The sequence below is a fragment of the Saccopteryx leptura genome, chromosome X (genome assembly GCF_036850995.1).
Source record: "Saccopteryx leptura isolate mSacLep1 chromosome X, mSacLep1_pri_phased_curated, whole genome shotgun sequence".
Lineage (NCBI taxonomy): Eukaryota > Metazoa > Chordata > Mammalia > Chiroptera > Emballonuridae > Saccopteryx > Saccopteryx leptura.
The window spans coordinates 34805331-34937402 of NC_089516.1; the positions used below are offsets into that span (position 1 = coordinate 34805331).

Sequence of the window (132072 nt, forward strand, 5' to 3'; positions counted from 1 at the left end):
ACTTGTACACATACATGTGTATTTCCTGCCTTCGATACCATCCTATGACCCAATGTTCTTTCACCCCATCCAAGTCGCTCCCAGGCATTTGAATGACACCGAGCTCTCCTCATTGTGCTCTTTTTTTTTTTTTTTTTTTTTGTATTCCTCTGAAGCTGGAAACGAGGAGAGACAGTCAGACAGACTCCCGCATGCGCCTGACCGGGATCCACCTGGCACGCCCACCAAGGGCAATGCTCTGCCCACCAGGGGTCAATGCTCTGCCCCTCCGGGGCATCGCTCTGCTGCGACCAGAGCCACTCTAACGCCTGGGGCAGAGGCCAAGGAGCCATCCCCAGTGCCCGGGCCATCTTTGCTCCAATGGAGCCTTGGCTGCGGGAGGGGAAGAGAGAGACAGAGAGGAAGGGGGGGTGGTGGAGAAGCAAATGGGCGCCTCTCCTATGTGCCCTGGCCGGGAATCGAACCCGGGTCCCCTGCACGCCAGGCCGACCCTCTACCGCTGAGCCAACCGGCCAGGGCCCTCATTGTGCTCTTTACGCATCACGTCAGTTGGTGTGAGTACATTCATTCTTCCGCTGCCACACAGGATCCACCATGTGCAATGCGCACCCCGTCGGGAGGGGTGCCCAGTTGGGGCACCTCTCCCCTTCCCTGGGCATGGCCTCTTAGCAGCTTTGCTTGTGTTCTTCTTTCCTTTGGGGCAACTTCTGTCCTCCCAGCTTGTGAACCCAAGCTCTCCTGGTTTTTCATCACTCCTCCACGTCCTTGGCTGGCTCTTCTTACTCTTTCATCACAAATGTCTTTCAAGGGTCTATCCAGGGCTCGAGAAATGCCTTTTCTCTCCATCCCCACTGCCTGGAGACGTTAACCATGAGACGTTAATCCCACCATTTCTCTCCTGGGTGCTCCTTCTGGCACCTCTGCCCCTATTCCTCTCTCGGCCCAGGACTTTGTGCCCCTCCTGGGCACACACAGCACAGGGCCAGCAGAACTTGCTGTTCATTGAGCAAATGGGCCTAATTTCAGATAGCCAATGACAAGCAGGACGGGCACGCCTGAGGCCCTGCCAGCTCCGATATCCTGCCCTAGCCGCTGGTACCTGGGGCAGTCGATGCTCCGTGCTTCCTGGGGCTGCCTGTTCTCTTCTGCTCAGACATTGGGCTAGTGGAGACACAGGCCCGCACCTTGACCACCCACAGAACTCCTTCTGCAAATGCAAGCTTAGAGGGCGGTCGGTGGAGAGCAGGGCCCTCTCCCCCCTGCACTGGGGGGACTGAGGACATAGGGAGGGTGTCTGCTCAGTCCTGCCCCAGGCCTGAGGTCCCGCTGAAGCTAACTGATCAGTCCCATGGTCAGGCCCTTCTCCAGCCTTCCAGAACAAATTTCCCAGTGTTCCCAGGGGTGAGCATGGGCAAGTTAGGACACCCCTTCAAACACTTGTCAGGGATCCTGCCTTCTCTCCTTCCTGGGCCCCCACCCATTTGCTTGTCTTCAGGTATGTGTCTTGCTCTCAGTTCACGTTGCCCAGGGGGCAGGGGTTTCTGGGCAACCCAGTAACATCTCTGCTGACTCACGTGGCTCTGATAGTGAACAATCTGGTCAGCCTTTCTTCCCATGAACTGCTTCTGGGCCTCATCTTCCTTGTCCCTTGTGGGGTGGCTGAGGCAGGGGCCTGCCTGGGGCCTCTCACCTCTGCCCGGCTCTGTCCTGTAGACGGTGGGACTCGGCCAGGTCTGGCCTTCCCCCTGGCACAGTGCCTGTGCAGCACCAGCACGTGCACCCTGGGCTCCTGAGCCTTTGGGGCTCTGGGCTGAAGAAGCGGACTCTCTCTGGCACGCCCTCTTGCCCTGCAGCTCTCAGTTCCTCAGAGGTCCCCAGGACTTGTTTTGGCTAACCAGGGTGAGTTCTGTGAGCAGCTTTCCTTTATGTCCTGGCCTTGGTGTGGACACAACCCCCTCCCCTGGCTTCTTGGAGCCCAGAGATACTCATGGGGGTGGGGGTGCCTTCTCCAAGACTTTTTCCTGGGCTCAACAACAGGAAATAAGGAGTGCGTAGAACAGAGATGGTCATGGGCTTGGCTTCATGGCTCCGGGGCTCCGCCCTGCTCTCCCCTGGGATCTAGCCCCACATGGCTTCTGTGGAATCCAAGCAGAGAAACTCATAAGGAAATGATTGCCCAGGAAGGCTGCCACCACATCTGGACCAGTCCCAGGGGCTTCCCTCCCCAGCATCTCGTGCTGCCCTACGTGTAGTGAAAGTAGCCGCTTCCCGAAGCTCATCATCTGCTGGCTCCAGGTTTCTGCCCATCCTGTCACGGCGCTCCGCCTTCGGTCATTAGATTCCCAGTGCACAGAGGAGGAAGTCGAGGCGCAGAGAGTTGGGCAGAGCCTGTGCAAGGTCACACAGCTGGGGAATGGCAAAGCAAAGGCATAAGCTCCTCTTCAGGTGCCTCAGTTCCCTGGGGTGGACCTCCAGGGAGGTCCCATCTTGCCTGCAAAGCTGGGAGAGTCTTGGGGACCAAGGCCAGAGAGGCCACTCTATGACAGCACATGTGTAATATCCGGAGGGAGGTAGTGTATGCGTGTGCATGTGTGTGCACTGGGTGCTGTGTGCGGCATGTGCAAGCGCAGTGTGTGCTGTATGCTCTGTGTGCAGTGTGTAGTGTGGGGGTATGGTGAGTAGATAACACGCCTGCCCCCACGTGCCTTGCTGTACGCTCAGGGGCTGGGAGGAGCTGGGGCACAGCCAGTCTCTGGCTAGTAAGTGGAGGCCTTGGCCCTGGTTGTACTTGGGCCCGGTCAGGGGTCAGTGAGGGGTTGTTTTGGTCTCTAGACTTGCAGGTCAACAGGGAAGACGGACAAACAGGAAAAAAGAGCCTGGCCCTTGGCAGTGTGCAGGCCACTGCCTTGGGCTGGGCTGAGCTAGACAAAGGTCTGTGGCAGGGGAGGGTGGAAAGAGGGCCCTTTGGACGGGGAAAACGATGGGCTGGAGGTTGGAAGGAGTCCTGGAGCCTGAGGAGGGGAAGGAGGTAGGGAAGGCCCTGCCCTGAAGCTCCCGGCCGGGAATCTCTTCTCTCAGACCCTCCACATAGGGTGCAGGAATGTCGGCGCGTGTTTGTTTCTATGATGTCAAGTGTGCATGCCTTTGTGGGTCTATGGCTGGTTCATATATGTGAGGGTGTGTGTGTGTGTGTCTGTGTGACTGAGAGAGAGAGAAAGAGAGGGGGGTGGGGGAGAGGGGGGAGGGAAAGGAATTGCTGGAATTTGCATGAATGCAGGAGCTCAGAAGCCTCATCCTCTTAGGACAGGTAGTTTCAAGTGGGGGAGGAGGAAGAGGACCGGAGTATCCCTGACTTCCATGGGCCTCCGGGAGGAAATTGGATCTCACAGGGCACATTAGCACACAGCTTGATCCTACCCCACCTCCTCCGTTCCTGTCCCTCATCTCCGGCTGGCCCTAATTGAGGAGGGGGAGGGGCCTTCGTGGCCTAGGAGGGGCAGTCCTTCTGTATTAGTGGGGATTCTTTGAACTCTTGCTCTTTGCTCACCCCAGCCCAAAGCACAGAAAGAGCCTGGTTTGGGAAAGAGGAGTTAAACTTTGCCACACACACACAAAAAAGCTGTGTGATCCTTAGTCAGTGCCAGCCATCTCTGGTCTCAATTTCCCCACTTATAAATTGGAGACGCTGAGCCCTAGCCAGATAGTTCAGTTGGTTAGAGTATCGTCCTGAAACGCATAGGTCCCTGGCTTGATCCCTGGTCAGGGCACATACAGGAACAGATCGATGTTCCTGTCTCTCTCTCTCTCTCTCCCTTCCACTCTTGCTAAACCAATAAAAATAAATAAATAAAATAAAATGAAGACGCTGAGTCCTGGCCAGGTAGCTCAGTTGGTTGGGGCATCATCCTGATGCACCAAGGTTGTGGGTTCAATCCCTGATCAAGACACGTGCAGAAGTCAACCAATGAATGCATCAATGGGTGGACCAGCAGTGGATTGATATTTCTTTCTTTCTCTCTCTTCCTCCCTTCCCCTCTCTCCTAAAAATAAAAAATCAATAAAATATTTTAATAAATAAATAAAATAAAATAAAATGGAAACGTTGAGTAAGTGATCTCCCAGAACTGACATTCTAGTAAGGTGGGCTCTGTGGGGGTGGGAGCAGGCAGGCACGGTGAGGGGGTGGGTAGCCGACCTGGCAATCGGTCGCAGCTGGGCCAAGCTGGAGCCCAGCCTCAGGGCCCTCAGGAATGGAGTGGGGGGGAAAGGAGTCTTAGGGACAGACCTGGGAGGGGCTGGGGGCAGGAAGGGAAGCACTCCTTCCCGGTGCCACAGGCAGGAGGCCAGGGGAGGCGCCTGGGGGAGGGGGGAGGAAGTCCCCTCCTGGGCAGGTCACTCCCAGAGGCTGGGTTGGGGCGGGGCGGGCGATGGAGAGCTGATCTGAACTCCTGGGACGCCTTTGAGCCTGCTGCTGCCCAACTTCTCAGGAACCCAGAAGCCCAGCCAGGTAAGGGGCTGCAAAGGGCCCCGGGAGCATGTTGGCCCTTCCCACCCAGTCCCCAACCCTCCCTTGGCCCCTCTCTTGGCCTCTGTTAGGGCAAGGCCTTGGGTTTTTGTGAGCTGCCTAGGTGGGTCCTAGGCTCGGTTTATCCATCTGTTTGATTGTCCCTCTATCTTCCCCTGCCCAGCCCTGGGAAGAACATAGCTGGGTTCCGAGGTCCATGCCTGCTCAGTGGGGCCAGATTTTACCAACCTTGATTGAGCTAAGGGTGTACCCCCAGCTCCTGTTCGCTAGAAAACACAAGCGGACAAACACACACACACGAACCCCAGGGCCTGGTCACTGGAAAACACACACGTGCATGCATACACACAGCTGTATGCACAGGCTGAAAACCCCACCCCTCCCCACCACACACACAGACATTCCGCCACCTGGGCACCTCTCTGAGGGCCTCTGTCCAGAGTCTGTGGGCAAGGGGGCTGCCCCTCTGGATGGGAGGTTGAACTCACCACTCTATCTCCTCCAGGCGCTCAGGACGCCCGCCCCAGCCCCACTGCGCTCATGGCTTCTACCACCTCTGGTAAGGTTCTAGTCACTGGATCCCTCCCTCTCCCCCAAGCAGGATGAGCCAAGTGGGCCGAGCGAGCGGGGTTGGCTGGAGTGGGGTTGGATGAGAGCAAGAAGCCCCTCATTCAGAGACTCTTTCATCCTTCTCTCCAGGCTGCCCATGGGGCTGCCCTGGTAGAGAGGGAACCATGTGTGCTCTGCTGGTGGAAGGGAAGCAGAAGGTCCGGGTTCCTGGCTTTGTCTGTCCAGTTGGAACCTCCTTGGGTCCTCTGGTCCCCTGCAGAGCACACTGCCTAACTCGGCTCTCTCCCCCCATTCTTGCCCAGCTGTGCCTCAACTCTTCTCTCGACCTCTCCCAACTGGCAACAGCAGCAAGGAGAAGCCTGTGGACACCCGGGACCAGCTGCTAGCCCAGGCGGAGCTGGCCCTGCTTTCCATAGTCTTTGTGGCTGTGTCCCTGAGCAATGGCTTGGTGCTGGGAGCTCTAATGCGGCGGGGCCGGCGCGGCCGCTGGGCACCTATGCATGTCTTCATCGGCCACTTGTGCCTGGCTGACCTGGCTGTGGCTCTGTTCCAAGTGCTGCCCCAGCTGGCCTGGGATGCCACCGACCGCTTCCAAGGGCCCGATGCCTTGTGCCGGGCTGTCAAGTACCTGCAGATGGTGGGCATGTATGCCTCCTCCTACATGATCCTGGCAATGACGTTGGACCGCCACCGTGCTATCTGCCGCCCCATGCTGGCGTACCGCCATGGAGGTGGGGCTCACTGGAACAGGCCGGTATTGGTGGCCTGGGCCTTCTCCCTCCTTTTCAGCCTGCCCCAGCTATTCATCTTTGCCCGGCGTGATGTGGGAGATGGCAGCGGAGTCTTTGACTGCTGGGCCCGCTTTGCCGAACCCTGGGGCCTCCGTGCTTATGTCACCTGGATTGCCCTCATGGTGTTTGTGGCACCTGCCCTGGGCATCGCTGCCTGTCAGGTGCTCATCTTCCGGGAGATTCATGCCAGCCTGGTGCCAGGGCCAGCAGAGAGGGCTGGGGGGTGCCGAGGAGGGCGCCGGTCGGGCAGTCCTGGTGAAGGAGCTCCTGTGTCGGCAGCCATGGCCAAGACCGTGAGGATGACACTGGTGATTGTAATCGTCTACGTGTTGTGCTGGGCGCCCTTCTTCCTTGTGCAACTGTGGGCAGCGTGGGACCCTGAGGCACCTCTGGAAGGTGGGTGTGGCTGTGGCTAGGGCTACGGGGAGCACTTGGGTTTGGCTGCATTCGCACCTCTATTACCCCTCCACACACACACATAACCAGCCGTGGGCTGGCCAGTCCCCAGCAGGCACATGGGGATGCACCCGTGCCTGAGCACACTCGGCCCCAGCTCTTCTCTTCCGTCTACACAGGGCCCCCTTTTGTGCTGCTCATGTTGTTGTCCAGCCTCAACAGTTGTACCAACCCCTGGATCTATGCCTCCTTCAGCAGCAGTGTGTCCTCAGAGCTGCGCGGCCTGCTCTGCTGCGCTCGGAAGCGCGCCCCACCCAACCTGGGGCCCCAAGAGGAGTCCTGCGCCACTGCCAGCTCCTTCCTGGCCAAGGACACTTCCTCCTGAGAAGCCAGGGGGCGCTTTCCCTCCAGAGGCTCCACAAAGCTCAGCTGCCTGCCAGGGGCTGGCCCTGGGATGCACTGGGAGAGAAGGGGCCACTGGAAACTGGCTCCAGATTGTGAGGCGCCCAGGTCAGCTCCTTGCCGGGTATGGAAAGGGGCTGTGGCAGCACGGCAGTGGCTCGTAGTTCCCACCCTGGTCCATGCCTGCCCATGACATGGAGGTCCCAGGGAACCCAGGAGGAAAGAAAGGGGGTAAGGCCAGGGGACCTTCGTTTCTTCACAGCTCTAGTACCCTTCTGCCCTCCTTCCTCTCCAGAATAATAAAAGTGGCAACTCATTTTCCACCCAGTGAGTGTCCCTGGATCAGGCTTGGGTGTGAAGGTGGCATAGAAAGACATTCTCAGCCCACTCCTCCGGATACCCAGACATGTGTATGACTCTGGAACCCACGAAGCAGGTGACTGACCCTTCAATCCCACAAGTTCCCAACCCACACAGCCCTGTGCCAAGGTTCCCCCCTCTTCCCAGCAGAAGCTGTTTCAACTGCCCACCCTGCCATCTTTGCAGAGTGCCATTATCTGGCCTCAAGCAGTGAGGATGGCAGGGGGGTGGCCCTGTACCCACCTGCCCAGTCGCCCAAGACAAGAGAACTGGCTCATGGGGGGAGTTAATGAATAAGTCTTTATGAATGGCTGCCAGTGCCTGCCAACCCCTGCCAGCTCACACCCTCAGCTGAGGCAGAGAAGGGCCTGGGCATCGGTAAGCATGCTCATCTGAGCAAGGGCACCAACCACCCAACAACCACTGATGAGCCCTCAGAAAAGCTGGGGAAAGGCCTGCTCCGGCCTCCCTCTCCAGCTGCCTCCTAACGGGGCGTAGGCAGGGCCGGGGCAGGCAGGACCCTGTGTGGGCAGCCACGTCCTCTCTGCGGAGGATCAAGAGCAGGCGCTCAGTGCTCGCAGTGACCCCCGCCCTAGGTGAGGGGGTTCTGCTGAGGAGCCGGCAGCACCTCAGTGTGGCTTGAGAGGCGAGTCCAGGCCCTGGGGATGCGGTGATGAGGGTGAAGCCGGGGCCCCAGAGCCGCGGGAGAAACCTTTGTTCTTGCCCAGGCGATTGCTGCCTAGAGGCTTCGGGCTGCGGGGCCCCGGGCTGGGAGAGCTGGAGGATGCTGGCCTGAGGCCCTGGCGGACAGCAGTCTTTCCCAAGAGCTCCTTAAACACCGAGTCCATGGTCTGGGCCACAGCCTGGCAGAGAGGTGAGAGGAAGGCATCTGGTAGGAGTGGCCCCCACCGCCCAACCACTACCCCCAACCCCGGGTCAGTGTGCTGACAGCTCCCCCCACAGTGACGCTCTCCTCCTGCTGCTGCCCAAGCCTCCACCAGAACTCCCCACGCCAAAAACAGTCCGCTGCCACCAGCCTGCCACCAGGCCCTTCCTCTCTGCGGGCCCGCAGCTGCTGTCCTTCCTCCTCTTCCCAGTTTCCTTCCTACCACTTTTGCTGTGACTGTCATGATCTCCTTTGGGAGCAGCGATTTTCAACCCAGCCTTGAAGTGGGGGCACCTCTGGCTGAGTCTCGACTGTCCCTCACTTTCTCATGCTCACTCCCTCCCTGGCTGAGGTCTCCCACGTGACCTCAGGGGCCACCAGTATGTAGGACTTACCAGGTCAGCATCCATCTGCATCCCACCTGCCCTACCTGCTGCCTGCCTCCCCGAGGTTCTCTCAGCTGCCCTGCCCACCACCACCACCTGGTGGGCAAACTCACCCCCTGTCCCCCGTCCCGGTTCCCAGGACTGGCCACAGGGCCACACCCCGGCTACAACATGCTCTTGAGTTCTCTCCTTGGGCCCAGGGCCTGTCTCAGCTGGGAGCAGTGACCGCCCATCAGGTGGGTGAGATGGGCCCATCAGACAGTAGGGAGCCAGGTCTTCCTGGGCTTCCCACCTTGTCAGGGCCCCGCCGGCACCCACTCTCTCCCCTTGAGAGAACCACTGTGCTGCCCGGCTTCCCAGCCAGTCACCCTCCTCCGGCCTCTTCTTTTTTTTTTTTTGTATTTTTTTTTTTTTTCTGACTGGGAGAGACAGTCAGACAGACTCCCGCATGCGCCCGACCGGGATCCACCCAGCACGCCCACCAGGGGGCGATGCTCTGCCCCTCCGGGGCGTCGCTCTGCAGCGACCAGAGCCACTCTAGCGCCTGGGGCAGAGGCCAAGGAGCCATCCCCAGCGCCCGGGCCATCTTTGCTCCAATGGAGCCTTGGCTGCGGGAGGGGAAGAGAGAGACAGGGAGGAAGGAGGGGGTGGGGGTGGAGAAGCAAATGGGCGCTTCTCCTATGTGCCCTGGCTGGGAATCGAACCCGGGTCCCCCGCACGCCAGGCCGACGCTCTACCGCTGAGCCAACCGGCCAGGGCCATCCGGCCTCTTCTTCATCTGTCCTTTTCCTCCTCCCTGGCCCACCAAGTTCCTACCATGTTAGCACCTGTCACCTAGACTGGCTCTAGATTCCGGCCTTGAAGCTTTCTGGATAGCCCCTCACTCATACAACTTGCCACTTCCCACTCAAGAACCAACCATGAAGCCCAAATGCATGAGCCTCCAAGTCCCCCTATTCCCTTACACTAACATCCTCGCTGGCTTGGCCCTCCCTGGGTTGGGCTCAGCCAGCCTGTCTGAGGCCAGGAAGCGCAGACTCAAACCTCAGGAGGGAAGAATTTGGTTCCTAAGGGGAGGAAGAGACCCCCCCCCAGGGGAGAGCCCCCGCCCCACCTGCCGCTCAGCCAGTCCCCATTCTCACCTTATCCATCTCCACATGTTGTTCTGGGGAGGCTGGGACCAAGCAGGGCCGTCTGTGCCCAGAAGGGGCCCCAGGTGGGGTGCATGGCTCTGACCTGCAGGGCACGGACAGTGAGCCAGGTGGGGGGTGGGGGTGAGGGGGCTGGGAAGTCCCTGCACTAACCTGGCAGTGGCTCTTCCTATCTCAGGGTGTGGCCAAGGAAAAAGCCAGGCTGGCCCAGAGGGTCCATTCTGTCTTCCTTTACACCCTTCACCTGGACAACTCTCCCCCACCTGGCCCTTCCACATTTGTCTGAAACCTGACCCCAGCCCCTGCAGCCTGGCCCCCAGAGCAGCCACTCAGGTGAGGCTGGGTAAGCGAGCCACCAGAAGGGGTCTTCCTGAGGAGCCGCGTTTCTCTTGCTCACCGATGGACAAACTCTGAAGCCAAGCCCTCCGGACTGCTGGGCAGCTCCCCCACAGCCTGCAGCGCCTGGCCCGGCGTGTGCTTCTCTGTTCTGGGCTCAGAAAGAGATGGCCTGGTCAGGGTGCTGGGGCCAGCAGGCTTTGTGCCTTCATGCGGGCCAGAATAGGTCGGAAAGGCCCGCAGAACGCCTCCAGACCCCGTGACTTGGGGGAGGGGAGGGCCAGGGCCTGGGTGGAAGGGAGGCTGCAGGGAGCTCCGGGCAGCACAGGGCGCTCACTCACCCTGCGGGCAGGGTGATGTACTGGTGGGGGATGAGTCCCCGGGTGCCCGTGCCCGCAAGCTCGCCCCGCCACCAGTCGTCCGAGGCCCGCTCATGCAGCCGCAGCACGTCCCCACGCTCGAAGGTCAGCTCTTGGGCCGTGCGGCCCTTGTAGTCAAAGCAGGCCACAGCCTCCACGACGCCTTCCAGGACTGGGGAGAAGATGGGGTCTGAATGGGGGAGTGTGGAGTGGGCACTCAGGGCAGGGACAGGGTGGGGTCTTCCTTCCCAACACCCTCACCATCCTCCTGGGCTGGGATCCCAGCTTCCAGCTCTGGCTCAGTCTCCCCTGCCAGGCCCTCCACCTGCGTGTCTCTAAAGTCCAGAGCAGAGTGAAGAGGGTGAGTGGTTGAGGGGGCTCCCCTCGGCCGGAATCCCCCCACCCCGGGCAGCACCCAAAGCATACCCCAGGCAGCTGGCAGAAGGCGGCGTCATGCACTTCTCGTAGACAGGACCTGGCAGTACCGTCAGGGGTGGGAAAACCCGCGTGGGCTGCATGATGAGCGTCTGCACCAGCTGGTTCACCTGGCCCTGCAAGGCCACGGGGTCCTGCCCGGCGGGCACGGGCAGCAGCGTCGGCCCGAAGCACACAGCCAGGTTGTACGGGTCCATCATGTTCTCATCGCTGTACTGGGCCAGGCTGGGGGGCACATGTGGGTCACAAGCAGGGAACTCCCTGCCCAGTGTCCCCTCCACACCCTCACATCAGTCATCCGTGCCCCCCGAGAAGCACTCACTGGTTGAGGAAGGTGAAGAGGTAACGCAACACCACAAGCACGGGTCCCGGCAGCTGCGCCAGAAGGCGGTTCACCTGCTCCACCCGCTCTTCCATGGCCTCCAGCTCTGTGGCCAAGTTCACCACCCCAGAGAGGAAAAAAGCACATGAGTGTGATCACAGTCACTGGGGGTCGGCCCCTCCCGCTTGACCAGCCTCAGGCCCCAGCCTCACGGGCAGAAGCCAAAAGCTCTCCAAACAGGTCTTGGGGGAAGAGTGAGGGTTCCAGGCTTCGAAAGTAGAGCTTCAGCACCCCTGCCACCGAGTCCAGGTCGTGGGCCGTGCAGCCTTCCATCAGTGGGTCCTCCCCTGAGGATATCACAGGGCAATGAGGCTATCACACCCATTCTAGCTAGCCCCGCCCCCACCCCACCTGTCCCCACCTCTCTCGAAGGCTTCGCGAATCTCTGTGACCCGGGGCTGGGCTCCCGACACTCGAAAGATGCCCTCGTGCTGCAGGCCTACAGAGACAGAGCCAGTGGGCACCGAGGACTCTCCCCAGCCCTCTACATGGGTGCCAGGTGCTGGGTGCCAGGCTTACCATTGAGGTTAATGAAGCGGACACAGCTCTCCACCACCAGAGGGATGGGCTGGCCTGAGCTCTGGGGACAGAGAAGGTGTTGGTCACATCTCTCTGGACTCAGCAAGTCCCACCTTGTCATTTGCTCGCTTTTATTTTCTCTTAACAATGCGTTCTTATTGGCAACGAGGCCTGGCATGCAGCCTGCAAGACTCACTCCCAAGTGTCTGATGTCCTGACGCCATTTTACACAGAGCCATACATTTTAGTTGCTAACTGTTCTTTGCTAGCATGTGAAAATGTGTAATACAATTCTGTATGTTGATGTCAAATTAAGTAGCATTGCAAAACTCAAATTTGTTCATTGAAAAGTCTGTTGACTTTTAAATGTGTACATACAGAATCACATCCTAGCAAATATAGAATCACATCATAGCAAATATAGCTGCTGCCTGAAGCTTTCTGCTACTAGTTAAGGACATTCCCCTTGATCAGTAGAAGACTGGCAAAGGCCCACCCAGGAAGGTGGGTGGCCAGTCATTGGAAACGAAGGACACTGGGGTCACAGGCAGCCAGCCCACAGAGGTGGCCCAGAGTGTGTGTGTGGGGGGGTTGCATTTAGATGGGAGTGCGAGACAAAGCAAGTACCTGGATAAACTTCTCCATGTCTCCCCCGAAGAGCTTCTGGTTATACTGGGAGCTGGGGCGGGGGTGGTGGCTCTTCTGGAATTTTCTCTGTGTGTATTGGGGCCTGTGGTGGATGGGAGCTGGGTCTGAGGGTTGCAGGCATGGAGAATAGGATGCCCCACCTCCCAGCCCAACCAAACAGGGCCCTGGAGCTCGCACGTTATTCCAGAACTCACTGAGCTAGGTGGGAAATTGAGGCCTCAGAGGAATGAGCAACAGAGTTAGGCTCCAAAGAGAAGGGAGGTGGGGACATCACAGCCTGACCCGCTGCAGAGCCCCGACTCCTCGAAACAAACCAGCCCTCCACAAAGGACTCACCAAGACACCTCCTGCTCCTCCTTGTCACCTGGGGAACAGAAAATGTTGGTGTGCCTCTGAGGCCAGGACCTCAGTGTACCGCAGACAGAAAGGTGCAGCCTGAAGCCCAAGGGCGGTAGAAGGGTCAAGGGGGCAACAGCGACCAGGACCCTCGCTGCGTTACTTCCTTCTCACTGACCTGCCTCTCTGGGCAGAGAGGAGCATGGGCTGGGTGGGATCCCAAGGCAGGAGAGCCAAGGCCAGGTGCCGCTCCTGGCCTTGGGGGTGGAGTGGAAGGGACTAAGGGGCCAGGAGTGGGGCCCACCTCGCTGGATGGCCTCCTGCAGTTTCTCGTGCTTGGCCTGCAGCTTGGCAAGGATGCTCCGTCCACTCAGGTACTCCTGGAGCTTCTGGGAAGCCCCCCAGAGAGCCCGAAGTCTTAGTCCCAGCTCGGGGCCCTCCCTCTCCTCCACCCGCCTCCCTTCCAGGCCCTCCCCACCATGATGTAGAAGGTCTCGGTCTCCTGCTGCTGGCCCCGCCTCCGGCCAGCCTGCCGAGCGCCTGGGTCCGAGCTGGTAGACTTGAGGGACTCAGTGGAGGGACTGGCCTGGAAGGAGTCAAGCACCTCCCCCTCTTCCAATGCCACCACCTCCAGCAGGGCCTGCAGTGTGGCCTTCAGTGTCTTGTTCACCTGGGGAAGAGACAGATAGTCCAGGGTAGGAAGACGTGGGGAACAAGCAAGCGACAGGGAGTTCAACGCTAAAGGAAGGAGAAAGGGATGCCATGGCCACCTGGCTCTGTGTCTCCAAGTCCCTGTCCCATACTCGAGACCAGGCCACTCATACCTCCTCTGTTTCTATGGTCTGCCGGTCCAGGCGACTCTGGATATTCTGGGCTCTGGGCAGAATCTCATCCCGCAGCTCCACCTCAACCCGGATCTCAGCCACCTGAAAAGGGCAGCGTCCAAGGAATGAGGGCCACGCCTGAAGACAGAGAGCTCAGACGTGAGAGTGGAGCTGGGCAGCGGGCACTGAGGTCTCTGGGGCCCGAGAGAACTCAGCACAGTTCCTCTGCCTGATGTACAGGGCCACCAGGCTTTGCTGCTTCATACATCTGGCTCTGAACAATGCCAAGGGCACTGCCCCAAGAGAAAGGAGCACAACAATTCACACTCAGGCTTGTGCACACACTCGTAATAGCCCTAAGGTAGCAGCCACCCAGGTGTTCAACAGCTGTGAATGGATAGGCAAGTGTGTTACACCCACACAACACAATATTATTCGGCCACGAAAATGAATGAAGTCCTGACTGACCCATGCTACAATGTATGTGAACCTTGAAGACATTCTGTTGAGTGAAAAAAGCCAGACACAAAAGGCCATATATTGTATGAATCTATTTACATAAAATGTCCAGAAGAAGCAAATCCATAAAGACAGAAACTAGATTAGTGGGTGCCAGGAGCTGGGGGGGTGGGGGTGGGAGTGACTGCTAGGGTTTCTTTTTTGAGTGAGCATATTTTAAATGTGTTTTTATTGGGGTTTTTTGTTTGTTTTGAGAGAGAGAGGACAGACAGGGACAAAAGGAAGGGAGCAAGATGAGAACCATCAACTCACAGTTGTGGCACCTTAGTTGCTCACTGATTGCTTCTCATATATGCCTTGATCTGGGGCAGGGGGGTTCCAGCCGAGCCAGCGATCCCTTATTCAAGCCAGAGACCTCTGGGCTCAAACCAGCAACCATGGGGTCATGTCTACGATCCCATGCTGAAGCCGGCAACCCTGTGCTCAAGCTGGATGAGCTCGAGCTTAAGGCAGTGAGTGACCTTGTGGTTTCGAACCTGGGTCTTCAGCATCCCAGGTCGACGCGCTATCCACTGTGCCACCACTTGGTCAGGCGCATGTTTTGAATTTGGATAGTGGTGATGGTTGCACAACTCTTAACAATGTAAAAGCCACTGAATTGTACACCTTAAATTGGTGAATTACATAGTATGTGACTTAAACCTCAATAAGGCAGTCTAGCCTAACCAGGCACAGTGGCACAGTGGCTAGAGCATCGGACTGGGATGCAGAGGACCCAGGTTCAAGACCCCGAGGTCGCCAGCTGGAGTGAGGGCTCATCTGGTTTGAGCAAAAGCCCACCAGCTTGAACCCAAGGTCGCTGGCTCCAGCAAGGGGTTACTCGGTCTGCTGAAGGCTGGCGGTCAAGGCACATATGAGAAAGCAATCAATGAACAACTAAGGTGTCACAATGAAAAATTGATGATTGATGCTTCTCATCTCTCTCCATTCCTGTCTGTCTGTCCCTATCTATCCCTCTCTCTGTCCCTGTAAAAAAATAAAAAATAAGGCAGTCTATTATTATTTTTAAATGGTCAGGACTGCTGGGGTCTGATACAGAAAAGAGAACACGAAGCTAGACATCAATTGGGGAGAGCAGAGGGCTGAAAAACTGCTCACTCTAATCAGGCAGAAACAGATTTCCATGGGCAAAGGAGGAGAGGGTGGGAGGAGAAAGCTTTAGGAAGTGAAGAATTCCTCTCTTTTGAAGATGTAAACATCTAGATACTCTGACATCAAGTTAAAATGCAGTGAGGACCTCACTTACCCATGGCAGGCTAAACAGGTTCTGCTCTCTGTTTCCCCAAGCCCCACCATAAAAGGATGCATGAAGGTGCAAGTCACAAGGACACCAGGCAGAGGGGAGGAGAGAGATAACAGCACACAAGAGATGTCAACAGACTTGTGGAAGATGAAGACTGGTGTACCTGACTCCATAAAGCCAGGAAGAAGCCAGCCAAAGCAGGCCACTGAACCCAGAAAAGCTCAGAAGATGGAAGCAGTGGGTTCCTCCCAGGTGCAGGGGGCAGAGAAACCAGGGCTGGCTAAAAGTCCATCTAGGGGCCTGACTGGCGGTGACACAGTGGACAGAGCATTGACCTGGGACGCCGAGGACCCAGGTTTGAAACCCCGAGGTCACCAGCTTGAACACGGGCTCACCACCTTAAGCGCGGGGTTGCCAGTTTGAGCGCAGGATCACAGATATGACCCCAAGGTCGCTGGCTTGAGCAAGGGGTCACTGGCTCAGCTGGAGCCCCCAGGTCAAGGCACGTATGAGAAGTAACCAATGAGCAACTAAAATGCTGCAACTACAAGTTTATGTTTCTCATCTCTCTCCCTTCCTGTCCCTCATAAAAAAAAAAAAAGTCTATCTAGATAACGGTACCACGGTTCCTCAAAAATTTACTCATAGATTTGTCAGATGATCTGACAATTCCACCTCTGGGTATCTACCCAAAAGAATGGGAAGCAGGGTCTCGAAGAAATATTTGTACGCTCGTATTCACAGCAGCAGTATTCACAGTCAAAAGGTGGAAGTGCCTGACCAGGCGGTGGCGCAGTGGATAGAGCGTTGGACTGGGATGAGGAAGGACCCAGGTTCGAGATCCCGAGGTTACCAGCTTGAGCACGGGCTCATCTGGTTTGAGCAAAAGCTCACCAGCTTGGACCCAAGGTCACTGGCTCCAGCAAAGGGTTACTCGCTCTCCTGAAGGCCCACGGTCAAGGCACATATGAGAAAGCAATCAATGAACAACTAAGGTGTCGCAACGCGCAACAAAAACTGATGATTGATGCTTCTCATCTCTCTCCTTTCCTGTCTGTCCCTGTCTATCCCTCTCTCTGACTCTCTCTCTCTGTCTCTGTAAAAAATAATAATAATAATAAATAAAATTTAAAAAAAAAAAAGGTGGAAGTAACCTGAGTGTCCATCGGTGGAGAAATAGATAAACAAAACATTGTTTATCCATGCAATTAAATATTATTCAGCCTTAGAAAGAAAATTCTCATACAATTTTCAACCTGAATGATCTGAGGATAATTATGCCAAGTGAACTAAACCAGTCACAAAAAGACAAATAGTGTATGATACCACTTGTATGAGGTCCTAGAGGAGTCAGAATCACAGAGACAGAGAGGAGGACAGTTGGTGCCAGAGGCTGGGGGAGGGGAATGCGGGGTTAAGTGTCTAATGGGGACAGAGTTTCAGTTTGGAAGATGAAAAAGTTCTGGAGATGGGATGGTGGTCGTGGTTAATGTGCTTAATGCCACTGAACTGTACACTTAAAATCTCATGCATATTTTACCACAATGATTAAAAATCAAGTCTATTCAGGCCATAGGGAGCACTGACATTAGAAGACCTACACTGTCATAAACCCACACAATTAAGAGAAAGCCAAAGATTTACTTTCTAGAAAGGATAAATCAGAGGACTTCTGGACTCAGGGACACTAGTCACAGCTGAAGAAGGAGACGAAACTTGCGACTGATGGCAAAGAGCGAAGGAGCCGCTGCCATCTGGAGCTGCCCAGGCTCCTCACAGCTGGATCTTGGTGCTGTCCCACTGAACAGAAGGAATGTCAGAGAGCATCAGCATCAGACAAGGCCCCTCTGTGACCATGACAGGTGAAGACAAATACAAGACCACCTTGTATCATGTCTGAGTACAAAAACAAAAACAGTCAAGCCACAAAAATAAGCAAATCGCCCTGACTCAGCTCACGAGTGACTGCTGCTTCCTCACCGACGACAGCTTTAGGCTGCCTTCAGCCCTCGCCACGCCTTCTAGATAAGATTTATTAAGACACGTAGTCAGAATTACCCCCGCTTCCTGACAGTGTCCAAACCAGAGTCAAACCCCTGCCCCAACTCCCTTTCCCTGGATTCTTGTTCAAGTCCTAGAGTTTTTCCTAGCACCCTCTTCTTGAGACGCGTCTCCCTGGTTCCCCAAGGTGCGGGTCTCCATTGCAGCGATGATCTGAGTCCCTACCCAGCCACATTGGGGAAGGGCACTGCTGGCCATCTCTGCTCATGCACATCACATATCTAATTCCCTTCTCCATGCATCCTCTTAAATATGAACTGATGTCTGTGTCAGCCATCTCAGGTAAGCTCTCAAATGGAAGACACAGATCAAAGCAAGCTTTTTAAAAATACTGCAAGAGACTTGTGGTGGCGCAGTGGGATAAAGCTTCAACCTGGAACACTGAGGTCGCCGGTTCGAACCCTGGGCTTGCCTGGTCAAAGCACTTATGGGAGTTGATGCTTCCTGCTCCTTCTCCTTCTCTCTCTCTCTTTCTCTCTCTCTCTCTCTCTCTCTCTCTCTCCTCTCTGAAAAAAATTGAATAAAGTCTTTAAAAAATTATTTTAAAAAAAGACGTTAAAAAAACTTTTTAAAAATAAAAATACTGCAAGAAAACAGAAAAATATTGAGAAAACAAAAACAAACATTTCAGAAAGATTTGAGAAAATATTATATTCATGAAACAAGAACAAAGAGTTATTTTAAACAGGAATTTGGAAAACAAAACAGAACTCTTAGAAGCAAAAAGTATGAAAAGATATGTTATAGAATTGTGCACCTGAAACCTATATAATTTTGTTAACCAGTGTCACCCCAATTGATTCAATTAAAAAAGGAAACACAAAGTATGAAAGTAAATGTTTTATAAATTCAACAAGGAGTTGGAAGAAGTAGTTGAAGAAATCTCTAAGAAAGCATAATTAAAAGGCATGAAATGGAAATAGAAAAGAGAAAAGATAAGAAAATTAGAGAATCAACCCATGAGGTCCAACATTTAATTACAAGGCACCTTTTTTATTTTATCTTTCAATTACAGTTGACGTTAATATTATTTTACGTTAGTTTCAGGTGTACAGCATAGTGGTTGGACAATCATATACTTTACGAAGTGATCTCCCCTGATAATTCCAGTCCCCACCTGGCCCCGTGCATAGTTATTACAATATTATTAACTATACTCCCTGTGCTGTACTCTACATCCCCGTGACTATTTTGAAACTACTAATCTGTACTTCTCAGTCCCTTCACCCTTTACACCCAGTCCCCCAACCCCCATCACATCTGGCAATTTTCAGTTTGTTCTCTGCACCTATGAGTCTATTTCTGTTGTCTATTCATTTATTTTGTTCTTTAGATTTCACATATGAGTGAAATCATATGGTATTTATCTCTCAGTCTGGCTTTTTCACTTAACAGAATACCCTCTAGTTTCATCCATAATTTTTTTTCTTTTTTTTTTTTAGTGTGTGAGAGAGAGAGGGACAGATAGGAACAGACAGACAGGAAGGGAGAGAGATGAGAAGCATCAACTCATAGTTGCGGCACTTTAGTTGTTCATTGATTGCTTTCTCATATGTGCCTTGATAAGGGGAGGGGGCTCCAGCTGAGCCAGTGACCCCTTGCTTAAGCCAACAACCTTGGGCTCAAGCCAGCAACCTTGAGGTCATGTCTATGATCCCACACTCAAGCTGGTGAGCCCACATTCAAGCCAGCGACCTCAGGGTTTCGAACCGGGTCCTTAGTGTCACAGGCAGACACTCTATCCACTGTGCCACCGCCTGGTCAGGCAAGAATTCTTGAAAGAAAAAAAAAATCAAGGGGAGGAAATTATCAAAGAAATGACCTAAGGACACAACTTTCCAGACTGACAAAGCCCACTGTTTGCTCAGCATTGTGAATAAGAGTCCCCAAAGCATAGCACCATAAAATTTTACAACAAAGGGGGCTTTCTCTTGAAAGCTTCATGGAGAAAAATTACAGGCTACCCACAAAGGTTCAGAAATAAGAATGACACTGGACTTCTCACCTACAATACTGAAAGGAAAATGATCTTCCACCTTGAACTCTATCCAGCTAAACTGCCAATCAATTTTAAGGACAGAATACAGACATTTTCAGACACGCTCCAGGGCAGGGCTCTGACAAGAAGAGGGAGTGCACAGACTGCCTGGTGTGGTGGACAGGACCGAGAGGACTATTCCAGGAAGACTATTACAGTGACGGGGCTGAGCCCGGGTCATCCATGGAAGGCAGTCAGGAGAGCCTACGGAAAGCTGCAAAGCAACTAGCAGCCTGCTGCATGGTTCAAACACACAGAAGGAAGCTCAGAGCAGCAGCTACAAGACTGGGAAGTGGCTGTTTCTGGGAGTGGGAATCGGGAACAGAAAGGGTTAGTCAGAAAACTGCTGTGTGTCATTATAAACCTTGAGTAACCTTGACTTTTGCAACTATTATTTTGGTCAAAATACAGATAAAATAACTAAAAGCTCTATGTAATCCCCAGTCTATATGGAATACCCATTACGATGAACTGGTAAAGGAGAAAACAGCTCAGAGACAAGCAAAAAGATGCCTAGTTATATTTTACTGCTTATATGGTTTATTTCCCTCTAAGTTTGTGTTGTGAGATGTCTAACACATACATAACAGTTGGAAAAAGAGTATTTGGACAGCTGTCCACCTACCACCTGGTGTCAACATTGGAGACGTTTCTGCTGTGTTTGCTGTTGTGGGCGGGGGGGGGGGGTTCATTCGCTGCTTGAACTGTAATAAGCTGCAGAAGTTTGTTTGCTTCAAATGCAAGTGGGGAGACCTCATTTAACTCAAGGCCATTGAATGAGGGTCTGAAAAATAAGCTGCATTCAGGAGTTTCAACTCCTTAGCAGAGTGAAATTCGTTGACTTACCTGAAGGGCAGGTTAACACGAAGCCTTTGGCATTGATGCTGGGGACATTAAGGGACAGGGGCAGTGACCCTCACCTCATCCCCCTCGTGGGGCTGGTAGTCAAAGCGCAGCGGGGGACAGAAGGCAACTGCGTGCACCTCTAGCACCTTGGCTTTGTCCCCGGGAGGATCCAGGGCCTCCACCGCTTCTTCCAGGCTGCCCAGGCCCTGCATTTGGGATGCTTGGGTGCGGCTCTCAGCAGCCGCGTAGCTCCGGAGCACCTGCCCCAGGGCCAGGTGGAACCCAGTGTCACAGCACTGAGGAGAAAGCAAAGACACGGCTTGGGGGGGCCCCAGTGCACTGGGCACCGGCCCCCCACCTGTTCACCAGCACTCACGTCCATGAGGTCCAAGACGTCATGCAAGTAGTAGTTGCTGACAGCAGCGTTGACACTGGCCAGGTTGAGCAGGTACTCGTTGCGTGCCTTCGTGCACTTGAGTTTGTGCTCCAAGAACTTGGCCTGGCGCTGCTCAAGACCACACAAGTACACCAGGGTCATCTACTTGGCCAGCCTCCCATCTTTCTCCCCTGCCCTCTCCATGTAGACAGTCCAAAAATCCCACAGGTCCCTCAAACAGCACGGCCAGAAGTCCTAATGTGCTCACCCACCCCACCCTGCTGTGCACAAAACCTCGTCTTGGGCTGGCAACCCCAGTTCTGCCTCGGCTTCTCTAGGCTTGGCACCCCCATATCCTGGGATTTCTGCCACCCTCAACCTCTTCATCCTCTGCAGGGCCCATTTCAAATGCTTTCCATCCCTGCACATCACCCATTCTAGTGTCCTCTCCCTCCTCTGAAACCTTACAGCACTGTATGAGGCAAAAAGGGTGGGTGGCAAGGCCCTCCGGCTCGGCAGTACCACAGCTCTCTTCACACCAGCTCTGCTGGGGAGGAAACAGCCAGGAGCACGAGAGACAGCTGCTGTCCTCCCGACCTCTCTGTTCCACCCCGACGTGGGGAGCCCTCCAGAGCCAACAGGGCTGACCAGGACCAGCCCCTCCCCTGTAGCCTTGCCAGAGGTCTGCGGTTCACCCAGACCTCCCCAGCCCTGCCTTCCCTCTTCATGCACCACCCGGTGAGGGCCGGGGACTCCAAGGAACAAAGCGGGAGCCATAGCCTCCAGGCCCACCTTCTCCACTAGCCGTGACCCCTTCTTGAGGGAGGTTTTGCGGAGGGGCCCCGCCTCAGGGGTGGAGGCGGTGGCTGTGGCGGCGGCAGCACTCCGACCAGCCCGCTTCTCCTCCTGCCGCTCTGCTTCCCGGAGCTTGGCCTCGGCATTCACGCTCTCCGTGTGGTACACCTGGTACGTCTTCTTGGCCTGCAGGGAGGCCCGCCCAAGGCCGGGCAGCCTTGCTGAAGGCCAAGGCTACGGCCAGTCCTCGCTCACCTCCTCCCGGCCCACTTGGGACTCGGACCTGAGAGTCAGGCGATCCCACCTGAGCACCTAGCCCACCCAGCCTGTGCCCAGAGCAGGGAGAAAGGGCCGTGCTTGCGGTCGCCCAATCCTCCTCCTTGAGCCTGACTTGGCAAGATGTAATGTGATAGTTTCCCTCTGATTGGCATCCTTACCGTCTGAAGCTCTGACACCACCTCCAGTAGCTCCTCCTGCAGCTGTTGCTCCAGATCCTTACTCTGGGGAGGGGAAGTGTGACCGAATCACTGCCCCAGTGCAGCACCCACTGCTGTCCTGGGTGGTCACCGCACCTCAGCTTGGCACTTCAGGCTCCCCCCAGTTTTCCCTACCCGACACCCATCTGGCTTCCTTCACCTGGCCAGCCCTTATGCCTCTGGACTGAGGACCTACAGGCTGCCCTTGAGAGACGTGAGGCCGTCCACACCACCTCTCCCCAGGATGAGAACCTTACCTTCTTGACTATGCGCCCCACATCCTCCGCAATGTGACTCAGGCGCTGGGCCAGGGGCCCGGCCAGCACCTCGCTGAGGGCTGCGCTCTCCCGGCTCTGCTGCCGCGTCTGCTGCAGCAACACGGCCCAGCAGTGCAAGGATGACAGGAGGGACGGCTCCTTCCTGGGGGCAGAGGGGCACTCAGGCTAGGGGCCGGGCTCGGGCCCTGCCGCAGCCATTCTGTCAACAGGGTCTCCGGCCACACCGCCCTGAAATGTGCCTGATCTCATCTGAACTCGGAAGCTAAGCACGGTCGGGCCTGGGTAGTACTTGGAAGGGAGGCGCCCTGTCAACGAGGCACCTACCGGAAGCTTTGGTGCTCGCGGCTGCCTCCCAGGCGGCCTCCCCGGCCGGAGAAGCGCTCAGCCAGCTTGTCCAGGCCGCGGGAGTACTCTAGCTCCACCTCGGCCCGGCGCCGCATGAACTCGGCCAGCTCCTGCAGCAGCTCCCGCCGCAGCTCGCCCTGCAGCTCCAGGCAGCGCAACTGCTCGCTCAGCTGCCAGCGCATCTCTGTGGGGAAACGGAGGCTCAGGCCCGGGCGGCAGGCCGTCCTGTCCTCCCTGAGGGTCAGGGCTCCGGGGTGGAGGACAGAAGGGGAGGCCTGCCCCCAGGGAGGAGTTCTGGTTCAACCGCCCAGCTGGGCCCCAGGCAGTCCTGAGGAAAGGGACCTCTGGGCTGAGACTAAAGGGAACCAGGCAGGCTCAACCGGTTGAAAAGGAATGGGAAGGCTGTTTCAGGGAGAGGGGAGAGCCATGCAAAGCCCCGAGGGTGGAAGGGAGGTGGCAGATCCAGGAGGCTGTGAGCCAGTGTGACGATGAGAACAGGGCTAGCTGCCCTAGCCCCATCTCGCCCTATTCTCTGCCAGGCACCTTTCACTTAGGCTTCCCATAACTCGCCGGTTCCTGGAAAGCCCCCGAATTGCTTCCCCTGCCACTTCCTGCCCCTCAGGCGCCCAGGACAAAAGGCAGAGCAGCCTCCCTGCAAACAGAGACACACAGGGCTGCACAGGGGCAAGGTGGCTGCGGCACTCTGCCAAACATGCAGCGAACCCGTGGCAAAGGGCAGGCCCATGCTGAAGGCCAGCGCCCAGGGAGAGCTGGTCAGGACTGACAAGTGAAGGGACTGAGGAAGCTGGCCTGTTTTCTGTCCCCAGTTCCCACTCCTGATCACCCACCAGCCCCACCTCACAGCAGATAGAGCCACACCGAGGGCCCCTACACTGCTAGCTTTTGACACCTTATCACTGGTTTGATTGGGCAACGCTGCTTTCCCCACACAGACCTAAAGCAAAGAACCGCCTGAATGAGAATCTTAAGCAACCACTGCAAACATTTGTGCCACCCACTGCGTGCCTAGGAGAGCACTGGGGTTCGTGGGTAAGTCGCTGTCTTGGCTTCTCGCAAGCAAGTCACCCACTTACTAATCTCTGCCCATGTACTTAGGGAAGGACATTACAGTAATTGATTTATTTTATTCGTTTGGCAGAATGTTGATTAAATACCCAGTCTGTGCCGGGCACATTCTAGAGTCTAGACAAAGAGATAGTGGCAAAGAAGGTTGACCAAGTACCTGCCCTCATGGTGCTGAGATGGGAATGGGGGGGGGGGACAGTCAGTGAACAGATCAGAGCAGGGGGATTGGGTAGGGTATTTTAGAGGAGCATGGTTAGGAACACGTGACACTGGAGCAGAGAGCTGAAGGGAGTGATGGAGGGGCCGTGGGGATATCTGGGGGAAGAGTGTTCAAAAAGAAGGAACACTGAAGGTGGCTGGAGCCAGTGTGGCGGGAGTCAACTGTGCCAGGGGAAGTGAGGGAGTCTGAGAATCCAGTGGGGGCAGAAGGCACAGGGCCCCTGGTCCAGGAGACTCTGGCTGAGGCCAAGGGAGAGAGCGGCCACAGTCCCCTTGGGTGACCACAGCGAGCCCAGGAGGAGGTCAAGTGACAGAGGGAAGTGCCCAGCCCAGTTAGCAGCTACTGCACCAGTCTAGGCAAAAGACAGTAAGGGCTCAGACCAGGGAGCCAACCTGGGAGGCTGTGTAAAGTGGCAGGACTGAGGCTGGCTGTTTGAGGAGACTCCACTGTAGACCGCTCAGTCTGGCGCCATTTGGATTTCTGTGCCACCAGTGACTTCCCAGGGATTGTGGAGTGTAGGGCAGCCTCAGTAAGTTCTGCCTGCCAGGCATCCCCATCTCCAACTCTGATCTTCCTTTGGAGAACACCCCTTATCTGTTCTCAGCCGCTGGGTCCCTGTCCCCGACTCTAGGTGCCCCAGATGTGGCTGCATGCATAACCAGTCCCTTGGCCACTCCACCCCATCCACCATTAGATCGGTGATGAGCCAAAGTCCTCACACTTTCACTAGAATTACTGAATAGGTGCTCTTTTTCAACCGAGGGGTCAAGCTGCATAAAAGAAAGCCTGGGGAAGGGGTTCTTGACATTGAAGGCAATGGAGAACAAGGCAGAACCAAGCAGTGCAGTGTCCTTATACTGTATCACCTGAGGCCAGGCGCCAGCGGCTCTCAGCTCCACAGGCCAGGTGGAGTGGGTTCTACGTCACTTGCAATCAGGTGAGTCTCCTCTGAATCACAGTAACCTTTTTTTTTTTTTTTTTTTTTTACAGAGACAGAGAGAGAGTCTGAGAGAGGGATAGACAGGGATAGACAGACAGGAAACGGAGAGATGAAAAGCATCAATCATTAGTTTTTCTTTGCGCGTTGCAACACCTTAATTGTTTATTGATTGCTTTCTCATATGTGCCTTGACCGCGGGCCTTCAGCAGACCGAGTAACCCCTTGCTCGAGCCAGCGACCTTGGGCTCAAGCTGGTGAGCTTTTGCTCAAACCAGATGAGCCCTTGCTCAAGCTAGCGACCTCAGGGTCTCGAACCTGGGTCTTTTGCATCCCAGTTCGACGCTCTATCCACTGCGCCACCACCCGGTCAGGCTACATTTTAAAAATAAGAGTAAATTTCATTTCATTCTAAGAAACGTCTGAGACATCCCAGCGCACCTCACCTTCCTGTGGCATCTGCCCCACCTTCCAGGAGCAACAGCTCCCTGAGGACAATTAAATAGTGCTGAATGGAGCAGCCGCCAGACTGTTTCCTGTATTCTTCGGGCAGCCATGCCTTAGTCAGGATCCAGACATGTGCACTGGCTGGTGTCACGTAGGAGACTTGTGAATAAGCGCTGTCTAAGCACAAAGAGCTGGTGTCTAGCCCCAGCCTCCAGGCTGTGTTTCTGTCCATTTCTCAGATCTCAGCTCAGATGCATGCATCAGAGAACCCTTCCTGACCTCTCTCCAAACCAGGACTGGCTCTCTTCCCACTGCTTTCTTGACATCCGGGCTTTCCCTTTACAGTGGTTAGCATTATAATTGAAACTGTGGCCCTGGCCGGGTAGCTCAGTTGCCTAGAACATTATGCTGATAAGCCAAGGTTGTGGGTTCAACCCCCCATCAGGGCACATACAAGAATCAACCAATGAATGCATAAATAAGTGCAATAACAAATCAATGTTTCTCTTTCCCTTCCTCTCTCTCTATAAAATTAATAGAAAGAAAAAAGAAAGAAAGAAATTAAGAAAGAGTTATATTCAGTAGGACACTTGAATCCATGTAAACACAAAGAATTAAAATTATAAAAATGAAAAAAAGAAATTAAGAAACAAAGAGAGGGAGGGAGGGAGGGAGGAAAAGAAAGAAAAAAGAAGAGAAAAGAAAAGAAAGAAAAAGATGGATGGAAGGAAGGAAGGAAGGAAGGGAAAGAGAAAAGAAAGAGAGGAAAGAAAGAAAGAAAGAAAGAAGAAACCATGATGCCTTGTTTACTAGATGTCTCTGAGCCATGGGAGGGCATGCAGGAACTTGATCTCTTTTACTCAGCACTGTACTATCAGGGCCTGGGACAGAATAGACGCATGCAAAACATCTGCCATAAGGAAGGATGGAATCCACTATGCTTGGGCCCCACCAGCACTTCCTGTGAGGAAGGCCTAGGTCTCATTTCTGCTGACAAGCAAAGCAGAAGAGAAGATGGCCTCCCAACCACGACTATGCTGACCTTTCAGAATTTAGGGTGTCAGGACAGTGGTCCCGTTTTCTAGCATGGTAGGAAGTTTCTTTTGGTGGTGGCAGGGATGGGGGTCAGGGAACAGAAACTAAAATAACTGGAGGGCCAGAGCAGGTAAGGCACATCTTATAGACAGCCTTACTCAAATTGCCAAATTTTCAGTGTAAATTAACTGACCCATATTTGCTGACTGGAGAGTTTCCAAAGTCCTTCAGCCTCTTGACATTTCGGGGAAGCTGGATGGGAATCACTGTCTCCATCGGAGAAATGCTGAAAATGAGGCTTGGAGAGCTGGCTCACTCTGGGCCATTGCCTCAGGCTGCTCTGGGTGGCAGGCCGCTTCTCTCTCAGATGGGGACAGCTAAAGCATACTTTGGGTAAATTGTTTGCATTGATAATTACATTGGAACCTGCATCTCTGGGTTGTAAGGAAATTCAAGGGTCATTTCATTCTACCTCCTTAGGCGCTCTAGTGCTGTGTGACCATGAGCAAGTCACTGCTCCTCTGAGCTTCACTTTTTACCATCGGTAAACAGAGCGACTGAAAATGACCTATGGGGGTCACATATCTAAAGACACTGGGCAACATGGCCCCAAAATGCTGGTGCTTGGATGCTACTTTCTTTCCTTTGCAAGAGTTACCACACCCTAAATAAAACCGCAGAAGTTGTCGACTAAGAATTTACAAAGCTGATTTGCATGCAATTTGCACAGAGTTTTTATCAGCGCCCAAAGTTCTATTCTTCAGAAGGCTGTGAGGCTGGCCCTGTGGAATCTCTCAGGCCAAGATTCACTGCGCTAGCTTGACCCAGAGACAGCGGCCCTTAGCTCGGATCCACCTCAGCGCCCAAGGGAGGGCAAAGGGAGTGGGCTACAAGGACTGAAGTGGTTTAAAGACAAAGCCATCACTAATACATCCACCTAGGCACAGGGACTACCTTACCCGGCCCCCCCTCAGCAAAGGCAAGGGGTTCAATCTCATTTTGGCTAGAATGCCACTTTCTGGGGGGGGGGTCACCTTGTTGCACCCAGCGACCCCTTTCTCTCCTCGGGCTTCTTGGGGTGAGGTGCCTGGAGAACCAAGGAGGGGAGGGAGTCCAAAGAAAGGAAGTGATGGATGTATGGAGGAGGGAAGGAGGGAAGGAAGGGGGAAAGGAGAGAGGGACAGCGAGGCGGTTAAGGCCAAAGGGGTACAAAGAAGCGGCTCGCTCCTCCAACACCCCAACTCGCTGGGGGAGGATAGCTAGCCCTGGGCCAGAGGGGGGGGGCTTTTGGGGCTCCCCCACAGCCTTGAGTTCTCCGCAGGGAACCGGACCGGAAGAGCCCAGCGCCCTCTCACCTTTTACTTGCACCTCATACTCGGCCTGCAACCCCCGCTCCCGGCGCAGCTTCCCGTGCGCGGCCATGGTAGCCGAGCAGCGGCGCCGACGAGGCCCGCTGCTCCCACGCGGCCGTGAGCCGGCCAGGCGCTGGGACCTAGGGTTCCGTAGCCAGCACCCTGCACCAGCCACGCCCCGCTCCGCCCCCAACGCGGTCCAGGGGCGGGGCGACCAAGACCCGGCACTGCCCAGGAGGGACTCTTGTAGGGGTCCTACTGCGCTGGAGCCTTGCCTTGCCTCCCCTCCCGTGGGCGCTGGGCCAAAGTTGGGCTGCCTCGTGCCCAAAGCTCTCTGGCCAAGCAACCAGGATTAGTGTCAGAGGCCCAAGGTACCCAGCAAACTGGCACTCTCTGGCCACAGTCCCCTCACCCCTGGAAGGCTGTCAGACAGCATCCTTCACAGCATGGCCATTGGCCTTCAATGCCAGTACACAGGGACACCATAGCTGCTCCAAGCCCTGGAATCCCCAGATCCTCAAGACATCAGATGGGGCCCACCCTTTCTAAGTCACAGCCCTGAGAGATCAGTGCAAGGAACCCGGAGAAAAGGGTGAGAAGTTCCCAGAGTAGGAACGAAGGTCAGCGCCAGTGAACACAACCTCAACAGTTGTTCCCTCCAGGCCCCCTTGTAAGAGTGGGAGCAATATTCACCTAAGGTTCCCCTTCTGCTCCACCCCATAGGGAGGAACAAGCCTCATTTCCCCATAGGTGGTTACCACTTCCTGCTACCGGAAGAAACTCTTCTGTCTCCTTTCCCCAGCAGCCTGCACCTGTCCTGTCCTAGGCCTGGGGGTAGGGGCATAGCCTTCTTCTTGCTCCCTCAGAGCAAGGCCTTCGCAAGCCTGGGGACAAATCTGAGGACCTCCCTTATCCAAGGGTACTGTAGTTTCCTTCCACCTCTCTCTACCAACTCAGTCACAGGGTAACAGCTTTTCTCCTGTAAATTGGGAAGGCAAGATGCAGGTGGCAGATGACAAGCCAGACTATACAACTGTCTTCAGTTGAGTGGGAGGGAAATTTCTGGAGTCTAGATGGTGGTAGAGGAGTGAGGCAGCTAGGCTTAGGCCCAAGGAAGCAGACCTGCAGGCACTAGTGCGAGTGATCCAGGCCTTTGCGTGCATCGATGTCAAAGTCAGACTCTGTACACATGTGAGCACACGCGATCTAGACCTGCAGCTCTTCAGGAGGGAGGGCAGGCTGTGCAGATACTTCCTGCCTTTCAACTATAAGCAATTCTCTTACCCAGAAGGGGAAAACACCTCCTCAGCTTGCTGCGCCCCCCAGCCCCACCTCAGTACCAAAGCAAAGGCCTTCTCTAGGACGCTATGTGTCCTCAGGGTCTGGATGGAAGGCCTGGGAGCTGGCCAGACGCCAGCAGGCCCAGGACCTGGGCTTCCAGTAGCTGGTCTCAGCTGTATCGACTGTTCGAATCCTTCAACAAGGCAGGGAGCGAGCCTCCTGCCCCTTCCCACAGCCTGCACCCACCCTCAAACTGCTCCTGTGTCAGGAACCCATGCCCCTCACCAGCTAACCCACACACACCTTGCCTCCTTTTCTCCATCCAAGCCCTGAATGATCCCCAAAAGTCCCTCACCTGCCCAACAAGGCCTGAAACAGGGCTCAAGGCCACAGGAAACTGCTGATGAACTCACTTCATCCCCTACTGTCAAATGTCCTTATTTTTTTTCTTTTGAGAGAGAAACATCTTTCTGTGATTTGTTGTTCCACTTAAGCATTCATTGGTTGATTCTTGTATGTACCCTGACCAGTAATCGAACCCGCAACGTTGGCGTATCTGAACAACGCTCTAACCAAGCCAGGGCTCTCCTCAGTCTTTTTCTTACTCCAGAAACACTGAGGTGATGCTCCCCTTCAGCCGCTGCTTTAAAGCCTCAAGGAACTAACCCTGACTTTTAGGACACTTGTTTGGCATTTAAGGGCTTAGCACTTGCTCTATCCTCAGCTCCATTGTTCCCAAAGAATCCAAAATCCCATTATTCCGTATTAGTCAACGACCAGATCTCTGGAACCTTGCTTAACCTGTTGATGAGTGGAGTGTACACTGGGTCTGAGTGTGGATGACAGGCCAGAGGAGAGATGAGATCAACAAGGAGAGTGTTACAAGCAGTCCACAGCAGAGCAAGAATAGATGAGAACATGAATTGGGCAGTGAGACCCCACCTATTTTTCCTACAAATCAGCTTTCCAGAAGTTCAACAGTGAGGTACATTATTCACTCCAGTGTATGGGTTCGGGGGGGGGGGGCAGGGTTGACATCCCTGGAGCTATCCCAGCCACAAGGTGAGGGTGTAAGGGAGCCTTTTCTTCCATCAGCCTTCCTGCCACGGTTCGGTTCACTGTAATGGAAGTGGCCCCTCCCACACAGGCGGGGAAAGTGCTGGACCCCAGGAGTAGTCGGGCTTGCAGCTTCCCCTCCTTCCCCCGACAGGTCCCACCTCCGCCCAGGAAACCCAACCACTTGGGGGCGGCCGAGTGTCAACAGGCCGCCAGGGACCCAGGGCACCGAGGGCAAAGGGCGGAAAACGGGCGCCACATGGGACCACGAAAGGCTCCATCAGCTCCCTCCCGCCAGCTCCGCGGCTTGGCCCTGGCCCGGTGCCAGGACGCTATCCCTAACTTCCGCCACCGCCGGACCAATCGGAGCCTGGGAACAAAGCCCGCCGCCGGTTGCGAGCCGGAAGGGACGGACGCCAGGCACGGAGGGCGGAGTGAACGTACGTCTCCGACTTCAACCACGGAGCTCATAACTTGAACCAATTAGAATAGTGTCACCAAAACCAGCGAGCAAGTGGGCCTGCGCAGATGCAACTTCCAGTCTCCCCTAACCTCCACCCCCGCCCCCGCCCCCGCGTTTTAGCTTCTCGACGGCCTGTTGGTCACGTGCCAGGATCCCGCCAAAGAGAGCCGAGCTCCAGGCCCCGGTGGCAAAATATTCAGCCTGGAGGGGGAGTAGGGTGCCATCTGCAGTAGCAGGGACAGTAAGCTACAGTGACAGCTCAGGAATGCTGAGCTTCCCTGGGAGGTGGGCAGCCCAGACAGCTCACTCAACGACTAGGAACAGCAAGAGATGGCGCTGCAGCCAGATAAAGGGGCACAGGAACAAATTTGGAGGTTAGAGTGAAGCTATGAAAAACAGAGGGCATTTGTCAAAATCCATAGTATGTATAACACAAAGAGGGAAATGTGAACCCTGGACTATATAGTTAATAATGCATCAATATTGGCTTATCAGTTGTAATAAATGCAACACAATGCCAAATGTTAATAGGGGAAACTAAGGGAACAGAGGGGATGCAATGGGAACTCTGTACTTACTATCAGTGTTCTCGATTCTGTAAACCTAAAACTGTACTAAAAATAACATCTATTAATTATTTTCAAATTAAAGCTTAGGTTAGGGAGTAGATTCAAGGAGGTATTATGGTGGTCGAACACACAGGGCTCACTGACCTTTTGGATGGCAGAGGAGAGAGGAGTCAAGGACAGTTACCAGGACTTCAGCAACTGGGTAGGACCATCACCCGGATAGGACATCAGTAGATAAACCCAATGAGCAATTGCACTTAGGCATCTAGAGCCCCGCAAGGCAGTGACAGAGCAGGGCTCAGAAGGCAGAGCATCTGCCTCCAAGATGGGGGTGGCTCCCACAACTCCAGGGGCTCCCTCCCTAGGGCCCAAAGATGCTGAAAACCATCAGACTTGGGAGCTCCACCTCCAAAGCTCAAAGCTCTTCCCTTCTGCTTGGACTTTCCAGGACGTGCTGTGCCAAAGGCTGTGAGATCCACCTCCTCAGGGAAGCAGGGGCCTGACAGAGGCAGCCCCCCAAATGTGCACACTCGTACACACACACCCCCCCAAGGCCACTGGGTAAAGTTTATTGTGAAACCTCAGGTGAGGATGGGATGGGCAGGCCAGGGCAGGGAGAGGAGCAATTGCAAGCTCTAGGAGGCCGAGTCAGAGGCCTCTGAGCTGTCCTTGACGTCAGTGCTCTCTGTGGTCTCGCTGACCTCGCTGAGGTCCTTGCTGTCACCACCGCTGTCCTCGGCAGCCAGGCCCTTCTCCTCACGACAGGGCTCTCCTGAGCTTGGAAGGGAGTTGCTCTTGCTCTCCACCTTGTTCTCAATGGAGCCCAGCACCGTGTGCCTGCCCTTCTCCTTCAGCTCCAGGTGCCGCCTCAGCTGCCAGCAGAAACCGAGAGAGAGGCAGGAGGAAAGAAACAGGGCCTAAGTCCCATGTAGGCCCTCTCTGGTCACCCAAGGGAGTTTCTGTGCCTGTCACTTGCTGGGGGCAGGGAGCAAAATGAGAGGCAGCAGGGCCAGGGCAGGATACACAGGGCTGCAATGGATTGCATCCCGGCTCTGACCTCTCTGGGCCTGTTTTCCCTCCTGTAAGGGAGTATGCTCACGCCTCCCTCACAGGGGCTGCTGCAGGACCTTGACTTTCTCCTCTTTTGTCTTAACCCTGAGCCTCGGGGCAGGCCATGGCTCTCTCCAGCCCCCAATGCTCTCCTGGAGCCCACACTCTCAGCGACTAGGGCCCCTCCCTTCTCTCACATCATGCCTCGGGGCAGCAGCACAGGCATCTTACTGAAAATGGAATCTTGGGCTGATAGGGCTTCCTTCAAAGCCCTGACAAGACCCAGCTTCCTATCTGACAGCTGAGGAAACTGAAGTGATGAGGGCTGTGACTCCTAGCAACGTAGCCACAATGGCTAGCACCTAGTCCATCTTGCCTCCAGCCATTGCTACTGTCTCAGAACCCCTGGAAGCTTCACCTTCCCTCCAGCATGGCCTCCGCTACTTGTCTTGCTTTTCTTTATTTGTGGGGACTATGGCCCTGGCCCCACTAGATCCTTACCTCGTCAGCCATTTGAGTGAGATCCCGCTTCATCGCATATGCATCTTCCCCATCTGCATAGTATTTGGGCTCCACTTCACTGATCCTGTGGGAAGGTGATGAAGAGGAGAATGACCCAAATCTGGGGTCAAATTCTTCTCAGCCTCCTGGCATCATATGCTATGCTAGTGGAGCAGGATGTCATTTCTCACCGAAGAACACTTTTGTAGACAAGCCTCATTTCCAACACAGCCTTCCCCCTGCTCTCTCCATCAGTAAGTAGTGCCCAGCACCTTTATCCCTTTCCCCTACCCCGGGTCCTGCCATGGTCCTGCATCCCTAACCTGGCCACCAAGATCTTTCTGTGGTTTCTTGGGAGCTGAAGCTCAGAATTGAGCCATCCTCTTCCTTCTCTGCCCTGCTGCCCGTCACTTCCTGGGAATGCATGGTCAGTCCTATGCCTAGCAACTGGAACCAGGGGGAGGTGGCTGCACCCTGTTTTCCTGACAGGCATTACTAGGCAGCGTGGCCCCTGGACTGAGCAGCTCAGGGGCTGAGCCTTCACTGCAGATGTGTGTGCAGTCTTGGGCACCTGCCCTGGAAGGGAACTAGACTCGATGGCCTAGAAACTCCCTGCCATACCTCATCCCCTGGAATTGTTGACCACCTGAGGTATTCACATCTGGGTCAAAGATGCCTCCTACAATGCCCTTCCCAACAGTCCCCTCTCAATCCCCACCAAACTGACTCTGAGTGCTGTCTCAGTAGGCCGTGGACAATCCACCCCAGCCTCACTTTTAATTGGCTTTTGCCATCATGTATTAGATGTGTCAATTCCCTACCAGGCTCTCCGTCCTGAGCCAGGCGCACAGAGACTCCCAAGACCCTCAGTGGACCCACCCTCACCCAGATGGCCAGGGCTCTAGGATCCCTCTGCTCCTCATGCTAACAGCATATCCTGCCTGGACATGCTTAGGCTTCTGTAGCACCACATTCTCCTTTCTTTAGGTCCCACTTAGAGGCTTCTAGATGCCTGGCCACTTTGAGTCCTGCTCCTAGGCTTTTGCTCATATCCTGAGCCCTCATCTCTACTCCTGAACCTTCGCTGAAAAGCCTGAGTGCTCTTCACCACACTGCCCTTCCCTGCTCTCAGCCAGCGTCAAGCAATTGCTCCTCCACCCAGCAAGACATACCACACATCCTCCTGCTTTGAGCAGATGGCAGCAGGTAGGTGCCATGGCCACTGACAGTGCAGGAGGCACCCTGGCAACGTATGGAGTCCATGACCGGTTCCCCGTCTCAGCCGCCCCCGCCCCCTTGCCTGGAAGGCAGCTCAGCTCATCTCAGCCACCTGGATGAGCCCAGATCTGGGACCACCCAACTCCATTAGAAAAATCTAGATCTACTTACTGAAAGTTGAGGGTGTTGGAATAGAGGTGCAGGGCCGCCCGATTACTGCAGGGAAATAAGGCACTGCTGAACTGCACAGACTTGGACAGGCAGGAACAGCACATTCAGGTCCTGCCCCTCTCCTTAGCACCCTCTCCCTCCAACCCTACTTCCCAGATCTTCTCCAAAAGCCAGGGCACCCCAGGACCCATATCAAGACAGTATCTCATCCCCACTCCTCCCTCCCCTCAGCCCTGGTTTCCACCTCTTCCTGACATGCAGGGAGACATATTTGGCATTGAAGTTCTCGATCATGGCTCGGGAGGCCTGGTCCATCAACTTCTGAGCCAGGCCAAGGCGCCGGTGGGAACGCTTCACAGCCTGGTGGAAGAAGGGTGGGACCTTGAGGGCTGCCCCAACTAACCCCTACTTCCACCCCCATCAGAGCCTGTGTGGGCCCTACGTACCAGTGAGGTGATATGTCCATGGGGCACGTCATCTGGGTCCTCTTCCCTAGAGCAAGAAGAAAGGAGAGAGGCAGGCTAGCAAGGAGCCTTGTACAGATGCAGCCACAGCCCCCCCCCCCCAACACATATGCATGGCGGGAGCACAAACTCCTCTGGCTGGCCCCAAAGTCCCCCCAGACCTGGAGTGTGGGGGGAGCTGGGACTCTCAAAACCCCTCACAGCAGCCAAAATACATGTGTAGTGTCAATGGAGTACAATGGAATATTGTTGAGTGATAAAAGGAAATGAGCTAGTGCCCTAGCCAGGTAGCTCAGTTGGTTAGAGCATTGACTCAATACACCAAAGTTGTGGGTTCAATCCCCACTCAGAGCATATACAAGGAAGAACCAAGGAATGCATAAATAAGTGCAACAACAAACTGATGTTTTTCTCTCCCTTTCTTTCTTCTTTCCTCTCTCTCTCAAATCAATAAATAAGAAAAGTTAAAAAAAAATGAGCTAGCAAGCCATGAAAAGATATGGAGAAACGTTAAATGAACATTATTAAGTGAAAGAAACCAATCTGAAAAGGCTATATATAGTTTCTGATTGCAGCCAAATGACATTCTGGAAAAGGCAAAACTATGCAGAAAGTAAAAAGATCAATGGCTAAAGGGGCGATAGATGGTGATGGAAGGGAGCTTGACTTGAGTGGCGAACCCGCAGTACAGTATACAGGTGATGGAGCATGGACCGGTACACCTGAAACCTATGGAATTTTATTAACCAATGTCATCCCAATAAAGTCCATGAAAAACAGAAATAGATCAGTGGTGGCCAGGAAGAGGAGGAGGGTGGGATGAACAGGCAAGGACACACGGGACTTTTAGGGCAGTGAGACTACTCTGTATGGTACTCTAATAGTGGATGCATGCCATCAGACATTTGTGTAAATCCATAGAAGCTAAAATACCAACAGTGAAATGTAAGGACTTTAATGATATAGCAATATTGCTTCATCCATTGAAATAAATATAACACAATATGTTAATAATAAAGGAAACTAGAGGGCAGAGGGGAGGAGATAATATAAGAATTCTGTACTTTCCACTCAATTTGCTAGAACTAAACTAAAAAAAAATTAATCTATAAATTAATTTTAAAAAAACAACCCAGGCAGCAACCACCAAACATGTGGGGTGTTCGTGCCTCACCCCCCACCCAGTTCCACAACAGGCTTCTCTCCTTCCTTGGTAACTCACATTTTGGCCAGGACATACCCCACAATCTTCCCGTTCTCATCCTCAGCGATGTACGAGAGCTGCGTGACAGGGAAGAGAAAGAAGTGAGAAAACAACTTCCTGTCAGAAGTGTGGAGCCCTTAGCAAACACCTGGTCCACGGCCTGCTGTGTGCGTGACAGACAGATGTCCGTCAAACGGCGAGCTCAGTGACAGCTCCTGACCTCCAGGCCAAGTGGCTTGGTGTCCTCACCCCGCACTGTGCCCCTGTCGTTCACAGGGAAAAAACAGACACCGGTGGACATCCTGCCCCTCCCTTGGTCCGGTTCTAAGTTCCTCACCCCAGCTGAAAGCACCCACTCCTCGCAAACTGACACCTGGTGTCCCCAGTCCCCAAATTCCCCGACTGCCCACCTGGGGCCAGGAGAGGCCGTGGTAGAAGTAGTATTTCATCTGGTAATTCTCGGGCAGGCACAAAAGGTTGCAATGCTGCATGTTCATCAGGTCCTCTGGCTGCGGGGAGGAGGGCAGTGGAATGCGGTCAGGCAGGGGCTGCGGTGACTAAGCAGGCCTCGGTCCTGTCAGAAGCCTGCTCGCCGTCTGTCTATTCACCAGCCCGCCCCCCCACCACCCGCGGGGCTGGGCGGGCCTGTGACTTCTTTACATAGGCCTGGCCCAAAGACGCTGTGCAAAAACCGTCTGTTCCTGGAATTCACGTAGGTGCCAGGGGGCTCCCGGACACCATCCAGCTGTGCCCCGACATCCCGCAAGGACGGAGTTCGCAGCCCCGGCCCCCTCTTCGGGTAGGTCAAGCCCCACGGACACGGTGGCCTTCACCTCTCCGCGCCGGGCCCCTCGAAAGCATGCGCACGCGACCACCCGGCCCGCACCCACGCGGCGCGGACAGCCTTCCGCCCCAGCCCCTCACCCTCGCATTGCGGATGTTCATAACGGCGGCGGGGATCACGGCTCCCAGCGGGTCGTGAACGCGCAGTCAGCTGCCGCCGCGTTCCAAAGTGACGCCGGGCTGGCCAGGCTGGGGATGGGGCCGGGGCCGGGGCCGGGCTTGGGCTCGCGGAGGAGGCGGCGGAAGGGGCGGCGCGCGCCGGCCCCGGCCACCGGCCGGAAGTGCTTGCCGCCGCACCCGCCCTCGCGGCCGCACGGGGTGGGCGGGGGCCGAGGCGGGACTGTCGTCGAGCGGGGCGGGGCGGGGCGCGGGGCGGGCCAATGTGCACGGCAGTCCTGAGAATTGGCTGGCGGGCCACTGTCTCTGAGCAGGTGCCCTCAGGCCAGCGCGAGGGCTGCCCCTCCCGCGACCCCACAGACACGCGCACGCGGGTAGTGTTGCAGGCTCAGCTTTATTCCGCGCTCCGGCGGGCGGGATCGGCGGGCGGGGACCCGGCGCTGCGGACAGGGACCGGGACTTGGTGGCTCAGCAAGGCACCCAACATCTCCTCGCACATGGCCAGGCACCGTGGCACGTGGAAACAGCCTGGGGGGAGAAGCGAGATGGCGAGTTGGGAGAGCCCGGGTCAGCCAAATTTTCCGAGCCCCTGCGGCCCCATCCTGTCTCCCACTCACCTTTGAAAGGACCCCCCTTGATGGTGAGGGCAACCGTCCCCTCTCGGTTTAGATAGCCAAACCATTCCCCGTACTCGGGATCGCGAAACTGGAATAACAATGAGACAGTGACAGCCAGCACTTGCAGCTGTCCATAAGCGACAGGCCTGGGGAAGGGCCTCTTACTGTCTCCAGTGCGCCACTACTGTGGCCAGAGTTAGGGTTGTACTAAGCCAGCATTTACTGTCATTATGAATGGAGGCAGTGACCACAGTAGTATTTGCAATGCCTGACTTTGTCACCAAAAAAAAAAAAATCCCAAATATGTTCATGTTATATTGTATTTAGAGAGGCATCTCCAAGTATTGCACAAGCTCATCACTATTTCCAAACCCATGTTATATTGTATTTAGAGATACATTTAATTGTTCACTAACCCGCTCCAGAATCAGTGCTCTTAAACTCCATACTGTATTCTGGAAAACACGGCAAGATGGACTAAAAAGAACCCTGCTTGGGGACGATAAACATTCTGTATTTTGATTGTGTTCTTTGGCAAGTCTTAGTGAACTGGACAATCAAGATGAATACATTTTTCGACTACTTGATCTGACGCGGAAGGATAACAAAAGAATTTAACTTTTTCTGTCCAGTTTTTCTGTGGCTGTCTAAATTTTTGCTTTTTGTATTGGTATGTTGGTTAGTGCATGACTTACCTGTTGATAACTTTTGTAACTGTTCAAAAGCCATCTCTATCTCTTTAAACTGTATTCCTTAAATTTAACTTTAGGCAATTAAAACTGGTGGCCTCTAAAACTTTTTTTTTTTTTAGCAAGAGACAAAGACAGAGAAAGAGACAGGAAGGGAGTTAGATAAGAAGCATCAACTGCCTGACCAGGTGGTGGCGCAGTGGATAGAGTGTCGAACTGGAACGCAGAGGACCCAGTTAGAGACCCTGAGGTCGCCAGCTTGAGCACGGCCTCATTGGGTTTGAGCAAAGCTCACCGCTTGAGCCCAAGGTCGCTAGCTCGAGCAAGAGGTCACTCAGTCTGCTGTAGCCCCTCCTCCCCCCTCCATCAAGGCACATATGAGAAATCATGAAGAACTGATGTTTCTCATCTCTCTCCCTTCCTATCTGTCCCTCTCTCTCTCTGTCTCTGCCCCACACACCCACACACACACACAGCATCAATTGATAGTTGTGCACTTTATTTTTTATTTATTTTTGACAAAGACAGAGGGAGGGATAGATAGGGACAGACAGACAGGAATGGAGAGAGATGAGAAGCATCAATTATCAGTTTTTCATTGCAACACCTTAGTTGTTCATTGATTACCTTCTCATATGTGCCCCGACTGTGGGCCTTCAGCAGACCGAGTAACCCCTTGCTCAAGCCAGAGACCTTGGGTCGAAGCTGGTGAGCTTTGCTCAAACCAGATGAGCCTGTGCTCAAGCTGGCGACCTCCGCATCCCAATCCGACGCTCTACCCACTGTGCCACCACCAGTCAGGCTCTAATACTTGTCCTTTATGAATGCATTCAATATTAAGATATAGCCTTGAGCCTGACCTGTGGTGGCGCAGTGGATCAAGCGTCGACCTGTAACGTTGAGGTCGCTAGATCGAAACCTGGGCTTGCCTGGTCTAGCCACATGTGGGAGTTGATAGTTCCTGCTCCTCCCCCCCCCCCTCTCTCTCTCTCTCCTCTCTTAAAAAAATGAATAAATAAAATCTTAAAGAAAAGATATAGCCTTGAGTCTCATGACTCCTGGGTTTGGAAACAGTGATGAGCTTGTGCAATACTTGGAGATGCCTCTCTAAATACAATATAACATGAACATATTTGGGATTTCTTTTGGTGACAAAGTCAGGCGTTGCAAATACTACTGTGGTCACTGCCTCCATTCATAATGGCAGTAAATGCTGGCTTAGTACAAATAAAGATGTGATTTTCTCTCAGGTTTTGAATCCCACAGACCCGGGAATAAGACCCCCTGCTATAGTCCTTCCCCTTCGGGAGTTTTCCAGTGGAGTAAGTTGTGGCTTTAGAAACACATCAGGAATCTTCATTCACCGTCAGGCTCAGCACCCGAGGTGCCCTCAGCAGGAGCTGGTCTAGCTCATCACTCTGCTCATGGCACTGTGGCTTCTGGGGGCCCCTGGCTTCCTTCCTGCCTTGAAGCTGATTCTTGCCTCCTTTGCTGGGCACTCTTATTCCCTCTTCTCCTTCTGGACTTTCAAAAGCTTACTTGTCTCCAGGCTACCAGCTTCATCTATATTCTTATGACACCCAAACAACCATGGCTCAGACTTCTCCCACTTAACCAGACTGATCCGTCTGCCCACTGCAGCTTGCACCCCAGGCCAACCCCCCATCCTCACTGGCCAGGATGACAGCTGCAGCCTCCTGTCTCCCCGCCTTTGCCCAGTGCCCTGGAGCCTCCCCTCCTGAAGGCCCCGGACCCAGGAGTGCCTAAGTCAGACAAGGTGACAACTCTGTACAGAGCACCCCCGGCCACCATTATTCCTTACCATAGCCCCCCTGACCTTGCTCTGTTTTCCATAGCTCTCACTGCCACCTGTGTTTGCCTGTTCACTTGTTTAGTCTCTCCACTCCACCCCCCACTGAAACATGAGCTCCAGGGGAGCAGGGACTGCTTTGTTAACTAAACAGAGGGCACCTCAGGACCTCCAGGAACCCTCAGACCAGCTGAGGGACCACAGCAAGTGAAGTGGGGAGTAGGGGTTATGGGATAAGCCTTCCCATCCCTGCCCAACCTCCTCCCACAACCCAGGAGAGCTTAGCCCTGGCCTGCCTGGGGAGGAATGATGGCCTTCTGCCTACTCCACACCCTTGATGAGCCCATACTGGGCTGTGGACCGGGAAGCAGCACTTACCTTGCGGAAGGTATACTCAGCCACCTGGTAGAAGAGGTGCAGTAAGGCAGGGTCCCCACTGTCACTGTAGCCCATGAGTAAGGCAATCATGGCTTCACTGTGCGGCCACCAGAGCTTCATGGCCCACTCCAGCTGACAGCAGAGCAGAGGCAGGCATTTGAGAGCCCTGGGTCCCACCCTCCGCTATCACCTCTTAGCAGGAAAGTCACCCTCATCTTTCAGGTCCTTGTTTAGACTCCATCTGACCTCAGCACTTGGAGCTTAATCATAGAATGGACATCTCTGGGGATCTGAATGGCCCCTCAGAATAGGCCTTGCATCTTGACCCAGTGTACCCTGAAGGGTAAGGGTGGGGCAGGCCTTCCTTTAACCCTGGAATTGAAACCCTGTCTGTCTTGTCAGTCTGTCTAAAGCCCCTTGGACACTCAGTTCCTGCCAGTAGCAGGGTCAAGGCACATCAGAGGAAATAGACATAAGAGAGAAAATCTGCTCTGGCTGCTGACACCTTAAAATCACCCAGAGAGCCTTTCAAAGATGAAGGGAACAAGTGTCTCTGCATCAGCGTTGTCTGTGCTCCCTAATGGCCTATGTACATGAAGTTGAGACCACTGGCACAGAAGTCAAGAGCTTACTGCTTGGGTCACACGGGGTAAGTTCACTGCTCTAAGCCCCAGGTCCCCTTCTAAGAAATGGGTGATGAGAGCAAGCTTTGAACCTCCCAGGAAAGAAAGCTTGGAACAGGTTAGTATCATGTGGCCCTGGGCACATTCCCACCTGGGTAGGACAGAAGCCATCAACATCCTGGAAGTAGAAGAGGCCTCCGTGGTCAGGGTCCCATCCAGAGCGGAAGGGCAACAATAGGAACTTGTCAACAACATGGGCTCGAAGTTCAGGATCACCTTTCTGGATAGCATGACGGAGCAGGAACCATCCAGCTTCTAGCGCATGGCCTGGTGAAGGCTCAGGGTAAGGCAGGCAGTAGTTCCACCCCGAAGCAGGGAAGCTCAAGCCCCTGTGCTGACCACCGTGCCTCCCTCCTTCCCTCCCTAACAATGGGAGCTTGTCTGACTTTCTTCAGGCCAACCAAGGGCCCCTCCTATGCAGAAAGTTTGTCTCCCACAGTCCAACCCAGACCACCTCTCATGCTGCTGACACCCCAGCATGGGAGGCCTGTCACCCCTTCTTTGCCTGGACCTTGTCTGGAGGAGGGTTCAGGGAGGAAGGCAGTCCTCAGACATTCCCCACATCTGAAGCCTGTCCCTTACCTGGGTTCTGGTGTCTCCCCAGGCAACCAGAAAGTTCCTTGCCATCCTCTGACACATTCTCCAACACAGCCTGCCCATCCCTCTGCCAGGGGAGGAGGCGGAGAAGGTAATTCTGCCTTCAGCCCCCACTAGCCAACCAGGAAACCCTCCCTTCCACCCTCTCTCCATAATCTTGGGCAAGCCTGGCTCAGAGGGACATTTGAGGAGGAGCCAATTCACTCCCAAAAGCCTGGCTGGGTTCTGACCCTTGCTTAGGTCTGGGCCCTCCAAGGTGGGAAGGGTGAAACAATGAAGGGGTACTGAGATTGGGCAGACTGAGCTGCCCACAGTAACCTGGAAGGACTTGGGCCTGGCTGGGTTTCCTGTGCTCTGAAGTGCTGAGGCTCTGGCATCCTCTCTCTTGCCCTTGGCCTCACCCAGCTCCGTGGGCTCTCCACATTCCCAAGGGTCCTAGGCCGAGCCTCCCCATCTTGAAGGGGACTATCAGGGCCCAGGTCAGTGTAGGTGTAGGCAGAAGAGGTGCCCTGAGGGGTGGGAGATTCCCTCCCCCCCCCCCCCGCACTCAGGGCCCATCAGGCAGCTGGCATCAGCCTCCTGCTCCCCACCTGGACATGCTGCAGGATCCTCTGGGCGCACCAGTCACCCAGCTCCGCGTAGTTGGCTGCCAGCTCCTCGTCTGCCTCCCCGAGCTGGTCTACCAGGTTGAGCAGCATCATAGGCACCGCCATGGACTCTGAGGCCGGGGTCCCTGGGAGGCAAGGCCGGCCCAGGCCTGCTGGGTCTTTCCGCACCCAATGTATGATCTGATCCATCATCTCCATAGCCTCGCTCTTGGGGTGGGGGGTGAGGGGAGGCCCAGGCTGAGGCTGGATCCCATCCGGTCCAGTCCCCAGAGCTCAGCTCTAGGGTGGGAAAGCTGTGCTGTCCTACCCACTGACAGGACACCTTTTGTCACCAAGGCCTACTCTGGGCCTCGTCCTGGCTTGGGTGCTGGGGGCCAGAGTGGATTTGCCCCACCCTGCCACAGGGGCTCCAAGGTTGGGGGTGCAAGCAGTAAAGTTGAGTCTGAAAGCACAAGAGGCCCAAAGGAGGAGGGAGAGGCTCCATCCCAGGTGGGGGCTGGGTATAGATTGGCCCCTCTGTATCCAGAGCCCCTGTGAAGGTTCCGGGAGGGAGAAGGAAGAGTTCAGAAGTAACCAAGACTGCTGGGGAGGGACACTCTTAGACACATAGTGACAGTACAGTGCAATAAGGGTGTAATGCCAGCAGCCATGGAGCTGTAGGGGCTCCGAGAAGGGACTGACATTGACAACAGATCCAAGGCCTGACCTGTGGTGGCGTAGTGGATAAAGCGTCAACCTGGAAACACTGAGGTTGCCGGTTCAAAACCCTGGGCTTGCCTGGTCAAGGCACATATGGGAGTTGATGCTTCCTGCTCTTCCCCCTTTCTCTCTCTCTCTCTCTCTCTCTCTCTCTCTCCTCTCTATAATGAATAAATAAAATCTTAAAAACAAACAAACAAATAAACAAACAGACAACAGATCCAGCCTGCACAGAGGTCCTGGGGGAAGGGCTTAGTGCGAATGCATCAGGTGGCTATGCCCAGCACAGGTGAAAAGACAGAGACTCTCAGGGCAGCCTCCCTCCCATGCACCTGGTAACGCGCTTCCCCTGTCACCCTCCACAGCTCGTTCATGGCCATAGTGTAGAAACATTCGCTAAAAATGGTTCGCTGCACCTTGACCGGACAGCCATCCCGCGTCAGGACAAAGGCACACTTCTTCCCAGGCGGCGCCACCTTAGCATAGCGCAGCAAAAATTCGCCACCTGGTGGTTGAGAAGTTGGCATGCTAGAACTCAGGTGAGGACACCTCTACCTCCCCTTCCTTCCCAGGAGTGAGCATCCCCAGGCCCTTCGCTGTTTCTAGATCCCTCTAGGAAGTAGCCACACATGAACTATTGAGTACACTTGGAGTGGCCTCTGGGGAGATAGGGATAGGGAGAGGGCACCTGCTTTAGCGGAATCCAGAAGTTCAGGGCGGCAGAAGCGCTCAAACTTGCGGTACAGGCGACAATACATCCACACCTGTGGAAGAGCAGAGGGAACATGGTTTAAGAGCGGCCGGGTGTTCAGGGCTGGGATGAGAAGGAGTCCTAGGCGCCCTTGTCAGGAGAGGAATAGTGCTGAGATGGACAGACCTTGCTGTGTGTGTGTGTGTGTGTGTGTGTGTGTGTGTGTGTGTGTGTGTATGCATGCGTGGACCGAAGCAGGACAGGCCAAGCAGACTTTGGCTTATGCCCCTGGGAGAGCTGCAAAGCTGGACAAATCCTTACCTGCCTCCCCTGCAGCCAGACATACTTGAGGTCATCATACACCTGCCCATCGCGGCTGAGACATGTAAAGAAGCCCCTGTGGGACATAGCGTTAGCAAAGGCAAGGAGGGACCTTATACCCCCAACAGCCCGCTGGACCCAGCAGATCTGAATCTGCTGAGAGTGCGGGGGTGGGGTGTGTTCAAGTAAGGCAAAGACCCTGCTGAGGGCACCGGAAGGGTGAGGCGCACCCATACTCCTGGTCATGGGAGTACTTCATCCAGAAAGCCATCACATGGTCCAGCTCCTGCCCGATACGCTCCTTCCAGGCCTTCAGCGTCTCCTGCTCCTTCTCCATGTCCTGGGGAAGTTGCGACTTAAAGGTGCAGCTCCCCTACAGACCTCCCTATCTTCCTGGATCCCAACTTCCTCAATGGGGCTCCCTCATGGCGCTCCTCAGTGCCCCATGTCACCCCAGGCTTGAGTAGGCACCACTGCCTAATCTGTCTCCTCTAGGCCCCCAGCCCTTTGGGTTCACCCCACCCATGTGCAGGGCTGCCTTCCTGCCCGGGACCAGCCCCAGGAATGACCCCACCAAACCAGGGATCCTCCAGGACAACACCCTACCGCCCACGCGTCCCACCACTGGCCTGCCACACTCGGAGACCCCCGCTCATCCCTCCCTCTCCTCCAGGAAGCCAGACGGAGCTGGTCACGGTCCCGTGACTGTCACTCAGCTGACCCAGCTTCGCTCCACCCACCACCTCCTCCGGGGTTCTACAGGACCCGGGGGCGGGGTCCGCTGTGGGGGCGGGGCTGGTCATCACTATGCCCCGCCCCCGCCCCTCGGCTCTGCCCCCGTGCTTCTGCTCGGACCCCAGGCTCGGCTGGCTGTGACCCTCAGGGGGCTGAACCTCGCAATTGCTGCTGCTGGGCTCCTCAGCTCAAGATTCTCTTGGTGGGAAACACTGGGTGAACTGGCAGGAAGGCCTGGGATGGGGATGGGGAGGCGTTGTTGGGGAACGCAGGCCGGCTTTCCGTCCCCACCTCTTCCCACCCTTGATCTGAATCCTGGAAGGGGCCCTAGTGTGTCTGGGGATCCTGGGCAGAGCAGGCAGACCAAGGGTGGTGGCCTCAGCAAGTGTGGAGCTCAGGTGCAGCAAGAGAGGAGACAGCTGGAGGTGCCTGAACGGAGGCCCCTCTGACTTGTGACCCCACAGGGTGGGCAACTCCTCTGGTTGAATCAGCTCCTCATCAACCGGTTCAGTGGTCAGGGTCAGTACAGGGCAACCATTGGCATTGACTTCTTAGCTCAAGCGATGCAGCTCAAAATTCAGACAGCAGTTGTGCAAGTAAGAGTGGGCATCCTGGGACCTTGCTGCCTTGCAGCCCCCCAAGTTCTCCAGGCCTGTCTCCCATTGCTTAGATGTGGTTTGTGTGGTTCTGTGATGTCTGACCTGGTCAGGTGCCCTGAGCAAGGCTGGCTGACCAACTGTCCCCCACTTTCCTTGCCAAGGGTGGCATTATGTGGAGGCCAGGGGCCAGATTGCCTGAGGGCCCTAGGCTCGCAGTTTGGCTTGGGGGAGCTTGGACTTCTGGCTTGACCACACCTTCTTCTGGACGAATGGATTGCAGCCCAGGAGTGTAAGTGGGCCTCTCTGCCTCATGTGTGCAGCTCCAGAACGCAGGTGAAACGGAGAGGTTTCGGCGGCTGGGCACGGCCCTGTGCTGCAGCTCCCATTGCTATGTGCTGGTCTCTGATGTCACAATGGCTGCCTCCTTCCAGGCTCTGGCTGCTCGGCAGGCAGAGTTCCTGCTGCAGGCTGACCTTCCCAACCCCAAACAATTCCCCTTTGTGATGCCAGAGAGTAAGACTGCCCTCTCTGGCTAGTGGGTAGGTGTACAGGCACACCTCGGAGATACTGCGGGTTCTGTTCCGGAACACTGGAATAAAGTGAGTTGTAAACTTTGTGCTGCTGGCGGGTCTTGCCTTCAGTTTGTAAAAGGCAGAACATCTGTGAAGAGCAGTAAGGTGAAATGAAGAAAATAAATAAAAACATAAAGTGAAATGCAGTAAAACAAGGTATGCTTGTACACTGTAGCTTCTCTGTTTTGTCTCCACTCTCCACCTTTGCTCATGCTTGCAGGGGCTCCTTGCTTTGGGCCCAGCTGGGCTTGTGTTGATCTGCTCTACTCACAGATACCTGTCATTATTTATGGCTTATCCCTTTAAGTCCAGCATCTCCCCTGCCTTCCTTGAACTCTGTCCTCCTCTTGCCTAGCCAAGGACAAGCCTTAGTATGTGGAGAATTCTAAGGTTTTTTCATTTTGTTTGTTTGTTTTTAGAGGCAAGGAGAGAGAGACAGGAACATTGAGCTGTTCCTGTATGTGCCCTGACCAGGGAATTGAACCAGCAATGTCCACACTCTGGGACAACTGAGCCATACAACCAGGCCTTAATTTTTTTAATTGATTGATTTTTTAGAGACAGAGATAAGAAGGGAGAGAAAGGAGCGGAGGAAGGGAAGCATTCATTTGTTGTTTCACTCAGTCATGCACTCATTGGTTGCTTCCCATGTGTGCCCTGACCGGGGTCAAACCCGCAACCTTGTCATTTCGGGATGACGCTTTTAACCAACTGAGCTAACTGGCCAGGGCCAGGGCCAGGGCTCTAAGGTCTGTATTGGTGGGGCCCCTAGCCCTGGATCCAGTAGACGAGGCCTTGGCCAATCCCGAGGTGAGGTGAAGAACTAACACCATTCCTCTCCTCTCACAGGTCTTTCCTTAGGAGGCTGATGAATGGTGTTGGACAAAAAGGGGCCAGTTGCTGAACCTGACAAGCTCAGGGGAGACCTGCATTGGTGGCCTTGCAAAAACTAAGAGACCTAAAGTAACCACACAGGATGGTCTGAAGCCAAAACTTTCTAACTGCAAAACAGTTCATGGTGAGTAGTCATGTCCTATTTTTCTCTAACAAAGGTCCATGCTTACCATTTTTTAAAACTAACTTTTTTGTTTGTTTGTTTGTTTTAATAATTTTATTTTTTTAATGGGGCGACATCAATAAATCAGGATACATATATTCAAAAATAGCCTGACTGGGCGGTGGCACAGTGGATAAAGCATCGGACTGGGATGCAGAAGACCCAGGTTTGAGACCCCAAGGTCGCTAGCTTGAGCGAGCGCTCACCTGGTTTGAGCAAAAGCTCACCAGCTTGAGCCCAAGGTCGCTGACTCGAGCAAGGGGTTACTCGGTCTGCTGAAGGCCCGCGGTCAAGGCACGTATGAGAAGGCAATCAATGAACAATTAAGGTGTTGCAATGCGCAACAAAAAACTAAGGATTGATGCTTCTCATCTCTCCGTTCCTGTCTGTCTGTCCCTGTCTGTCCCTCTCTCTGACTCTGTCTCTGTAAAAAAAAACAAAAAACAAACAAAAATAACATGTCCAGGTTATCTTGTCATTCAATTATGTTGCATACCCATCACCCAAAGTCAGATTGTCCTCTGTCACCTTCTATCTAGTTTTCTTTGTGCCCCTCCCCCCTTTCCCTCTCCCTCTCCCTCTCCCCCCTCCCCCCCCCCCCGTAACCACCACACTCTTATCAATGTCTCTTTAAAACTAACTTTTAAAAAGATTTTATTGATTGATTTTATAGAGAGGGAGAGAGCGAGCTGGGGGGAGGAGCAGGAAGCATCAATGCCCTGACCAGGCAAGTCAAGGGTTTTGAACCAGTGAGCTCAGCATTTCCAGGTCGATGCTTTATGCACTGCGCCACCACGGGCCAGGTGGGCCATGCTTACCTAATGGAGCCTGTCTGTTGTCTTGTATCTACAATAATGTACTTGATAACATGCCTTTGAAATGTAAGATAATCTTCTTTTCCTGCCCACTCAGGGCACAGCAACCCCACCACAGCAGAAACCAACAATGCCCCTCGTTATTATCATGTTGTTTTATGCTTGCCTATGTAAAAGAAGTTTAAGTCTATACATTTTTACTTTTTATCCAATCCCAAAGATTTCCCCACTTGGCTTTCTCCCGCCTCCCTAACCTATCATCAATAGATTTCATGTAACCCCCTTCCATCTTCCCTTTTAATTCTAATGTATAAGATAAATGGTAAAGCTGCCGTTTGCCAGAGCATTTTCTCAATCCGTTGAGCTTTTGCTTCCCCCAAATTGTCGGCAGTTTGGCTTAAATAAACTCGTAAAAATTCTTACAGGTTTGGATGTTTCTAACATTGACAATGGTGAGCCCATTATTTTGAGACCAGCACCAGCTGGTGTGGCCCTTGCATTCCCGAGTGCCATGCAGGCCGCCTTGAGGCAGGTAAGCATGGGGACAGCAGAGGCTGGAAAGAACCTCTGCAGTCCTCCGATGGCTAAGCATCCAGTCGTGTCACACACCTGACAGATCTGCACAGGCCCCTCCCCTTCTGGAGCCAGCCCCACAGACCCTTGGCCACAGATGTCCCACCTCCTCCCGCCACTGAGCATTGCTACTGCTGCTCCAATCTGAAGGACATGTGCCTGTCTCTTCCCCTGGAGGCCCCTGGCTGTCAGGTCAGAGTTGGTGCAGTGGGGATGACAGAGCTGTGACTCCTTGTCAAAATCAATAGGACCCCACAGTAGGAGATACCATGAACCCAGGAGTGAGTACCAGGGAAACAGCTGGCCCCAAGAGGCTTCCTGGGAAAGCTGGAATTGGTCTGGGCCTCCCCTGCGACGATGAGCTGGCACTGCATGGGCACGCCCGCTTACTAGGCAGAGATGGAGGCAGCTTTGGTAGCACACTGAAGAATTCTTCTCTTGCTTTATGTCCCTAGCACTAGCACAGGGGTAGGCGGTGGGGGCACCTGGCCATGCCTAGGCTCCCTGGGCTTCTTGACTCATTGGCACTAAGTACTAGTTTGGTTTACCTAACCCTGGCTATACTCTAACAAAACCACCCCACCCCAATAGTGGGGCTATCCCAGTTGATTCAAGGTAAGTTCTGCTTCTTCCTCTCAGGGGGCCTGGCTGCAGTGCCCAGGGAAGCTGGCCAAGAAGATTCACTCCTGCAGTCCCTGCTGAGTGTGAGACATGGGAATAACCCTATGGGTAACAATGTCCAGGAAACTGATATTCTCGGGCTTTCTGGCCTTCTGGTGGAAGGCGCTCCCATTAAGCCATCCCCAACCAGTGGCTAGTGACCCACCTAGCCTTTGGCCCAGTCCCCCAGTTGGGGCAGGACATGATCTGGTTGCCAGTGGAAGTTGCTATAGCTGCCTAGGGAGCAGCTCCCTGTGGCTGCTCAGTAGCTGCTGTGACAACCTGGTCCTATTTAAGGTCATGGGGCCATGGTGGAACCCTGATGCCTGGGAGGCAATTGGGAAACAAAATCCCATTTGTAGACAGGCCCCATAAGAGGCTCCCTGGGGATTTGGTGAGCTTGGGGTCCCAGCCCCCCACCTTTAGTCCACTCCTAGGAGACCCAGACACAGTGAGAGACACCAGGTGGTTATTTCAAAAAAAGTCTTAATTGTTCAAAATAGCACAAAACGACATTGCACTATGGTAATATTGAGTCACAGGGATTACTCTACAATAGATGAAGGGATGTACTGTTCTCAGAAATGAGAAATCAAAGGGCGCTTGGAACAAGGAACAGGGAAACAATGAGATCAGGCGAGTAGGCTCCAAAGTGACTAAACATGACATTTTCCACAGCGAAATGTACTATAATACAACAAACCAGGGCCCCCAGAAGGAGCCAGGCGGTGGGGTTGGTGGGGGCAGCCACAGCTGGTCTCCAGGGCACAGACCGGGAGGGGTGTCTGAAAAGGTAGGCTGCTCATTTTAAATCTTGTGTGACCTGCTTACAAGCGTTGTTCCTTACCTAAAGCTTGGGTGTGGGGCAGCGAGCTGGTTCATTAGCCACTCCCAGCAGAACCCCAAGCTTCAATCTGATCCTAGGATGGACTGCACAGCCCGGGGGCAAGGCTGTAGATTCGGACAGGGTAGCTAGTGCTGTTAGCCTACTCCTTCCCCAGGCTCTCGTCTTGAGTGAAGCCACACACTCGTCCTCTCAGAACTCTGAAACGGAGGTCCCCTTCATGGCCCTACCCACCCTTTTCCTTACAACTTTGTGGAACAGGGGGTGGCTGCAGGAAGCAGCAACTGAGGGTACCGAACTCTTAAACCAGCTATGCCAAGGAGGGGGCCTTGGGGGGGGGGGCGGGGCGGGGAAGAGTGCTGCGAACTCAGGACCGGGAGGGTCTTCAGCCTCCGCCTCTGGGCTGTACTCCTCAGAAATGGGACTCGGCTCCTGCAGATGTTCAATCCTGTGGTGTGATGTGGAGCACTTGCCCATGAGGAGTGAAGTTTGACAACTCACCCCTCCTTTGTCCCAGAGGCTTGGAGGCAGGCAAAGGGGCAGAGGGCAGGGATCAGCAAGAGAAAACTGAGCTGGGCAGAAAACACCAGGTCTACTGAGGAAATTCCATGCCTCTTCTACCTTGGCTTTTCCTCTAGAAAGATCCCCACCAAGGCTTAGCCAAGGAGAGAAAAGTTAAAAAAAAAAAAAAAAAAAGATACACATTCTGTACACAGCTAACAACAAAAAAAGGGACAAAACCCCACACGCTAAGGCTAAAATTACAATAAAAATGTTAACTTCAATTTCAACTTAAAAAAATACAACAAATGCAGCAGTTGGTGATGTGGCCCCTAGCCCCGACCCAGGGGGCCAAAGCCAGGCTGGTGGGGAGGGGGCTTCTGTCCACCCCATTGGGAATCAGGTTTTCACAGAACACTGCTCAGGCAACCATGGGGCCCCTCCTCTCCCTCTCTCTTTCTTCTCTCGTTTTAAATGGGAAAGAAGAGGGAAGGGGAGAAGGGGTGGGGTAGATAAGAAGGCCTCTGAGAAAATGTATAAGTTTCCCGCGGGATCACGGGCAGAGATGGGTTGGATGACTCGAGGGGTGGGCTGTTAGGTGGGAGGAAATGCAAAGGGTACAAAATAAAATAGAATCACATACCCATCACAGGGTGCCCCACAAAGCCTCCTGCTTCCTGGAGCAGAGGCTGGAGGGACTGAGGGTTGCTTTTCCCTGGCGGCTTTCACGTCCTCCCACCTCTGCTTGTCCCCGCCAGCCAAGGGTGATGAACAGCAAGAGGTTCGCAGGACATGGAGGTGCATGCCTCCACTGCTTTTGCCTCTTTGCTCTAAGTTTCTGTTTCTGGACTCGGGGGGCTCACACAGCCCACCAGTGGAAGGCAAGTGCGGGGGCGGGGGGACGGGACGGATGTTGCTCTCACTTGGCTCACTGCTTTTCCAGATCTGCTTCCTCCCAACAGCAATGGTAAAATGTGCTTTCTTGATATTTTAAAGACAAAGAAAAGAAAATGGATGGTGGCCAGTAGCTTGGGAGGGTGAAGTGTGAGCTCCAGGTGGGAGCTGGGATGGGCGGGTCGGGGCCTAGTAGGTGGTGTTCCTGAAGCAGAGGGGTCGGGAGAGGGATCCAGATGCAAGCCAGCTGCCTCTCACTGACCATCTGCCTTAGATTTCTTTGGAGCGGTTTTCCTGGGAAGATGAAAGGAAAAGGAAAGAGGACGTGTTAGTGTGGCTCCTGACAACACTGCAGGACTTGTAGGTTTCTAGCTGGTACCCAGTGGGAAGTCACACCCAGTTAAGCCCCCTAAATCATTTAAGTGAAGCCCCCTACTATCTCCACTGTTTCTTCCTCCCAGGAGCCACCCACTCTCAGTCTCAGAAGGCTCCAAAAGGGGCTTCCTGCTTACATTTCTGGAGAGGACATGGGCCGCTTGTTGGCCGGCTTGGTGCCAGGGCTGTCTTTACTGGTCTCTGAGAAAAAAAGGGGGGCAGTGAGCAACACAAGGTGGGTTGGATAAGTTTAGCCACAGCGGTCTTCAGGCCAGGAAAGTACCTGCACCCACCACCTCCACCCCCAACCTCTTGGCCCTGTGGCATGATCAGCATGTCTGCTGGATGTGACGGCCCTTCCTGTGGGTATGCTCCCCATGGTCCTGGCCACCTGTATGCCACCCAAGGTGGGCCCAGACTCAGGTTAGAGGTCCTCAATGTCCTTCCTGGTCAGCCCTGTGGGAACTGACTGGCTCATAACACGACAGGGAAGGCTGGGGCCTACACTCCACACCCTGCACCACTGGGCTCCAGCCTCACCTGTGCCTCCTACTCCAGGCTCTTCTAGCCCCCTCTACCCCATCTTACCTCACACTCCTGGGAAGCTTTCCTTGAATCCCCAGATGAGGCCAAGTATCCCCCATAAAACACCTCCATAGCACCCTAGGCCATCACCTTCCTCCACACTGTCAAGTGTCAAAGTCCAGCTTGGAGCTGGACCACCCTGCCCACCTGATACTTGCCAAGGGCCTCCATTCCCTAACCCACCCCTCCCCAAAGGCTGCCAAGGAGCCCTGTGAATGACACTCACCCTGCAGCCACCTCACTTGGGTGGCTGGGCCGTAGCCCTTCTCATTGCGGGCGGCAATGCGGAAGATGATGGCGGGCTTGGTGGTATAGTCAATGTGGGCATTGGAGAGGCTGGAGGACTGCACGAGGCAGGAGGGGCTGGGCCCACAGTACACGCGCATGAAGGCCAGCTGGGCTGGGGTCGAGCTCTTGGCCTCACCGCTGCTGGCCTGTGAGCTCTGGATAGCCAGGTACACTGAGTATTCAACAATCTTGCCAGAGGTCACAGAGGGCGGCTCCCAGGTGAGGTGAGCACCATCTGGGCTCTAGAACCAAGGTGGCAGAGGTCAAGCTAGGCAGTCTTTGGCTTTTGTGACTACCCCACCCTGCCTGTGCTAGACCGCTTGCTCTACAATTTCCAGAACTGACCCCTTACACTTCACCGTGACTCCTAATACGACAGACCTAAGCCACAGAGGAGCTCCTGAGGGAGGGCCTCACCTGCCTCCACCTGGAGGGCAGTTTCATGCGGTGGCAAGATAAAATGAATGAGGACTCAAAATATAGCCTTCCAATGTGACACCTAATAATTTGTTGGCCTCTTCATGCCTGTTTTCTCATTGGGAAAATGAAGCTAACAGGTCCCAAACCTCCTCAGAATGTTTTTAAGAGTTAGATTAAAAAATGTTGAATATGACACGTAGTGGACACTTATTAAACATTAGCTGGCATGTTACAGAGAGGGAAAATGAGGCCAGGGGACAAGAATGAACTTGCCCTTGTCACCCCAGCAATTGGTGACAATGCCAAGAGCAGAAACGTCACTCCAAACCTGGCTGGATTGTTCACATCTTGGGCCCATCCTGAGTCACCCCACCTGGCCCAGCACTGTATGCACTTGACCAAGACCTGCTCTGCTCCAGGTGGGCAGTGGACCAGGCAGAGACCTAGGGCTACACTGTGACAAGACTCACTTTGCTGATTTTAATGGCACAGGGGGCCCCTGGGAAACCAGGCAGACATGTCTTAAAGGCTGAGATCTCGCTGAAGGGCCCCCGGCCACAGGCGTTGATCCCAGCAACACGAAACTTATAGGCGGTGCCAGGCTGCAGTTCGTGCTTCTTCAGCTGGTTATAGTCGGGAACAATGCCCGAGTCATCCTGCAGAAAAAAGCCAGAATAGGAAGAGGGAGAGAAGAAAGTGACATAAACGCCACGTCAGGAGGGTAGTTCTGGGGCAAGGAGAACCATTTTTCTAACCTGGGGACCGCGCAGATCCATGTGGGGAAGGGAAAGAGGGCAGCAATGGCACCCCCTTCACAACAATGGAGGATATGATGCAAGGACTGAAACTGGGCCTCTTTGCTGCTTCAAGGGGAGCAGAGCAGGGAGAGAAAGGGGAAAACGGCACCTAGCTGTCCTCGGGCTGGTCCCAAGACAGGGGGGGCACCCCTGGGGAGCTTTAGAAGTCTCCTCAAGCCCCTGCACCTGCCTATGGCCAGGATCCACCCACCTGAGGGCATCAAGTTCCAGGAACACTTACATCAGATGGAACAGCGTCATCTGATGGCAGGAAATAGTGTGTCACCATTACATTAGTGCCCTTAATAACTCCCACATCAAACCACTGATTCTCTTTCTTCACGGGGGCTTTGCTGGGCGGTGGTGGTAGATCTGGCTTCTGGAAGACAGAAGACGTCAGGCCCTCAGCCCTTGCAGCCAGAGGTAGTCCCCCCCGAAGCCCCATCACAGCAGACTCACCACGCCAAGGGACTCAATGCCATTGGCCACCTCAGTCAGGGTAGTGGCAGCCTGCAGCTTAGCAGGGCTCGATCCCACAACTGGTTGGGGGGCCACAAATGTGTTGGAAGGAGCCAGGCCTGAAAGGAAAGAAGACATCAATGGGAAAGACCCCAGAGACTTGACTTCTGCAAGGGAACCCCTCCCTTGGGCCAGGCCATATACCCTATCTATGCACGGAGAGGCCCAGATAACCCCCCCAAAAAACTATCCCCAGTCAACTGAGTTCCCCTGGGGACAGTGCTATAGAAGGCATGGACAGCAGGCGTGCTTACTCTCGGTGGCTGTGGACGGCAGCAGAGCCACAGTGCTGGGGACAGCCCCGGCCAGCTCGCTGAGGCAGTTGCTCTCGATGGTCGGGTCATTGAGGCTGTCAGCAGGGGCCAGGGCCTCAGTGGGGAGGTGGTGGTGCTGCTGCTGGGCCTGTGCCTCCTGCAGCTGTTGCTGCTGCTGCACCAGGGCAGCCAGTTCCTGCTGTGTCAGCACAATGGGGATGGTGGTGGCCTGGCCCTCCTGGCCCTCGGCTGACAGGTGGCCCAGCTCCGCCTGGGTCACAGCTCCTGCCGCCTCAGATGTGTCCATGGGCTCCCCAGTGCCTGCTCCAGAGCGGAGAAAAATACTACTCAAGAGGGATGTAAGGCAGGTGACAACCCACCCCTGGCTTCCCAGTGTCATCCCCCAAGACACCCCCAGCACTTAGTTCCAAGGGACATAGGCCCGGAAAGCCTGTCCTGCCAACCTTGTTTCCTGGCTTACCTCTGCCCTGCCTTCCCCCAATCAGTGGCCCTGCGTCTCCACGCACGCCAGCAGCCATGCCCATCCTCCCCATCAAGTCTGACTTGTGCCACCCTAGCAGGAAGCAGGCCTCCTTCTCTTGGTTGCCTGTCAACAGGGAGGCTCCAGACCCATGTCCTTAATGCTCCTGAGGGACCTGTCTTCCCTCCAGGGCATTCATCTGGTCTTGACCTCCTGAGGTGTGATGAGCTCCCGCTCTCAGCACCTACCCATGACGGCCTGCTGCGCAGCCTGGAGCACAGCCTGAATGGCCAGAGCCTGGGCTTCTTCGGTGGCTGCGGCCTGGGCAGCCGCTTCAGCAGCAGCAGTCACTGCCAGCTCCTCGGGGGTGAGCCCTGTTACCATGAGGGTGGTAGTGCCTGCCTGGGCCTCAGCCATCAGCTCTTGGGGAAGTGACAACTGCTCTACTTCAGACTGTGTGGGCGGAGGTGGCTGGACCACCACAGTGGCCACCATGGCTGAGTTGGCAGGCTCCTGGCCTGAAGACGGGTCCGCTGTACTGCTTAGATCCACAGCGGCCTGGAGCTCAGAGGGCTGCGAGGCTGACAGGACCTCGGTGGACTCCCCAATCAGGGGTGTGGAGGCGGGCTGCAGAAGTTGCTGTGGCGGCAGCTGCTGGCGAGGCCCGGGGGAGGCCTGGAGTTCCTCTGGGGGCTGCAGGATGTCAACAGCAGAGAAGGGCATGTCAGAAGTTTCTGTGTTGGCTATGGTCACCGTTATCGTGGCCGGGATGGGGACTTCGGTGGTCAGAGCCCCTGGGGTAGTCTCAGTCACTGATGAGATCTTCTAGAAAGGGAAAGAAGCCCCTGTCAGAGGGGAGAGGGAGACCAGAACCAGGCAGCCTTCATCTTTCCTTGCAGGCCTGGATTCCCATTCTCAACGGGCCAGCACAACCCTGTTACGTAGGGAGGGCAAGCAGGTCACCAAGTAGCACACGTGTGACAAAAGGAAGAGACTTTTGCGTCCGGCTAAACCATCCTCAGAGAAACATCCCAGTCTGGTCAAAAAGGAGCACTCGGAGGCCTCCTTGTCACTTGTATAGGCTACAGGAAAACAGCAAGCCATGGGACTGGGGGATTCCTGACTCTTGTCCTGTCATGCCAGGAGGTTACCCTTTCATAATCTGAAAAAGGGACCAGGAGCAACACCGTGCCTGGTACAAGAGTGACATCCAGTGTTCAACTCTAAACAGCACAGGCTAAAGGTGCACTGAGCAGCAGGGAGGTAAAAGAAAACCCTTCCAGGACTCTTACCGGCACAGAGGGGCCGGGGACTGGTGTAGACTGTGTCACGGTAGTCACAGCCCGCGCCAGCGTGGAGGACACAGTTGTTGTGACGGCATTGGAGCTGGTGATGTTCACACTGTCGCTCTGGGTGCTCTCCACCTCTGCCTGGTCACTGGCAGCTGGTGGGGGATCTGTGTGTGTGGGGGGGGGGGGGACAGGCAGAGTGGGGTGACAGGCACTTAGCCAGTAGAGGTCTAGGGGTAAGGCTGGTTGACAGGAGCCCCAGGGACTCTACCCAGTTTTGCCACTAGAAGACACAGTTGCCAGGAGGAACCCCCCCACCTCAGGTAAATTGAGCCCCACGAAATCTGTTGGGCTCTGGCTGTATCTAGCCAGCCACCAGCTGGCTTTTAGCCACAAGTCCCCTCACTCTTAGAGCCTTGGGCTTCAGGAGACCACGAACACAAGGCTGGCCACTGTTACTCACCTTGGTTTGAGCTCATGTTGGAGGTGACCGTGGTGGCCGTGTGCGTGGTACCAGTCTCATGCGTCTCACAGGGGGGATTGGAGCACACCCTCTGTGTTGGGAAAGGAGCCAGCAATGAAGCGCTGGCCTGGGGAGCGGTGGCGGACGGCGCTGCTCCCTCCAACCCGGACTCCAGGGTCCTGAGGGAGGGGGCGGTGTCAGGGAGCAGGGCACCCACGCTGACTGACATGGTGGTGCCGGTGGAAGTGGTCTGGTGCGTCTCACAGGGGCGGCTAGCAGGGGGCTGCTGCCCTCCCTCAGGCTGGCCTGCGCCCCCACCGGAGGTGGCGGTGGTAGGTGTATGGGTGGTACCCGTCTCGTGGGTCTCACAGGGCGGGTTGGAGCAGACCCGCTGGGCGTTGCTTGCATTTGAGGTAGTGGCCGTGTTGGTGGTGCCCGTCTCGTGGGTCTCGCAGGGTGGGTTGGAGCAGACTTGGGTCGCGGTGGCCGAGGGGCACAGCAGTGCCTCCAGGGCCGTCACAGTCACAGCGGCACTAGGTGAGCTCTCACATGCAGGTGTGGGGATCTCCCGCACCTCACTGGGCTCCCCAGCACCCACGGTGGAGCGGGCTGTGGTGGGGGTGTTGGTTGTGTGGGTGTGATGTGCCTCCAGCTGGTGCCCCATGGACACCAACTGACCCAAGTCGGCAGCTACAGGGCTGTTCTTGTTGCTGGGGCCGCTGGGCCTGACTTGGTTGCTCGGAGAGGCCACCTGCACAAATGCAGTGCTGTGGCCTTCAGCCTCCAGTGCCAGACTTGGCCCAAGCAGCGGGCTGTCTGAGCACAGAGCCCCGCTGGCCATCACAGTCATGGTGGTGCTGGTTGCACTGGTCTGGTGAGTTTGGCATGAAGACTTGATAGAACATTGGGCTCCCTCCAGTGCCCCAGCAGCCACACTGACCCGGACCGCAGCAGGGGTGGCAGCGGCCACACAGGTGTGCCAGCTGTCTCGTTGCTGGCCAGCACCAATGCTCGACATGGCAGTGGTGGCGGTGCTGGTGGTGCCCGTCTCGTGGGTCTCGCATGGCGGGTTGGAGCAGCCGAGCTGCCCAACCATGTTGCAGGTGGCAGTTGTGGCTGTGTTGGTGGTGCCTGTCTCGTGGGTTTCACACGGTGGGTTAGAGCAGACACGCACGACACTGCCATTCTGCTGCCCCACTGTCGAGGTCACAAGAGAAGCAGATGCTTCCTGCCTGTCACAGACAAACTGCACTTGAGCTGGCTGCTGCGAGTGCCCTCCAAGGTTAGCCACAACAGTGGTGGTGGCCGTGTTGGTGGTGCCCGTCTCGTGGGTCTCGCAGGGTGGATTGGAGCACACCAGTGTCACGGTGCCAGGCTGCACATCACCCTGGCCAGAGTCAGCAATGGTGACGGTGGCGGTGGGCTGTTCTGTAGTAGGTGAGGCCAGAATGGACACAGGAAGGTCATGCACAGGCTGGGCCTCGACCCCACTGGGTGCTGTGATTAGAGTCACCTGGGTAGGCTGGGAGACAGGCTGAAAAGATGCCCAACAGGAAGAGTTAGTGCTACAACCACAACTTCCCATCTGTCCCTCCCAATGTCCTACAGTGTCACTCATGCCAGCTGGGACCATGGACTCAGCTCTTGGTCACCCTCTGATCCCAAGACACTGACTTGCTTAGGAATCAAGGAAGAGGCACCATTTTGCTGCAGGGGCTACTGAGGCTGGAAAGGGCCTGCCCTGGTTAGAAAGGAACCGCACTGACCCTGCACCACGTAAAGGCCAGTATCAGACACTTCACCAATTCTAGAAATTCAGCTTAAAATATATAAAGAGAAGAAAACTGCTACATGCACATGAAGATAAATGGTTCCATTGTCTCTAATATTACTAGATAGAAGAACCTAGTATTTAAATATCATGACTAAATTACATCTTAACGATTAAAAATTATGATTCTCAACAAAGAATACATCCCGTGGGCGCTACATGCAGGAGGAAGGAGGAGGACCTAATGCACACAGTAGCAGAGACAGGAGACCGGACACCACAGGCTGGGGCTCCCGTGCTTCCCCACAGCCCTCCGTGACGAAACCACGGCTCTCGCGCACCCCAGCTCCCCTACCTGCATGGTGATGGTGGGGGTGGTGAGCCCACCGGCCGCTGTCAACGTGGTCTGAGCAGCTGACACAGTGATGGCAGTGGGGTTGATCACCTGGCTTGAGAGGGTGGCAATGGTGCCCAAGGTGGTGATGGGTGTGGCCAGGGAGGCACTGGTACTGTGGCCCCCAGCTCCGGCAAGGCTGGTGGAAACGGTGCCTGTCATTGTGCCTAGGGTTGTGACACCTAAAGGCAGGAAGAGGCAGGATCGAGATGAGCCCTGTTGGTGGTATTTCCACTCCTGGAGTTTTTCTCCCTGGACGGGGCTGGGAGCACTGGGAACTCTAGAGTGTCCCCAACAGGAACAGAAGGCTCCAGAGAGAGCACCTGCATCCTCCTCCAACCCTTCTACGGGAGGTGGACCCAGAAAGAATATGCGAAGCAGCTACACACCTGTGGTGCCCTTCACAACCAATGTGGTGACTGCTGGCTTGACGGCAGAGACAGTGACGGGGGTGACCAGGCGGACGCCCCCCATGGGCACAGTGCGAAGGATGGTGCCCGGCTGTCCAGGGGCCCCCTTTAGCACCACCTGGAACACCACAGGAAACCACCCCCAGTATCACTCACAGGTTGGCTGGACACTATGTTCCCCACTCCCGGGACCCTCAGGACACATGTGGCCTGCTTGGATCCTGGACTGAACAGTGGGGTTAAGAGAGAGCTAGGGATGCCTCACCTGAGTCACTCCTTGCTGCCCGTGGCCAGTGGCAATTTTGGGGACAGCAGTGATGATTTTTGCAGGTGCTCCAGTTCCCGAAGTCATAACCTTGGTGGTGATAATGGTGATGGGGGACTTGATGCCAGGACTGCTGGTCACACCTAGACAGGAGAGGGGGTAGCTTAGCTTCTGGCTGGGCTTCTGAAGCTCCAGCAGCGCCAGCTCCCATGTCCCACTTCCACTAATTACTCCTGATGTCTCTCACTTAAAACGAAGTGCCAATTAAAGCCTCACTCTCTCTGCCACCTCCCTATGAACCTTTAACAAAAAGAAAGGGTAGAGAGGAGGGAAAAAACAAAAGAGACCAAGAGCATGGCACTAGCCTCCTGCCCCTATGCTGGGGAAGACCCCCACCTGTGGCGCCCGCCTGAGTGATGATGGCCGACATAGGGATGGTCTTGATGATGGTGGTCGTGCCAGGCTTGGTGGTGCTGGGGGACACACTGCTGATGCCCAGGATGGTGGGCTTACTCCCAGCCCCACTGGCCTGTGTGGTAGTGATGATGGTGGTGGGCTTGCCATCTGCTGATGTCACCAGCTTCAGAATGGTTCCGGCTGGCAGGGGCCCTTTGGTCTGCAAGGAAAAATAGGCGGAGGAGGGTAAGGTGGACTGGCATCACTGCCAGGACAGGAAGTCTAGTCTGACTACTCTCCACTGCAGCCCAAACAGTAGGACTTTCTGTGCAACACATGCTCCAGGGATCTTCTCCAAGCAGGGAGGCAAGTACTACTTGCTTGAGTTGCAGAATCTGAGACCCACAAGCTTACCTGGATAATCTGAGTCACTGGGCCCGTAGATGCCTGGCCTGTGACTGCCGACGTCTGAACTGGTTTGGTCTGGACCACTGACATCACTTTACCCAGATTGGAAATCTAAAAAGCAAAGGATGAAGCAGGTAGTTATCTGGAAACCAATCAAGAGCATGGCTGGGTTGGCCCTGGCCGGTTGGCTCAGTGGTAGAGCGTTGGCCTGGCGTGCGGGAGTCCCGGGTTCGATTCCCAGCCAGGGCACACAGGAGAAACGCCCACCTGCTTCTCCACCCCTCCCCCTCTCCTTCCTCTCTGTCTCTCTCTTCCCCTCCCGCAGCCAAGGCTCCATTGGAGCAAAGTTGGCCTGGGTGCTGAGGATGGCTCTGTGGCCTCTGCCTCAGGCGCTAGAGTGGCTCTGGTTGCAACAGAGCGACGCCCCAGATGGGCAGAGCATCGCCCCCTGGTGGGCATGCCGGTTGGATCCCAGTCGGGCACATGCGGGAGTCTGTCTGACTGCCTCCCCGTTTTCAGCTTCGGAAAAAAATAAAAAGAGCATGGCCTGGGCTCAGGCTCTTCTGGCACGAGCTCAGAATAGTGCCATAGCCTGGAAGCTGTAACATGCAGCAGGGTGGCATCCACCACTCACCAGAGCACTGCCTCCTGGGACAGAAATAGGGCTCTTCACGAGAGTGATGGTCTTGGTGACCCCACCCACAACTGTAGTCACCACCTGGGCTTGCTGAGCCACAGTCACAGTCCCAGACTTGTGCACTGTGATGATGGGGCGAGTGGATGTGTTGGCAGCGGAGGAGACGGACGTCCCCACCTGGGCGGCTGCAGTCTTCAGCATGCGTGTGGCTGGGTTGCTCACCTGGGAGAGGGGTGGGGAGAAAGACAGTGACGGGTGGAACTGAGAAAGGCTGAGCCTATGTCTGGGCTGTTGTGGCGGGCCTACAACTCTGGCTCCCCTTCCCCCCTCCCCCCCTTCCGTCCCTCCCAGACTGAAGAGCTGGGTTTGGCTGACTAACCAACCACAGGACTAGCCTAAGGCTGTCACATCCCTAAGGGTGAAAGCTTATTCCAGAGCCCACAGCAAGCACCAATGATAGACCAACAGCCTCCGTGAGTTGGTCTGAAGCTCTGGAGAAGTGACCATTGTCAGATCACACTCACTTCCCAGAAGCCCAAGCCCCAAGGCTGTTAGCTCAGAACCAGGCCCGAAGGATGCTCACCATGACTGGTGAGGAGGCCACCTTCACAGTGGCTGGAAGAGTGGTAGTGCCAGGTGTCACAGCCACGGTTTTGACAATGGTGGTGCCTGCTGGGACACTCAGCACTGTGGGTGCTGAGGAAGGAGGGATCTTCTGGGTGGCAGCAGCTGCAGCAGCCAACGCAGCCATCCCACTCATCTGTGGGTTGCTGCCGATTACCTGTGGTGGGCACAGGGAGCATGAACCAGAGCCCCGGGCCCTAGGCTACCCACCTCCCTGGTCCACAGATTTCACCAGGGAGCCGTCCTACCCACCCAGGACTCTTCACAGTAGCACCTCAGCTCTCCTGGCCCCAAACCTGCACTCCTACCACGAAGCCACTGAGCAGGCACAGTAAACCCAAGGCTGGAGTTCGTCAGGAGCACTGGATCTTTTTTTAAAGACCACAGTCAGAAATAGCTCCCTCTTCATGGGCCTGGGTCAACCAATTCCCCACCAACCTTTCAATTCTCCCCTCAGGCTTCAGAATAAGAAAGTTCAGGCCCTGGCCAGGAAACTTAGTTGATTAGAGCGTCACCCCAATACGCCAAGGTTGTGGGTTCAATCTCCAGTCAGGGCACATAAAAGAATCAACCGATGAATACATAAATAAGAGCAACAACAAATTGATGTTTCTCTCTCTCTCTCTCTCTCTCTCTCTCGTCAGTAAATAAAAGTTAAAAAAAAAAAAAAGAAGAAAGTCCACATCTAAAAGGCTTTTGGGATCAGGTGGCAGGTCCATCTGAGGCATTAACCTGTTAATTCTCATTAACTTGGCAATGAAAGGTCGCCTCATCAGTGTTTTATAGGCAAGAAAGGCCCAGGATGAATGGTGCTGAAGCTGGGTGGGATTCTAACCCAGTCAGGATGCCACCAATCACAGGAAATCCCACCCACCCAGCCCAGCCTCATGACAACTCCTCACCGTCCCCTGAGCGCTCTGCGAAGGCACAACCATTCGTACGCCTGCAGGAAGGGAGGTCACGGTGACAGGGGCTTTCCCAGCCTGGCTGGCAGGTCGCATGGTGACCAACGGGGTTCCTGTTGTAGCCTGAGGACCAGTCACTTTGAGAACAGCAGGGACACCTGACAAGAGAAGGGGGTGGCCATCAGCAGAGCTCCCTAACCCCTCTGTTGAGTCCTTCAGCATTTACATATAAACTGCTTGTGCTTCATGTCTGGCCCTTCCAAATACCCTCAAGTGGGCCTCCACAGGAGGAACTGAGTCTGCTCCCCAAACCCCCACCAGCACTCAGAACAAACCTTCCTCAGGAACACCCTGTCCCGGAGTGCAGCTCCTGCCCTCCACCCCCCGCCCCCCCTCACCTTGCGTCCTGGCTGCAGCGGGCACAGAAATCGAGCTTCCAGGCACTGGTGGCAACACCTGGATGGTGGTGGTGGTCGGGGGAGCGGCAGCAGCCTGAGGCAGGAGCGTGATGCCTACTTGGGTCAGCGGCTGCACAGCAGGTGCGGCTGCTGCGGGGGCAGGGCTCTTGGGAGGGTTGGTAGGCACAGACGGGACTGGATTAGGTGTGGGGGAGGTTGCGGTAGCAGCCGTGGCAGGAATGTCATACTTCTGGAGCTGTAGAAGGTAACTGTCGGCGGTTGCCACTGCCCCCCAGCTCACCTCCAGGGAGTTGGTGTTGGCTCGTACCAGTTGTACCCGGGCTGGAGGCGGTGGCTTTTCTGTAAGAGAGCACAGCTGGTGAGGAGGAAGCAGAGGCTTCAGCGGTGATCAGGGCAGAAGGCTATGCCCTCAGGCTCAGCTGTACTGCGGTGGGCCCTAAGGCGGTCTCCTCCAGTTGCCCTTACCTGTTTCCAGGTACCAAAGGTCCTTGCAACAGACCTGGTTGTTCCAGGCCTTTCGGTAACCATCACGCCCACTCCAAATGTACAGACGAGTGTTGATTGCTACAGCACAGTGGCCAGCTCGAGCCCGGGGAATATTGTCCTCCAATGTGTCCATCAGGATGGTCTCCCAGGCCATGGTATCTGAGGAGAGCAGGAGGTGGAGGTCAGCAGGGAGGCAGAGGAACTCACAACCTCTATTGGCTCTTTGGCCTTTTGCTGTCAGGAATGGGGAATTAAAACCAGCAAGTCCGCCCTGGCCGGTTGGCTCAGCGGTAGAGCGTCGGCCTAGCATGCGGAGGACCCGGGTTCGATTCCCGGCCAGGGCACACAGGAGAAGCGCCCATTTGCTTCTCCACCCCTCTGCCACGCTTTCCTCTCTGTCTCTCTCTTCCCCTCCCGCAGCCAAGGCTCCATTGGAGCAAAGATGGCCCGGGCGCTGGGGATGGCTCTGTGGCCTCTGCCTCAGGCGCTAGAGTGGCTCTGGTCGCAACATGGCGACGCCCAGGATGGGCAGAGCATCGCCCCCTGGTGGGCAGAGCGTCGCCCCATGGTGGGCGTGCCGGGTGGATCCCGGTCGGGCGCATGCGGGAGTCTGTCTGACTGTCTCTCCTCGTTTCCAGCTTAAACAAAAAAAAAAGAAAAAAAAAGAAGAAAAAAACAAACAAACCAGCAAGTCATCAGAGATTACCAAATTAGAAAAAAACAAACCCCCAAAACAACACCTCTGTATGTCAAAAAGAGTGTAACAAAATTATAAACCATGAACTACAAATTAGGAAAGTTATTTGAAATGCACAGCCAAATGTTTCACCTCTTGGACATCAAACCACACAAAAGCCTATAGAAAGAGACAGGCAAAAATGAACGCAAGTTATGGAAAAGGCAACAGACCTAAGACAAATGGAGTATGGTGCTCAAAATAAGAGAGGTGCAGACTTAACCCATAAGGTGCCTGACAGTTTGATTTCAGTGCCTGCTGCAGCTGGGGCTCAAAGTGAGTAGGGACATGAGGCTGGCTCAGGGGAAAGTTTAATCACTTATGGAGCTTGAAGAACAAATGGATTGACAGTTGCTGTGCTGGCAGGCGAGGGGCGTCTATGTGGGTATAGCCAACATGCAGGGCGGCTTGGCTACATCTCTCTTGCAGCAATTCTATCTTGAGAGTTTTACCCTTCAGATACATTTGCACATGGGTGAGAACGGTGCAATGATACTCACGAAGCAGTATCTGTTCAAGTTTCAACACCAGGATAGCAACTGAAAAGAATAAGGCCGCTTGACATGTGGGGATGGGATGGTCTCCAAGACAGAGTAAATGAAAGAAGCCAGATGTGGCTCTGCACAGAGCATGCTGCTGTTCTGTTTCTAAAGAAACCTACAGGCGCCTGACCTGTGGTGGCACAGTGGATAAAGCGTCAACCTGGAAACGCTGAGGTTGCCGGTTCAAAACCCTGGGCTTGCCTGGTCAAGGCACATATGGGAGTTGATGCTTCCTGCTCCTCCCTCCTTCTATCTCTCTCTCTCTCTCCCCTCTCTATAATGAATAAAAAAAAAAAAAAAAAAAAGAAACCTACAGGCAATGTTTATATATACAGAATGGTACCTGCAAGGTGGAAGAGAACCTATGGAAGTGTCTGCCTCTGAGAAGCAGAATGGGAAACAGGGAAGGTGCTGCACTCTTAGGCTTTTGTACTTCTATATGCCTGACCTTGGGTAAGAAGAGCCTGTTCAACAAATGGAGAGTCCTTCCAAGGGCTCTGACCAGTGGCTACTTCTCATGGATTCTACAGGCATGGACCCTAGAAACTTTGCTCTCTGTACACCCCACACAATTCTTGGGGCCGAGGGACAGCCTTCTGCAGTCCTGCATAAGCGACTCCAAGCCTGAGGGAGCATACCCAGGTTGAGACAAGCCAGTGTGTTGGTACACTTCCACTCCTTCTCATGTGTGGCCACTTTGACGTCATCCATGACGAGAGGCACCCAGCCACCAAACACGTACATTCTGGAACAAGGGAGGGAAGAGTAGGAGACAATTGTAGAGAAGGTGTTAAGCTAGAGGCCACCTCTTCCATCCAGAGAACTCTAAATATACTTGGTCCTCTAGCTCTCCCCAGGAGAGTCCCCTAGGACGCATGAAGCTCTCAATGTGGCCCTCTTCTACATGGTGGCTCAGCCCTCAGAAGAACTGTGTCACCTCCACTACATGGAATCACTGTTTAGTTAATTCAAAACTCATTTCAGTCCCCACTATCCTTACATTCGCTTTGGGAGCTTGGTAGTGACAAAGACACCCAGCTGCTTATATGTAGGGAATCTAGAATGGTCCGTGCCCCTCTACCCTGAGTTTGTCCTCTCTCGGTCTCCTGGGGTTGTAATGAAAATATGGGGCTGCTGAATGCCAGCCCAGGCAGAAAGCGGCCTCCTCAGAATTGCTGGAACAAAACTGAGAGCCCTTCGGGGCCAGAGGTGAAGGCAGGCAGGGAGAAGGCTAGAAAGAGAAAAGCAATGGCTCGTACTCACTTGTTTCCTATGGTTGTGGCTGAGTGGAGACTTCGAGGAAGAGGTGCCACTCCGCTGAGGGTGGGCTTATTCCACGTCAGAGTCTCTGTGCAGAGCGTGGAGAGAAGAGAGGGGTCAGACACATATCTTCTGACTTGGAGGACATTTCCTGGCCTTGGAGAAAGCTCTGGAAGGTGGGTGCTAACCCAGTCCAAGAATTTCATGCTCGGCCTCCCTATAGCTCACTGGAGGCCCTTGGATCAGGTTCTGGCATTTCTCAAGCTGTGTTTACCGTCCTGGCAATTAGCGTCTCTTCAGATATCTGCTATGGGCTAGAGCTGCTTTTGGAGTTGGGGTAAAAGAAAGGAGCACAAGACATGCCACAGTGGGTCCTACTTTCCACAAAATGCACTCACATCCATACCATCTCCACTGTCCTACAGACCGAGTGTCAGGAAGCATCATGCTGCTGGGAATTTCGCTCACTAAAAACTTTGAGTACCCACCTGATCTAATCTACCCTCCAAGATAATGTTGTCCACCACCTTCTCTCCTCAGCCTTCCTTCAGGTCAAAACCCCACACTTCTTGACACCTCCCTTGTCACCAGCCCAAGTAGCTCCTAGAGGTCTCCCAGGCTCTTGAGATCCAATCTAACTACAACACACCGGTGTGTACTAGTCCTGGTCCAGTATGACAAATGATGAATGAGCAGGGACTAACGCTACCTAACCTAGACAATTCCATTTCAAAAGGCCTTGATCTCTCCCCTTGTTCTATAAGTGGACAGACCAACTTGTTGTTCCTTAAAGGCAACACCACAAGCTTGGGGCACAGATGATAGCCCCAAACAGGGTCCTGTCCTCACCCCCCCCAAAACAAGGAGCCAAGCAGACACTCCCTTCTCTCTGTGAGCCCTACCTCAACCACCCCATGCTGCCCGTCCAGCAGACCAGCTTTGATCTGAGGCTACTGGAGAAGCTGCACCCACATCTTACCAATATCCAGGGTCCAGAGGTCCCCCAGCCGGCAGCCACTCATCCCTCCGTAAATCACCAGCTTAGACTTCTTGCTGTCTTTCTCAGTGTATACCACGGCAGTATGTGACTCCCGCGGTGGAGGCAGGACGCCGTAAGTGATGGGGATGTCCCAGGCTACCACTCCGGAGCCTGGCCGCAATTCCAGGATGTATAAGTCATTCAGGTACCTGGAAAAGAAAGGTCAGTTATGGCGAGCCCCAACTCTGTGTGCCAGAGGGCTCACCAACTCCTAGGGATGAACCATGGAGTCCTTCGGAGGAAAAGGGGGCTATGGTCCCACAAACAAGTTCTTCTTCGACCCTCGCTCCCAAAGAGGGGCTGCCAAAAGCCCTGAGGTTGAGTGTGAGTCCAAGAGGAGCAGGACAGGGCTGCCTTGCACACAAAGCTGGGCGTTAGACAAGGGCCGCCAGCTTGGTATTACCATCAGACTTTAGAAAGGCCCTCGGCCACCAGCCTTGGAAAATAAAAATAACCATCACTAACCCTAGAGGCAACAGAAGACTCAGAAATCGCCGGCTCTATACTGGGTCTAAGGAATAGGGACCAGCCCGAGGACAGGGAGATCTCTACCTCCTGGCCTGGCCCTTCTTCCCGACACCTCCTCGGAGTTAGAAACCTCAGAGCCAAAAACTCCACACAGGGCACCTAAGTGCCACCCCTCCTTTCACAAAGGAAAGGAACCTGGCATGGTGGGGTTGGCTGGCGTGTGGGATTCCACGTGAAGAGGACACAGCCTCACCTCGGAATGTTGTTCTTGGGGTCCTCGCTATCGTTGGCCAAACCCCCAAACAGGTAGCATTTGTTGCCCACAAGGGAGAAGCTGTGCCCAAGACGAGGACATGGAGGGGGTCCGTTTTTGGGTGTCTTTGCTTTGAGTCTCTTCCATTCCCACCGACTTGCCTGCAAAATCAACACTCGGTGATTGAATTGGAGATGAGCCTGCCTTCTGTGCCCAGGCTCCTTGTCATGTGGGGAGGAGCTAGATAGGCTGAAGTAGATGCTTAACTGGAGTGAGATGGTCCTGGGCAGCACAGGGCCTGGACAGCCCCTTGAACGGCCCCCTTTACCACCCATTCTTGTCTCACTGCCCCCATCCCACCCCACCCCCAGCCACAATGGTAAGGAGCACACAAGGAGCTGTTTACCTGGAGCTCGTAGAGGTCATTGCTGTATTTCCCATACTCTACCATTCCACCAAACACCAGAAGACGAGTCCCATCGCACACAAAGCCATAGGCTGCACATCCAGGGGGGATGTCCCCTCTCACAGCTGGGATGAACCACTGGTTGGTTGCTGGTGAACAAAAAGAAGCAGATATCAGAACTCGGGAACTCCTAGAAAGAGTCCCTACTCCTCTTGCTCCCCAAATCCACCAGCTTACATAATATGGTCCAGAAAGGAGGGGCTGAGACAATGCCTCTATTTCCAGGAACATGGGACTTTCTCCTTTCAGCATCTGAGTGCCAACTCTATCTCAGCCATCTTCCAAACCCCTTGACCTCAAAGGCTACCTCAAAACAGCCCATGAACACCCTTCTTCTCATCAAGTTTGCCTTAATAAGCCGGAAGTCAGTGACCAAGATAATTTATCAGCTTCTGGGAATGTGGCCACCGACTTCCTTCCCCTACTGCTTGGTGGGTCATCAGAAAGAAACTTCTGACACCCAAAATACTCTCTCGGTGGCCCTGTGCTCCTCCTCCTGGGGGCCCACGGCTGCATTTTTAAGTGGCTGAAAGAGCAACTGGTAATGGCTGGTGACCTCCCTCCTTACAGGTGCAGGGCACCTGAAGGAAGCCAACCAAGGCAGCCTGGCCTGCGGGGGGGACATACAAGAACAAGCTCTCCTGGTGTCTCCTAGGCAATGCCCACATCATTTTTTGCTCCAAGCCACGCCCACACCCCTCCAGAACATCTCAAAAGGCCAGAGATGACAGCAGTAGTGTGAGCGAGCCTGTATGGCAATCTCAGTCTTTTCTAGCCACAGAGCTTCCCCAAAGCCCATCCCCTCTAGCTGGGGGTGAGCTGGGGAGGCCACCAGGAAGAGGGTAAATCAAAAGCCAGGCAGTGAGCCTGGTGGCCCTGCCTTCTGTGACGTGCATGACCTGCCCTCTCTTCTGAGTCCTCATGTTCTACTCCTCTCATACCGGAGGTGCCAGGGCTTCCTGGAAAAGTCACAGGGCAAACATCCTCCTCTTTTTTTTTTTTTTTTTTGGGGGGGGGCTTTAATTATGTTATTTAAAGGACTGTTCCCAAACAGATATACTATACTCTTTCCAAAAACCTCAAACTGGGAGTCAGATGCAACTCTGCTTGCCTCTATGCCCCTAAATCAGTTGTGGTCAATATGAGCAAGCAAAGGGATTGGGATTTGGGTGTAAACATAGCACTCCCTGGGACTGACTGGGAGTTAGGTTAGTCCTGTGGGGAAGGCCTTCAGAGGCCCCAGCCACTCACTGCTTTGTGGCCTGACTTCCCACCCAGGTATGCAATTGGTCATTGACAAAGCTTCCATGCGTCCTATGTAACCCAAACCCTATGTTATCACCCCCAAGGCCTAACATGCACCTCGCCCGAAAGCCTTCGCTTCATCTAAAAGTCCAACTCTACCTCCCAAGACAATTACAGCCTTTCCTGTCACTCCCCAGTACCCAATTCTACAGGTTGGTTTGGAAAAGGTTGTCCATTACCCCTGTGGTTTAGATGAGTCACAGGGACTTCAGGATGCCTAGCACAAATTCTCTTCTCTGTGCCTCTGCCATTTTCCTAGTAGAAGCACAATGCCGAACTGCCTGCCATGCGCATATACCCAGACCCCAGGTTCCAGCTCACTGCCTTGGTCTCATTCTTAGTGCAAACACACATCAAGAAAAGCCAGCAGTTTCCCATGCCGAGACAAATTGCCTGCATGAATGGTTCCTGAAAGGGTTTTCACCCAAGTTGTGGGATAAAAGCTGACAGAAATCTGGACCTCCTCAGCCGATGTCCCTTAATTGATAGGACAGAAAGAACCCAGAAGAGGAAGTGACCTACCTGTGGTCACAGAGCAAAGCAGACACAGAGAAGAACCTAGTCACCAACTTAAAGTGATCGCAAGGTGCCCACCTCGCTCATCTAAGCACCCTCATGGCTCCATATGTAGCTATGGGGCCAGTAATCAGGGCTGGGACAAAGCTACATGGCAAATGGAATCAGCCCACAGCTTTCCCATCACACTGATCACTGGACCCAGCTGCCAGACTAGAAGTAACCTGGGATATCCTAAGAGCTCACAATAACCAGCTCATTCTATGGTAACCCAAGAGATCCTGTCTCATTCTAGAACACTCCAGGCAGGGCAGGGACCCTCTGCACCCACATCAAGAGCATTCTGCCAAGCAGTGCAGTTTCTGGTATGAAGCTGCAAACTGCCTCCACAGTCCCAGTTCTGCCTCTGAGATGGCACAGAAAACTGTCTCTTAAATATGACAGCTGCTCATAGTCACCCCTTAATAACATTAACTCTAGCTCATCTAAGGGCATTATGTAACTTAATCTCTGAGTCTCTCATTCTCGATGTGCTCTGGTTTTGTCACTGCTCGGAGCTGGGAGGGGGATTTAAGGAATGGAGGCACCTGCACCTGGGACCCTTTGTGCAAAGACCAGAAATGACTCCATCTTCTCTCTCCTCAACAAGATTGAAACCCTAGCTTCTGCGTTTTATCAAACCCCCCCCCCTATCCATTTTGTGCCAACTGTCTGGAGTTGCTGCCACCCTATCAACCTCTATATGTCACACCTAGAGACCCATCCCTACACAGTGAGTACATGGTCAAGCTGCACCAGCTGCCTTTCTGTTCACTGTCACGCTGAGGCACTTCCTGTGTGGGAGACACAGTGCCCGCTGCTGGGAGGCAGAGAGGAGACAGCTTGTGTGCTGACTCCCATCTAGTAGAGGCTGCCATGCCCTCCTCCCACGTGGGAAGAGCAGCCCGGAAAGAGCTCTGCAGCGAGCAGGGAGCGATTAGTGTGTGGGTGGGCCTCCTCGGAAGAGGTGACCGCTGGAACCGGGCCTGGAAGGCTGAACAGGACTTCCTGCCCAATGAAACTAACAGGGCCAATTGGGAAGTGACGGCAGGAGCCATGTGAGAAAAGAGGGCCCAGAATGGAGGGGGAATAGATTGACACAAGCTCAATTCAGTGACCAATTAGCTACAGGAACAGAGAACAGGGAGGTGTTTCCAAGGTGGTGGCCTCTGCCTGTTAACTGAAGGAAGAGAGAGCCTAACAGTCTCCATGGAGGTCTGTACTTCCACCAAACTCCGCAACCAGCTGGCAGGGTGACCCTGGACCTGTCACTTCCCCTCTTGGACCCCAATTTCCTTATGTGCAAGAACAAGAAGTTCTACTAGATTTTTTCCAAGGCTCTTTCCAGCTGAAACAGTTGGCAGACCTTAAAGAACCATAGAGGCCAAACAGCCTTGGGTGACTGGTTTGGCGACTAGCCACGTCCTCCCCTCACCAGGTCGCACCCCACCGTCGTCAGCACCAGCTCCTCTGAGTAATCTGCTTTGCTAGGTTGAAATAAAATTCCCCGAGGTCAAGGAGAGTAGTTACCCTAAGACCTCCCAAAAGTCAGTCAAGTGTCCCACAGCTGCTATGGGGACTGCAGCCGAAGGAGGACATGCACTTTCTCACACACTTGCCACCCTGCAGCCCCTTGTCATCCTCAGACTGTTGAGCTAACCAAACCAGTGTAGTGTGCATGCACAAACCCCCTGCAATCTTTTATCTGAGCAACAGGGAATGCTTCCAGATCAGCGGGTCTTGAAGCACTCATCCTGCAGAAAGAGAAGTGCAAGAAGAGGCCTAAGGACAATATGCTCTAACCTCATTTAAAACAGAACACAAAGGTAAGCAGGAAGGCAGCTGTGGAGGCAGCTGAGGATGACAGGTTGTACCACCACTGGTGAAAGAGGGCTAACCAAGCTCCACCTGTCCAGAGAACACAAGAACCGTGTAGCTACAGGAAAGGCCAGAGAGATCCCTGCCCCATTATTTGACCATATTTGATGGAGCATAAACACTCAAGAACAGGGAGTATGGTGGATAGTTAGTTGCTCTCCTGGGAAATCACCTAAGGAGTTGATTAAGCCAGTTTCCAAAGTGCTCCCCTGGAGGAATCGGAGCTGCAGCCCTTTGGAGGGCTGGTTATCCTCTACTACACAACATACTCTTACAGCCTGGGAATGCATCAAGGCCAAAGCAACCAGTTTATTGTAATAAACTAACGAATATGCAGAGGACCCAAGAAGAAGTGGACTTTGGAGCTGATGCTAATTAGGCCCCTGCCCTACTTTCTAAAATGGTATTTCCCTGCCAAGGAGCCTGCTCCAGGCCTTGTGAGAATAAAGTCGGTCCAAGGAGCTAAGGTTCTGACAGTTCAGGGCAACAGCTTCTCTAAAAACAGCCCTGCCCCTCAGCTTTACCTTACTGGGCTAATTGCTGCCACCGCAGCTGTCTGAGCTGGCACGGAGCTCCACCAACCAGCCTGGCCTCCCTGGAGGCAACAGGTGCTGAGACCTGGAATGCAAAGGGTCACTGCAACCCACCAGCCTTTGAAAGTCAACTTGGTCGGTTGGGGGCAACAACCTAGAAGGTTCAGGGAAAATTGCACTCCGCCTGGGGATGGGTGGGTGAGAAGCATCCAACCAAGAACCCAGCTCTGACCGTTGCCACTCCAACCAAGTTCTCCCTCCGGCTGCCAGCTCTCCACCCCACAGCAACATCAAAGCAGGAGGCCCAGTATCAGTACCACCAGAGCCCTGGAACAGAATGGATCTAGAGCAAAAGGAGTTTGCTAGACGAGATAGCAAGAGAGAAAGAGCTGGCAAATGGCTCCTGGCAATGTCCAACGAGTCCACACCTCCCTGCTCCTGCAGAGGGGAGCTTCCTAAAAGACTACTGTCTGACCTGGGGGCGGGGGGTCTTTTCCCTGCCCATGCCTTAGTCCTTCAGGTTCTCACCCAGAACAGAACTGACGCACACAGGCCCACTGTTCTCAGTGACAACACCTAGCCCTTCCTTATGAGCAAGGTGAGGTGCTATTGGCCAGCAGCCATTCAACCACCTATTTGGAATGAAGCAATAGGTGTGCAAACCAGGCCAAGTGGTCACCATGGGGAGGGGGCTGCAGGAGGATGCAGCCAAGTCCTAGAGAGCTAGCAAGGACACTTGGCAAAAGCTGAAAGCCAGCCACAGGCCAGAGATACCCAAATGCAGAAGCGCATCCCAGTGTTGTCTGCCATCCAATCTACTCCTCCCAAGAAAAGAACCAGGGCTTGGGTTTAGGGAAGGCACGGACATGGGCAGGCAATCTCTTCAACCTCTAAGGAATTGGAGAATCAGGTAAGGGACCACCTAGCTCGCTGCGACCTCACTGGAATTCATTCCTACATCCCAGGATCAAGAAAACCGGTAATTTGAAGAGAAGCATTGCAGAAGTGAATGCCGAGAGAGGAAAGCAGCAATGCTGCCTGTTCTGTGGTTCCCCAAGCCTCCTGAACCATCTAGGAGAGGTTACCCACCACGCACACAACCCCAGAAATCAGGATTAGGCTTGCTCGACTCTCCCTCTTTTCTCGAAACAGAACTCATCTGTAATCTAGAAGTTGTCATCTCTCCCGAATGAGCACTAGCGATGAATAGCTGAGCAGGCGCAGGAGGAAGGAGGGAGTGAGGGAGGGAGGGAAGGAGGGGGTGGAATCTGCCTGCGCCAAAGGGACGCATCCGCCCGCCCGCCCGGGTAACGGTGTATGTCTGAAGTCACCACCGAAGGCGACGCCCCCGCACCAGCCGGACTAGACGGTTCCTCTTCAATAAAGAAAGCAGCCTCAAACACAGGAGTCAGAATGGGGAGAAGAGCAGAGAAGCGGGCAGAGCAAAGAGTCGCGGAGAGGAGGAGAAAGCACAGCAGAGCGAAGAGAGGGGGAGGAATGGGAGATAGGGGAGGGGGATAGAAGGGAGGAGACAGAAAGATGAGGGAAGTGATGGAGGGAGGGATGGAAGATAGGAGAGGAGGAATGGAAGGAGGAAAAGATCCAAAGACCAAGCGGGCTTTGCACTCACCTGTGTTGTACACGTGTAGTTCATCCACTATCCCCTCGTTGCCGCCGCCAAATACCACGATGAGCTCCTTGATGGCCACGGCGCGGTGGCCGTGACGAGGTCGGGGCACTGGACCCGACCAGCCCACCACTCGCTTCCAGCGGGGCTGCAGGAGCACCGCTGGCGAGTTGGCGGGAGACACGGCCGAAGCCATAGTTCCGGGAAAGGATACGGTGGGAAAGTCACCAAGCGGGAAGGGAGCCCCCCAACACCTCCCGCACACCCCTTTCGTCTAAAGCAGCTCTCACGGAAAAGCAGTTCTTCACACAGCGGTGGACGGCTCCATGGAGGCCGCCATCTTAACTATCCTCCTTCCCTTCGGTTCTTCCCCTTCTTCTCTCTCACCCTGACTCCTCAAGAACGTCCTAAAACTGTAGAACGGCTGAGCTCAAAAAGCTGGAGGCCGCCGAGTCCCGGTGTTCTGACTACTTGCCTGGGCGCTCCTGCTTACAAGCTCGAGCCGGAGGCCCTGGGAGCCGCCATCTTGAGCCGCCTCTCTCTCCTCCCTTCCTCAGTCGTAGCCTCACCCGCCGGAAATGGCGGAGCCCCGGCCCGGTTCCCACACCCCTTAAGTCTCCTACACTGGCCGGCTTCCGGGGCGGGTGGAAAGGAGCCACAAGCGCCGCGGATATCCCACCTCTGCCGGTGCTCAGACCACAATTGTGGGAGCCGCCATCTTGAGACCGTCCCGCTTCCCCGCCCAGCGCTTAGTGCAGGCGCCGCTCCCAAAACAGCCTCGATACTCGTAAGGAATAGAGGCGCGCCAGAGTCCAGTGAAACGAGCTCAAATTCTCGGGGACTGCTCGGAGGCTTGCGCCGTACTGCTTGTGAGGTCTCGAACCTCTTTCCTCAGTCCGGTTCTGCTGCTCAGGCTGCGCCTGCCGCCCTGGGAGCCGCCATCTTGAGATTACCTCCCCCTTCTCCCCTATTCTCTCCCTCCTGGGTCAGTTCTTCCACTGCAAACCAAACACAAGGTAGCGTCCGATCCTCGCTTCCCGCCTTATGACTCCTACCCACAAGAGCCGCTGCAAAGAGCCAGAGTTAGGCCCCGAAGTGGCAACTGTACGGCATGAAGAGCGGTAACGGCAGGGCGCTCATGCCTCCTCCCTGGGAGCCGCCATCTTGTGTGAAGAAGTAACAACTAAACATGGCGGCGGCGTCGGTCGGGCGAGGGGGCGGGGTATGGTGACGTCACAACTCCCCCTCCCGCCTTCGCTCAGCTTTGCCTTTTAAAGGAACCCCTCTGCACTGCTCCGCGGCGAAGACCTGGGGTCGGTGCGCGCTCGACTTGGGCTTATTGTTCGCCCAGGTCAGGCGCACGCGCGCCCAGTCCCGGGGTCCCTCTCAGCACTCCTCCACGCCTCCGCCCTGGGAGCCGCCATCTTGCCACTTCCCTCCGCCCGGCCGTCCACGGGCGTCAATAGCGACTTTCAGCACAAAACAAAGATGGCAGCTGCGGCATCTGGGGAATGCCCGGATGAGAATGTCTCAGACGAGCTTGGCCCCGCCCCCCTTGGGAACTGTTCCCCGGGTCGCTGAAGGGACACACGCTTAAAGAGTTGACAAGGCATAGGTTGCTGAGGATGGGTGACAGGAGACACCAGAGTCACGCCTCGAGCCGGAGAAGGTCCGTTCCCCGGCTCCGTACACCGCGCATCCGCGGGAAAGGCGGCTCGAGAACCCTGCGCGGGGATCCGGGGGTGGGGTGAGAGTAGACAGTGACGCAGCCGGCTCCCAGGCTCCCAGGCCCGTCGGCTCCGCCCCCGGGAGCCGCTGCCACCACCGCCCGCGCCCCAACGAAATAAGCCGGGTGCGCGCCAGAGCGCCGCTGCGCGCTGGGCTGCCCCCAGACCCGCCGGCCGCAGGGCGAGCAGCCAGGCTGGCAGCATTCGAGCTGAGCAGGGGGGAAGGGGGGCGCGGGAGAGCTCTGTGTCAACTCGCGTCACCTCGCGTCACCCCGCCCCGCCTGCTTCCCAGAGCACCGCGCCCCGCCCCGCGCGCAGGCGCAGGACCGCTTTTCGGGTCCGCCCTTTTTCGAGATTTGAATTTCCCCTAGCAAAGCGAGAGAGTCAAAATACCCGGATGGTGATTGCGTGCCTTTTCGCGCCAATACTGCGAGTTCTCACACAACAACCTTGAGAGGTGGGTACTGACGTCCTCCCTGGGTTCCAAATTGGTTACAAATCTTGCAAGAGGCCGCCTGGACCCTGCACGGTCATGCTCCCTTCCTGACACAGGCTGTAGTGCAGGGGTCATTCACCGATGTCTGAGAGCTTGGACTAACAACAGATGACTTTTTCACTTTTTCTCCTCTTTATTTTTACCAGCCCTCTACCCGAAATTTGGCCTTTACCGTAATTACAAATGTAGGCGTGGAGAACAAAGCGTTAGCTAGGTGACTGTCACCAATGAAAATGACGGATTGCCTGACCTGTGGTGGCGCAGTGGATAAAGCCTCAATTTGGCAAGCTGAGGTCCCTGGGCTTGCCCTGTCAAGGCACATACGTGAAGCAACTACTTTGAGTTGATACTTCCCTCTCCTTCACCCCTACACACACCTTTTTCTCTGGCCCTCCCTCTCTCCCTTTCTCAAATCAATAAATAAAATCTTTAAATAAAAAAAGAAAATGACAAATCATTTATGATGGTATAGCTTTTGTTGTAGATATCCTGAAATTAACTAAATGGCAAGACCTACTGGCTGGCAGAATAACTACTTTGAAATTACTGTAGTTATTCAACCTGCCCATTGATCCTGGAATTTAACCTATTAGTAAAGAAGCGCATATATTATCATATCTCACATTTTAAAAAAAATCTTTTAGCAACCATCTTTTGACATATTAAATTTATGTTGCAATTCTGTTTTACTTTATGCATTTGAAAGCATTCGTTTGAGAAAGGCCAAAGAGGCCTCACCTGTGTGGCCCTGCTACTCAGGACCTCACCAACTGCCATAAGTGACTTTGGCCATTCGCCTCCCCTCTCTGGTGCGGAGTCCCTCCCGTGTAAGGAAGGAAGTGGAACTGCTGGGTTCTAGGGGCCTTGTCCACCCTCAGCAGTTTTCTCCTCAAAGTTCAGGAATCCCTGTGGTTGCTTCCAGGTTCCTTGGGCATTCAGGTGATTGAGACCTCACTTTGTGGGGATGTCCCACATTGCAGCCCTCAGGCTGGCATCTTCTTATCTGCAGAAAGGCAGCAAGGGTGATTAGGGTAGTCAGGGGCACAGCAAGCAGTTGTCAAATGCTCCAGGCCCAAGAAGTCACCACTGTGACAGGTGATAGTGATTCTTCCTATTTAAATGCATATCACAACAGAAAGCAGGAGAAGATAAGGAACGGTGTTAGCCATGCTTTGCAGGATTTCCCCCAAAGACCCCAGAACAGGGATCCAATGCTGTGGATCCTTTGGCCTTTGTGTGCCAGGTGCTGGGGGAATCTGAAAAATTTGAATTCTGTAACAAGGGTCGTGGCAGTTCAAGCATACGGAGAAGCTAGGCCATAAAACACCAGGTTTTCCTGTTGGACTTGGGAAGTTGGTTCAATTAGATGTCACTTTCAGCTTGCACAAGGGCTCAAGTGGACTCTGGCGGACTGGCCCGAGAAAGGAGTCACTTTCCACATCCTTCCTGGACCTCCTTCTCTATCAAGTTGACAGTGTTGACTCATGTCCTTGGCTCTCCTCCATGCTAGCTGGCAGTTAGGAAGTTAGGCTACCTCGGGCTCCATGGAGCCCTGAAGGTGGGGCACTGCCACACTAGGGAGCCAGGTCCTAGATGGGTGCGACGAGGGGCCCAGAGACGCTAGGCGGGCCCCAGCTCCCATCCCAGCCAGAATCGGGCTGAACGGGGATGTGCCTGCGAGGAAATGACAGCCAAGTTGGGGTGTGAGCTGGCCAGGAGGGAACAAGGACCAGTCTCGTTCTAGCTGGAGGACAGACTGTGCCTGGAAAGCTCTCAGGGCCCCATGGGGATGGCACTTTGATGTTTGGCCAAGAGGTTGGGATGGGATTATGTGCGGAGTGAAGAGCCAGCCACTGCAGGGTGTTGAGTAGGGAGCGACACGATTCGATTTAGGGGTATTTGAGGAAGACGCTGGGGACTGGTGTGTGCAGACCACGTTAGCAGCCACCAGCCTGAAAATGGGAACCCAGGGCAGGGGTAGCCTGGAGGTCCCTTACAGAGAAGAGGATGTGGGAGGTGCCGACAGTGGCACAGGCTGAGATGGAGGCTTGTGGTCAGCCCCATGATGCGGAGTCAGGGTGAGGGCTCCCATTCACTTGTGGAAATATGAGTCCACGTGGTCCTCAAGAGCAAACCCCCAAGACAGGACAGACAGGGATAAGAAAGCTCAGCCTGCTGACCTGTGGTGGCACAGTGGGTAAAGCGTCGACCTGGAACGCTGAGGTCGTCGGTTCAAAACCCTGGGCTTGCCTGGTCAAGGCACATGTGAGAGTTGATGCTTCCTGCTCCTCCCTCCTTCTCTCCCCCTTCTCTCTCTCTGTCTTTGTCTCCTCTCTCTAAAGTGAATAAATAAAATTAAAAAAAAAATTTAAAAAAAAAGAAAGAAAGAAAACTCAGCCTGAGGCCTAGCAGTTCCTTCCCCAAAGGATGCCAGTGGGCCCCTTGGCTCGACTGAGAAGTGAAGTGGCAAACGGAACCGAAGGAAGAGCAAGGAAAAAGAGCAAAGGTGCCAGCTTGGTGCTTCAATGAAACTGAATTGAAATTGAGCAGGTCTTCACTGAGCACTGAAGGGAGAGCAGAGAATCAGTCCCTGTCTCACCCTTTCAGGGCCTAAACTGTAGGCAGGGAGATAGACATTGAGCTTCAAAAATAAATGGTGCTGCCTGACTGGTGCTGGCACAGCAGAGAGAGCGTCAATCTGGGACACTGAGGACCCACGTTCAAAACCCTGAGATTACTGGCCTGAGCGTGGGCTAAACATGATCCCATGGTCACTGGCTTGAGCCCAAAGGTCGCTGGCTTGAAGCCCAAGGTTGCTGCCTTGAGCAAGGCGTCACTGGCTTGGCTTGAGCTCCAGCCCCCTTCCCCCTGTCAAGGCACATATGAAAAGCAATCAGGCCTTGGCTGGCTGACTCAGTGGATAGAGCATCGGCCCAGTATTGTGAGTGTCCCGGGTTCAATCCCCAGTCAAGGCACACATGAGAAGCGACCATCTGCTTTTCTTTCCCTCCTCTCCCACTTCTCTCTCTCTTCCTTTCTCGCAGCCAGTGGTTTGACTGGTTCGAGCGTTGACCCCAGGTTCTAAGGATAGCTCAGTTGATTAGAGCATTGGCCCCAGATGAGGGTTCCCAGGTGGATCCCCAGTCAGGATCCCATGCGGGAGTCTGTCTCACTATCTCCCCTCCTCTCACTTAAAAAAAAAAATAGAGAAGCAATCAATGAATAACTACGGTGCTGCAACTATGAGTTGATACTTCTTATCTCTCTCCCTTCCTGTCTCTATCTCTCTGTCTCTCACTCTCACTTAAAAAAAATAATAATTATAAATAAATGGTGCTGCCCTGGCTGGGTAGTTCAGTTGGTTAGATCTCGCATAGTCTCCGTACATGTAATTTGCAGGTACAAACCCCAGTTAGGGCACATGATAGAATCACTCAATGAGTGCACAAATAAGTGGAACAACAAATCGATGTTTCTCTCCTCTCTCTCTCTTCCTGTCTCTCTAAAATCAATAAAGGCCCTGGCCGGTTGGCTCAGTGGTAGAGCGTCGGCCTGGCGTGCGGGAGTCCCGGGTTCGATTCCCAGCCAGGGCACACAGGAGAGGTGCCCATCTGCTTCTCCACCCCTCCCTCTCTCCTTCCTCTCTGTCTCTCTCTTCCCCTCCCACAGCCAAGGCTCCATTGGAGCAAAGTTTGCCCGGGTGCTGAGGATGGCTCTGTGGCCTCTGCCCCAGGCGCTAGAATGGCTCTGCTTGGCAGAGCGACGCCCTGGATGGGCACTGCATCGCCCCCTGGTGGGCATGCCAGGAGGATCTCGGTCGGGCGCATGCGGGAGTCTTTCTGACTGCCTCCCCGTTTCCAACCTCAGAAAAATACAAAAAAATATATAAATAAATAAAAAATAAAATAAAATCAATAAATAAACATTAAAAAATAAGTAAATGCTGCTAAGTGGTCTACATATATAAGAACTCATTTAATTTATATGAGGAATCTGTGGGAAGGTACTTGTAGTGACCCCATTCTACAGGTATGCAAACTTAGGCCCAGAATGATTAAGGCCCCACGTCACACAGAAGGTGGGGGAGCTGAGGTTTGAACACAGACCGTCCTTCTTTTCCCGTGCCTGCCGCCGCCTGCTGTCTTGGCTTTGAGTCATTTTCAGAGCATCAAACCTCTTCTATCTTTGCTAATACATTTCTAGGCTAGTAGGCCAACTCACCCCACAGCCAGCCCCAAAGCAGTTGACAATCACTGATAAGTCTACATTGTTTTTAAATTGTCTGCTTCTGTGACTGCAGGAAATGAAAAGTTTTATTGTGGGCCAAGGAAAGAAGGTGATTTGGGGATGGTATGGAACTTCCGGAGAGGGCAAGAGGACGAGCCAGGGTAGCAGGCCTGGAGGAGAGCTCCTTGTGCTGCCCGGCCTCACACCCAGAGAGCAGAGGGGAGATGCTCGTTGTCCCCCTCCCTCTCCTCCTCCATCACCACGCCATCTCTTGCATTGGACTCCAGAACTCAGACCACAGCTGATGGTCTCTTGTTCAACTGGTATTTGGTTAAAAGGGTTTGGGGGCTAGCCTGGAAAGTTTCACATTTATAACACTACTGAGGTGGGAAGCCCATTCTGAGTTATAAGAACAGACCTAGGAAAGGTTGGAATCTCTAAATATAGTGGCTCCAAGGCAATTAGGGTAAGGAGCAGGATTTTTATAGTCCACAGATGAGAGAAGAACAGCACAGGTGTCAGGAGAAGCACAAAATGCCTAGGCAAGAGAAGATTCTAGAGCAGGGGTCCCCAAACTTTTTACACAGGGGGCCAGTTCACTGTTCCTCAGACCGTTGGAGGGCCAGACTATAAAAAAAACTATGAACAAATCCCTATGCACACTGCACATATCTTATTTTAAAGTAAAAAAACAAAACGGGAACAAATACAATATTTAAAATAAAGAACAAGTAAATTTAAATCAACAAACTGACCAGTATTTCAATGAGAACTATGCTTCTCTCACTGACCACCAATGAAAGAGGTGCCCCTTCCGGAAGTGCGGCGGGGCCGGATAAATGGCCTCAGGAGGCCGCATGCGGCCCGCGGGCCGTAGTTTGGGGACCCCTGTTCTAGAGGCTTCTAGAAGTCATGTGTAAGAAGGTGAACATAGCCCTGGCCGGTTGGCTCAGCGGTAGAGCATCGGCCTGGCGTGCGGGGGACCCGGGTTCGATTCCCGGCCAGGGCACATAGGAGAAGCGCCATTTGCTTCTCCATCCCCCCCTCCTTCCACTCTGTCTCTCTCTTCCCCTCCCGCAGCCAAGGCTCCATTGGAGCAAAGATGGCCCGGGCGCTGGGGATGGCTCCTTGGCCTCTGCCCCAGGCGCTAGACTGGCTCTGGTCTCGGCAGAGCTTCGCCCCTGGTGGGCGTGCCAGGTGGATCCCGGTCGGGCGCATGCGGGAGTCTGTCTGACTGTCTCTCCCTGTTTCCAGCTTTAGAAAAATACAAAAAAAAAAGAAAAGAAAAAGAAAAAAGAAGGTGAACATACTGTAGGTATCGTTTCACATTTATTTATTTTTTTAAAGATTTTTTTAATTGATTTTAGAGAGGATAGAGAGAACGTTGCAGGAAGGCGCAGGAAGCATCAACTCGTAGTAGTTGCTTCTTGTATGTGCCTCAACTGGACAAGCCCAGGGTTTCAAACTGGTGACTTCAGCATTCCAGGTCAAGGCTTTATCCACTGCACCCCCACAGGTCAGGCTTTTTTTTTTTTTTCTGATAAAAACTGTTGGTGGATCCTAAGGCTGAAAGTCATCAAGAAGGAGGCTCTTTTTTGGATGGTTTTATTTCTAACCACAAAGGAAAAGGCAGAATGGTCCTCCACTCATGCCAGCCAATCAGCAGGACCCCTGCCTTCCTCTGGCCTGCCACCGCCTCTCCAGGGCAAGGTCACAGCATCTGCGTGGGAAATCACAGGACTTCTTCCTGCTGGCTCAGCTGGGAGGCTGAGTGTTTTGCAAAAGCTGTTTATCTGAATTCTGAAATAACAGTGAAGGCTGCCATGCTTTTAAGCTCTTTGCCCCAAGTCACAACTGGGGCTCCAGATGAAGCCCAAGTCAGGTCAGGCCCTCTGCCATGTGGCTGTGACAAGCTGCCTCTGCATGGCCACTGTCTACACAGGTGTTTTTGAAAGCATCTTTGTCCGAGTGGGCTATGAGCACCATGCAGAAGCCCCGGGAGCCAACCTCCCCACTTTCCTTGCCCCGCCCTTTAACTCAATCATTAACTAGATCTCTATGCTCCCGGCAGTATACTGGCTATAGAGAGATGTCATCTCGTCTGATCTCGGAAGCTAAGCAGGGTCGGGCCTGGTTAGTACTTGGATGGGAGAGATGTCAGTGCCCCAGGCACCCTAATGAGGTACAGCGGGCTGTTACCTGGAGGATGTCTTCGCTGCCATGGCCCTGGCCTACAGTCCAGTGCAGTGGCTGCGGACTGTGATGCTGGGTTGCTGCTGTGTTCGATCGGTGGCCCACTCTGCCCATCTTTGCACGGTCAGTGTCCTGGTGCCTCTACCTAGGCCTGCTGGGAGCTCCGCTTGCTCCTCACCATCGAGTGCCTCTCGCTGTTCAGTTATGGCCTTGCTCTGCTGCATCTGCGTGGGTTTGAGGTTGCGCTGGGTGTGTGCATTGCCGCCGCCGTGGCCAGGCCCTGCATGTCCGCAGGTGCTATGGCAGTGACTGTTCAGGAATATACTTGATTCTGGAGGTGCTCTCCTGCCTGGGCTTTGTGGTCCTCCAGCTGTGTGACCATCAGCTGGCACGTTCGCATATCTTTCTACAGCTCACGGGCCACTTCTGATCCAAAGTCTGTGATGTGCTTCAGTTCCACTTTGCATTCTTATTTCTGACAAAGTTAAACACCTGCCAGAAACTCCCTCCTGAGGGGAAGTGCATTAAAGTGTGGAAAGAGGCTACTTACAGCCACTGACTCCCAATGTCAAAATAGACAATCAGATGACATTTTATCTTCATTGTTAAATTTCCTGAGTGTGATATGATTATTACATGGATGACTGTTCTGTCCTTCGAAATCATGGGCTTCAATATTTAAGGGTGAAATGTTATACTTTATTGTACTATTCTTGTAACTTTTCTGTAGTTTGAAATTTTCAAAATAAAATGTTGGGGGGAAATCACCCCAAGAAATCCATGATGCTCCCAGTTGGAGAGAGAATGGTTGTTTACAATAACTTCAGGATGTGGGTTACAAATGTGGGCCGGTGACAGTGGGGTAAGGGTAGCTTCTGGCCAGCACACCAGGCCAGGCGGTGGGGTTGTCAGCGAGTGTTCCAGAGAGGAGGGTTCAGGGTGAGTGAGTCACATGAAATATCCATGCCCAGCAGACTGATAGGGAAATCAGAAGGCCAGAGCATTAACTCACCATGCCATCTTAACTGCCAAGCTAACAGCAGGTCATGTGGAAGCGATGTCACTTCCTAGCCTTTGTGGAACAAGGCACGGTGCGTCTAGATGAAGAAGTATACACAGATATTAAAAGTTGAATTCTTAACAGAATGTTGCTTGGTGGGTCAACCTCAGAGCCAGGGTATGCCTTAGATGTCCTTAGAGTGGTGATTTGCAACCTCTTTCATCTCATGGCATACATAAAGTAATGACTAAAATTCTGGCACACCAGAAAATAGATGTTTTTAGCGATCTGACAAAAAAAAAATAGGTATAGTTTTGATTCATACCAGACAACTATTGTTGTGTTGGCTGTTGTCATTTTTGTATTTGACAATTCAGGGAAAAGAGGTCAGTGCCCCCAACTAAACAGTCAGGAATTGCATGTTTTAAAAATTCTTGTGTCATTTGCCAGACCAGGCGGTGGCTCAGTGGATAGAGCGTCAGACTGGGATGCTGAGGACCCAGGTTCAAGACCCCGATGTCGCCAGCTTGAGCACGGGCTCATCTGGTTTGAGCAAAAGCTCACCAGCTTGGACCCAAGGTCGCTGGCTCAAGCAAGGGGTTACTCGTCTGCTGAAGGCCCATGGTCAAGGCACATATGAGAAAGCAATCAATGAACAACTAAGGTGTCGCAATGCACAACGAAAAACTAATGATTGATGCTTCTCATCTCTTTGTTCCTGTCTGTCTGTCCCTGTCTATCCCTCTCTCTGACTGTTTCTCTGTCTCTGGAAAAAAAAAAATTAAAAAAGAAAATTAAAAAAAAATTCTTGTGGCACACCAGTTGAAAATCGCCGCCTTAGAGGCTAGGGTTACCGAAATGTCATATGCCAGTCACACTTGGAGAGAGAGACCCAGAACATAGTCTGAGCAATCCCCACATCCCAGTCATCCCAGGTCCTTAGGGATCATGACCTTATGGCATCTCGGAGTGGGTCTCTGGAGTTGGCATCTTTAAACCCCTCAGCGTACCTCTCTTACAAATGGCAGTGTTTGAACCAGCAAGCCTGGGGTGACACTGGAGTCGGAGAGAGGCTGCGGATTCTGCCTTCGGGTCGCCCCATGCAGACCCCTGGAGATCCTTCTCTCTCCTTGCTGTTAATGTGTTCTTCAGATGCCTGTTTCATCCTCTGTGACCTGGAAAGCCTCTGGTCTTCAAAGACAAAGGTGAGGACAGAGAGGATACTCTGTCCCTGCCAAATAGCATTTCAGGACTGGATGCCCATGTGCATTAGCTCAGTGCCCCCTGACGTCTCTCTCCAAAAGCCTCTCGGATTGGCATATGGTCCGTTGCTATGACTACTGAGATGCATTTGAAACTGGGTGCCTGGGTCGGGTGTTCTGTCTTGGCTGGGCATACCTAGAATGGGTGGTGAGTCACCTGAAGAGCCCAGCAGGTGCAAGCCCCATAAGTATTGCTTCTGCTCAGGTGCTGGCTAACCAGCCTCTACCCCACCCCCAAGGCCTGGACAAATGTTAGGACTTGGGGGCCTGAAATAGGGCATGCCAGAAGGTGAAAAGCAAGGGCAGCAATTGCTTGGGGAAACAGCTTTATTCCATTATAAGGCTCTATATGCCCTAGAAGAGAAAAAAAACTATGGGCGTCTCCAAAGAGGCCTCCCTTATCTCAAAGAGGCCAGAGGGAGAGAGAGAGAGGTTCTTCCTTGGGTGGCTCAGTTAGAGATGGGGGTGCGAAGGTGGAGGAATGAAGGGGACAGGCTCTTCACCTAGTGTCTAGGTGATCTTTCCCCCTTTCGCTATTTCTCTTAGTAGCTGTTTACTTGATTGACCGAGTGGATCCACTGAAAATTGCTGGGGCTTTGCAGTCTTGCTCATTCCACACCTTTGAGCTGCAAGCACCAATAGCTTATTTTATTATTATTATTACTTTTAATTTTATTATTTTTAAAAGATTTTATTTATTGACTTTAGAGAGAGGAAGGAGAGAGAGAAAGGCAGGGGGAGAGGAGCGGGAAGCATCAATTTGTAGTAGTTGCTTCTCTTATGTGTCTTGACAGGCAAACCCTGGGCTTCAAATCGGTGACCTCAGCATTCCAGGTCGACACCTTATCTACTCTGCCACCACAGGTCAGGCAGCTTATTTTAGTTTATTTTATTTCTACCGATACCTACTTAATAAATTACCCTGAGAACTTTCTGGTTTTCATTCGCTCCTGTGTCAGGTGGGGTCCCCACAGGAAACAGGTGGTACATTCAGAGGAGGGTGATTCAGGACGGCTTCGTGGAGAACGACAGAGCATCACTCTGCTGGGGTGGTTAACCACAGGGGCCTTCACCACTCCAGGGCCTGGGGACACCCAGGAGAGTGAACTGCACCGAAGGGCTCCTGTGTTAGAGACACCTCGAGGAGGGCAGAGACCTCCAGAAGCCCAACCCCACTCTCTCCTGCAGGGGCTCCTGTCCAAGGTTGTCAGATGAAATGCAGGACGATGAATAACATTTTAGTACCAGTATGTCCAAGATTTCACATGACATGTGCTTATGTTGAAACACTGTTCATTGTTATCTGAAATTCAGATTGAACTAGGTATGTCTTTTTATTTGCTAAACCCGATAACCCTGCATTGAACCTTCCCAATTAAAGCCAGAGGCCTGGAACTTTCTCTTTCTGCCCACTATTTTTGATCAGTGTTTCTCAAAAAGTGTGGCCAGGAGCCTGACCAGGCTGTGGCACAGTGGATAGAGCGCCAGACTGGGATGCGGAGGACCCAAGTTTGAGACCCGGAGGTCGCCAGCTTGAGCGCGGGCTCATCAGGTTTAGCAAGGCTCACCAGCTTGAGCCCAAGGTCGCTGGCTCGAGCAAGGGGTCACTCGGTCTGCCGTAGTGCCCCCCTGTCAAGGCACATATGAGAAAGCAATCAATGAGCAACTAAGGTGCTGCAATAAAGAATTGATGTTTCTCATTTCTCTCCCTCCCTGTCTATCTGTCCCTCTCTCTGACTCTCTCTGCCCCCCCCCCAAAAAAAGTGTGGCCAGGATTAGCCAAGCAGTTTCCTGGTCCCCTCCAGCCCTGGCAAGCCCTGGCTTCTGGGGCAGGGACCACAGACTGCCTCAGTCCTGCCCCGGGGTTCAGGATTCGAGAGTGCCTGCAGTGCTTGAGACACTAGAGGAAGGAGGCTGGTGGCTGTGTCCCTGCCTGGCTCTGCTCTGAGAAGTCCTTGCCCCTCCCTGTTCATTTATTTGTTGTTGTTACTATCTGGCTCCATCTTCCACCACTACCCCTCACATAGCACAGCTGAGAAGCCAATGATTACCAAAGGGGCCGTCTCCCCATGTTTGGCCTAACGGTTTAGAGGTTCCAAAGCTGAAAAGAATCTTAGAAACCATCTGCGCCAACCCCCACATTTCACAGAAACTGAAACTCTCAAAGTTCAACTTGGCTACAAGTTGCAACACCGAGCACCAGAAACCCAGGCACCCCCTCCCGGCCGCAGCTGTTGCTCTACCTCCCCCTGAACGAAGTGGCAATAGTGTTGCCGCATGGCCTTTCCCCAGCCTTGCCATACCATGGCCTGGAGATTTGCTCTCTGCCCCCAGTGAAAATACTTGTGTTGGTTTTGCTCTGATTGTGTAGCTAGCGCAGGCTCATGGTGGTGGGAGGGAGATAACGAGCCCTCTGAAAGGACGTCAGGAGTCTGGTGGTTTCACTGTGGGAAACGTACTCCCATGCACGTGCTGTCTTGACTTCACAGTGATGGGTGCAGGTGCTGCCCCAGGCACTGTTCGGCTTTAGTGATGGCCCATGTACAGCTGGAGCTGGCACCCAACTACTTTACTAGTCCTCATCCAGCGAACTGATTCCCTGCTAGAAAGTGTACTTGTGGCCTGACTGGTGGTGGTGCAGTGGATAGAGCTTCGACCTGGGATGCTAGTCCCAGGCCCAAAACCCCAAGGTCACAGGTTTGAGCACGGGGTCGCCAGCTTGAGCATGGGGTTGTCGAATGACACCATGGTCTCTGGCTTGAGCCCAACATCGCTGGCTTGAGCAGGGGGTCACTAGCTCAGATGGAGCCCCCCAGCCAAGGCACATATGAGAAGCAATCCGTGAATAACTAAAGTAATACAACTATAAATTGATGCTTCTCATCTCTCTCCCTTCCTTTCTCCCTCCCTCTCACAAAAAATAAAATAAAAGTGCATGTGTACACCACTGCACATTGGAACTCCCCTTTCTCCAGGTCAGTCTCAAGAGTGCAATTGAAAGGCACATGGGTTTTATTTTTATTTATTTATTTTGTATTTTTCTGAAGTTGGAAACGGGGAGGCAGTCAGACAGACTCCCACATGCGCCCAACCGGTATCCACCCGGCATGCCCACCAGGGGGTGATGCTCTGCCCATCTGGGGTGTCGATCTGTTGCAACCAGAGCCATTCCAGCTCCTGAGGCAGAGGCCATAGAGCCACCCCCAGTGCCCGGGCCAACTTTGTTCCAATGGAGCCTTGGCTGTGGGAGGGGAAGAGAGAGACAGAGAGGAAGGAGGGGGGCGGGGGGTGGAGAAGCAGATGGGCGCTTCTCCTGTGTGCCCTGGCTGGGAATCGAACCCGGGACTCCCGCACGCCAGGCCGACGCTCTACCACTGAGCCAACCAGCCAGGGCCGAAAGGCAAATGGGTTTTAAATCCCTTGCTTATCCTACTGACACTCATGATTCGCATTTCTACCAGCTACGAGAGAGGGCTCCCTGGGCCCCCACCCACCAGCAGGTGTTAGTACGCTTTTTCATTTTGTGCCAATCTTAGGGGGGTGAAACAAGATCTCATTGTGACTCTAACTCATGCCTCCTCCACACACATGCACACACATGTGCACAACTGGTGCTTGTACATTGGGCTGTTGGAAGTTTGTGTTGGTTCTTCTGGAAGTTGCATGTTATATGCTTTCCTCATTCTTCTCAATGTGTAGAAAGAAGCTTTTTTTGTATTGTAAATATTAACCATTCATCTGTTATACATATGATAAATCTGTTTTCTTTGTCTTTGGACTTTATGGGTATCCTTATAGCAACATGCTTGAAGATTGCTGTAGTCATATATGTCATGTCTGTCTTTTTCTTCATAGCTTTTGAGTTTCTAGTCTTGCTTAGAAAAGTTTTCTTGTTGTCTAGATAATACTTGTCTACACATAAGCTAGCTTTGTCAAATCTTAACTTCTCCTATAGCTGCTTCAGACCTTTTTTATTATAAAATTTTAATTATAAAAATATTAAAGACAAGAATTATTATAAAAAGTTAAAATTTACATTTAGAAATAAAACAGAGGAGCCGCCTTAGCCGGTTGGCTCAGTGGTAGAGCATCGGCCTGGCGTGTGGAAGTCCCGGGTTAGATTCCAGGTCAGGGCACATAGGAGAAGTGCCCATCTGCTTCTCCATCCTTCCCCCTCTCCTTCCTCTCTATCTCTCTCTTCCCCTCCTGCAGCCAAGGCTCCATTGGAGCAAAGTTGGCCCAGGTGCTGAGGATGGCTCTGTGGCCTCTGCCTCAGATGCTATAATGGCTCCGGTCACAACAGAGTGATGCCCCAGATGGGCAGAGCATCGCCCCCTAGTGGGCATGCTGGATGGATCCCGGTTGGGCGCATGTGGGAGTCTGTCTCTCTGCCTCCCCACTTCTCACTTCAGAAAAATACAAAAAAAAAAACCCACTAAAAACAGAGGAGCCTTCATCATTGTCAACATGATGGTTTACCAAGTGTAGTTCACTGTCACATTTAATGATCATGTGTAACTGAGGAGCAGAAACTCCCAAACCCTGTGTAAGATGTTTCATTGCATCCTGAGAGAACAAAGGAGATTTTGTTTCTCGGCAGTTAAAGTTGGGCACATCCAACAGGCAAAGCATTTCCCCTCTCACCTCTAAAGGTCTCCATGAATAGAAATTTTTGGGTAAATATCAGCTAAGTGAGGACACAGATAGTCATGTGATTAGGGAGCATCTCTTCCCCTACTAAGTGAAGGCTGAGGTCCTGTTTTTCTCAGTCCCAGTGTGTTTCTGCAATCTCCATGCTCATTGCTGAGACAAGCAATCCTCATTCTAGACGCCCCTTGAGTCCCTGCTGTCTCTCTGGTAAGTGACCTGGTAGCTGCTGGGCCACATGGTGGGGCAGGGGGTTGGCTGATTGCCAGGGCTTGGCCCCTGTGGGACCGGAGAGCTACGTTGCTATTTGCAGCCTGGGCCATGGAAACACAGCAGGTCTTCCTAACCATTTTCATGCTTCTCTAATTCTTTCTTCTGTTTCCTGCCTTTCGCTTTGATCTTTGCCTTCTGCTTCTCTTCAGAACTGCTGACTTCTGGTTTTACTTCTGCCTCTTCTTTCTCCGCCCTGCCTAACTTCCACTGGGGCCTCCGCCAGGGTGTTTGTCGCCACCCTCTCAGCTGGCACAGGTTTCCTCCTTATTTTTTTTAATTTAATTTTATATTTTTAAAGTGAGACAAGAGGAGATAGAGATAGACTCCTGCATGCACCCCGACCTCGATCCACCCAGCAACCCCCCTCTGGGGCTGATGCTCAAATCAGCTGAGGGCGATGCTTGGACCAATCAAGCCACTGGCTGCGAGAGAGGAAGAGAAAGAAGGGGAAGAGGGAAGGGAAGAGAAGCAGACGGTTGCTTCTCCTGTGTGCCCTGACCGGGGATCGAACACGGGACATCCACATGCCAGGTTGATGCTCTATCCCCCGAGCAAAGCGGCCAGGGCGGCTTCCTCCTTTGAAAGACATGAAACCTAATAGACTGAGTTGGAGTCCTGTCCCTGCCCTCCTACTCCAGAGGTAAACACTATCCGGAGTTGGGTATACCCTACTCCCTGGCACGCTGTCATGCCTTCCTGATGAGTGGCATATGCACTAGCAATATATACTACTGTCTTGTATGTGTTGTAACTTTACATAAATGTACTGCACGGTCCAGATCCTTCACCCACTGGCTGTAGGACCTGGTTGGTGAGATTTTCCTCCAGGTCTCCTGCTATGCCTGTTTGGGTAGTTCCTCCTTTGGTGCGGCTGTCCACACCTCTCTGCTTATGTGTGAACACTGTGCAAGGGAAGGTGCTTGCATGTGGCGCAGCTATGCTTCAACTTGACTGGAAGTTGCCAAATTCCTTGCCAAAGTGGTTGCTGAAATTACTGCCCTCCAGAATGACTGCTCCATGGCCTTGTCAGAACTCGATACTGTTAGAGGATTTACTCTCTGTCGATCTGATGGGGGTAAAGTAAAATTTAATTTCCTTCTTTTTTTTTTTTTTTTTTGTTTTTTGTATTTTTCTGAAGCTGGAAACGAGGAGACAGTCAGACAGACTCCTGCATGCGTCCGACCGGGATCCACCTGGCAAGCCCACCAGGGGCGACACTCTGCCCACCAGGGGGCGATGCTCTGCCCCTCTGGGGCGTCGCTCTGTCGCGACCAGAGCCACTCCAGCGCCTGGGGCAGGGGCCAAGGAGCCATCCCCAGTGCCCGGGTCATCTTTGCTCCAATGGAGCCTCGGCTGCAGGAGGGGAAGAGAGAGACAGAGAGGAAGGAGGGGGGGTGAAGAAGCAAATGGGCGCTTCTCCTATGTGCCCTGGCCAGGAATCGAACCCGGGTCCCCCGCACGCCAGGCCGACGCTCTACCGCTGAGCCAACTGGCCAGGACCTAATTTCCTTCTTGTTTGCCTTTCCTGGTTTAAAAGTGAGATTGCTTGAAAAAAAAAATGTATAGAATTACCATATGATCCAGCAATTCCACTTCCGGGTATCTACCCAAAATAATTGGAAGCAGGGTCTCGAAGAGTTTTTTTTTTTATTCATTTTAGAGAGGAGAGGGAGAGACAGAGAGAGACAGAGGAGAGACATAGAGAGAGAAGGGGGGAGGAGCTGGAAGCATCAACTCCCATATGTGCTTTGACAGAGCAAGCCCAGGGTTTTGAACCAGTGACTTCAGCATTTCCAGGTCGACGCTTTATCCATTGCGCTACCACAGGTCAGGCGAGTTTTGCACATTTGTATTCATAGCAGTAGTTATGCACATCAGCCAAAAGGTTCATTGACAGAGGAATGGATGGACAACACAGTAGAATGTTATTCAGCCTTAAAAAGGAAGGACATTCTGACACATGCTACAATATGTTGAACCTTGAAGATATGATGCTAAGTGAAACCAGCAAGTCACAATAGACCAATACTGTGTGATTCCACTTCTGTGCGGTCCCTAGAGTTTTCAAGTCTTAGAGACAGAGAGTAGAAGGGTTGGTGCCAGGGGCTCGGGAAAGGAGAGAAAGGGGACAGTTTCTTATGGGGACAGAGTTTCAGTTGTGAAAGATGAAAAAGTTCTGGAGATAAATAGTGGTGATTGCACAAAATATGAATGCTCTTAATGCCATAGAGCTGTACATTTTAATATCGTTAAAATAAGCCCTGGCAGGGTAGCTCAGTTGGTTAGAGTGTCCTCCCGAAAAGCCAAGGTTGCAGGTTTGATCCCTGATCAGAGCACATACAAAATTCAACCAGGCAACTTTGCCTGACCAGTGGTGGCACAGCGGACAGAGTGTCAATCTGGTATGCTCAGGTCCCTGGCTCAAAAGCTTGAGGTCACCAGCTTTAGCACAGGTTCGTCAGCTTGAGTGCAGGGTCACCAGCTTGAGTGCAGGGTCGCTGGCTTGAATGCGAGATCATCAACATGATCCCAAGGTCGCTGGCTTGAGCCCAAAGGTTGCTGGCTTGAACAAGGGGTCACTGGCTCGGCTTGAGCTGCCAGTCAAGACATGTATGAGTAAGAATCAATGAACAACTAAAGCGAAGGAACTACGAGTTAATGCTTCTCATCTCTCTCCTCCCTCTCTCTTTCCCTTCCTGTCCCTCCCTCCCTCCCTCCCCTGCCTCTAAAAAAAAATCAACCAATGAGTGCATAAATAAGTGGAACAATAAATTGATGTTTCTTATTCTCTTTTTCTCTCTTTTTTCTTCTTTCTCTAAACAAATCAATTTAAAATTGTTAAAATTGCCTGACCTGCCTGACCAGGCGGTGGCGCAGTGGTAGAGCATTGGACTGGGATGCGGAGGATCCAGGTTTGAGACCCTGAGGTCTCCAGCTTGAGTGCGGGCTCATCTGGTTTGAGCAAAAGCTCACCAGCTTGGACCCAAGGTCGCTGGCTCGAGCAGGGGGTTACTCAGTCTGCTGAAGGCCCGCGGTCAAGGCACATATGAGAAAGCAATCAATGAACAACTAAGGTGTCGCAACGAAAGTCTAATGATTGATGCTTCTCATCTCTCTTCGTTCCTGTCTGTCCCCATCTATCCCTCTCTCTGATTCTCTCTCTGTCTCTGTAAAAAAATAATAATAAAATAAAATAAAATTGCTTGACCTGTGGTGGCACAGTGGATAAAAGCATTGACTCAGAATACTGAGATTGCCGGTTCGAAACCCCAGGCTTGCCTGTCCAAGGCATATCTGAGAAGCAATCAATGAACAACTAAAGTGAAGCAACTCTGACTTGATGCTTCTGTCTCTTTCCCTTTCTCTAAAAATAAATAAATAAAATCTTCAAAAATTGTTAAAATAGCCCTAGCCAGTTGGCTCCATGGCAGAACATTGGCCCGGCATGTGGATGTCCCCGGTTCGATTCCCGGCCAGGGCACACAGGAGAAGCGCCCATCTGCTTCTCCATCCCTACCCTATTTCTTCTCGCACGTGCTCTCTCTCTCTCTCTCTCTCTCTCTCTCTCTTTCTCTCTCTCTCTTTCTCTCTCCTCCTCCCCTCCTGCAGCCAAGGCTTGATTAGAGCAAGTCGTCCATCCCCCTCCCCCCGCTGAGGATGGCTCCATGGCCTCTGCCTCAGGCACCTAAAATGGCTCCGGCTGCAACAGAGCAATGGCCCAGATGGGCAGAACATCGCCCCCTAGTGGGCTTTCTGGTTGCATCCCAGTCAGGGCACATGCAAGAGTCTGTCTCTGCTTCCCCTCCTTTCACTAAAAAAATAAAAATAAAAATTGTTAAACCTGACCTGTGGTGGTGCAGTGGCTAAAGCATTGACTTGGAATGCTGAGGTTGCTGGTTCAAAACCCTGGGCTTGCCCGGTCAAGGCACATACAGGAAGCAACCATAAATTGATGCTTGCCACTCATCTCCTCTCTCTCTCTCTCTCTCTCTCTCTCTCTCTCTCTCTCTCCTTTCTCCTCTCTCTGAAATGAATAAATAAAAATCTTTATTGAAAAAAGACATATTTTTAAAAATTGTTAAAATAGTAAATTTTGTTATCTGTGTTTAACCACACATTTTTAAAAGAGTCGACATTGGTCTTTGCAATTCACTAGATCGGAGGCTCTGGGTGAGTGTCGTAAGCTAGCTCTCCGTGCCTCCATTTCCTCTCTCTAAAAGGAGATCCTAACAGCACTTCCTATGGTATGGGGTGACTGTGAGAGTTAGACAGGGTAACCCATACAGGCAGCTCAGGCTCTTCGTATAATGAGGTGTCGATATTGTCAACTCTTCACAGCCTTGTGCTGCATTCTTATGGTTGCATTATAAATGAGGAGACACAAATCATTCTGTCAGCTAACAGTAACTGAAGGTTTTCTGTCGAGGAAAGTGAGTCTTGAGAAGTTAAATGAGCTTCAAGTTCACTGGAGGTAGGAAGTGGCCACAGTGGGGTTTGCCGGGCCACTTCCCTCCCTGGCTCTTGGCTGATACTTTGTTGTGTGTAACTGGAGCCTTTGTCATCACAACTTGGGGTCCAAATTTCATTTTGAAAATATATTCTAAAAATTGAGATATAGCCCTGGCCAGATAGGTTGGTTGTTTAGAGCATTGTCCTGATACGCAAAAGTTGCTGGTTTGATCCCTAGGGCACATACAGAAACAAATTGATGTTTACATCTGTCTCTTCTTTCCTCTTTCTCTGAAATCAATAAATAAAAATATTTTTAAAAATTTAGATATAGACCCTAGCTGGTTGGCTCAGTGGATAGAGCATCAACCTGGCGTACAGACATTTTGGGTTTGATCCCCGGTCAGGGCCCACATAAGAAGTAATCATCTGCTTCTATTCACCTCTCTCTCCCCCTTCTTTTTTTTTTTTTTTTTTTTTTTTTTTTTACAGAGTCAGTGAGAGGGATAGATAGGGACAGACAGACAGGAACGGAGAGAGATGAGAAGCATCAATCATCAGTTTCTTGTTGCAACACCTTAATTGTTCATTGATTGCTTTCTCATATGTGCCTTGACCGTGGGCCTTCAGCAGACCGAGTAACCCCTTGCTCAAGCCAGCAACATTGGGTCCAAGCTGGTGAGCTTTGCTCAAACCAGATGAGCCCTCGCTCAAGCTGGCAACTTTGGGGTCTCGAACCTGGGTCTTCCGCATCCCAGTCCAACACTCTATCCGCTGCGCCACCGCCTGGTCAGGCTCCCTCTCCCCTTTCTTTCTTTCTTCCCCTCTTGCAGCCAGTGGCTCAATTGGTTCAAGTATGGCCCCAGATGCTGAGGATAGCTCGGTTGATTTGAACATTGGCCCCAGACAGGGGTTGCCAGGTGGATTCTGGTCTGGTCTCATGTGGGAGTCTATCTCTCCTCTTCTTACTTAAAAAAATTGAGATATAAGTTACATACAGTAGTTTTACCCTTTTAAAGTGTACATTTCAGTGGTTGTTAGTATATTCACGGGGTTGTGCCACCATCATTATTATTTAATTCCAGAACATCTTCATCAGCCCAGAAAAGAACCCTGGATCCATAAGCATTCATTCCCCACTGATGCACTTTCCCCACTGATCTACTTTCTATCTCTATAGATTTGCTTTTTCTTGACATTTCATATAATTGGGATCATATGATATGTACCTTTTGTGCCTTCTTTCATTTAGCATCATGTTTTCGAGTTTGATCCATGTTGAGCATGTGTCAGGACTTCATGGCTGAATAGTATTCTACTGTGTGGATAGACCACACTTGGTTTATCCAGTCATCAGGTGTCGGACCCTTGGGTTGCTTCCACCTTTTGGCTACTATAAGTAATGCCACTATGAACATTTGTATACATGTTTCAGTGGGGACGGATATTTTCCTTTCTCTTGGGTATGTAGCTGGGAGTGGAAGTGCTGGGTCATATACTCATTCCAGGTTTAATGCCGTGAGGAGCCACCACACTGTTTTCCACAGTAGCTGCACCATTTCACATTCCCACCAGCAATGCACAGGATTCCAATTCCTCCACATCCTTACCACCCTTTGTTATCAATTTTTGACTATAGCCATCCGAGTGAGTGTGAAGGTGGTATCTTATTATGGTTTGAAAGTACATTCTTGCCTGACCTGTGGTGGCGCAGTGGATAAAGTGTCGACCTGGAAATGCTGAGGTCGCCAGTTCGAAACCCTGGGCTTGCCTGGTCAAGGCACATATGGGAGTTGATGCTTCCTGCTCCTCCCTCCCTTCTCTCTCTGTCTTTCTCTCCTCTCTCTCCCTCTCTGTCTCTCTCTCTCCCTCTCTCTCTCTCCTCTCTAAAACTGAATAAAAAATAAAAAAAAATAAAAAAAAACAGAAAGTACATTCTTATTTTTCAAAAGTCTTTAATCAAGCACTGGCTGGATAGCTCAGTTGGTTAGAGCATCGTCCTGAAGCGCAGAGGTTGCCAGTTTGATCCCTGGTCAAGGAACATACAGGAATGGATAGATGTTCCTGTCTCTCTCTCTATTCCTCTCCTTTAAAATCAATAAAATAAACATTTTAAAAAGTTTTTTTTTTTTTGTATTTTTCTGAAGCTGGAAACGGGGAGGCAGTCAGACAGACTCCCGCATGCGCCTGACCGGGATCCACCCGGCACACCCACCAGGGGGCAATGCTCTGCCCATCTGGGGCGTCGCTCTGTTGTGACCAGAGCCACTCTAGCACCTGAGGCAGAGGCCATGGAGCCATCCCCAGCGCCTGGGCCATCTTTGCTCCAATGGAGCCTTGGCTGGGGGAGGGGAAGAGAGAGACAGAGAGGAAGGAGAGGGGGAGGGGTGGAGAAGCAGATGGGCGCCTCTCCTATGTGCCCTGACTGGGAATCGAAACCGGGACTTCCGCACGCCAGGCCAACGCTCTACCACTGAGCCAACCAGCCAGGGCCTTAAAAAAGTTTTTAATCAGGAATGCAATAGCATTTGCACTCGGATGTGTCACACCTCAAGTGTAGACACGGGAGGCTACTCTGCCCAGCCCCTACCTTCTCAGCTTCACCAGAGGGCACCCTGCCTTTGCCAGGCAAGCCATTCAGAAATGTTTACCATCTGAAACTCTTCATCTTTGCTATTCAGATGGGCTCCCCACCCCAGACTGTTCTGTATATTGTACAACCCAGACAGGGGGAGGAGCTGAGCCTATAACACCCACAACAAGCTGAGCCAGCCCCAATGGAGGCTTCTGTGAAGGCAGACACGACAAACGACAAATGTCACCTCAGAGAACTTCAGATCAAGGAACTGTCAGAGATTACAGAGATTGTCATATTGTATCAAAACCACAACCTTCAGGCATATGTTGTCTACTAGAGACACACCTAAAACATATATCTGCAGAAAGATTACAGTTTGAAATCTTGAAAGTGAAAGAATGAGAAAAAAAGATATACTAGGCGCCTATTAATCAACAGAGAGCCGGCATAGCTATATTAATATCAGACAAAATAGGCCCTGGCCGGTTGGCTCAGTGGTAGAGCATCAGCCTGGCATGTGGAAGTCCCGGGTTCGATTCCCGGCCAGGGCACACAGGAGAAGCGCCCATCTGCTTCTCCACCCCTACCCCTCTCCTTCCTCTCTCTCTTCCCCTCCTGCAGCCGAGGCTCCATTGGAGCAAAGATGGCCCAGGCGCTGGGGATGGCTCTATGGCCTCTGCCTCAGGCGCTAGAGTGGCTCTGGTCGTGACAGAGCGATACCCCGGATGGGCAGAGCATCGCCCCCTGGTGGGCGTGTGGGGTGGATCCCGGTCGGGCGCATGCGGGAGTCTGTCTGACTGCCTCCCAGTTTCCAACTTCAGAAAAATACAAAAAGAAAAAAATCAGACAAAATAGACTTTGGGACAAAACAAGAACATTTTAAGAATAATGTTAAAATAGGTTTAAAATGTACAAAGCAAAAATTGACAGAACTCCAAGAAGAAATAGACAAATTTAGCATAATAAAGGGAGGTTTCTTTTTTTCTGACAGAGACAGAGAGAGACAAAGAGAGGGATAGACAGCAAAGGGAGAGAGATGAGAAGCATCAGTCTTATGTTGCAGCACCTTAGTTGTTCATTGATTGCTTTCTCATATATGCCTTGACCAGGGTGGCTATAGCAGAGTGAGTGACCCTTTGCTCAAGCCAGTGACCTTGAGCTCAAGCTGGTGAGCCTTGCTCAAACCAGATGCGCCCGCGCTCAAGCTGGAGACCTCGGGGTTTCAAACCTGGGTCCTCTGCGTTCCAGTCCGACACTCTATCCACTGTGCCACCACCTGTTCAGGCATAAAGGGAGGTTTTTATGGGCTTCCCTTGAAGGTATTAAGGTCAAGCAGACGATTCTGTGAAAACACAGAAAATGTGAACAAACTTGTGATTAAAAGTTCTCTGGCAATCAATGGACAACTAAGATGCCGCAATGAAGAATTGATGCTTCTCATCTCTCTTCCTTCCTGTCTGTCTGTCCCTATATGTCCTTCTTTCTGTCTCTCTCTCTCTGTCACACATACACACAAAAAAAGCTCTCTGATGGGCTAGTGTCCTCTCAATTCACTCCATGTCCACAAGCGGCATCTAAAGACAATAGTGGCATCCTAGCCATAAAACAAAAAGCAAGGAAGTTGGAAGACTTGGTGTCAGACCACACTGTGGGAGCACAGCACAATCAAGTTCAAAGTCAATATAGCGCATATGCACGTGCTTACACGCACAAACACGCACAAGCACTGTACATGGCAAAGTTTCAAAAATCATAGTGAGAATTTTTAAAATACTTAGAACTACATTAATAAAAATAGCTACAGCCTGACCAGTGGTGGCACAGTGGATAGAGGGTTGACCCGGGACACTGAGAACCCAGGTTCGAAACCCCGAAGTCACTGGCTGGAGCGCAAGTTCACAGGCTTGAGCGCGGGGTGCCAGCTTGAGCATGGGATCATCAACATGATTCCAGGGTCGCTGGACTGAACCGCAAGGTCGCTGACTTGAGCCCATGGTCTCTGGGCTCCATGGTTCGGCTGAAGCCACCCACCCCAAGACAAATAGAAGAAACAATCCATGAACAACTAAAGTGCCACAAATATGAGTTGTTTCTTCTCATCTCTCTACCCTCCTGTCTGTCCCTCTCTCAAAAATAAATAAAAATAAATAAATAAAACTGGTGGATGATAGTGAAAGTGGTAATTAAAGTAAAATTTACAGCTTTAGACATTGACATATTTATATTATTTTTATTGAACCAAAACATTAAGTGTACACCTTGAACTTTCCCTACATGTGGTTTCAAATCAAACCAACCCCCAAAGGTAAAGACTATTGTCACCTGTGTCACGACAGATTGGTCTTTTGTGTTCTACAACTTCATAGAAATGAATACATATAGTACATGTGTGTGGTACTCATACACTTATCAGCACATTCATTCCATTTTATTACTGAGTTGTTTTCTATGGCATGGATACATGACAGCTTTATTTATGTTTGTCTGTTAATGAGTATTTGGTGTGTTTCTAGTTCTTGGCTAATATAAATAAAGTGCTATTGAACAGTCATGTACAAGACTTTTTATGAACATATGCATTCATTTCTTTTTGGTATACACCTAGAAGTGGAATTGCTTACATAGAATAGGTAAAGTTCAAGTTCATAGAAACTGCCCAACAGTTATCCAAAGTGGCTGTCTGAGTTTACATTCCCCCTGGCTCCACGTTTTTAACAATACTTGGTATGACCAGTCTTTTTAGTGTTATTCATTCTGGTGTGTGTGTGTATAGCTCTCTCACTGTGGAGTTTTTTAATGTTTATTTTACTGATTTTAGAGAGAGAGGAAGGAAGGAAGAGAGAGAGAGGGAGACAGGAACATCGATCCATTCCTGTATATGTGCCCTGATCGGGGATTGAACTGGCAACCTCTGTGCTTCCAAACGATGCTCTAACCAACTGAGCTATCTGGCCAGGGCATATCTCATTGTGATTTTATTGTGCATTTCTCATGACTAATGAGGCTGCACATCTCTGTCTGCATCTGTCTTAATGCAGAGAGCATGAGGTGAGGGCAGAAGAGTGGGAGAAGGGAGGGGATGTGATGAGGAGAGAGGGATTGGGGAGTGAAAGGAAGAGCAGCATCCCACAGGGAGAAGCACTGGGGTTCTTAGGACTGGCCTCCTCACTCTTGAACCGCTATAACCTAAGGCAGGAGTCCCCAAACTACGGCCCGCGGGCCACATGCGGCCCCCTGAGGCCATTTATCCGGCCCCCGCCGCACTTCTGGAAGGGCACCTCTTTCATTGGTGGTCAGTGAGAAGAGCATAGTTCCCATTGAAATATTGGTCAGTTTGTTGATTTAAATTTACTTGTTCTTTATTTTAAATATTGTATTTGTTCCCGTTTTGTTTTTTTACTTTAAAATAAGATATGTGCAGTGTGCACAGGGATTTGTTCATAGTTTTTTTTATAGTCCAGCCCTCCAACGGTCTGAGGGACAGTGAACTGGCCCCCTGTGTAAAAAGTTTGGGGACCCTTGACCTAAGGTGAGGTCTGTTCTGTGGCTGAGCAGTAGCCTTAAGTGACAGGCTGGGAGGAACTCTGACAGTACCATGGCCCAAAGGTGGGTTTTTTAAAATTTTTTAAATATATTGATTTGAGCCTGACCAGGCAGTGGCGCAGTGGATAGAGCATTGATCTGGGATACTGAGGACCCAGATTTGAAATCCTGAGGTCACCAGCTTGAGCATGGGCTCCTTTAGAGAAGAAACAGAGTGAGAGAGAGAGAGAGAGAAAGGGAGGAGGAGCAGGAAGCATCAACTCCCATATGTGCCTTGACCAGGCAAGCCCAGGGTTTTGAACCAGCGACCTCAGTGTTCCAGGTCGACGCTTTATCCACTGCGCTACCACAGGTCAGGCGAGCACGGGCTCCTTTAGATTGAGCACTGGGTTGCTGGCTTGAGCAAGGCGTCACTGGCTTGGCTGGAGACACCACCCTGTTAAGGTACATATGAGAAGCAATCAATGAACAACTACAAGTGCCGCAAGTACGAGTTGACGCCTCACCTCTCTCCCTTCCTGTTTGTCTGTCTGTCTATGTCTCTCGAAAAAAAAAATGTTGGAGACTGCAAGCTGACAAAAGTCCTCGCAGTTTAAGGCTTAAGCCAAAGGGCTAAGCTCTTCCCCACAACCTCTGGCTGATTAAATTGGTAAAGGCAATTTACATGCCCTTCCCTGCACCTCAAGGTTAGTTGCAATGCTGATGGTTTCTACTTGTCCTATCCCCCATCTCCCTCAAAGAGATTGAAGGCAGTTTTCTTTTTACCCTTTGTTTTGTGAAGTTGAGATGTTATGGAGGAGAGCAGAGAAAGGCCACGTAGAGGAGAGGAGAAGCAGCCAAGATGGCAGAGTATTGAAAGAGAAGCGAGTTTGTGCAGAGAGAAGGAGATGAGGAACAGAGGTGAATAAGGCTGGTGAGGTAGAAACCTTTGATTCTAGGAAACTCGGATAAGTCAGTGGATTTGGGAGCCCTGAATGGAAAAGGAAGTGTTTTCCCACTGTGTGTATTTCTTGCCTGCTGGGTACGACCTAGGATTAAAGCTAATGGCCCACCAAAAAAAAAAAAAAAAAAAGATGTTATGCCTGGTGGGGGGGTTTCTGCACTTGGGAGAATTCTTGGTTTGCTTTAGAAATGTGACTTTGTATCTGAGCTCTCTGTTTTGCAAATGGCTTTGCTCTCTGCACTATAAATAAAGTGTTTGGGGGGTGCAGACTTGCTCTTGCAGACCATCAGTCTTGACAATGAGTCCTCCCGATCCCATCCTTTTTCTTCTTTCTGTGTTTATTTTCTAATCGTCCACTGTTCCCAGTCGACCTGCACAATTATGAGTCGAGCTGGTTTGTGACAAAAACATATTGATTTGCCTGACCAGTGGTGGTGCAGTGGATAAAGCGTCAACCTGGAAACGCTGAGGTTGCTGGTTCAAAACCCTAGGCTTGCCTGGTCAAGGCACATACAGGAGTTGATGCTTCCTGCTCCTTCCCCCTTCTCTCTTTGTCTCTCTCTCTCTCTCCCCTCTCTATAATGAATAAATAAAATATTAAAAAAAATTAAAAAAATTAAATTATTATTATTATTTTGTGTGTGTGTGTGTGTCTGTGTGTATGTGCGTACATGTGTGGTGTACCATTATTTTGCTTTCTCATGCTAATGGTTGTATTATAATAACCCAATGAGTTCTATTTACCAGTTGCTGCCTGAAGTCTCTATACTCACCTGACGATTACTTCTAGTACATGCTAGACATTATGGTGCAGTTCTTTCCAGAGACAATAACACAGCAGATACTTCATGCTCTTTCTCTTTCTCTCTTAAGCATTCAGGCCTCTACCAGCATGTCACTCTCTTGTACATCTACGTACTTGAATTGTTAGGGATGCAATATGGGGGTTGAGAAGTGTAAAGAAAGTAACACATTAAAATTCGACTATATTTTGGATATAAGATATTTGTGTGTGTCACCTTACTTAATTCTTTTTTTTTTATAAATTTTTATTAATGTTAATGGGATGACATTAATAATTCAGGGTACATATATTCAAAGAAAACATGTCTAGGTTATCTTGTCATTAAATTATGTTGCATACCCCTCACCCAGAGTCAGATTGTCCTCCGTCACCCTCTGTCTAGTTTTCTCTGTGCCCCTCCCCCTCCCCCTAACCCTCTCCCTCCCTCCCTCCTGCGTCCTCCCTCCCCCCACCCCTGGTAACCACCACTCTCTTGTCCATGTCTCTTAGTCTCGTTTTTATGTTCCACCAATGTATGGAATCATGTAGTTCTTGTTTTTTTCTGATTTACTTATTTCACTCCGTATAATGTTATCAAGGTCCCACCATTTTGCTGTAAATGATCTGATGTCATCATTTCTTATGGCTGAGTAGTATTCCATAGTGTATATGTGCCACATCTTCTTTATCCAGTCTTCTATTGAAGGGTTTTTTGGTTGTTTCCATGTCTTGGCCACTGTGAACAGTGCTGCAATGTACATGGGGCTACATGTGTCTTTACGTATCAATGATTCTGAGGTTTGGGGGTATATACCCAGTAGAGGGATTGCTGGGTCATAAGGTAGTTCTATTTGCAGTTTTTTGAGGAACCACCATACTTTCCTCCATAATGGTTGTACTACTTTACAGTCCCACCAACAGTGGATGAGAGTTCCCTTTTCTCCGCAGCCTCTCCAACATTTGCTATTACCCGTCTTGTTGATAATAGCTAATCTAACAGGGGTGAGGTGGTATCTCATTGTAGTTTTGATTTGCAAAATAAAATTATTAAAAAAACAAAAAAAAACCATATTGATTTGAGAGAGAGAGAGAGAGGGAGAGAGAGGGGCATCAATTTGTTGCTCCACTCAGCCATGCATTCGTTCGTTGATTCTTATATGTGCCCGGACGGGGGATCAAACCTGCAACCTTGGCATATTGGGACAACACTAATCAACTGAGCTACCTGGCCTCCCATAGTGGGAACTGATATTGCCAAAATTAATCTCAGAAGAAAGAGAACAGCTGAGTAGAGAAGAAAATGGGTTAGCAGACAGACACGCCTGCCACAGCCTCAGGTCTCAAATGAATTCTTTTTGGCCTTTCAGAAAGGAGGAGTGCTAGTGTGTTAAAGAAGTAAAGAAAAGCTTCCAAATGTGTTTCATGAAACCTGAAGAACCTTCTTCTCCTAGGAGACCATTAGCAGCACAGAGACAGACTCTGCGTCTCAGTCGCTGCTCCATTCCAAGAGTCCAGGCCACATCTGCTGCTCAGTAGGCACTCCTGGGATGACTGACGGAATGAATCAGCTTTCCAGACCTGACAAAGAGCACACACCCACACACACCACAAAGAAAATTGCAGTTCATTAGCACTAAAAAATATTGATGCACATTTTTTAATTTTTTTAAAAATTTATTCATTTTAGAGAGGAGAGGGAGAGAGACAGAGAGAGAGAGAGAGAGAGAAGGGGGGAGTAAAAAAAAAGAAGAAAAATTAGCTAGTATAATCCAAAAGCGGATTAAAAAACGAATATACCATAACTGAATGCAGTTCATTCTAAGAGTGCAGGGAGATTCATTTAAGAAGTATGTCATTATAGCCTGACCTGTGGTGGCGCAGTGGATAACGTGTCGACCTGGAAATGCTGAGGTCGCCAGTTCAAAACCCTGGGCTTGCCTGGTCAAGGCACATATGGGAGTTGATGCTTCCAGCTCTTCCCCCCTTCTCTCTCTCTGTCTCTCTCTCTCTCCCTCTCTCTCTCCTCTCTAAAAATGAATAAAGAAAAAAAAAAAGAAAGAAGTATGTCATTATAATTAGTAATATGAATGTGTCAAAGAAGGAAAACATGACATCAGCAGATGTCAAAAAGGTATTTGGCCTGACCAGGCGGTGGCGCAGTGGATAGAGCGTTGAACTGGGATGCAGAGAACCGAGGTTCGAGACCCCATGGTCACCAGCTTGAGCGCGGGCTCATCTGGCTTGAGCAAAAAAAAAAAAAAAGCTCACCAGCTTGGACCCAAGGTCGCTGGCTCGAGCAAGGGGTTACTCAGTCTGCTGAAGGCCCGCGGTCAAGGCACATATGAGAAAGCAATCAATGAACAATTAAGGTGTCGCAAGGAAAAACTGATGATTGATGCTTTTCATCTCTCTCCATTCCTGTCTGTCTGTCCCTATCTATCCCTCTCTCTGACTCTCTGTCCCTGTAAAAAAGAAAAAAAAAAAGATATTTGAAGCAATTCCACTTCTGGGTATCTATCCAAAAAAATTGGAAGCAGGAGTTGGAACCCATACTTATACACCAGTGCTCACGGCAGCGTTACTCACAGTAGCCAAAAGGTGGAAGCAACCCATTGATGGGTGAACAGATAAACAAAATATGGTCTCTCCGTGCTGTGGAATGTCATTCAGCCTTAAAAGTTAGGGAATTCTGATACATGTTTCTTTTTCTTTTGTTTTGGTGGCAGAGACAGAGGGACAGTCAGAGAGAGGGACAGAAAGGGACAGACAGACAGGAAGGGAGGGAGATGAGAAACATGAATTTTCATTGCAGTTCCTTAGTTGTTTATTGATTGATTTCTCATATGTGCCTTGACCGGGGGCTACAGCAAACCGAGTGACCCCTTGCTTGAGCCAGCGACCTTGGGCTCAAGCTGGTGAGCCTTGCTCAAACCAGATAGCCCCACGCTCAAGCTGGTGACCACAGGGTTTCGAAGCTGGGTCTTCCACATCACAGTCTGACGCTCTATCCACTGCACCATGGCCTGGTCAGGCGATACATGTTTCAACATGGATGAAACTTGGGGACATACACTAAGTGAAATAAGCCAGTCACAAAAGGACAGACACTGTATGACTTTACTTACATAGCATCCCTAGAGGAGTCCAACTTACAGAGACAGAAATCAGGGTGGTTGGTGTCAGGGGTTGGGGGAGGGGGTGTTAGTGTCTAATGGGGACAGACTTCACTTTGGAAAGATGAAGAAGTTCTTGGGATGAATGGTGGGGATGGTTGCACAGCAATGTGAATGATCTGAACTTAATTGCCACTGAACTGTAAAGGTCAGATTGTTACATTTCATGTTTATATTTTACCACAATAAAAAATAAAATATAGGAAAAAGGTATTTGATAAATTTCAGTTCATTTTTTTTTCTTTTTTTTTTTTTTTTCTTTTTTTTCTGAAGCTGGAAACAGGGAGAGACAGACAGACTCCCGCATGCGCCCGACCGGGATCCACCCGGCATGCCCACCAGGGGGCGACGCTCTGCCCACCAGGGGGCGATGCTCTGCCCATCCTGGGCGTCGCCATGTTGCAACTAGAGCCACTCTAGCGCCTGAGGCAGAGGCCACAGAGCCATCCCCAGCGCCCGGGCCATCTTTGCTCCAATGGAGCCTTGGCTGCAGGAGGGGAAGAGAGAGACAGAGAGGAAAGCGCGGCGGAGGGGTGGAGAAGCAAATGGGCGCTTCTCCTGTGTGCCCTGGCCAGGAATCGAACCCGGGTCCTCCGCACGCTAGGCCGACGCTCTACCGCTGAGCCAACCGGCCAGGGCTCAGTTCATTTTTTAAAGAAGCTCTTCTTTTTGAAAAATTTTATTTATTTATTTATTGATGTGAGAGAGTGAGAGAGAGAGAAGCATCGACTTGTTGTTCTACTTATGTACGCATTCATTGGTTGCTTCTTGTATATGCCCTGACCGGAGATCGAACCTGCAACCTTGACATATCAGGATGACGCCCCAACCAACTGAGCTACCCCGCCTAGGCAAAATTCAGTTTCCTTAATACACAGGAATTGGAATGATGCTGTTCTAGTTAATCATCGCTGCAGAACAGTCTACCCCCAAACAGTGGTTTAAAATAATTCCAAATGGTCATTGTGCTCGTGGATGTGCATCTCTTCTCTATGACAGGATCTGAGCGAGGGAGCCCCTGGTCTGCCTTATCTTATAGTGTAGAAATTAAAGCCTTTAAGCCAATATACAAATAAGAAAGTCTCTGATATTAAGCCACTCATCTGAAGCATAAATGGAATTCCTTATAAGAGTGCACCACCCCACATCATGCAACAGTCAAGGGTGTGGAGAAAAGCTTAGTTTTGAAAAGATCTTAGTATTAAAGGGGTGCGAAAGGCTTAGTCTTAAAACTAAGCCTTAGGCTATAATGACTTTGCCAGCTTACAGCCTGTCTCCCACACCCAAAGCGAACAAACATATACATCAAATTTACAAACTTATTTAGTGGTGGTTTCCGTAGTGTAGTGGTTATCACATTCGCCTCACAAACTTATTTGACCAACAACCATCAGCAAGAAAACCCAACTAATGTGTAAGGGATCTGTCATCTTTACAATATCAAGTCTCATTTGATGACATGCAGCTCAGGGTTCCTCTTGGCAACTGAGCTTCACAGTGGAGAGGGCTCATCTGCGGCCCGAGGCTCTGACGGGGGCTGTGAGAGACTGCCGAGGTGTCAGGGAGCCCAGCGGCTGCCCGTCCTCAGTCAGGGAGATAGCTTCTCGGTCTGGGTCTGCTGGAATGGCTTGTAAGGCAGGACTGAGGTCTCCTTGCCAGCTCTGATTCTGGCTCTCTTCACTGGGCCTGATCTGAGACTGGGCATCATTTTCTCTTTTCACATCTGGTTTCACTCCTTCAACTAGACTTTGTAGAAGTCTCAACTCTTTGGAAGCATATGCATGAAATGGTTTTTATTTTTACCAGCACTTGTCCCTGCCCCACCATTGGGTTGTACCAAATCCCCCCTTAGGACCTCAAAGGCCAAGTCCATCATTTTTCAGGTCTCCTGTAATTAGTCTCATTGGTTCTTGAAACGAATGGTGTTAATTTTCAAACATTACCCTAGCCTGACCAGGCAGTGGTGCAGTAAATAGAGCATTGGCCTGGGATGCTGAGGACGCAGGTTCAAAATGCCAAGGTTACCAGCTTGAACTCGTGGTCGCCAGCTTGAGCATGGGATCATAGACATGACCCCATGGTCACTGGCTTGAGAAAGGGGTCATTGGCTTGGCTAGAGCCCCCTGGTCAATCGGCACAACTATGAGTTGATGCTTCTCATTTCCCTTTCTTCCTGTCTCTCTTTCATGCAAAACCCCCCCTGTAAAGCCAGTAGCCACAGCCACCATCACAGCCACCTGGCCCATTCAGGTTCACATTTTTTTTTGTTTGTTTTTTGTTTGTTTTTTGTTTGTTTTTCTGAAGCTGGAAACGGGGAGAGACAGTCAGACAGACTCCCGCATGCGCCCGACCGGGATCCACCCGGCACGCCCACCAGGGGCGATGCTCTGCCCACCAGGGGGCGATGCTCTGCCCCTCTGGGGCGTTGCTCTACCACGACCAGAGCCACTCTAGCGCCTGGGGCAGAGGCCAAGGAGCCATCCCCAGCGCCCGGGGCCATCTTTGCTCCAATGGAGCCTTGGCTGTGGGAGGGGAAGAAAGAAACAGGGAGGAAGGAGGGGGTGGGGGTGGAGAAGCAAATGGGCGCTTCTCCTATGTGCCCTGGCCGGGAATCGAACCTGGGTCCCCCACACGCCAGGCCGACACTCTACCGCTGAGCCAACCGGCCAGGGCCTTCAGGTTCACATTTGATTCAGACAGACGGTAATGAAACAACGGAGCCAAGAACTGGTGAGCCATTACATTTAATCCTAGTTCGCACCCGGCAGGTGAGAAATACACACAGTGGGAAAACACTTCCCTTTCCATTCAGGGCTCCCAAAGCCATTGACTCATCTGAGTTTCCTAGAATCAAAGGTTTCTAGCTCACCAGCCTTATTCACCTCTGTTCCCCATCTCCTTCTCTCTGCACAAACTGGCTTCTCCTTCAGCACTCTGCTATCTTAGCTGCTTCTCCTCTCCTCCATGTGGCCTTTCTCTGTTCTCCTCTGTATGGGCTCCTCTGTCCCATTTTATAGTATAGAAATCAAAACCTTTAATCCAGCCCCGGCCAGTTGGCTCAGTGGTAGAGCGTCAGCCTGGCATGCAGGAGTCCTGGGTTCGATTCCCAGCCAGGGCACACAGGAGAAGTGCCCATCTGCTTCTCCACCCCTCCCCCTCTCCTTCCTCTCTGTCTCTTTCTTCCTCTCCCGCAGCCAAGGCTCCATTGGAGCAAAGTTGGCCTGGGCGCTGAGGATGGCTCTGTGGCCTCTGCCTCAGGCGCTGGAATGGCTCTGGTTGCAACAGAGCAACGCCCCAGATGGGCAGAGCATCGCCCCCTGGTGGGCGTGCCGGGTGGATCCCGGTCGGGCGCATGCAGGAGTCTGTCTGACTGCCTCCCTGTTTCCAACTTCAGAAAAATACAAAAAAAAAAAACAACAAACACCTTTAATCCAATATACAAACAAGGAAGTCTCTGATACAAAGTCACTTATCTGAGGCATAATGAATGGGATGCCTCATGACAGTGCACCACCCCCACATCATGCAACAGTCAAGGGTGTGAGGAAAAGCTTAGTCTTAAAACCAAGCCTCGCCTAACCAGGCGGTGGCGCAGTGGATAGAGCGTCGGACTGGGATGTGGAAGGACCCAGGTTCGAGACCCCGAGGTCGCCAGTTTGAGCACAGGCTCATCTGGTTTGAGTAAAGCTCACCAGCGTGGACCAAAGGTTGCTGGCTTGAGCAAGGGGTTACTTGATCAGCTGAAGGCCCGTGTTCAAGGCACATATGAGAAAGCAATCAATGAATAACTAAGGTGTCACAACGAAAAACTGATGATTGATGGCTCTCATCTCTCTCTCTCTGTTCCTGTCTGTCTGTCCCTATCTATCCCTCTCTCTGTCTCTGTAAAAAAAAAAACCCACCCGCCTCCCCAAAAATCCCAAGCCTTAGGGTATAATAATCCTGCCTGCTTACAGCCTGTCCCCCACACCCAATGCAAACTATAAGCGAGCAAACATATATATGATATTTACAAACTTATTTGACCAACATTCCACCCCTTTTGCTTGCTTCACAATCTAAAGCACAGGTATTCCTGCACAAGGAAATTAGGCACATTACACAAATTACAACAATATAACAAATCATACAATTTCAACAGTTACAAAGGTACATTTCACCAGTCTCTGAGCACTTTGCCAAAAGCACAAAATGTCCTTGTCCTTCTTTCTAGCCGTTTGAAAAGCTTCCTGGGGCAGAGGAAGGGCCTCTAGCAAAGCAGCCCACCACCCCCATCACAGTATTTCACATTGTCCAAAATCCGTAAGTCCGTCCAACAAAGGAGCCAGTGCCCACTCCAGTCGTAGTCCAGGAATCAGTCCACACACATGGGACCTCAGCCACCCCCCTCATCCCTGCCGTCCTTGCAGGTCTTACTCTGTCCCAAGGAGGAGCATGTGGCAATGGCAGTCAGCATTTCCATCTCTGCTCTGGAGAGCATGATAGCATACACCGCTATGTCCCAAAATCGCAGACCTACCAGGGGCATAGTAGGTACTCCTTCCAGCTGGGCTCTCATCTTCTGGAGACTGCAGATCGCAACTCCAGCCCAATTCTCCTCATCCTCCAAAGGGGAACTGAAAACACCAGTTCCCGCTGCCGGGCTTGAGCCCCAGGCCGCCGCCGCTGCCTTCTTCTGCTCTGTGGGCCTTGCAGCCCCGGCCCCAGCCTCAGCCCCGGCCTCCCGCCGCTGCTGGTTCTCCACAACGTCCAGGGCATGCTGCAACTCATGAACCTGTGATTCCTTCTCCAGCGGCTGCTCCATTTCCAAGCGAATCTCACAAACCTGATCGGCCTCCTCCTCCAGCGCTTCCTCCAGCTCCAGGGTCAGCATCTGTTTCTACCACGTTTGCTCCAGCTCCTTCCACTGCTCGGTTTGCAGGTCCCGGGCAGCATCTTCCACAGAGCTCTCGGTTTCCTCACACATGGCTGTAAAAGTCAGCCAGCCTACAGCCCCCAAAAGGACAGCCATGGGGAACCATAACAGCAGCCAGTCTTCTACTCCACCACTCAAGGTGGTGGTGGCTCCATACGGAACTGATCCAAATTCTGCCACAGACTACGCCAAATGTATGTCCAGTAGCCGCAGCCACCATCATAGCTGCCTGGCCCATGTACAGTAGGTTCGCATTTTTTTTTTTTAATATTTTATTTATTGATTTTTTAGAGAGAGAGAAGTGAGAGAGAGAGAGAGAAGGGGGAGGAGCAGGAAGCATCAACTCCCATATGTGCCTTGACCAGGCAAGCCCAAGGTTTCGAACCGGCGACCTCAGTGTTCCAGGTCGACGCTTTATCCCACTGCGCCACCACAGGTCAGGCGTAGGTTCGCATTTGATTTGGACAGTCGGTATGGAAACAACGAAGCCAAGAACCGGTGGGTCATTACATTTAATCCTAGTTTGCACCCAGCGGGCAAGAAATACACACAGTGGGAAAACACTTCCCTTTCCATTCAGGGCTCCCAAAGCCACTGACTCATCCGAGTTTCCTAGAATCAAAGGTTTCTAGCTCACCAGCCTTATTCACCTCTGTTCCTCATCTCCTTCTCTCTGTACAAACTGGCTTCTTCTTCAGCACTCTGCCATCTTGGCTTCTTCTCCTCTCCTCCACATGGTCTTTCTCTGCTCTCCTCTGCATGAGCTCCTCTGTCCCATTTTAGAGTGTAGAAATCAAAACCTTTAATCCAATATACAAACAAGGAAGTCTCTGATACAAAGTCACTTATCTGAGGCATAATGAGATTCCTCATGAGAGTGCACCACCCCACATCATGCAACAGTCAAGAAGTGGGGAAAAGCTTAGTCTTAAAACTAAGCCTTAGGCTATAACGTCCGTGCCTGCTTATAGCCTGTCCCCCACACCCAATGCAAACTATAAGCAAGCAAACATATGTATCATATTTACAAACTTATTTGACCAACACCCCCAAAAAACCATTACCCTTGTATGCAATTCAAAGCACTCCCCTGCAAGAGAATCTATCTGTCTTGGGCTTCAACCTCTACCTGGCCCCCCAGCTCTGCTGCAAGCAGCCTACCCCACAGCTATTGCTGTTGCTGGGGGCCCTTGGTAGGGGTTCTTCATGGGTAGGAGTCAGAGCAACAGCTCACTTGAAACCCATCATCTCCCTGCTCTGCTGAAAGCTGGCCAAACAGGCTGCCCACAGCTCGGCCCTCCTCAGCTGCTGCTGGCTCCAGCCCCCAGCGCCAGGGGAAGCTCTACTACTTACAGATGAGGCAGGGATGATTCAAGCACCCCTAGTCTCCAGGAGTGATTCTCTTGGGGCACCCCTTGTCTTTGCAGAGGGCGACTGCCCTCCACCCTCTGACCATAACTCCGCTGAAATGTTATGCTTCATCCTCTGGACAGCATTGTGGTAGCTGGTGGTGTTGGAAAGGCCAGATCTGTGCCTCTCAGCGAGTCCCAAGCTGGGGTGTTTTCCTCCAGACAGCAGCTTCTGACCTCAGAATGTGAGCTAATCAGGCAAGAACTGAAACCATAGCTAATCACCCAGCCTCTTGTCTCCCTGCAGTAGCAGGCCTTTACTATGCCAAGAAATTCTCGCCTAGGAAGAGGAAGTTGCAAATAATTTAATTGCTGATTTCAGAAACTTCTGAAAATCCATTTATCCAAACATTAGATTATTCAACTAGCTCTCCTCGCGGTAACAGCCTGCAGCTGAGAACAATAGCTTGCTCCGCTGGGCTTTTCAGAGGGCTCTTTATTCTTCAAGGACATCTTCAAAACCCTCCCTGGCAATATTTACTTATCCCCTAAAAGGTTTGCTCCATTCCAATCACATCTCCTCATTAAAAGACCTGCCTTAAACCAGACCCAGAAAAACCTAATTAGGAATACCCCCACCCTTAATTTTACCCTTCCAAGAAGCTTCTAAGGGCTCTGTTAAGGTTGCGGTCTCCCTTACTGTGACAATCTTGGCTTTACTTGACCAACAAGCCATCTTGGTGGTCTTATAAGGGAGTGGGAGCACACAGTGCTCTAGGGTCCTCGTTGTGAAATTTAAACCAATATCCTCTTCTGTCCCTATGTTAAACCACACTCCAAGCCAACATGCCTTCCTGTCCCCATGACAAACAGTTCTGGGACCAGGAATCCTTTCCCATTCCATTGTCAAACTGGGAACAGAGCAGAGCAAACTAACTTCTAATGCCAGGACATACTTGTTCCTGGATGGTAAGACTGTGTCCCAACACTTTGTGGGTCCTGATTGCATGGCTCTGTCCAAGCCTGGCCTAGGCTGTGTCCACCAATCCAATGCGATGTCATGACCTCTGTCTGACCTTGAGGTCCCACCTTGAAATTGTCACCACCTCTAAAGATCTGTGCATTTCTTCTAGCTTTCTTTGTTGAGGTGATGTTCCTCATTGCAGTGACTACAGTAAACTTAGTTTTGCCTGATCAACAGGTTTTTCTGGTGATCATTTTGGGGAGTCTATAAGCCAACAGCTACAACTGGTGTTGGTCAAATAAGTTTGTAAATATGATATATATGTTTGCTTGCTTTTAGTTTGCATTGGGTGTAGGGGACAGGCTGTAAGCAGGCAGGGTTGTTATACCCTAAGGCTTAGTTTTAAGACTAAGCCTTTCCCACTTTAAGTGACTTTGTATCAGAGACTTTCTTGTTTGTATATTGGATTAAAGGTTTTTACTTCTACACTATGAAGTGGGGCAGACCAGGAGCTTGCTCCCTCTCGGTTCCTGAGATTAGCATTAGAGAGGAGAGCAGAGAAAGGCCACGTGGAGGAGGCCAGGAGAAGCAGCCAAGATGGCAGAGTGCTGAAGAAGAAGCCAGTTAGTACCAAGTTTGTGCAGAGAGAAGGAGATGGGGAACAGAGGTGAATAAGTCTGGTGAGCTAGAAACCTTTGATTCTAGGAAACTCGGGTGAGTCAATGGCCTTAGGAGTCAATGGCCTTAGGAGCCCTGAATGGAAAGGGAAGTGTTTTCCCACTGTGTGTTTTTATTTTTATTTATTTTTTCTTTTTCTGAAGCTGGAAACAGGGAGAGACAGCCAGACAGACTCCCGCATGCGCCCGACCGGGATCCACCCGGCACGCCCACCAGGGGGCGACGCTCTGCCCACCAGGGGGTGATGCTCTGCCCCTCCGAGGCGTCGCTCTGTTGCGACCAGAGCCACTCTAGCACCTGGGGCAGAGGCCAAGGAGCCATCCCCAGCGCCTGGGCCATCTTTGCTCCAATGGAGCCTTGGCTGCGGGAGGGGAAGAGAGAGACAGAGAGGAAGGAGAGGGGGAGGGGTGGAGAAGCAAATGGGCGCTTCTCCTGTGTGCCCTGGCTGGGAATCGAACCCGGGACCTCTGCATGCCAGGCCAACGCTCTACCACTGAGCCAACCGGCCAGGGCCCCCACTGTGTGTTTTTACTTGCCTGCCAGGATTAAAGATGATGGCCCTCCAGTTCTTGGCTCCATTGTTTCATTACCATCTGTCCGAATCTAATGTGAACCTGCATGGGCCAGGCGGCTGTGATGGTGGCCGTGGCTACTGGCTTTACAATTGGGAAAACGAGAGATCTCCCTTTATCACCTCTTGTGGCTCTGGTTGTTGCACACAGGTAGAGAGAAAACACACGCACATATCCTCAATGCAGGTTGTGTTGGGTTGCCAAGGATGCAAAAGAGTGTCCAAAGCCAGATGGACACACTGGGCAGGGGCGCATGCAACCTCCCACCTCCCAACATGTCTCATCCAAGCAAAGCCCCCGAGCCTGGGGAAGAATTTATTTCTATCATTTCTTTTCTTTCTTTCTTTTTTTTTTTTAGTTTTTTTTATTCTGATTTTTTACAATTTTTAATTTATTGTATTGATATGGTTTCAAGTGTCCCATTCAATATAACACCCTCAATCCCCTGCATCACACACCCCATACCACATGCAAAGTCTCTTTCCATTCCCAATTTACCCCCTTTCTCCCCCCACTCCGTCGCCCCTTTGCCTCTGGGACTTGCTACCCTGTTATCTGTACCTATATATTATTTTTTTAAATTAATTTTAATAGAGTGACATTGATAAATCAGGGTACATATGTTCAGAGAAAACATCTCTAGGTTATTTTGACATTTGATTATGCTGCATTCTCATCACCCAAAATCCAATTGTCTTCTCATTTCTATCATTTCTATTTCTTCCTCTTCCTCTCCTCTTCCTCCTCCTCCTCCTTCTTCTTCTTTTATGTGAGAAGAGGGGAGACATAGAGACAGACTCCCACATGCACGCTGACCAGAATCTAGCTGGCAACCCCACCTCGGGCCATGCTCACGTACAGAACTATTTTTAGTGCCCAAGGCCAGATGCTAGGACCAACTGAGCTATCCTCAGCACCCGGGGCCATGCTCAAACTAAGTGAGCCACTGCCTTCAGGATGGGAATGAAGAGAAAAGAAGGAGAAGGAGGGAGAGAGAAGCAGATGGTTGCTTCTCCTTTGTGCCCTGACCAGAAATCCAACCCAGGACATCCATATGCCAGGTCAGTGCTCCACTGAGCCACCGGCCAGGGCCTCATTTCTTCTTATACATGAGGATCTCTGAGTTCCCCACCTTGCATGAAGGCTTCTAGGAAAGGCTAGAATGAGTTTTTTTCAACTCAAGCCATGGGTTGTGCCTGTCACATTGCAGGGCCTCCGACCCTTTAGAGGTCCTAGTGCTGACTGGCAATTTCATTTCATGTGATTTTTATTCTATTGTTGTCTACTTTTTTTGAGACAAATTTAGAGATTTAAAGAGAGTGGTTCATTTAGTCAGGGATTTCAAAAATATTGGCATAAAGTTATGCCTGACCAGGCGGTGGTGCAGTGGATGGAGCGTTGGACTGGGATGTGGAGGAACCAGGTTCGAGACCCCGAGGTCGCCGGCTTGGGCATGGGCTCATCTGGTTTGAGCAAAAGCTCACCAAGGTCGCTGGCTTGAGCAGGGGGTTACTCGGTCTGCTGAAGGCCCACGGTCAGGGCACATATGAGAAAGCAGTCAATGAACGGCTGGGGTGTCGCAGCGAAAAACTGGTGATTGATGCTTCTCGTCTCTCTCTGTTCATGTCTGTCTGTCCCTATCTATCCCTCTCTCTCTAAAAAAAAAAAATTGTCATAAAGTTATATATAGCATTCAGTTGTTTTCATTTTTTTACAGAGACAGAGAGAGAGTCAGAGAGAGGCCCAGGACAACCACTGTCCTGGCAGATGTGCCTTGACCATGGGCCTTCAGCAGACCGAGTAACTCCTTGCTCGAGCCAGCGACCTTGGGTCCAAGCTGGTGAGCTTTGCTCAAAACAGATGAGCCCACGCTCAAGCTGGCGACCTCGGGGTCTCGAACCTGGGTCCTCCACATCCCAGTCCGACACTCTATCCACTGAGCTACCACCCAGTTAGGCAGTTGTTTTCATTAAAAAAAAAAAAAGATTTTATGGACTGATTTTACAGCGTGAGGAGGACAAAGTGTAGCTACTTCACTCTAGCTCAGGGGTCCCCAAACTACGGCCCGCGGGCCGCATGCGGCCCCTTGAGGCCATTTATCCGGCCCCCGCTGCACTTCTGGAAGGGGCATCTCTTTCATTGGTGATCAGTGAGAGGAGCATAATTCCCATTGAAATACTGGTCAGTTTGTTGATTTAAATTTACTTGTTCTTTATTTTAAATATTGTATTTGTTCCCGTTTTGTTTTTTTACTTTAAAATAAGATATGTGCAGTGTGCATAGGGATTTGTTCATAGTTTTTTTTTATAGTACGGCCCTCCAACAGTCTGAGGGACAGTGAACTGGCCCCCTGTGTAAAAAGTTTGGGGACCCCTGGTCTAGCTGTTCATTGGTTGCTTGTCATATGTGCCTTGACCAGGCAAGCCCAGGGTTTCAAACAGGCGACCTCAGTGCTCCAGGTGGTTGATCCACTGTACCACCACAGGCCAGGCAGTAATTTTTATTTTAATTTCCTTCTTAGCCCACATTTTATTTAGAAGGGAGTTTTTTAAATTTCCAGTTGGACATTTTGCAGGGAGGAGGCGTTATCTTTTTCTAATTCATCATCATTTCTTTGTGTTGTAGTCAGTGGTGGGTCTGATTTCCACTTATTGGAATAGCTTGACATTTTCTTTCTTTTAAAAAAAATTAATTGATTTTAGAGAGAGAGGAGGGGATATAGAGAGAAAGAGACAGGAACCCTGTTCCTGTGTGTGCCCTGACCGGGATTGAACTGGCAATCTCTGTGCTTTGGGCTTATGCTTCAACCAATTGAGCTATCTGGTCTGGTCACTTGACATTTCCTCTGTAGCCCCCAGCACAATATTTCCCTGAAAATTTTGTGTGTATCTGAAAAGACTGAGTATCCTCTATTTGTTAGGCACAGTTCTCTGTGTAAACCTTTCATATTAATGTTGGTCTTTTGCATAAAATATTTAAACATTAAAAGATAAACTCATACCACCTGACCTGTGGTGGCGCAGTGGCTAAAGCGTCGACCTGGAAATGCTGAGGTCGCCGGTTCGAAACCCTGAGCTTGCCTGGTCAAGGCACATATGGGAATTGATGCTTCCAGCTCCTCCCCCCTTCTCTCTCTCTGTCTCTCTCTCTCCTCTCTCCCTCTCTGTCTCTCTCCTCTCTAAAAATGAATAAATAAAATAAAATTTAAAAAAAGATAAACTCATACCATAAGAAAACATGAGTGACTTTTAAAAATGATCTTGGGCCCTGGCTGGTTGACTAAGTAGATAGAGCGTTGTTGGCATTGCATATGGACGTCCCAGGTTTGATTCCTGATCAGGGCACACAGGAAAAGTGACCATCTGCTTCTCTCCTTCTCCCTCTCCACGTTCTCTATCTCTTCCCCTCCTGTAGTCAGTGGCTCAGTAGGCTCAAGTGTTGGCCCCAGGGGGGGCTGAAGATAGTTCTGTTGGTTCGAGCATATCAGCTTCAGGCACTAAAAATAGCTCGGTTGATTCAAACATCAGCCCTAAATGGGGGTTGCCAAGTAGATCCTGGTGGAGTGCATGCGGGAGTCTATATCACTCTTTTCCCTCCTCTCACTTAAAAAAAAAAAAGTTCTTGAAGTGGGGAAACATTTTTTAAGCCTGATATTGCAAACCAGAAACTGTAAAGGAAGAGATTAGTAAATTTTTGCATGGAAAGTACCATGAACACAGTCAAAGACACTTTAAAAACCAGGAGAGAATATTTGTAACACATACAAAGAGAACTCTCCCAACCGATAAGAAAAAGACCCACCACTCAGTGGAAATCTGACCACAGATATGACTAGATAGCTCACATGAAAAGAAATTCAAACAGCCAATGTAGACAATAAGGGAATATCCAATCTCACTCATACTGAAAGAAATGCCAATAAAATGCAAGATATGCTTTTTCACCAATAGATTTGTAAAAGTGAAACTTTTGCCAATATTGAGTGTTTTGGAGGCCACTTTGGTTTCTTCTATCAAAATGACCTAGTCATTCAAGTCTGGGGGGTGGGTCTTGCCTAAAGCTATCCTTGCTTATGTGAGCAAAATGCACTTGCAAGGATGCAGGATTGTTTATGATGACAAAAATACAAACAGGAAAACTGAAAACAAACTAACTGACCCTCCACAGAAGACAGGTTAAATAACTTGACAGTATATTCATATAGTGTCTACTCTGCAACTCTGCAGAAAAAAGTAAAGTTCAACCTGACCAGGCAGTGGTGCAGTGGACAGTGTCAGCCTGGGATGCTGAGGACCCAGGTTTGAAACCCCAAGGTTGCCAGCTTGATTGAGCACAGGGCTCATTTGGCTTGAGTGCGGGCTCACTAACTTGAGTGCGCAATCCCCGGCTTAAGCGTGGGATCATAGACATGACCCCATAGTCGCTGGCTTGAAGCCCAAGGTCACTGGCTATAGCAAGGGGTCACTGGCTCGGCTGGAGCACCCCAGTCAATGCACGTATGAGAAGCAATCAATGAACAGCTAAGGTGTCTCAACTATGAGTTGATGCTTCTCATCTCTCTCCCTTCCTGTCTGTCTGTCCCTGTTTGTCTATCTGTCTGTTTGTTTCTCTCAAAAAAAAAAAAGAGCAAGGTTCATCTGTGTGCTAGGGAGCAGCCTTGGTAGCTATTGCTAGGCCAGGTAGCAAGGTGCAGGAAGGAGAATGGGGTCTGGGTCGTGGGAGGTGAATAGGGAAGCTGCTCTCAGGGAAGACAGTCCAGACTGGGAAAGTGAATGGGGTTTTTCTTACCCTGTACACTACACTTTGGTACTGTTTGGATTTCTTTGTAATGAGCAGGCATTTTTAAAAGAAAAGGTTTGTGCCTGGCCTGTGGTGGCACAGTGGATAGAGCATCGACATGGAATTGCTGAGGCCACCAGTTCAAAACCCTGGGCTGCCTGGTCAAGGCATATACGACAATCAGTGAACAACTAAAATGAAGCAACCATGAGTTGATACTTCTCACCTTCCATCCCTTTTTCTCCTCTCTCTGTAAAATCAATAAATAAAATCTTAAAAAAAAAAGAATTTAAAAGAAAAAGTTTGGTTGGTTTTTTGGTTTTTTTGTTGTTGTTGTTGTTTTTTTTACAGAGAGAGAGTCAGAGAGAGGGATAGACAGGGACAGACAGACAGGAACGGAGAGATGAGAAGCATCAATCATTAGTTTTTCATTGCGTGTTGCAACACCTTAATTGTTCATTGATTGCTTTCTCATACGTGCTTTGACCGCGGGCCTTCAGCAGACCGAGTAATCCCTTGCTCAAGCCAGCGACCTTGGGCTCAAGCTGGTGAGCTTTTGCTCAAACCAGATGAACCCGCGCTCAAGCTGGCGACCTCGGGGTCTTAAACCTGGGTCCTCCGCATCCCAGTCTGATGCTCTATCCACTGCCCCACCGCCCGGTCAGGCAAAAAGTTTGGTTTTTAGAAATTAGATTCCTGCCGGTCCTGTGGTGGCAAAGTGGATAAAGTGTTTACCTGGGATGCTGAGGTTGCCGGTTCGAGGCCCTGGGCTTGCCCATTCAAGCACATACGACAAGCAACCAATGAACAATGAAAGTGAAGCAATTATGAGTTGATCCTTCTTGCTCCCCACACCCTCCTCTCTCTGTAAAATCAATACATAAAATATTTTTAAAATAATAAAAATTGGATTCCGGCACTGGCCAGTTTACTCAGTGGATAGAGCGTCAGCCCAGCGTATGGAAGTCCCGAGTTCGATTCCCAGTCAGGGCACATAGGAGAAGCGACCATCTGCTTCTCTTCCCCTCCCTCTCCCCTTCTCTCTCTCTCTTTGTCTCTCACAGCCAGTGGCTCTATTGGTTCAAGCGTTGGCACCAGACGCTGAGGACAGCTTGGTTGATTCGAGCATTGGCACCAGACGGGGGTTGGTGGGTGGATCTCAGTTGGGGTGCATGCACGAGTCTCACGATCTCCTCCTCTCACTTAAAAAAGAAAAGGAGTCTGACAACGTTCTGGCTAGGAAAACAAATATGGCCACATGGTGGCCGGGAATGGGAGTCCCTGTGATCCCAGGTTGGCTTCACTCCCAGCCTGCTTACTGGTTGCCTTAGAAACAGGCTAAGAGAGGGGGAGTCGGGTATCTGGGGTGGCCATTAAGACAGTGACTCAGCAGAAAAACCAACCCCAGAGGGCAGTCTTCATTAGCTGATTCACCTGCTTTCATTCTACAGAAAAACAACAGGGAGGGGGGTTTCTGATGGTACATTTGTGATCTGCTGCGAGATAAAAATGAAGATATAGGACAAGTTGACCCTCTCTTCTAATTTCTCAGTAGCTAAGCATCATTCCTCGGCCCTCTTGTCTCTAGGAGACCACTTAACTCTGCCGGCCTGTTCTTTGACTTTACTTAATGTGCAGCGAGATAAAAATAAAGGTATAGGACAAGTTGACCCTCTCTTCTAATTTCTCAGTAACTAAGCATCATTCCTCGGCCCTCTTGTCTCTAGGAGACTACTTAACTCTGCCGGCCTGTCCTTTGACTTTACTTAATGTGCAGCCTCCACTTGTGGTGCTCTATCAGGGGTAGTCAACCTTTTTATACCTCCCACCCACTTTTGTATCTCTGTTAGTAGTAAAATTTTCTAACCGCCTACCGGTTCCACAGTAATGGTGATTTATAAAGTAGGGAAGTAACTTTACTTTATAAAATTTATAGAGCAGAGTTACAGCAAGTTAAAGCATATAATAATAATTACTTACTAAGTACTTTATGTCAGATTTTTGCTAAGTTTGGCAGAATAAATCTTTATAAAACAACTTACTATAGTTAAATCTATCTTTTTATTTATACTTTGGTTGCTCTGCTACTGCCCACCATGAAAGCTGGAACGCCCACTAGTGGGTGGTAGAGACCGGGTTGACTACCACTGGTGTAGAGCAAGCCTCCTTTCACAAGCCCTTCCTCAAGGTTGCTACAGCAACTGCTGGCCTAGAGACCAAAAGCGTGGCTCGGGGAGATATTTATTTGTTTATTTATTTAAAATATTTTATTTATTCATTTTAGAGAGGGTGGAGAGAGTGAGAGAGAGAGAAGGGGAGGACCAGGAAGCATCAACTCCCACATATACTTTCACTGGGCAAGCCCACAGTTTTGAACTGTCAGGCTTTATCCACTGTGCCACCACAGGTCAGGCTATTTTTTTTTTTTTAAAGATTTTATTTATTCATTATAGAGAGGGAAGAGAGAGGGAGAGAGAGAGAAGAGGGGAGGAGCAGGAAGCATCAACTCCCATATGTGCCTTGACCAGGCAAGCCCAGGGTTTTGAACCGGCAACCTCAGCGTTTCCAGGTTGACGCTTTATCCACTGCGCCAGCACAGGTCAGGCTATTTTTTTATATTTAGAAATTAAATTTAATGGGATAACATGGATCAATAAGAGTACATACGTTTCAGGTTAGCATTTCTATAGCATTTGAACTGTTGATTACATTGTATACCCATCACCCAAAGTCAAATCATTTTCCATCAGCGTATATTTGTCCCTCTTTACTCCTCTCCCTCTGACTCCATGGTAACCACTTCACTTTTATCTATGTCCATGACTCTCAGTTCTATATCCCACCCATATGTGAAGTCATACAGATTTTAGCTTTTCCTGATTTACTAATTTCACTCAGTATAATGTTCTCAAGGTCCATCCATATTGTCATAAATGTCACTATGTCATTATTTCTTATGACTGAGTAGTATTCCATTGTATATATGTACCACATCTTCTTTATCCAATCTTCTATTGAAGGACACTTTGGTTGTTTCCATGTCTTGGCCACTGTGAACAATGCTGCGATGAACATGGGGCTGCATGTGTCTTTATGTACCATGTTTTCAAGTTTTTGGGGTAGATACCCAGTAGAGGGTCATATGGTAGTTCTGTTCTTAACTTTCTGAGGAACCACTATACTTTCTTCTATAATGACTGTACCAGTTTAATTCCCACCAGCAGTGATGAGGGTTCCCTTTTCTCCACAGCATCTCCAACACTTATTCTTACCTGTCTTGTTTGTTGATAATAGCCAATCTAACAGGTGTGAGGTGGTATCTCATTGTAGTTTTGATTTGCATCTTTTCTTTTTTAATGAGAGAAAGAGAGAGGGAGGGAGGGAGGGAGAGAGATGATAAACATCAATTCTTCGCTGCAGCACCTTAGTTGTTCAATGATTGCTTTGGTGAAGGATTTGCTCGTGAACAGCTGCTTCCTCCAGCGGATGAGAGGGCTTCTCTGTATCCAAACGCCTTGCCCCCACCTGGGCAGTTGGGCCCTGGTTCCAGTCTCGTGTGACATTAAAATGTGACTTAAGAGCCCGTTCCTCGGTGGGATGTGGGGGAATTAGTTGTCTAATTGCCTTGACCAGGGGATTACAGCAGAGTGAGTGACCCCTTGCTCAAGCTGGCGACCTCAGGGTCTCGAACCTGGGTCCTCCGTGTCCCAGTCTGACGTTCTATCCACTGCCCCACTGCCTGGTCAGGCTGGATATTAACCCCTTTTCGGAGCTGTTGTTTGTGAATATCATCTCCCATTTGGTTGGCTTTGTGGAGATTTAAAAAAAAAAATTTTTTTTTTTCTGAAGCTGGAAACGGGGAGAGACAGTCAGACAGACTCCCACATGCGACCGACCGGGATCCACCCGGCACGCCCACCAGGGGCAACGCTCTGCCCACCAGGGGGCGATGCTCTGCCCACCAGGGGCGTCGCTCTGCCGCGACCAGAGCCACTCTAGCGCCTGGGGCAGAGGCCAAGGAGCCATCCCCAGCGCCCGGGCCATCTTTGCTCCAATGGAGCCTTGGCTGCGGGAGGGGAAGAGAGAGACAGAGAGGAAGGAGGGGGGGTGGAGAAGCAAATGGGCGCGTCTCCTGTGTGCCCTGGCCGGGAACCGAACCGGGGTCCCCCGCATGCCAGGCCGACGCTCTACTGCTGAGCCAACCGGCCAGGGCCGATTTTTTAAAATTAAAAAATTTTTTTTATTTATTAATCTTAGCGAGAAGAATGGAGGGAGAGAGAGACAGCAACGTCAATCTGTTCCTGTATGTTCACCGATCGGGGATCAGACCCTCATCCTCTGTGCTTTGGAACGATGCTCTAACCAACTGAGCCATCTGGCCAGGACAAGAGGTTTTTAGAAAAATAAAACAAACAAATGAAAAGAACCACCCCCCCCCCCCAAACAAACAAACAAAAAAACCAAACCCCACCCAGCACTCCTGGCTGGACTGAGTGTGCTTCATCAATTCAACTGAGAGCAAAGCTAAGGGACACAGGATTCAGGTGGCTTCCTTCTGGCTTGCCTGGACACAGATCTGTCTGAAGAAGGGCAAACCGAGAGCAGAGTTCAACATCCGAGCTTTGCAGAGTGACTGCTGTATTCTTTTTTTTTTTTTTTGTATTTTTCTGAAGCTGGAAACGGGAGGCAGTCAGACAGACTTCTGCATGAGCCCGACCGGGATCCACCCCGGCATGCCCACCAGGGGGCGATGCTCTGCCCCTCCGGGGCATCGCTCTTTTGCGACCAGAGCCACTCTAGCGCCTGGGGCAGAGGCCAAGGAGCCATCCCCAGCCCCCGGGGCATCTTTTGCTCCAGTGGAGCCTTGGCTGCTGGAGGGGAAGAGAGAGACAGAGAGGAAGGAGAGGGGGAGGGGTGGAGAAGCAGATGGGCGCTTCTCCTGTGTGCCCTGGCCGGGAATTGAACCCGGGACTTCTGCACGCCAGGCCGACGCTCTACCACTGAGCCAACCGGCCAGGGCTGTGACTGCTGTATTCATGTTGACAGAACTGAGAAACCTAAGTGGCACGAGAGGAGGCTGGAGGGCAAGGCAGGTGTGGGGTACCCACAATAGGATGCTGCCAGCAGCCTCGACAGAGATGATGGTGGCCTGGGCTGGGCCGGGGGGCCATGAAGATGTTTTAAGGCAAATAGGAAATATATACAATTTGGAACAAGATAAAATGTGTTGGCTATTTGGTGTTAGGGGTATGAATGAAGGAATGGGAAGAGTCAAGAATAAGTTCTGGCCTGACCTGTGGTGGTGCAGTGGATAAAAACATTGACCTGGAACGCTGAGGTCACCAGTTTGAAACCCTGGGCTGCCTGGTCAAGACATGCATGGGAGTTGATGCTTCCTGCTCCTCCACCCCTTCTCTCTCTCTCTCTTCTCTAAAATTAATAAATAAAACCTTTTAACTTCTGGAGACTTTTGATTCTGGCCATGATGGTATATCAGACAATCATTGAAAATGACTATACAAGTTGAAAAAACTGTGTTTTGTTTGTTTGTTTGTTTTTAGCAAGAGAGCCAGAGATAGAGAGAGGCACAGACAGGAACAGACAGGCTGGATAGGAGAGAGATGAGAAGCATCAATTCATTGCGGCACCTTTGTTGTTCATTGATTGCTTTCTCATATGTACCTTGACCGGGGGGGCTCCAGCAGAGTGAGTGATCCCTTGCTCGAGCCAGTGACCTTGTGCTCAAGGTGGATGGGCCCGTGCTCAAGCTGACAACCTCGGGGATTTGAACCTGTGTCCTCAGGCTGATACTCTTATCTACTGTGCCACTGCTTGGTCAGGCAATAAATAAAATCTTAAAGAAAAATAAAGGAATAGAGTACTGACACATATTATAACCTGGGTGAACCTTGAAATCATTATACTAAGGGAAAGAAGTCAAACGCCAAAGATCACATTTAAATGATCCCATTCATATGAAATATTCAGCATAGGTAAAACCATAAAAACAGAAAATAAGTCTGACCAGGTAGTGGCGCAGTGGAAAGAGCGTCGGACTGGGTTGCGGAGGACCCAGGTTCGAGACTCCAAGGTCGTTGGCTTCAGCGTGGGTTCATCTGGTTTGAGCACAGCTCACCAGCTCGAGCCCGAGGTCACTGGCTTGAAGAAGGGGTCACTCGGTCTGCTTTAGCTCCCTCCCCCCATCAAGGCACATATGAGAAAGCAATCAATGAGAAACTAAGGTGCCGTAACGAAGAATTGATGCTTCTCATCTCTCTCCCTGTCTGTACCTGTCTGTCCTTCTCTCTGACTCTCTTTGTCTCTGCTACAAAAAATAAAAAATAAAAAAAATAAAAAGACAGAAAGTAAATTAGCAATTGCCTCAGGCTGGAAAGAGGACAGGGGAGGATGGGGAGTGACTGCTAATGGCACAGTGTTTCTTTTAGCCTTGATAAAAACGCTGTAAAGTAGGTTGTGATGATAGTTGCACAACTCTGTAAATATATGAAAAACCACTGAATTGCATGCTTTGAACAGATGGACTCTATGGTATGTGAATTATGTCTTAATATTGCTGTTAAAAATTCTAGCATATTTGCCCCAGCCCTCTTAATAAACGCATGAAGGAGACACTCATTTCTCTCAGGTTATAAAGGACAATCCTAATGTATTTGTTATTTAAAGTGTTACTCAACATATATTGACATCTATGCTGTGGAACCCACGGAAGGTTTGGATACTGTTTATAGAGGTAGTGTAGACCGGAAAACAGCTAAAGATGGCTCGTATTTGGTAATGTCTCTTGTAGTGATATTATCCTCTGGTTATTTTTTGTTGTTGTGGGGGGGGGGTTTGTTTTGCCTTTTTTTTTCTTTTTTTGCTTTTAGAGAGAGGATAGAGAGAGAGAATGGGGGTTAGCAGGAAACATCAATTCATAGTAGTACTTGCTTCTTGTATGTGCCATGACTGGGAAAGCCCGGTGTTGCAAGCCAGTGACCTCAGCATTTCAGGTTGTCCCTTTATCCACTGTGCCACCACAGGTCAGGCTGGTTATTATTTTAACCCTATATTCTGCCAAAGAAATGAAGTCATTTGAGAAAGAAAAGAAGTGAGGGAGAGATCCAAGATAGAAGAACATGGTGAACACTAGACAGAGAATATGTGTAGGTAAATATAAGCAAAAACAGACTGTTTAAAGCAGGGGTCCCCAAACTACAGCCCACGGGCCTTATGCGGCCCCCTGAGGCCATTTAGCCACACTTCCGGAAGGGGCACCTCTTTCATTGGTGGTCAGTGAGAGGAGCATAGTTCCCATTGAAATACTGGTCAGTTTGTTGATTTAAATTTACTTGTTCTTTATTTTAAATATTATATTTGTTCCCGTTTTGGTTCTTTTGTTGTTGTTTTAAAAAAAAATTTTTTTTTAAAGACTTTATTCAATTTTCAGAGAGGAGAGAGAGGGAAAGAAGGAGAGAGAGAGAGAAGGGGGAGGAGCAGGAAGCATCAATTCCCATATATGCCTTGACCAGGTAAGCCTGGGGTTTCGAACCAGCGACCTCAGTGTTCCAAATCTATGCTTTATCCCACTGCGCCACCACAGGTCAGTCTGTTTTTTTGTTTTTGTTTTTTTTTTTACTTTAAAATAAGATATGTGCAGTGTGCATAGGGATTTGTTCATAGTTTTTTTTAATAGTCCGGCCCTCCAACGGTCTGAGGGACAGTGAACTGGCCCCCTATGTAAAAAGTTTGGGGACCCCTGGTTTAAAGCAACACCAATGATGTCCTTTGGGGTTTAAAATATATGAAAAGAACAGTGTCAAAGACAAGGGAGAAGGGTCAGTGCTAGGATGCAGACCCAAGTTTTAGGGTTGGTCTAGAGTAATAACACAAGTGGCCTCACCTAAAAGAGAAAGGAAGGGCCGAAGAGCAGATGGCACAGCAGACAACAAATCGTGAGATGTGCTCTTTAACACATGAGGAGGGGGTGGGGAGTTACTGTTTAATGAATGGGATGATGAAAAAGATTGGGGTACAGATAGTGGTAATTGGAACATAACACTGTGAATGTAGCTAATGCCACTGAAATGCACACAAATACTAAATATTATACTAATATTATGTCATGTATATGTTACCACAGTAAACACACACACACACACACACATACAGAAGCATTTCAACAAATACATTAAAATGTAAATGGATAAATAGTGATTGCCAGGCTGGATTATAGGGAAAACCCCCCAACAATATGCTGCTTAAAAGAGACACTATATATATTTTGACACATTATCTATTTTAAAAAGAGCTTTATTGAGGTAGAATTGGCATAAAATAAACTGCACATATTTAAAGTCTACATTTTGAAAGTTCTATCTGTGAAACCATCACCACAATCGAAAGAATGAGCATATCCATCACCCGCGAATGTTTCCTTGTGTCTCCTATGACCCCTTCCTCCAGCCCGCCTCTCCCCACCCACCCTTGGGCAGGCACTGATCAGTTTTCTGTAATGAGAGATGTTTGCATTTCCTAGAGTTGTACATAAATGGAGTCATACAGCTCGCATGCTTTTTTTGTCTGGCTCCTATCAGTCAGTGTAGTTATTTTGAGTCCAATAGTTTTTTGTTTGTTTGTTTGTTTGTTTTGAGAGAGAGAAAATGACAGAGACAGAGACAGACAGGAAGGGAGAGAAATGAGAAGCATCAACTCATAGTGGTAGCACTTTAGTTGTTCACCGATTGCTTTCTCATATGTGCCTTGACTGGGGGGCTCCCGCCAAGCCAATGACCCCTTGCTCAAACCAGCGACCTTGGGCTAAAGCCAGTGACCTTGGGTCATGTTGATGATCCTGCACTCAAGACAGTGACCTCAGGTTTCAAATCTAGGACCTCAGTATCCCAAGTCAACGCTCCATCCACTGTGCCACTGCTGGTCAGGCCATTAATTGTTGTCTTTTTTAATTGCTAAGTAGTCTTTCGTGTGTGAACACACAATTTCTTTATTCAGTCACCCGATGGCAATTTGGGTTGTTTGCATTGTCTGGCTATTGTGAATAGAGCTACAGTGAATATTTGTGTACAAGTCCTTGTGTGGAAGTATGAATTCATTTCTCTTGGGTAAATCCTAAGAGTGGAACAGTTGTATCACAGTATAAAGGGATGGTATATTTATAAAATTTTTTATTGATTGATTTGCAAAAGAGAGAGAAACACATCAATTTCTTGTTCTACTTATTTATGCATTCATTGGTAGATTCTGGTATATGCCCAGACTGGGGATCAAACCCACAACCTTAGTGTATCAGGATGGTGCTCTAACCAACTGAGCTACCAGGCCAGGCAATTTCTAATACTTATATGTTGGTTCTATGTTACATCATGCTTAAAGAGTCATTTTGGCATTTAATTTTTATCATTTTGCGGTGCCATTATTTGTCTAATTTATTTAAGTTTTTCAATTAAATTTGTCTGGTATTTTCTTTTTTTATATATATATTTTCCTGAAGTTGGAAACGGGGAGACAGTAAGACAGATTCCCGCATGTGCCCGACCGGGATTTTCCCAGCATGCCCACCAGGGGCATTGCTCTGCCCATCTGGGGCATTGCTCTGTTGTTACCAGAGCCATTCCAGCACCTAAGGCAGAGGCCACAGAGCCATCCTCAGCTCCCGGGCCAACTTTGCTCCAATGGAGCCCTGGCTGCAGGAGGGGAAGAGAGAGACAGAGAGGAAGGAGAGGGGGAGGGGTGGAGAAGCAGATGGGCGCTTCTCCTGTGTGCCCTGGCCGGGAATCGAACCCGGGACTCCTGCACGCCAGGCCGACGCTCTACCACTGAGGCAACCGGCCAGGGCCTTGTCTGGTATTTCTATTATCAACTGATATCTCTTTGCCTCTCTCAAATTGCCTTTACTTGTTATTTTAGAGCGATGTTGCTATGATTGCACTTCTTTCTATGTTTTTTTAAAAATTCAATATGATATAAGGTGAACTTATTCGTCTATATTGTTATAATTACTACATTTAATCTCAAATCATCATTTTATTTTAGGATTTTTTTTTTTTGGCAGAGACAGAGAAAGAGAGACAAAGAGGACAGATAGGGACAGACAGACAGGAAGGGAGAGAGATGAGAAGCATCAGTTCTTTGTTGTGGCACCTTAGTTGTTCATTGATTGCTTTCTCATATGTGCCTTGACCAGAGGGCTCCAGCAGAGCGAGTGACCCCTTGCTCAAGCCAGTGACCTGTGGGCTCAAGCCAGTGACCATGGATGGGGTCATGTCTATGATTCCACGCTCAAGCCAGTAACCCCGTGCTCAAGCTGGCGACCTCAGGGTTTTGAACCTGGGTCCTCTGCATCCCAGTACAATGCTCTATCCACTGTGCCAACACTTGGTCACATCATAATTTTATTTTATAAAAAAAAAAAAGAAAAGAAACTCAGAGCAGAGCAAGTGCATGATATTTTAAGACACTGCCAAAGTGGCTGAAACATTTTACATCCCCACCAGCAGTGAGGGTTCCAATTGCTCTATAATATATATAGAAATGCAAAGGGTCTAAAATAACTAAGACAATCTTGAAGAAGAACGAACTGGAAGAATTAGTGTTAACATAAATTAAGACTTACTCTAGGCCCTGGCCGGTTGGCTCAGCGGTAGAGCGTCGGCCTGGCTTGCGGGGGACCCGGGTTCGATTCCCGGCCAGGGCACATAGGATAAGCGCCCATTTGCTTCTCCACCCCCCCCTCCTTCCTCTCTGTCTCTCTTCCCCTCCTGCAGCCAAGGCTCCATTGGAGCAAAGATGGCCCGGGCGCTGGGGATGGCTCTTTGGCCTCTGCCCCAGGCGCTAGAGTGGCTCTGGTCGCGGCAGAGCGACGCCCTGGAGGGGCAGAGCATCGCCCCCTGGTGGGCAGAGCGTTGCCCCTGGTGGGTGTGCCGGGTGGATCCTGGTCAGGCGCATGCGGGAGTCTGTCTGACTGTCTCTCCCCGTTTCCAGCTTCAGAAAAAAAAAAAAAAAGACTTACTGTAAGGCTACAGCAATTGAGCTAATGTGGCACTGGTGCAGGAGCCGAAAGTCTGATGTAACAGAACGCAGGGCAGAAACAGGCATGTGCAGATACAGCCCGCAGATTGATGACAGTCTCCACACTGACTCAGTGGGGAGAGACAGTTTTGACTAACCAGGGTGAGATAAATTGGATGTCCGTGTGGGAAAATGGGACATCTTGATGCCTACCTACCACCAAGAACAAAACTCAATTTGAGAGGTAGCATAGACCCATATATGAAAGACAAAGAAATTAAGTGTTTAGAAGTCAAAGGAGAATATCTTCATGATCTTGTGAAGTTCAAGAACATGCAAAACTAATCTATGTGCCCATTGTTCTCTTGCGTTTGGGACCTTTCCAGGGTGATGGAAATGCCTTTGAACTGGTTTTAAACACATTCACAAATTTTTTGGCAGTCCTCCCATCCAAAGCTGGACTGTCATTCCTTTCCCTTTGAGCATGGGCTGGCCTTAGTGACTTGTTTTTAATAAAGAGGGTACAGCAAAAGCCAGACTACCAAAGGTGACACAGCCTCCACCAGGCTCTCTCTTAAGATACTCATACTTAGAAGCCAACCCTATGCTGGGAAGAAGCCACATAGCCCCAAGGAAGAGGTATGTTTAGACCTCCGAGCCTGGCAGGGTCCTCAGCTGACAGCCAGCATAAATCACCAGGCATGTGTGGGAGCCTCTGGATGGTTCAGAAACCAGCATTCAGGCCACTCCGGCTGACACTGAGTGGAACAGATGAGCTGTCCCATCTGAGCCCCACCCAGATTGCAGATTCATGGGAAAAATAATGTAATTTTTTAGCCTCTAAGTTTTGGTGTGGTTTGGTACATAGCAATCGATAATCAAAGCAGACTTATATCTTGGTTTAAGCAGTGGCTGTCACATGGCTATATACATATATAAAAAGTCATTGAAGGCCCTGGCCGGTTGGCTCAGTGGTAGAGTGTCGGCCTGGCGTGCAGAAGTCCCAGGTTCGATTCCCGGCCAGGGCACACAGGAGAAGCGCCCATCTGCTTCTCCATCCCTCCCCCTCTCCTTCCTCTCTGTCTCTCTCTTCCCCTCCCGCAGCAGAGGCTTCACTGGAGCAAAGATGGCCCGGGCGCTGGGGATGGCTCCTCGGCCTCTGCCCCTGGCGCTAGAGTGGCTCTGGTCGCAACAGAGCGACCCCCCCCCCAGGGGCAGAGCATCGCCCCCTGGTGGGCAGAGCATCGCCCCCTGGTGGGCGTGCCGGGTGGATCCCGGTCGGGCGCATGTGGGAGTCTGTCTGACTGTCTCTCCCCGTTTCCAGCTTCAGAAAATACAGAAAAAAAAAAAAAGAAGAGAAAAGAAAAAAAAATAATAAAAAGTCATTGAGCTATAAATGTATAGTTTGTGTACTTTTCTACCTTTTTAGTTACACCACCCTAACAAATTCTATTAAAAAAGCCTAACTTCTGAGGTATGGCTTGGGCAGTAGTGGAAGGTGGTTGTAGTGCCACACGCTTAGACGGGAAGCTTGTGGCAACTAGGAATCCAAAGTTCTGTTTTGTCATTTAAGCTATGGTGCCTGTGAGACACCCAAGAAGACATGTCTGTGGTAGGCATTTGGAAGTATGGGTGAAAGCTCAGAGGAGAGTTCATTGTTGGAGATGTTACTTGGGAATGATCAATAGATGGTCTTTAGAGCCATGAGAATGAATGAGTTCAGCACAGGAGTGCGTAAAGGTAGCAAAGGCCCCTAGGTGAACCCTGAGGAACTCCTACCTTATAGAGGTTGAATAGAGGTGACAGAGAGGGCAGTGTCAGCGAGTTTGCCAGAGGAAGGCAGTCAAAGTGGGTGTGGGCACTAAGAGGCCCATAGGACAAAGTTAGGAAAGAGTCACTGGATTTGGCAACATGATCATTGGAGTCTTTGACACCACTTTGGTGGAGTGGTGGGGAAGGAGCCAGAGTAGAAAGGGCTGAAGAGGGAGTAAGAAGAAGTGAGAAAATAGACTATTTTGAGAAGTTTGGCTATAAAGAGGAACAGAGAATTGAGGTTGTAATTAGAGAGAGGTGTTGGGTCAAAGGACTTCTTCAAGAAAATGAAGCGACCAAGGGACGTATTTGACAAAAATAGATCCAGGAGCAAGGAATAAATTGATCATGCAAAAGAAAGATAGGGTGACCTTAAAAGTGAAGAATTACTCAGCCCTGGCTGGATAGCTCAGTTGGTTAGAGCATCATCCTGATACACCTAGGTCATGCGTTTGATCCCTGATCAGGGCACATACAAGAATAAACCAATGAATGCATAAATATCTGTAACAATAAATCAATGTTTCTCTCTCTTGCCCTCTCTATTATCAATCAATCAAAAAATTTTAAGGTGAACAATACTCAGAAAAGAGGTGAAACTTGTGATTGTAACCATGATAGATAACCAATACCAGAATAGCCCTCTGGTTGTAAACAATTAAAAAATGAGGCAAAATATTTGACATAACTATTTTTAGATATTAGACAACAGGCAGTGCATGACTGTAATCAGAAGGAAACCAAATGCAGTGACTGCTACAAGCAGCCTGGATTTCTGCCTTTGTGCCTATGAGGCACTTTCCAGATCATGGTGCAGAAAGGGGGCTCTTGAACAGAACCAGTTATTAGAACTAACAAGCCAGTAGTGGAGCAAACAACAGGGCACCAGAAACATTTGATTAATCCCACAGAAGTCAGGAACAGAGGAACAAAGGAACAAAGAACAGATGGAACATATAGAAAACAAATAGCATAATGGTAGACTTAAACTCAATCATTAAATGTAAATGGATTAAACAAACCAATTAAAAGGCAGATATTGGCCCTGGCTGGTTGGCTCGGTGGTAGAGCGTTGGCCTGGCGTGCAGGAGTCCTGGGTTCGATTCCCAGCCAGGGCACACAGGAGAAGCGCCCATCTACTTCTCCACCCCTCCCCCTCTCCTTCCTCTCTGTCTCTCTCTTCCCCTCCCGCAGC

At 51.5% G+C, this 132072-nt stretch overlaps 6 protein-coding genes across 15 annotated transcripts; 2 read left to right on the forward strand and 4 right to left on the reverse strand.

The window, feature by feature from the left end:
- The first annotated feature begins 4460 nt into the window (after positions 1-4460).
- On the forward strand, positions 4461-7007 carry AVPR2 (arginine vasopressin receptor 2). Its single transcript, XM_066356703.1, has 4 exons — positions 4461-4507; positions 5031-5084; positions 5398-6282; positions 6462-7007. The coding sequence occupies exons 2-4, from the start codon at positions 5066-5068 to the stop codon at positions 6665-6667; spliced, it is 1110 nt and encodes a 369-aa protein (XP_066212800.1). The 5' UTR covers positions 4461-4507; positions 5031-5065; the 3' UTR covers positions 6668-7007.
- A 329-nt stretch (positions 7008-7336) lies between these two features.
- Positions 7337-27506, reverse strand: ARHGAP4 (Rho GTPase activating protein 4). Of its 2 annotated transcripts, none has more exons than XM_066356993.1 (22): positions 27364-27506; positions 22263-22467; positions 21918-22080; positions 21622-21684; positions 21182-21370; positions 20390-20518; positions 20088-20309; positions 13307-13408; positions 12961-13152; positions 12787-12871; positions 12483-12510; positions 12126-12228; positions 11499-11559; positions 11341-11418; positions 11132-11266; positions 10920-11025; positions 10589-10822; positions 10424-10497; positions 10145-10334; positions 9865-9954; positions 9459-9552; positions 7337-7907 (listed from the first exon to the last, which is right to left on the reverse strand). In XM_066356993.1, the coding sequence occupies exons 1-22, from the start codon at positions 27428-27430 to the stop codon at positions 7674-7676; spliced, it is 2844 nt and encodes a 947-aa protein (XP_066213090.1). In that variant the 5' UTR covers positions 27431-27506; the 3' UTR covers positions 7337-7673. The 2 variants fall into 2 exon arrangements, with proteins under 2 accessions (XP_066213090.1, XP_066213089.1); XM_066356992.1 differs by having other exon boundaries at positions 10145-10352.
- A 3776-nt stretch (positions 27507-31282) lies between these two features.
- On the reverse strand, positions 31283-36457 carry NAA10 (N-alpha-acetyltransferase 10, NatA catalytic subunit). Of its 2 annotated transcripts, none has more exons than XM_066356631.1 (8): positions 36262-36457; positions 35748-35846; positions 35374-35414; positions 34116-34161; positions 33914-34029; positions 33670-33714; positions 32281-32365; positions 31283-31601 (listed from the first exon to the last, which is right to left on the reverse strand). In XM_066356631.1, the coding sequence occupies exons 1-8, from the start codon at positions 36280-36282 to the stop codon at positions 31365-31367; spliced, it is 690 nt and encodes a 229-aa protein (XP_066212728.1). In that variant the 5' UTR covers positions 36283-36457; the 3' UTR covers positions 31283-31364. The 2 variants fall into 2 exon arrangements, with proteins under 2 accessions (XP_066212728.1, XP_066212727.1); XM_066356630.1 differs by having other exon boundaries at positions 35356-35414; positions 36262-36453.
- A 215-nt stretch (positions 36458-36672) lies between these two features.
- RENBP (renin binding protein) lies at positions 36673-44100 on the reverse strand. 3 transcript variants are annotated; one of them, XM_066356628.1, is made up of 11 exons: positions 44013-44100; positions 43621-43745; positions 43391-43466; positions 43067-43142; positions 42711-42883; positions 41662-41886; positions 41057-41138; positions 40566-40741; positions 39792-39923; positions 36915-37002; positions 36673-36825 (listed from the first exon to the last, which is right to left on the reverse strand). In XM_066356628.1, exons 2-11 carry the CDS (start codon positions 43725-43727, stop codon positions 36692-36694), a joined length of 1269 nt encoding a protein of 422 aa, XP_066212725.1. In that variant the 5' UTR covers positions 43728-43745; positions 44013-44100; the 3' UTR covers positions 36673-36691. The 3 variants fall into 3 exon arrangements, with proteins under 3 accessions (XP_066212725.1, XP_066212726.1, XP_066212724.1); XM_066356629.1 differs by having other exon boundaries at positions 42795-42883; positions 43621-43730; positions 44020-44098; XM_066356627.1 differs by having other exon boundaries at positions 43621-43730; positions 44020-44098.
- A 5816-nt stretch (positions 44101-49916) lies between these two features.
- Positions 49917-74997, reverse strand: HCFC1 (host cell factor C1). Of its 6 annotated transcripts, XM_066357420.1 has the most exons (27): positions 74168-74996; positions 73492-73901; positions 67531-67679; positions 67125-67285; positions 66344-66552; positions 65368-65452; positions 64743-64849; positions 62806-62985; positions 62320-62679; positions 61919-62079; positions 60976-61173; positions 60390-60614; positions 59762-59866; positions 59348-59567; positions 58952-59094; positions 58666-58804; positions 58238-58458; positions 56112-57645; positions 55652-55815; positions 54608-55184; positions 53879-54202; positions 53565-53683; positions 53347-53484; positions 52779-52964; positions 51827-52130; positions 51153-51216; positions 49917-50934 (listed from the first exon to the last, which is right to left on the reverse strand). In XM_066357420.1, exons 2-27 carry the CDS (start codon positions 73682-73684, stop codon positions 50895-50897), a joined length of 6306 nt encoding a protein of 2101 aa, XP_066213517.1. In that variant the 5' UTR covers positions 73685-73901; positions 74168-74996; the 3' UTR covers positions 49917-50894. The 6 variants fall into 6 exon arrangements, with proteins under 6 accessions (XP_066213517.1, XP_066213520.1, XP_066213519.1 ...); XM_066357423.1 differs by having other exon boundaries at positions 53347-53481; positions 73492-74997; XM_066357422.1 differs by having other exon boundaries at positions 54608-55181; positions 73492-74996.
- A 6807-nt stretch (positions 74998-81804) lies between these two features.
- TMEM187 (transmembrane protein 187) lies at positions 81805-82690 on the forward strand. The gene is given in 5 exon segments (XM_066357779.1): positions 81805-82027; positions 82118-82194; positions 82196-82284; positions 82286-82398; positions 82401-82690. Coding segments are annotated over 5 exon segments (792 nt in total).
- The last annotated feature ends 49382 nt before the right edge of the window (positions 82691-132072 follow it).

Excerpts from the sequence above, each read along its gene's own strand:
- AVPR2 (XM_066356703.1), top strand. Across the intron at positions 6,283-6,461 it reads CCCTGAGGCACCTCTGGAAG|GGCCCCCTTTTGTGCTGCTC; the intron begins GTGGGTGTGGCT and ends CCGTCTACACAG.
- ARHGAP4 (XM_066356992.1), bottom strand. The coding sequence starts at position 27,430 with ATGGCCGCGCACGGGAAGCTGCGCCGGGAGCGGGGGTTGCAGGCCGAG. Across the intron at positions 21,685-21,917 it reads TGGGGCGCATAGTCAAGAAG|AGTAAGGATCTGGAGCAACA; the intron begins GTAAGGTTCTCA and ends TCCCCTCCCCAG. Across the intron at positions 10,498-10,588 it reads CCTTCTGCCAGCTGCCTGGG|AGACACGCAGGTGGAGGGCC; the intron begins GTATGCTTTGGG and ends TCTGGACTTTAG.
- NAA10 (XM_066356630.1), bottom strand. The coding sequence starts at position 36,282 with ATGAACATCCGCAATGCGAGG. Across the intron at positions 35,847-36,261 it reads TGAACATCCGCAATGCGAGG|CCAGAGGACCTGATGAACAT; the intron begins GTGAGGGGCTGG and ends TCCTCCCCGCAG. Across the intron at positions 34,162-35,355 it reads GGGTATGTCCTGGCCAAAAT|GGAAGAGGACCCAGATGACG; the intron begins GTGAGTTACCAA and ends TTCTTGCTCTAG.
- RENBP (XM_066356627.1), bottom strand. The coding sequence starts at position 44,046 with ATGAGCGGGGGTCTCCGAGTGTGGCAG. Across the intron at positions 37,003-39,791 it reads CTGAGTATACCTTCCGCAAG|TTTCGCGATCCCGAGTACGG; the intron begins GTAAGTGCTGCT and ends TTGTTATTCCAG. Across the intron at positions 36,826-36,914 it reads CAAGGGGGGTCCTTTCAAAG|GCTGTTTCCACGTGCCACGG; the intron begins GTGAGTGGGAGA and ends TTCTCCCCCCAG.
- HCFC1 (XM_066357420.1), bottom strand. The coding sequence starts at position 73,684 with ATGGCTTCGGCCGTGTCTCCCGCCAACTCGCCAGCGGTGCTCCTGCAG. Across the intron at positions 55,816-56,111 it reads CAACATGAGCTCAAACCAAG|ATCCCCCACCAGCTGCCAGT; the intron begins GTGAGTAACAGT and ends CCACACACACAG. Across the intron at positions 52,965-53,346 it reads ATGACGCTGTTCCATCTGAT|GATGACTCGGGCATTGTTCC; the intron begins GTAAGTGTTCCT and ends TTTTTTCTGCAG.